Source organism: Rana temporaria, chromosome 9 (genome assembly GCF_905171775.1).
Source record: "Rana temporaria chromosome 9, aRanTem1.1, whole genome shotgun sequence".
NCBI classification, from domain to species: domain Eukaryota; kingdom Metazoa; phylum Chordata; class Amphibia; order Anura; family Ranidae; genus Rana; species Rana temporaria.
In genome coordinates, this window is record NC_053497.1 from 145,404,993 (window position 1) to 145,518,717 (window position 113,725).

The following is a 113,725-nucleotide window of genomic DNA, read 5'->3' on the forward strand; positions in this document are numbered from 1 at the left end:
AACGCCGCGATTTTGTACGCTAAGGTGTGAATGCAGCCTTAGGTAGGACAGAAAAAAAAGTGCAATATTGTTTTTGGGCTATACTACTGGTACAAACAACTAACATGCAGATATGTGGTATCGCTGCGATCGCCAAGAGCAGGAGAATTTAGGGTTGTTATTTGGTGGTAGGTTTTGATAGTAACAAGAAATATACATCGAAATATAAAAAAAAATAAAAAAAATTAAATACTTTTGGTTAGTTTTTCTTTGATAATAAATAAATACTTATAAATGGAAATTAATCGTGACCCCACGTAATTGACGCTTTTTTCGAACGGTGCATGCGCGGGCATGCTAAGTATCACGTCAAATTTTCAAATAAAATTGCGCCCCCTCAATGCCTAGTCGACGTGAACGTAACTTACGTCCAGCCCCATTCACGGACGACTTATGCAAACGTCGTAAAACGTGAAAAATTTGACGCTGTTCCGACGTCCATACCAAACATTGGTACGCCTCATCTACGCCTCATAGAGCAGGGGTAACTTTACGCCCAAAAAAGCCTAATGTAAACGACGTAAAAAAACGTGTCGGTCGCACATACGTTTTGAGAATCGGCGTATCTAGCTCATTACCATATTCGACGCGTAAATCGACGGAAGCACCACCTAACGGCCAGGGTAAATATGCAACTTAGATACGACGCCGTAAGAGACTTGCGCCGGTCAGATCTAAGACAAATCTATGCGTAACTGATTCTAAGAATCAGGCGCATAGATACGACGCCTCAAACTCAGAGTTACGACGGCGTATCTGGAGATACGCCGGCGTAACTCCTACGAGAATCTGGGCCTTAGAGTAGTATTTGGTAGGTATAAGTAGCACATTTTATAGAGATCTATACTGTACCTCAGACCAAAAAGAGGGACAACTGAAGAGAAGAGATGGACAAAGAGATATGGTTCTAAAAAAGGGACAGACCCTCCGAATGAGGAACAGTTGGAAACGATGTAAAACATGCTTTAGCTAGAGTGCCACTTTACTGCAAACTTTCAGCTTTATTAGTAGAAAACATTTTAGTTAACTGTCGAAAATAGCCCATTGTGGAGGCCACACAGAAGACAAACAGAACAGAACTTCAGAGTGACAAAAACATCAAGTTGATCCTCCTCAGTGGGGGTCCCTGTACACCCCGCCTTCTGGACGTGTGTGAGGAGGAGGGGGTCTGTTTTTCTGGTATTTGGGCTCCTTAGAGAATGTCTTTACTTGTGTAAAAGGCATTTCCTCCTCAATGCTGTCCAGCTGCATAAGACCTCCCTTAGTCCTGCTTATTTCCTGCACAAGGCTCATCACACACAGTGCTGTGTGAGCACAGCAATCTGCACAGCTGTCCATTGCGATCTTTGCTGTCACTTCTCCAACTTCCCCTCTCTTCTTTATCTCTCGCTCTCTTCTTACTTATAAACTGAGAACTCTGCTGTGGAGGAACAAAACCTGGAGTTCTCTGACTCCTTGCCCACACTCAGCTCTGTGTCTGTCTGTCCAGCTGTGCCTGTGCTACGCTGCCTGCTGAGGGCTTACTGGAAGCCAGCGCTTTTGGATACCGGCTGAAAAAGGGAAAAGCAAACCCAGCATGATGAAGGCTCTGATGCTGCTGATTCTCAGCTGTCTGAGAATGGGACAACCAAGTAAGTCCCTTTAATTTCTACATGTGTAAACTCAACTGGAGCTCAGGTGTCTTTTGTTTCAGCCTTGACCTCCGCCTTGATCTACAGGAACCAATTTGAGGTTTTGGTGGTTTGTACCTTGAAAGTGAATGGGTCCTTGGTTTTCAGTTTTTAACAACTGTACCATAATCTTCTCCATCTTCACCATTGTAGATTTGTTGTGTACATTTTTTCTGAAATGTTTGTACCTTTATGGTTCTGACTTCTAAAAACAAAGCCTGTCCCATATGGACATTTCAAAATTGGATTTTGGTGAGACGTGTGCCTGGGCTTCCTATCTCCAGAACATTAGTCAATTAGCCCAATGACACCCTAACCTCTGATCACTATCTATATATCCAAATCTTTTACAATAACTGTTACTACTCAAGAACAAAAAAAATAGCTGTATGGTTTTATAATTTTTTTCCCTTGTTCTTCTTTTGACTGTGGGTTTCAGAATCATTTTCACAATTGTATAATATATAAGGAACAAACCTAATGGGTCCTGAAAACTTGTGTATTTAATAACTTAAGCAAGCCAATTAGAATCATTTTCACAATTGTATAATATATAAGGAACAAACCTAATGGGTCCTGAAAACTTGTGTATTTAATAACTTAAGCAAGCCAATTAGAATCATTTTCACAATTGTATAATATATAAGGAACAAACCTAATGGGTCCTGAAAACTTGTGTATTTAATAACTTAAGCAAGCCAATTAGAATCATTTTCACAATTGTATAATAATATATAAGGAACAAACCTAATGGGTCCTGAAAACTTGTGTATTTAATAACTTAAGCAAGCCAATTAAAATCCGAGTATCATATAAACTCTAAACTTTCTGAAATATCTATTTATGATAGGTTAGCCTTTTTGGACATCCATTGTGTAAATAATTATATGAACTTGGTATCCCCTGTAATCATCTCGTTTTTTATGGTTGAACTGAATGGACTTGTGACTTTTTTTAACCTGACTAACTATGTACCTATGTAAGGTCAATGCTAAATGTGTTAGGCTTTGAAAATAAAAAATGTTTTATTGTTAAGTTCAAGTTTTCCAGAATACTCACCCGGACTTGCAATCTTGCGTTTCCATTGTAATAGTACATGGAATTTTATTTGCAAAGGCCCTTCTATTATATCTCTAAACACCTGGAAACTTTACACATTATAATTAAATTAATTCAAATAATATCACCTTGGATCTCAGGATTTTCGAAAAGGCTTGCACTATAATATATTGTTAGCCAATAAATGTTACCAGCTACTTTATTTGTATTGTTCTACTACTACTTAACATGATACCAAATATTACTGCTACACCAAAGCATGGCAGCTAATGGTACTTGGAGTTAATTTGAAATATTGTCATGTGTGCTTTAGTCCAGTCTACCCACCCAAGCCTGACATCCTTTGTTCTTAATACAACTGTTTCTTATTATTTAAAACTAGCCATACACTCTGTGATTTTTAGGGGATATAAGACTATTGATAATTAGGATTTATCCACATGCTGGAAATTTCTTCTCATTTTGAGGCAAGGGTTCTAAAATCTATTTATCACCCAAGACTGAGTCTGCCTCTGAACTCTCTTTGTTTTAAATGAATTACTTGTCACAAAGGTACTACATCAAATATACAGTGCCCTGATGGGGTTTGGGTAAATGACAAAATACTGGTCAACAAGATTAAGGCCTCGTACACACGATAGGTTAAACAGAGGACACCGGTCTGATGGACCGTTTTCATCGGTCAAAACCGATCGTGTGTGGGCCCCATAGGTTATTTAACCATCGGTTAAAAAAAAGCCAACTTGCATTAAATTTAACCAATGGATTCCTAACCTTTAGGTCAAAACCGATCGTTAGTAGGCACGACCATCGGTTAAAAATCCACGCATGCTCAGAATCAAGTCGACGCATGCTTGGAAGCATTGCACTTCATTCTTTTCAGCACATCGTTGTGTTTTACGTCACCGCGTTCTGACGCGATCGGTTATTTAACCGATGGTGTGTGGGCGCGACGGACCATCTCTCATCGGATGGACTGATCGTGTGTACAAGGCTTAACCCATCTATGATGCAAGATTTACACCACGTTTTAGTAAAATGAAGCTGATATGTTAAAAAGCAGCTTTTTAAAATTCCACTGCTGTGTGAATTTAGCTTGTACGGTTCTTCAAAAGTAGCCTATACTATATATCCACAATATTTTGTATAGAACTTCAGGTCCCAGCATGTCTTGTCTGTCGGAGGCTTTTTACGAACCCAAGGACATATTTTATTCTCGCTTCTTATTGTGATTCTTGCTTTTAGTATCCTTAGATGCTCTGTAGGTCTTAGGTTGTCCGTAAGCATCTGGAGACAAGAGTTCATCTTGTAGCGAACGCTTTCGGCACAGCAGCCAATCGGATTAGGATAGACTGTGGTCAGATTACCGCTGAAAATCTCATGATTAATGTGGGTGTTCCACTGCTGCACAAAGTGAATTTAGGCGACATTCCCACTTTTGCATTATGCATGGGGTAAAGTTTGAATTGCATTATAGATGCCTTTTTGGAAGTTTGTATACATGTTTAACATGCATTATCGTTCATTGCTTTAGAAGGTGCAATTTGCTGGAAACCATCCAAAAGGTGAAGTAGCTGATTTTTTTAATGTCACACTTAAAACGCAAACGTATCAATGCAACCTCATCCTAATGGCAAACTTTTTAATATACAAAATCTTTAACCATAAAAGCGTTAAAAAACATTTTTTATATCTAGTTGGGTTTTCAAAAAACTATGTCCAGTCAAAACTTTTTTTTTTCATATTTAAGTAGAGTATGGGGAGGCTGGAACCATTGTCAGCCTTTCATTGCTGTCTGTGCCCCTGTTGTAGATGTGTCCCCATTTCCTGCCTAGTGAAATTGTTGTCACCTTTACAGCAAGTAAGATGTGGCCTTACAAAAGAATGTCAGTGAAGACCTAATAGGGGTTCTAATCCTTCACCACCTTTTACAATTTTTATTTATTACCGGTATTTATATAGCTCTAAAAATGTACGCAGTGCTTTCCATAATGTACATTCACATAATTTTCTGCCCTCAGGGAGCTTACATTCTGAGGTCCCTACCTTATATTCATACATATACATACTAGTGCCAAAAATAGAGAAGAGCCAATTAACCTACCAGCATGTCTTTGGGGTGTGGGAGGAAAGCGGAGTACCCTGAGGAAATCCACACAACCACAGGGAGAACATGCAAACTCCATGCTGGTAGTGTCATGGTTGGAAGTCAAACCAAAGACCCTATAGTGCTACAAGGTAGAAGTGCTAACCACTAAAAAGTTTTGGCTGTACTCACACTTTAAGGCCGCGTACACACGATAGGATCGCCAGAGGAGAACGGTCTGAAGGACCGTTTTCATCAGTCCAAAACCGATCGTGTGTAGGCCCCATAGGTTCTTTAACCTTCGGTCAAAAAAATGAGAACTTGCTTTAAAATTGAACTGATGGACGCCTAACCGATAGGTCAAAACTGATCGTTAGTATGCAAAAGCATCAGTTAAAAACCCGCGCATGCTCAGAATCAAGTCGACACATACTTGGAAGCATTGAACTTCGTTTTTTTAGCACGTCGTTGTGTTTTCTGACACAATCGTTTTTTTTTGTAGGCGCGACGGACCATCAGTCAGGTTCATCTGTTAACCGATGACAACGGTCCTTCGGAACGTTCTCATCGGATGGACCGATCGTGTGTGCGCGGCCTAAAGGTGTTTTATCTATTTTTTTTTTATTTTAGTTCTGCTTGATTTGATTTGATTTTGCTTTAATGAAAGTATTGTAATCACGTCCCAGCAATGGTATTCATAGGCCATTGTTTCATAAGTGTGTGGAAAAAAAGATTTGCTTGAAAACTATGCAGAATAAGCTGTGGTTTTAATGCCAGTCCCACGCAGCGAGTGACATCCTGTAAGAGGGGAAAACCAGGCGCCAAGTTCACAGCTCGTACACAGACTACAAAATAGTCTAGGTGTGTGTTGGGTACAAAGGGGGACTTTTGTTGGGTGGATTGTTTTCTGATGCGAGTACTGGAGTCATTGCCTGTAACCACCAGGCATAAATTTGGTAAGGCTACGATGAATATGGATGAATATGTAACATCTTTAGTGAATGTCAAAACAAGAAATAAAAGGATTTGAGTGGCTTATTAAGGGGCAATATATTCCTACATGTGGCTTACTTCTTGCCTTGGAATTCCTTAGAATAGGACAACCAACCATCACGTTATTGCCTTCTTTCCGAACATGACAGCAGAGATGGAAAATTAACCTGCACAGAAAAGTTAGACAAAAGTCCCATAGTTCGGTGTGTCTGAAGATCTGTGTGTGTTTGAATGTGAGTGCTTTCAACATCCGGAAACCTTATCCATCAATCTCAAACTAACCCTGCTAATCAACCAAAGTCACCACAAAATTGTCTCAAGCTTTTTTTTTAAATCTGTAACGTCATTTGATTGTATCATGCACCCAAAAGCGGACCATACACATTGCAATTTGAATCTACCAACAGCTATCTAGTCCGAGGGTCCCCCTAACTGGATAACACAGAATGGATTGTTTAATTAGGCTCTTACATGACATTGTTTTGGTAAATCCAAAGAATACTAAGTTTGTGAAATCAAGTTGTATGGTGCATGTCAATCTTAAAAGATCAGGCTGTGAGTTAATGAACATGAGTTCTTTAGGGTGGCATATCTTAAATTTTTTGAATATTGGAACCCCTGAAATACATTTTAGACCTCAGGGAACCCTCAGTAAAAATTATTATTTCTACAGAACATAGGACATCATTATGATCAGTGAATTATAGATATAGTACAAAATAAGATAATTAACAATGGAGTACACCTAGTGTATGTGATACAAAAGATGACCATTTTGTATCACATCATTGATCTATATGACAAAATATTCCTTTATATCATTGAGTAACAGAGAAATACATGATTAGTGAGCAGGGTAGTGTCTCATTATACTAGTGGTCAGCAGAGCAGAACCCCCTTACATTGGTGATCAGTAGAGAAACACTCCCTTACTATGGAGATCAGTGGAGAAGGACCCCCTTACATTGGTGGTCAACAGAGAAAGATCCTCTTACATTGGGGGCCATTGGAGAAGGAACCTTTTACATTGGTAGTCTGTCGTGCCTCAATATAATGGTAGTCAGTGGCTCAATGCTCTTGTAAATGGGTGGTCTGCAAAGAAGGGACCCCTTACATTCATGATGATTGTAATGCCCTCTAATATTGGTGGTCAGTAGAAATGTGCCTACCTAAATTGGTGGTCAGTGGGGTAAGTGTTCCCCTATATCAGCGGTCAATGGAAAAATGCCTGAATACATCAGTGCAGTGCTTCTGTACATTGGTGCCCATTTTAGTTCCCACCTTATTGGTGGTGAGTGCAGAAGGCACTACTTACATTGGTGGTGAGTGGAGAAGGGCCCCATAAACTGATACTCTGTAAGGGAAGTGCTCTCTTACATGGGTGGTTAGGGCAGAAGGGTCCCCTTAGAATGTTTCTCAGAATGACCACCAATCTATTTGTGGAATAGGAAAGAATGATGCCTTATAACTGTTGGTCAATTTAGAGAATGCTCCTCACAGACAGCTAAATTGATCACTGGTGTCAGTGGTTATTTACCTGAGAGTTGAGAGGCGCCAGTGGTCCCATGCATCTGGTCTTATCAATTGACACTGCCAGAACTATGCAGGCACTATAAATCAGGTGATCAATTCACCACTTCTCATTGCTCAAAGAACCCCTAGTAACTTCTAGAAGAACCCTAAGGTTTCACAAAACCCTAATTGAGAAAGGCTGCAGGGGTCTCCGAACTTTTCAAACAAAGGGCCAGTTTATTGTCCTTCAGACTTTAGGAGGGCCAAATTGTGGCCAGCGGGGGAAAAAATGTCCCGGGCCCAGCATTGGTGAGAATAAATATGGCATCAAAGTTTGCAGTGAGTAGAATAAGGAGTAGTGCCCCTATTAGTAGGAATAATTGTATCCCATCATTGGTATCAGTGAAAGAAATTTTGCCCCCTTGTTGGCGTCAGTGGGAAGAATAGTGCCTCATATCAGTGGGAGGAATAAAGCCCCAAGGGCCCGGATAAAGGCTAGCAAAGTGCCACATCTGGCCCTCGGGCAGCAGTTTGGAGACCCCTGCCCTAGAGTATTCTACTAGTGTTCTACGACTCATTGGCTGCTTGCCCTATAGAATACATTCCATTACAGTTATATAGATATGCAACACATATGGATTCTAGTATGTCTAGAAAATTACAAAATATCCCACCACTTAGCTCTATTAGTCATTAAAGGGGACCTATCTAATGGAAAATAAAAGCAGTTGCACACATTTTCAAATACAAGTGGCACTGTACATTTCTGTATCATGTGGTCTACTCTTATTAGGGCACCAACACTAAGACATATAATATAGCACTGAATAAACTGGGTGGAAACTCATCTGGAGGCCGCACATGTGTAAGCTGTGTGCGGTAGAGGTGCCTTGACACAGCATGCGTCTTGCACATCTTCCAATGTATTTTAAATTAGAAACAGATTTTATGTGTCCTCTTTATTGTCTAGTGGGTCTGTGTGCTGGAAAATGTTACTGTATTATGCAATAGGCAAAGTACCCTTCCCATCGTGCACTGACCTCGTTGGTTATATATTGATTGAGCAGCTGCCATTTTTACTGTCAGTTCCCAAGCATTCTGAGTCTCCGAGATTTCAGAATCTTGTAGTTGCAAGCCATATTTTAAAAGAATGTTTGGAGAATGATTATGATCGCGAAGGCGAAATACCCAAGAGAACCAGGCAATGCATGCAAACAGATGGTTTATAGATTGAGAAGAGGTTTTCGCCTCTAAAGCCAAAACAGGAACAAAATACTTAAAATGAAGACAAGTTCTCCCACATTAAATCCTGACAGCTGCTTTATAAGGGCAGAGAGGACCTCGTTAAGGGTTTCATCCATATCACTTTAGTGGGAAATTGTCCATCAGTGATACAAGAAGACCTAAATTCAGTTAGGGTTAACGGAAGCCTGAAATTATGGAGCTTAACATTTGGGACTGAAAATTCTAGCTGCCTGGCTATCTCTGGCTTAGTAGTTTCTGAGTTGCTGATCTGCAACACGTATACAGATCCAAAGTGCGGACTGCCTTGATTTCACTGGTTGCATACTTGCAACAATGACTGAAAAAACACAGACACGCATATAGCATTTTGGTGTGCGGTGTGGTCTGGCCTGATCAGTGCAGTGCTCATGCGCCGATCTCCTTTTTTTTCTTAACAAACTTTATTGAGGGGTCACACAGACACCTCATGAAGTTTGACTGCCAGCCGCACTGAGCATGATGCAAAGTGATGGATTGCCTTGCACAGCACTGTGCTGGACAAATTTACTGCATGCAGTACTACTTTTTTTTTTCAGAGTAGACCTTCCGCCCACCACCTCAACACAGTGGTTTGAACCAGGCAATTAAGGAAACAAAGCATTTTGCCTTGTCATGTAGTGGGACTGCGCTGAAATAGCCACCCAGCGTAGTCATGGTCCAAAACCCACACTTGCTGCAAGTTCTCACTTGGGTTCCCACTGTTGCTCATTCCTTAGCTTCCTCCCCAGGTAGTGGTGGACAGATCTGAGAAATTTGAAAATGTATCACAAACAGATCTGTCACGAAAGACACGAGAGCTGTCCTTCATCCTGAACATTTTTAAGTAGTTGGTGATCAATCGAGTAATATCAGTACATATAGAGCAAATGGAGCAGCTTTTCTGTGCCCACTGCAATCCTTATAAACGTCAATTAAGGTGATGGGGAGCCAAAACAGCTACCTTGCCTAGAGCCTCACTGAAAAAAAAAACAGTTTCAATCACTATTGTCCCCTGACAGTGCCTTCCCTTCTCGTCCCGACTGATTAACAGTTGTAAGATCAGAAGAGCCAAGCATACAAATTTATGGTGCTCTTAGGACAATTAAGCATAATTCGACAGCATGCACTTCTAACCCCCCCATCTGCACGTTGGCCACCGTAATGGTAAATTGTATTCTACATGGGATCCTAGCAGGGGCAAGCCCTATTTGTCTGACTTAATGTAGTTCACTCTGAATAAATTGTTCTCATTTGGACTCTGGAATATGTCATTCATGACAACATCCAGATCCCATGGAGCTCAGGGACATTACTCATGTCTGCCTGCGATGTGCTCCTTATTTCAGAGGCTAAGCAGATCACAGGGGAGAGACGGCTCTTGTATTAAAAATGGGTTTATAAGAACTGCTGGTATATATTTACCCATGTTAAAATGTCACAATTTAAAGTAGCATCCTAAATAGAAAGCTGGCAGTGTAAAATATCAGATGAAACCATCCAGTGCAGCTCATTGGTCTCTTAGGGTGCCTATGCTGATTCTAGATTTAAAAAGTCTGTATATGTATATGTATAGGTGTGGCTCCCTGGTCTCCCACGTGACAATGCCAATGACTGTTTATAGATCTCTCAGATGTACAGAGGGTGTACCTCTGCGCCACTGTAGGAGTGCGCATAACCCCTAACACTGAACCTCAAGCTAACCCCAAATCAAATTAGTAACCTAAACTATATCCCTAAATGTAACCCTTAACAGCAATCTAACCCTTAATCTAATCCATAAAGCCAAACTTAAACCCAACCCTTCATTCCAACAAACCCTTAATCTAATCCATAAAGCCAAACTTAAACCTAACCGTTCATTCCAACCTAACCCTTGACCTAATCCATAAAGCTACCCCTGAATCCCACCCTTCATCCCAACCCAACCCTTAACCTAATCCATAAAGCGAACCCCAACAACCTAAACCCTTAAACATATCCATAAAACAATGTTTATGCTTTGAATCTGTTGAGCTGCCTTTTAAGCTAATGTGGATATTTAATATTTGTTTCTAGCATACGTACGTCATTGTAGCTAGCTTTACCCATACTTTAATTTGTATAATGCAACTGTTGGTTAACTGCTTGCCGACCGATACATGCATTTTTACGTTGGCAGAATGGCACGGCTGCGCAAAGGGACGTAGTCCTTTGAATTCACCGCTGTGCGGGCATTCGCGTGCCCCTGCTCTGTCACAGAGCTGCAGAACAGGAGGATGCATGTGTAAACAAGGCATCTCCCTGTTCTGCCTTGTGACAGGACACTGATCTTCTGCTCCCCGTCTTCGGGAGCAGTGATCAGTGTCGTGTCACTGGTAGCCCACCCCCCCACAGTTAGAATCACTCACTAGGACACACTTAACCCCTTCCTCGCCCCCTAGTACTTAACCCCTTTCCTGCCAGTGTCATTTACACAGTTATCAGTGCATTTTTATAGCACTGATCGCTGTATAAATCACAATGGTCCCAAAATAGCATCAAAAGTTTCCAATGTGTCCGCCATAATGTCTCAGTCATGATAAATATCACACAACTGGGTGACCTCATTAAATAAATAAATGTACTGAAGGATGGCAACCCTGTTCATACTTAAACTTTAGCTTTAAAGTGGTTCTAAAGGCTGAAGTATTTTTTTATCTTCATGTATTCTATGCATGAAAGTAAAAAAAAAAAAACCACTGTATTCAGCAGCCCCCCCCCCCTCCCGCTAATACTTAACTGAGCTCCCTCTTGATCCAGGGACGTGCACAAGAGCATCGGCCCTCTGAGGACACTTGCTCCTCATTGGCTCCCGCTGCTGTCAATCACAGCCAGTGAGCCAATGAGGAGAGAGAGGGGGCAAGCTCGAGCCATGGCTCTGTGCCTGAATGGACACACTGCAGCAGCTCAGGAGCTCGCTGACTTGGGTGCCCCCAGTGCAAGCTGCTTGCTCTAGGTGCACTCAACAGGAGGGAGAGACCAGGAGCACCGGAGGGACCCAAGAAGAGGAGGATCAGGGCTGCTCTGTGCAAAATCACTGCACAGCGCAGGTAGGTATAACATGTTTGTTATATTTTTATTGTAATATCACTTTAGTGCTGAACCTCAGACTTTGTTATGTTCCTAGTGTAGTTTATATTATGTTGATGACAATTATATGGTCAGCATATTTTCCATTTTTAACTGCAATTATGCTGCAGTTGCAAAATGTTTATGTGCCAAAACAAATATACGGTGAAATATGTTACGAAGAAAAAATACTGACTGACTTACAATAGGCCAGGTTATTGGAGCACAAATCAGAAGTGCCTGCTGTGTTTAGTGGGTTCCTATTTACATTTATATATGTATCAGAATAGGACATCCATATAGGCTGCTTTGTATGGGAGGATGATTGAGATTGGTTCATGGAATAAGTGTAAAGCACTGTACACACAGCCCAGAATCTCGTAAAAAAAAAAAAAAACGCTGTTTTTCATGACGAGATTCTTGGCAAGATTATTTTGCCGGCCGATTGTACACATGGGCCATTCAAAAGAACCACCGTTCTTTTGAATGGTACGAACGTGGTGACGTCATCGACTACGACGACGAGCATGCACTCGTCACATTCGATGCCGTCACTGCCATCTTGCTTCACCCTACCTATGCCTTGGAAGCTACCGCACATACTTTAAAGTCATTTCGAGCATGCAAGGGTTTCCATGGAGAGGTAAGTATACAGACGCTCCGGTTTCTCGGCAGGAAAACACTGCAGAGAATCTCACGACGAGAAAATAGAGAACAGGCTCTCTATTTTTCTAGTCTAGATTCTGGGCAGTTTTCTTGATTAGAAACCGGAGCATCTGTATACTTACCTCTCCATGGAAACCCACGCATGCTCGAAATTACAGTTTTCTTGACGAGAAACCGGAGCATCTGTATACTTACCTCTCCATGGAAACCCGAGCATGCACGAAATGACTTCTCGGCAAGAAAGCTCTGCCAGCAGTTTTCTTGCCGGTTCTTGCCGAGAAAACCGTGCGTGTGCACGAGGCTTTAGGGAGGATGCTGGATAAGTGCAGTGTTCCGATCCTTTAACCAGTGCCAGCAATTAAAATATTGGCCAGCCATATAATAACACCGACAAAGAGTCTTTCACACTCTGCATTCTGATGGCTGTAATTTTTACATCTCTGACGTCACTCTTCGCAGCAAAGCACAACAGAAACACAGGATGTCACCAAAAATAAACTTTTTTTTCCGAATAGGCTGCTGTTTTCCTGTTTACTGTATCAACACTAATACTATAGGGGATGGTGGATTTTTGTCATCGTATCACCCTGGCCGGATCGGTGCTTTTTTTATTTTATGGTGTGGTTTATGAGGTTTGTTCAAGCCCGAACACCAAAAAAAGAAAGCAAGCGACCTCAAGATTTTAACTAGGTAAGTTTGTCATTGTAATTAGAAACAACAAAATGACTTTATTTTGAGTGCTGGCTTTCTTTCTTACTGGTTATTACGGTCCAATAATACGCTGCTCCAGATCGGTCCGTCTATACCAGTGATGGTGAACCTTGGCACCCCAGATGTTTTGGAACTACATTTCCCATGATGCGCAACTAAACTGCAAAGTGCATGAGCATCATGGGAAATGTAGTTCCAAAACATTTGGGGTGCCAAGGTTCGCCATCACTGGTCTATACTCTGGCCCCCAAATCCACACAGAAAGGTGCCGGTCCGGATTTCAACCCTGAAAACTTCAAAAAGAGAGGTGGATGACCGCACACCTATGCATGGAAAATCCAGACGCTTTATCAATGTAATCCATAAGTAAAAAAACAAACATCACAGCCACTTGAGAAAAGGAACAAACTCTGACACATTTCATGCTTAATCAACACCCATTACCTGGTGTTGCCTTTTAAGGGTCTTTGGGATCCCCAAAAGTGAGTTATACTTGTGATATCTCTATTTTTTGCCCTACATCAGGGATCTCCATACTACGTGCCTCCAGCTGTTGCAGAACTACACGTCCCATGAGGCATTGTAAAACTCTGACATTCTAAGACATGACTAGGCATCATGGAAATTGCAGTTCCTGAACATCTGGAGGGCCATAGTTTGGAGACCCCTGCCCTACATAATAGCGACAGACCTTGCTTGGTTGCCGGTCTACCATCGTACTCTGTTTAAAGTAGGTTGTATCGTGTTCAAAATCATGAGAAGCCTTGCTCCGAGTTACCTCTGTTCACGCTTCCACAAACGAGTTCTGGGAATATCACTTAGATCGAGCAGAAGAGACCTCCTTCACATCTCTGGGCCTAAGAAGACCCGGCGTGGTGGTCAAGCTTTCTCCTACCAGGGTGCCGTGCTGTGGAATAGCCTCCCTGCTGAGCTCCAGGAGGCCCCTACCAGCTTAGTAAAGGGGGAACAATAACTACAAGTAGATATTGATGGTCAGACTTTGAAGCCAAGGAAGTATATTAAAAAATAAAGTTGAATATCATATTAAATTACAAACAAATATACATGATAATAAGTCCCCAGTGTGTAGGTTCCTATATTAGGCAACAGTGTTGCAATCATCAAGGGTAGTGTCATATGGCTGGAGGAGGGTGAGGTATGTGTCCCAGGGTGTACAAGCGTGTACCCTACCAGCTTAGTCTTTCACAGGAAACTGAAGATTTGGCTCTTCACAAGCCTTTCTTGTTCCATCTCTCATGCTGCAACCACTTGCTTCTGTCTCCTCCTAGTCCCTGTTTTTTTTCCAGGGACTCCACCAAGCGTGTCGGGATCCTATGGGGTAAATGACAGTGCTATATCAAGATGCCACTCAACTCAACTAAGCTTGGGAGGGCCCGTTGGGTTCCCAACAAACCAGTGGCAATATATATATATATATATATATATATATATATATATATATATACACACAGCAAATATATATATTTTATATATCTTATCCTACAAATAAAATTCTAAATACTAACAACTTACAAAACCATACACAACTTGGCCCCCGACTACATCACTAAGCCAGTCTAAAAACTACCAACCAAATTGTTCTCTTCGCTCCTCCCAAGACCTCCTTCTTTCTAGGTTCCTTGTCTCCTCCTCCCATGCTTGCCTTTGTGACTTCTCCTGAGTATGGTTGAAAAAAGACAAGTCCATCTAGTTCAACCAATAATAATAAAAAATAAATAAAAATCATACAATCCCATATACACAATCCTATACCCACAGTTGATCCAGAGGAAGGCAAAAACCCCAACAGAGCATGATCCAATTTGCTACAGCAGGGGAAAAAATTCCATCCTGTTCCCCCAAAAGGCAATTGTTTTTTTCCCTGTATCAACTTTACCTATAAATGTTAGTACCCAGTTATATTATGTACATTTAGGAAAGAATCCAGGCCTTTTTTTTAAAAGCAATCTGCTGAGCTGGCCAGAACCACCTCTGGAGGGAGTCTGTTCCACATTTTCACAGCTCTTACTGTGAAGAAAGCTTTCCGTATCGATCCTTTAAAGTAAATCTGCCAAGAAATAAATAAAGGGTAGGGTAGCCCAACTGGTAAGCTACCCTATGGCTTCATTGTCATTGTTTTCTGGGAAGTTGGAGAAAGGTTAGAAGACCTTATCTGCAAAATTGTTTCAGGTCAGCAACTTAAAATACTGAAGCCAGAATTTCATGTAAATTGGCTGGAGGATAGGTCAGCAATGGCAGTCTCCATATCATATTATGGCAAATCCCTTTAACTCAGGATGCAGCTTGCCAGTAGACCTTGTATGACCAGTTATGTCAGAATCAAATTGGTTGTTATGGCCAGTGGAGTCGTTTTCCATTAAAAACCCTCAATGTTGGCAGATAATCATATTATCAATAGGGAATAAGCTGATTGAACGTATTGTGGTACAAACCAAGTCCAGCTGCATTATGAAATGTAGATGTAAGATCACTTGACATGTCCTAGACTGTTTTGTGTGCCGTAGCTGAGCGACTGATAAATAACAACGAGGAGAGGATATGGAGGAGGTGGCGACATAGCGGAGCCTGAACCAGCTTTGTTTAATTCACTTGTAATTTGTCAAATAATGTCAATGTGTTTACTCAGAGCTTTGGAGCAGATGCTGGGGAGGAGAGGCCAACAATACTTAAGGATCCTCAGAGACAATGAAATAAGAAATACATTCCTGTAGAATGATCAGAATCTAATGAATAGAAACAGTCGTGTATGTGTGTCTGGGCCCCATGCAGAGATACAGGCAGATTCAATTGTATACTGGGTTCAACTTTTACTGCCTCGTACACACGATCCGGCTTTTGCCCGACCAAACTCACATCAGAATTCCGACAGAATTCCATCGGAGGAAATAAGAACATGTTCTCTATGTAAACTCAGATTGAATTCCTCGGAATTTCCGATGGAAAAACTCAGATGGGCATACACACGGTCAGAATTTTCGATGGAAAAAGTCCATCTGACTTTTTTCATCGGAAATTCCGATCGTGTGTACGAGGCATAAGGCTTCATGCACACTGGGCTTAAAAAACGTTGCTTCAACAGGAGTTTTGAGTTCTGCCTGTAGGAGCGGCTCAATGTTATCCTATGTGTCCATGTACATTAGGATGTTTACAGGCATATTTTGAGTTCGACGTTTAGATGCAGGAAACAAAAAAAACTTCTGATTTGCGTTTCTGATTGGAGCTCATCGGCAGAAAAAACATAAAACTCTCCTAAACTCATCTAGACTTTGTACAAAAAATCCTCTATATGAGCATTTTTTTCCTCCCAAGAGAACAGAGGGCCAGATTCATTTACCTGCGCTGCGGCGTAACGTAACTCATTTACGCTACACCGCCGAAACTTTTCAGCGCAAGTGCCTGATTCACCAAGCACTTGCGTGTAAACTTACGGCGGTGTAACATAAAGCCGCCCGGCGCAAGCCCGCCTAATTCAAATGGGGCGTGTACCATTTAAATTAGGCACGCTCCCGCGCTGAACGTTCTGCGCATGCTCCGTGTGAAAATCTCCCGCCGTGCTTTGCGCGAAATTACGGCGCCCCAACGTGTTTTTTGAACGACGACGTGCGTAACGTACTTTCGTATTCCCGGACGTCTTACGCAAAAAACTAAAATTTGAAATTCGACGCGGGAACAACGGCCATACTTTAACATGGCTGGTCTAAATCTAAGCCATGAAATAGCAGGCTTAAGATTGCGACGGGAAAAACCGACTAGCAACGACGTAAGAGAATGCGACGAACGCGCGTACCTTCGTGGATCGCCGTAAACAGCTAATTTGCATACCCGACGCTGGAAAACGACACAAACTCCACCCAGCGGGCACCGGAGAATTACACCTACGATCCGAAGGCGTACGAAGCCGTACTCCTGTCGGATCTATGCCAAAAGCCGTTGTATCTTGGTTTGAGGATTTCAAATCAAGATACGACACGGCAAATTTGAAAATACGCCGGCGTATCAGTAGATACGCCGGCGGATTTCTGCTGTGAATCTGACCCAGACTTTTTTTAAGCCCAGTGTGCATGGAGCCTAAAGGTGTGCTCTTCCCTCGGTGCCACCTTTCATGGCTCCCTATTGGTCCTTTAATGTGAAGAATGGCTTTACTAACAGCAAAGTTTGGGAGGCAAAAGGGAAAGCGTTTGATTTTTACAGGTTAAATCGGAAACAGTAAAAATGATATTTCTGTTAAGTCCATGGTAGGTTAAATCGCCCACTGGCTTGCTTGCTATAAACATAGGTCTATCCACCAACAGACTCAATGGGCCACTTGGCCTTTTTATGCTATGAGGCTACGATGGGGTTGATTTACTAAAGGCAAATAGGCTGCTCACTTTTCAAGAGGATTTTTACTTAGCCTAATGAATGTTCTTTATTCACTAAGGTAAAGGAAAATTCCCTAGCAAAGTGAAAAGCCCATTATTATTATTATTTTATTTTTTTAGTAAATTAACCCCTTAGTATCTATTTCACAGACTTTTTTAACTCCTGTAATTGCTACAGTCCTTTGCTAGAAACAAAATGCCAGGGGCAGAATCGCTAAGAGCCAGCATGTCCCTATGGAATTGCTCCCCAGAACATTGCATAAACCTTGATCGCTAGCTAAGATGGTGACATCTCGTTGCCTCAGCCAGCAAGAGACATTCCATAGGGACATTCAGGCAGCCTCTTTAAAATCCTTCCCCTTGGGATTGCAACCAATAGCAAGCAGTAGGATCACTAGCAGCAGAGTCCCTTGTTTGACCTTACAGCATCTAAATTGTTAAAATTTAAATTTCTACCATGTAAGAAGAAATTGTGTAAATGCTTAATTTTCCTTCTGTCAATGCCAAATGCCTCTCTGATGAAGAATTACCTTTGCAGAAACTGACACTTCTGGGAGTGTCGCTGCCCTCTGCTCATAGTGCTAAGTAGTTCCTCCGGTCAACCCCTTTGCCCTGTTGGGATCTGGGGTTCAGTGTCATAAAACCACTAGGCACTGAAGGGAACGCAGAGCTTCTTAAAGCGGTTGTAAACCATTTATTCATAGCACCCTCAGTTTATAGTCCATATAAAAAGATTATAGCAATGTGACCAGGTTGTGCAACCATAAAATGTCCATCCAGAAATGGAAACCTCCACAAGGGGATTAGAAGCAAAATCAAGCAGGAGCTACAGAGTATAAAAGAGAAGAGAGGCACCTCTAAGTGTAGCAATATGTTGCTAAATGTTGTACCTTCATTAACCACTTCCCGACCGCCGCATGTATATGTACGTCCACAGAATGGCACGTACAGGCAAATGGGCGTACAGGTACGTCCTTGCCTTTCCGCGGGTCGGGGGTCCGATTGGGACCCCCCCCGCTACATGCGGCGGTCGGATTCCCGCGGGGAGCGATCCGGGACGACGGCGCGGCTATAGGTTTATAGCCCGCTCCGTCGCGATCGCTCCCCGGAGCTGAAGAACGTGCTTCACTGTGGCGGCTGCATCGATCGACTCATCCCTTTTATAGGGAGACTCAATCGATGACGTCAGTCCTACAGCCACACCCCCCTACAGTTGTAAACACACACTAGGTGAACCCTAACTCCTACAGCGCCCCCTGTGGTGAACTCCCAAACTGCAACTGTCATTTTCACAATAAACAATGCACTTTAAATGCATTTTTTGCTGTGAAAATGACAATTGTCCCAAAAATGTGTCAAAATTGTCCAAAGTGTCCGCCATAATGTCACAGTCACGAAAAAAATCGCTGATCGCCGCCAATAGTAGTAAAAAAAATAAATAATAAAAATGCAATAAAACTCTCCCCTATTTTGTAAACGCTATAAATTTTGCGCAAACCAACCGATAAACGCTTATTGCGATTTTTTTTTGCCAAAAATAGGTAGAAGAATACGTATCGGCCTAAACGGAGGAAAAAAAATGTTTTATATATGTTTTTGGGGGATATTTATTACAGCAAAAAGTAAAAAATATTGCATTTTTTTCAAAATTGTCGCTCTATTTTTGTTTATAGCGCAAAAAATAAAATACCACCAAAAGAAATCTCTATTTGTGGGGAAAAAAGGACGGCAATTTTGTTTGGGAGCCACGTCGCACGAGCGCGCATTGTCTGTTAAAGCGACGCAGTGCCGAATTGTAAAAACGCCTTTGGGCATTTAGCAGCATATTGGTCCGGGGCTTAAGTGGTTAAATGTAACCATATTGCTACACTTAGAGGTGCCTCTCTTCTCTTTTATACTCAGTTGTGACGTGATGCTACTTGTATATCAAGACATTACTTGTATATCAAATCAAAACTTATTAAAAAATGTTGCTTGTCTTGCAAAACGCTCTCAAACCAAGGTTTTTCTGTACCTCTAATAACCATTGTAAAATATTAATAAAACTTTGCAACTTTACATTTTGTGATAAAATAGAGAAAAATGAATTGAGAGGGGGATTGAGGGGGCCAGTGAATATGTTCAGTAAAGCATAGAAGTGTTTTAGTTTTTACTGTTACAACTATAATGTCAGACAAAATGTTTTTTTTGTTTTATTGTTTTAGATAGAGTAGTGCCGCGTACACATGATCGGATTTTCCGATGAAACAAGTCAGATGGACTTGTTTCATCAGAAATTCCGATCGTGTGTGGGTCCTATCTGACTTTTTTCCATCTGAGTAAAAAAATGGAACATGTTTTAAATTCTTCCGATGGAAAAAAATCAGATGAGAAATTCCGATTGTGTGGAATTCTGTCGGAGAAAAATCAATGCATGCTCAGAATCAAGTTGACGCATGCTCGGAAGCATTGAACTTCATTTTTCTCAGCACGTCGTAGTGTTTTACGTCACCGCGTTTTGGACGGTCAGAATTTAGTCTGACAGTGTGTATGCAAGAAAGCTTGAACGGAATTCCGATGAAAAAATCCATCGGACTTTAGACCATCGGATACTCCGATCGTGTGTACGCAGCATAAGAAATATTTTGAACTCTTATTTTTTTTTTTTTGCCTTCTGTGTCCCTATAAGGATACTATCAAGAGATGAAGGAGATATGCCCTCACTTTCTACCAGGGTGATGTGTCTCTCACAGAACAGGAAGTGAAGAAAAAATATCCTTTATGGAGACACAGACAGCATTCATGTCTGACAAAAAAAAGGGACAGAGAAAGGATTTAAAATATGACAGTTGTATCCCTTTGCAAGTCTGTCTGGAAATAAAAAATAAAAAGTTTGCTGGAGTTGAGCTTTTATCCTGGTTGGTCAAACTTTGTACCCTGCTGTTCAGAAGAATTCAGTGGAGACAAGCAGCTTGTTCCAAGCCCCGCGTCCATCCGTCTGCCTGGCTCCATCCTGTTAACATTAACTCAGGGTTGAAGTGCTCTTCTATCCTGTTTCTTGCTCAGCTCTGGGGATTGGGAGTTAGATCTACAGGAACCGGCCTAAGTTCCTGAGTCTCGCATAACGGCTTGGTTAAACCTTCTACAGCCACCGAAGCTTTAACTACGTTTTTCAGGGAGGTTATTGTAGGACTAGTCCATAGAAAAGGACAAAGACTTGTCATGTGTGATCTGCAACTCCTATGAAGACATGGCAGACACAGGTGAAATGATCTTATGCCCGACGGTCTTTCCGCTCAAGCTGTCTTGCATATACACGGTCACACCAAATTCCGAACGTCAAGAACGCGGTGACGTACAACACTAAGACAAGCTGAGAAAAATGCGTTGACTTGATTCTGAGCATGCGTGGTTTTTAGTCCGTCGGAATTGCATCCAGACGAACGGAAATTCCGATAGAAATTTTTTTCATCTGAAAAATTGAGAACATGTTCTCTAATTCCGTCGGAATTTTTAACGGAAAAAGTCAGATGGGGCAAACACACGGACAGAATATCCGATGAAAAGCTTCCGTCTGACTTTTTCTGTCGGAAATTCTGCTTGTGTGTTGTATCAAGCATCAGTCTTGTTTCACATCTATGCGTTTTTTATTGCTTTTTTGCAGAAACGCACCACAGTCCATTCAACATGGTTTCCTATAGGACACGCTCACATCTATGCTTTTTTCAGCCATTGCGTTTTTGGAAACGGTCAGGGACTTTTTACGAAGCAAAACGGTGCATTTTTGGTTTAAAGTGGTACTAAAGGTTCACGTTTAAAAAAATAAAAATAACAAACATGTCATACTTACCTCCACTGTGCAGTTCGTTTTGCACAGAGTGGCCCAGATTGTCCTCTTCTAGGGTCCCACGGCGGCTCCTCCCCACAATAGATATCCCCCTCTGGGAAGCTCTCTCCCGAGGGGGTTACCTTGCGGGCACGCTCCCGTGTCATACACTCGGCGTACATACCTGCCGAGTGTATGACTCAGCCCCGCCCCCGGCGGCCGTGTCATTGGATTTGATTGACAACAGCGGGAGCCAATGGCTGCGCTGCTATCAATCTATCCAATGAAGAGCCGAGAAGCCGTGGGAGAACGACACGGGATCACGCCCACGGAAGTTCAGGGCTCAGATAAGTAAAACGGGGGGGTCGGGGGCGCCGGACAGTGCAAGGTGTTTTTATACCTTAATGCATAGGATGCAAAAACACAAGGCTTTACAACCCCTTTAATAGATGTAGAGAAGGTGCAGAAAAGCATGTAGTGCATTTTTGTTTTGTAATCCAACATATTGGTCAAAAAAAAAAAGCATAAAAATGCAAAACATATAAAAAAAAATTGCAGAAATGCGCCAAAAACGTGTATGCAAAAAATGCAAATTGCAAATTCACACTCCCTTGTTGTTGTAATGTGTGATAATAAAGGGTAAGAAAACCCTAGCAATGACCTTTTATTTGGCCCCTCCCTTGTGGCTTGTGAAAGCGTGACTAAAGTTACAAAAACAAAAATTACATATATGCTTCAAGGTTCAATTCTCAATTGTTTCATCATGTTTCTTAAAAGAATCTGTGTACATTTAGTCCCCATACATACCCAAGAATTGTTTCCAGAGATTTACAATTCCTTTAGTCCTCTGCCTACGATTATTCTGTTCTCAAAATAACTCACTTTGTAGCCAACCATTCAGATGCACTGAGAGCAGAGAGTGTAAATGATGACAATTGATGAGCCTGAGTGAAAGAACACAACCGTGGTATTCCTGTAGAGCAGCATGTTCCTTTCTGCTGACCAATGGTGTAGATTTTAGCTCTGCTGTACTTGATTAGGGTTCTAGAAGCAGGTCTGATAGAATGTAATCATAAGACTGCATAGCTAAAATCTATTGTACACCATCAAGTGGAGAGGTTCATACCTTAAACATGCATGTCTAACAGGTGCCTAGAGAAGTTTTTGTTCACATTTGCAATCGGCAGTATTTCTGATGTATTATAACCCCCTGTTGGTTGTTGCGAAGAGCTGAAATACTAAAAAAACAGCAGCCACAGCTACAGGGAAGGACACATTTTCAAAGTTAGACCCAGTGATCAATGTGCATTATTAATACAAAGAATGCAAGTTTAGTACTCTTAAATCTACCATTGAATTTTTTTTATTATATCTACAGTATTTAAGTTCAAAAAATACTTGTTGATCCAGCATGCCTATGGTTAATTGCTGCCTGAGGCAGCCAATTGTGCAACCCTAATGCCACCCCGATTTTGGATCTCTTTGGTTGCTAGGGTGCTGGCACAGCAACCAATAATGCTGTGACCCAGCCACCAGCATCCTAGTAACCAGCTTAGTAACACTGCGCTGTGTACACTAGACAGCGTTACTGAGATTTAATAAGGATGTAGTGTCTGGTATATACACTCCAGCATTGGTGCCAACCCCTACCAAGTGCTGACTCTCACTTCTCATTGGCAGCAGGCCCTTGGTTGATTCTCCCAAAAATCTTGTCAGCTGTTTGCTTTTTGTGCCTACAGTTTTATTAGTTACAGTGGGCCAGATTCACAAAGGAGATACGACGGAGTATCTCAGATACTCCGTCGTATCTCTCAGAGTATCTATGTGACTGATTCGTAGAATCAGTTACGCATAGATAGCCCTTAGATCCGACAGGTGTAATTGTTTTACACTGTCGAATCTTAGGATGCAGTACCGCGGCCTCCGCTGGGGGGAGGTTGCGTCGTAAACCAGTGTCGGGTATGCAAATTAGCAGTTACGGCGATCCACAAAGGTTTTTCCCGTCGTTACGTCGTTGCAAGTTTTAGATTCCCGTCGCAAAGATAGGGCTGCTATTAACATGGTGTAAAATGACTCCACCATGTTAAAGTATGCCCGTCTTTCCCGCGTCGCTTTTGATTTTTTTTGTTTTCCCGACGTAGGTACGTTACGCACGTCGCGATTCTCAACACGTCGGCGCGTCGTAATTTCGCGCAAAGCACGTCGGGAAACTTGCGACCGGAGCATGCGCAGTACGTCCGGCACTGGAGCGCGCCTAATTTAAATGGTGCCCGCCCCATTTGAATTGGGCCGCCTTGCGCCGGACTTGTTTACGATACACCGCCGCAAGTTTCCAGGTAAGTGCTTTGTGGATCGGGCACTTAGACTGAAAACTTGCGGCGGTGTAACGTAAACGGGTTACGTTACGCTGCGCCGCAGGTACGTGAATCTGGCCCATTGTCCCTAGTTATCTCTAAGGGCTACAAAACTCCTACATTCTATGTTGCTGAAAAGAGGAGAAGGCAACATTTCTGTAGACCTGTCCTAGGGTGACGGTGCTGCTTTTACATAGATACAATATAGTGAGTGAGTACTGTCAGTCCACCCAAAACTAATATTTAATTTTTTTTGTAGGTGCTGGAAAGTTACTTTAGTTTCTCTCAGAGACTATTGGTGAGATCTCTGCACAGCTGCTGTGGTTTATAAAGGGCTCCCACCATCCCTGTTTCATGCAATTAGGGGCTGGTTGCTGCAAGTTATTGCTTTGGGTACATGGTTCTTTGCTTCATTATGTTCATGGGAATATCTGGCACCCTATGCCATCCTAGCTTACTTTGCCCATGTACTGATATTGTCTCTGACTGAACCTAGCTGCTATTGCCATTCTTGGTGTTGTTTTGCCGCCTGGCTCTAGGGAGACACTGAGACGCGTCGTGACGCTGAATCCTGTACATAACAGGGGGAGGGGAGACTATATTTATTTTTGCTTCCAAAGAACTTCCCTTTTACATTTTCCTCCCTATCTGATCCACCGAGCGCCTCTCTCCCGGCACCCGCCAGCGAGACTTTATCTGATAATGACATAATGTGGTGCCAGCTGGCCTCTATGTGACGCAGGGAAAAGTTACAGGATCTCGAGGAAGCTGTATTTACCACCTGACTGCCCAGTACCAGCCACTTTACAGGCTGGGGAACCACATACACAAAGATCACAACCCTATAAAGGGTACCTTTAAAGTAATAATATATAGTCTTACAGTTAAAAAAAAAAAATCCACACATTGCAAATTTAAATAGCTTAGAAGCCCACTACTAATGAAAAAACAACAAAGTGACTAAAGCCGCGTACACACGATCGCATATGTGATGAAATCTAATCCGATGGATTTTTTCGTCGGATAACCGATGAAGCTGACTTTCATCAGTCTTGCCTACACACCATCAGTCAAAAATCTGACCGTGCCAAAACGCGGTGAAGTAAAACACTACGACAGGCTGAGAAAAATGAAGTTCAATGCTTCCGAGCATGCGTTGACTTGATTCTGAGCATGCATGGATTTTTCTCTGATGGACTTCCACACAGACGATCATTTTCTATAGTTTTTTTATCCATAGGAAAAATGTAAAACATGTTCTATTTTTTTACACCGATGGAAAAAAGACAGATGGGGCCCATACATGATCGGTTTGTCCGATAAAAACAGTCCATCGGTCTGTTTTTAACAGACAAACAGATCGTTTGTACAGGACTTAAGTGTTCTGTGCCACCTTTCCATGAATAAAATACATTGCAAACAATGAAAAATCAAAGTGCTCAGAATATCTTCTTGGTGTTGACAAAAAAGGGCCATGTGCTATTAGAGTATGGGTATCACACAAGATTCCCATTATTGTGACCACTATTGGATCAGGGGTATCCTGCAAGATTCCCATTATTGTGACCACTATTGGATCAGGGGTATCGTGCAAGATTCCCATTCCTGTGACCACTATTAGACTAAGGCCGCGTACACACGATCGGTTAAACCGATGAGAGCAGTCTGATAGACCATTTTCATCGGTCCAAACCGATCGTGTGTGGGCGCCATCGGTTATTTATCTATCGGTTAAAAAAAAGCCAACTTGTTTTAAATTTAACCGATGGATTCCTAACCGATAGAAAAAAAACGATCATTAGTAGGCACGTCCATCGGTTAGTAGGCACGTCCATCGGTTAAAAATCCACGCATGCTCAGAATCAGGTCGACGCATGCTTGGAAGCATTGAACTTCGTTTTTTTCAGCACGTCGTTGTGTTTTACGTCACCACGTTCTGACACGATCGGTTTTTTAACCGATGATTAATGCTTTAAAGCGTAAAGCCAAAATAAAAAAATGTCAGTATGTTTGGCATCACGTCTCACTGTATATACAGTAGGTTCCCTAAGAATTTTGTTGCAAATTTTTTATCTTCCAGTATCAACACTTCCTACTTTAGGCTGGCAACACTGAGGCCCCGTACACACGTCCGAGAAACTCGACGGGCAAAACACATCGTTTTGCTCGTCGAGTTCCTTGTGAAGCCGCCGAGGATCTCGGCGAGCCGAAATTTCCCATTGAACAACGAGGAAATAGAGAACATGTTCTCTATTTGGCCCGACGAGATCCTCGTCGGCTTCCTCGGCCAAAAGTGTACACACGACCGGGTTTCTCGGCAGAATACGGCTCCGATCGAGTTTCTGGCTGAATTCTGTGTACGGGGCCTAAGCCGCTGCCTTACTATAGTAGCAGGGTAGTCAGTCTACTATGTGTGCTCCTTCAGTTGGTCGTAGAGGTACCTATAACATCTATTGGATTGGCAGTAGACTTGTTCACAGTGGGAAATTTTGTTTTTCGTTTGGCTTTCATTCGTAAAAATACATAATTTTGTTCCGTTATATTCGTTATGTTACGTTAATTTGTTTTCGGATAATTTGTTATTTCTGTAGAGTATCGATATTCGTTATAACGAATTGATTTGTTATAGGATAATTCAATATTTATGTATGTATATATTTTCGTAATAACGGTTTGTGGTTAGTAAAGTTGTTTGTTTATTGAATCCATTAACACACACTATGACAATATGTCTTCTCCTCTGCTCAAATAAAATACAACTCTCTTCTCACTCAGTTCTCAGGAATGCACTTTGCCAGTAATCCAACCTCCAGCACAAAATGAATCAGCTGATTGGACTGTAAAGTTTACTCTCAGTTGACTCTTTGTTTCATTAGACCTTTAACAAATAACAAATCATGTCAAATTTAATTGTTATTTTCGCTATAATTTCTTTCGTATTAGTTGAAATTCGTTATTTTTTTATTCGGATGCATCCGAATGTCCAAAAGATGAAAAATTTGCCCGAAATTCAATTTGTTACTAAATGAATAGCACATTGGCCAAATTGAAGAGCTTAGTTTTGTCAATCTGCAGATAGGAAGTGCTTGTATTAGTGAGTTCAGGGAACACTTATTCCCCCGACAGCTATCTAAGAGAGGGTAACCCTCACCTTGCAGAGACATCCTCTCACTTCCTGTTGAGTCTACAGAAAGTAAAGGGAAATTTACTTAAGAGATTACAAAAAAAACTGACAGCAGTTTTAACCATTTGTTATTTTAGCAAAAATGCAGTCAACAAATAATTCTTAACATAGCAGCCACTCAGAATACAGGTCTCATGACACTGTAGGCTTCCACAAGTTACATCTAATTTGATCCCTTTGAAGAAGTCACGTGACATGTGACGCAACGCATTGGATGGAGCTGATGACATCATCTCAGGTGTCTCGTACATCGGGGATTGCGGTGAGGAGGCGAAGAGCTCACATCCAGGAATTTTGCTAGTTTAAAGAGATCTGGAAAGTGTGAGTGCAAAATTCATATGTTTTTAAACAATAAATTGTTTTAAATTATATTGCGCAGTGAACCCTCCCTATATATTTTGAGTACCTTTGGAGGAATCGTTCTGACTAAAGAGAGCATGTGTGCTATTGGAGCTGGCGTTCCTGATTACAAAGGATCTTCCTATGTTAAAAACAACGTTTGATTATACCCGGATGGGTCTTACTTTGAGGTGAGCGGCCAATTCGCTTAAAGGTCGTGACTACGTTTTCAATTCAAGCACGTTTTAGAACATTATTTTTTAGTGAGAGGAATTTTTTGCTCACTTTTTGAACCATCAATTTTTGGATTTTTTTTGGATTGTTTTGCATATTTATGGACTTTCATAATGCACTTTTTTTAATGTATTCACGTGTTATTCATTTAAATATTTGCACTTTAATATCGATTTGCATAATTTATTTAGTTTGAAGTTTTATTGAAATTTAACAGCGTTAATATTGAATAAGCGCACCATTATTTGTCTGTATATCTAATTTGTTATGATTTACACCAGAGGTCTCCAAACTTTTCAGATCCACATTGGAGATTTACAAAATATTCATGGGTCCATAAAAAAAATCAGTTTTATAAATGAATGATTACACTCTTATATCAGGACCACCTTCAGAGTCCCCCTTAAATCTGGGTCCCTTTCAGAGTACTCCTTACTATAGAAGCGCCCCCTACATCAGAGTTCCCCCGCCATCCCCACATCAGCTCCTCCCTCATCAGAGCTCCCCCGCCATCCCCACATCAGATTCGGTCTTTACATTAGGGTCCCTTTCGGCAAAGCAAATTTGGCAAGTTTCCATTCTCTCTGCAGCCCAGTCAGAAATGATAAACGGATATATCTGGAGAGAAAACAAGTGCCTGTAGCAACCAATCAGATTCTCAGTTTTATTTACCCATACCGTATCACACAAGCAAATGCGTCAATAGCAACAACTTGCAAGTCACAGAATCACTATGTATTGACCAGGGCTTTTTTTTCAGGTGGAACTCTGGTACCTGCTCACCACAATCACTTGTAAACACAGAAGTCCGGTTTCTGTGTTTACAAGTGACAGCTCTGTGTGCAACCCTCCTGAACTCTGCACTCTGTACATAATGCAATCCTGGTATTTAATGCCCCTTTAGGACCAACCTACTGTTTGTGAGGTGTGTGTGGGGAGGGGTTTTCGGGGGGTTGTGGTTGAGTTCCAGCACCTTTTGTTTGAGAAAAAAAGCCCTGGTATTAACTATCTATGGTGTCACTCCCTTCATAACAGTTCAGACTCCGTAGTGTTTCTGATATTGATGTTGTGACGTCCATGATGGTTGTATTTTGGTGATGTGTCAACAGGGTCAGAAGCGCTGCTGTGTCCCAGCCGGTAATGCAGTAGAAACATGAAAGGGTCGCTATGAGCCATAAAATCTCTTCTTGAGGCCTTGTCGTAATAAAAGAGCCTGTGTCCATACAGTGTGCTGACTCAGAGTGTGGTCTAGTTCCATTCTCAGTATAGGGATCCTGCTGCTACAGAGGCCATCCACAGAGTCAGTCTGTTCTCCATAGATAAGGGTTGTTTTCTGTGCCGGCAGGAAGCTGCGCACAATGGTGACTGCTCAGGTCTATGACCCACTGCAGAGCTTGGATGTAAGCCCCACTCATTAATTAAAGATTCTATTAATCCAGCGTGGAGCTTCCGTGTGTCCGTCCTCACCCCCTCAAGGCAGGAAGCTGCCCACACATCCAGAGGGCAGACTGCTATTTTTACTATGTGTCTGACTGGAGAGCACGTGGTGACACACAGGGGAACTCCGACTCCCTAAGACTGACCCTCCTGCTGCTGAGTGACATGGTGGGACAGTCTATGACTCAGTGGCACCGGTCCAACCATGGAGGTTTGTGTAAAGAATAATTGCTTTCTAATGGGGGGAAAAAATGGCCAAAAAATGTAAACCTATTAAAAAGGAAGATTGTTTTTTTTTTATATATATATATATATATATATATTGCATTTGTCCCTGACAAGAATGAGTCATTTGGGGAAATTTGACTTTGCTGCAACTTTGCATGTCAATAATCTCACAACAGAATATAGAAACACTACAGGAAGACCTTGATAAAATAAAGGGGAGGGCAACTGCATGGCAAATGAGGTTTAATATTTGTATAAATGTAAAGTATCGCATTTGGGGACTAAAAATATGAATGCATATGGGGGAGACCCTCTGGGTGAATCCAGGTTGGAAAAGTATCTGGGGATCCTAGTAGATTAGAGGCTCAGAAACAGCAAGCAAAGCAGTAATTATGTTGTGGTCGTTAAGGTGCCTGTCTAATAGTTTTTTGAAATGATCAATGTTCCCTGCTGAAGCCACTGCTTGTGGAAGAGAATTCCACATCCTTACCGCTCGCATGCCTTGTACACACGACCGGTTTTCACAACGAGAAAACTGCCATTTTTTTATTGGTCGTGAAAACCGGTCGTGTGTATGCTCCCTAGCAGTTTTCTTGCCGAAAAAACTGTCCGCAAAAAAATTGAAACCAGATTTTTTTTTTCTCGTCATGTTTCCCGAAAAACCGTTGTGTGTATGCTTTTCAGAGGGAAAAAAAAACGTGCATGCTCAGAATCAAGTATGCAGCCCAAAAGCTGCCCAAAGGGTGGTGCCATTTGAAAGGAACTTCCCCTTGATAGTCCCGCGCTTTGGTCGGACGTTTTTTTGCATGAACGTGTGTATGCAAGTCAGGCTGGAGAGGAATCACGTAGGGAAAAACATTGTTTTTTTTCCTGCCGAGAAAAGTCGTCGTGCATAACAGTTAAGAACCCTCTCCGCAGTTTAACGTTAAACCGCTTCTCTTCTAATTTTAGTAAATGGCCAACGTGTCTTATTAAATTCCCTTGCGCGGAAAAGTTTCATCACTAAAGGCAAAACTTCTTTTTTTTTTGCTCCTGTCCATTTTTTATTGCTGTCTGTGCCCCATTAGCCACTTGCTTACTAGGCACTTAAACCCCCTTCCCGCTCAGACCATGCAACACTGTACCCAAATGAAATTTTCTCACAAATATAGCGTTCTTTTGGTGGTATTTGATCACCACTGGGTTTTAGATTTTTTGTTAATTTTTTTTAAAAATACTGAAAATTTTGAGGAAAAAAAACTAAATTTTGCAAACAGGTAATATTTCTCCTTCATTGATGTACGCTGATGAGGCTGCACTGATAGGCACTGATAGGCACCGATAAGGCGGCACTGATGGGCACTGATCGGTGGCACTGATGAGGTGGCACTGGTGGGCACAGAGAGGTGACACTGATAGGTGGCACTGAAGGGCACTGATAGGTGGCAGTGATGGGCACTGATGGGTGGCAGTAATAGGCAGCACTGCTAGGTGGCACTGATAAGGCACTGATTGGCACCACTGGTGGGTATTGATTGGTGGCACTGGTGGGCATTGATAGGTGGCATTGACAGGTGGCACTGGTGGGCACAGTTGAGGTAGCTGTGCCCCTTCTCTTTGGGACCGATGTCCCTTTCACCGAAGCCAGTGATTGCCTATTTTTTCTCCTCACGCTGTTAGTGTGAAGAGAAAAAAAAAAAAAAAGATTACCGATCTTCTGTTTACATCACGTGTTTAGCTGTCATTGGCTGTCATTGATGGCCTCCTGGCAATGTAGGTCCGCGCTGTAGCCATCATTCGGCTATAGCATGGACGGGAACAGGTTAAGGAGATTCACCCTCTTTGTTTGTCCTGTTCACCATTACCAATGAAAGTGAAACTAAAAGAAAATCCCAAATTTTGGGTTGTCCCCAGAAAGTAATAGAGGGGAAATCTCCCAATGAGGAGTTCTGGTGACCTTTTCCAGGCATTCCCAGCCATGTAAGTGTATGGGGCCAGTGATGTCACTGGTTGTTAAGGAAGCGGCGGTGCCTGCTCCTGCTAGGATGCCACGTTAAGACCAGGCCTTTTTCTGACATTTGTTGTTTACAAGTAAGAATCTGTATTTTTTACTAGAAAATTACTTAGAACCCCCAAATATTTATATACAGTGAGGAAAATAAGTATTTGAACACCCTGCTATTTTGCAAGTTCTCCCACTTGGAAATGATGGAGGGGTCTGAAATTGTTATCGTAGGTGCATGTCCACTGTGAGAGACATAATCAAAAAAAAAATCCAGAAATCACAATGTATGATTTTTTTAACTATTTATTTGTATGATACAGCTGCAAATAAGTATTTGAACACCTGAGAAAATCAATGTTAATATTTGGTACAGTAGCCTTTGTTTGCAATTACAGAGGTCAAACCTTTCTTGTAGTTTTTCACCAGGTTTGCACACACTGGAGAAGGGATTTTGGCCCACTCCTCCACACAGATCTTCTCTAGATCAGTCAGGTTTCTGGGCTGTCGCTGAGAAACACGGAGTTTGAGCTCCCTCCAAAGATTCTCTATTGGGTTTAGGTCTGGAGACTGGCTAGGCCACGCCAGAACCTTGATATGCTTCTTACAGAGCCACTCCTTGGTTATCCTGGCTGTGTGCTTCGGGTCCTTGTCATGTTGGAAGACCCAGCCTCGACCCATCTTCAAAGCTCTAACTGAGGGAAGGAGGTTGTTGCCCAAAATCTCGCAATACATGGCCCCGGTCATCCTCTCTTTAATACAGTGCAGTCGCCCTGTCCCATGTGCAGAAAAACACCCCCAAAGCATGATGCTACCACCCCCATGCTTCACAGTAGGGATGGTGTTCTTGGGATGGTACTCATCATTCTTCTTCCTCCAAACACGGTTAGTGGAATTATGACCAAAAAGTTCTATTTTGGTCTCATCTGACCACATGACTTTCTCCCATGACTCCTCTGGATCATCCAAATGGTCATTGGCAAACTTAAGACGGGCCTTGACATGTGCTGGTTTAAGCAGGGGAACCTTCCGTGCCATGCATGATTTCAAACCATGACGTCTTAGTGTATTACCAACAGTAACCTTGGAAACGGTGGTCCCAGCTCTTTTCAGGTCATTGACCAGCTCCTCCCGTGTAGTCCTGGGCTGATTTCTCACCTTTCTTAGGATCATTGAGACCCCACGAGGTGAGATTTTGCATGGAGCCCCAGTCCGAGGGAGATTGACAGTCATGTTTAGCTTCTTCCATTTTCTAATGATTGCTCCAACAGTGGACCTTTTTTCACCAAGCTGCTTGGCAATTTCCCCGTAGCCCTTTCCAGCCTTGTGGAGGTGTACAATTTTGTCTCTAGTGTCTTTGGACAGCTCTTTGGTCTTGGCCATGTTAGTAGTTGGATTCTTACTGATTGTATGGGGTGGACAGGTGTCTTTATGCAGCTAATGACCTCAAACAGGTGCATCTAATTTAGGATAATAAATGGAGTGGAGGTGGACATTTTAAAGGCAGACTAACAGGTCTTTGAGGGACAGAATTCTAGCTGATAGACAGGTGTTCAAATACTTATTTGCAGCTGTATCATACAAATAAATAGTTAAAAAATCATAAATTGTGATTTCTGGAATTTTTTTTTTGGATTATGTCTCTCACAGTGGACATGCACCTACGATGACAATTTCAGACCCCTCCATGATTTCCAAGTGGGAGAACTTGCAAAATAGCAGGGTGTTCAAATACTTATTTTCCTCACTGTATATATATATATATATATATATATATATATTTTTTTTTTTTTTTATTATTATTTTTTTTACGGAGACCCTAGAGAATAAAATACACTTTAATGAATTAAAATAACAACAGTAAAGTTAGCCCAATTTGTTTGTATAATGGGAAAGATGATTTTACGCTGAGTAAATATATATCTAACATGTCATGCTTTAACAATGCGCACACTCGTGGAATGGTGACAGCCTATGGAATTTCAAAATCTCCATAAACGACCATTTTTTTACAGGTTACCTGTGTAAAGTTACAGAGGAGGTCTTGTGCTAGAATTATTGCTCTCGCTCTAACGATTCCGGCGATACCGCATGTGTGGTTTGAACACTGTTTAAATATGCGGGCACGACTTACGTATGCCTAAAAAGTGAAATTGGATGCAGCGCTCAAAACATGGAAATACATATGTATACAAACTAAGGTACACAATGACCACAAAAACTAATAATAATGAAAATGAGATGTAAAATTCGAACCCAAACTGAAGTCCATGTGCCATCATATGTTTAAAACATAAACATAGCAGTCTTTAAATAAATAGTGAAAACAAATTGTGTAACTAGAAGTGGGATTCCATGTGACATCAATGTTGAGGTGAGGACACAGACAATAGAATCATCGTCGGCTAGTGAGGAGGCTTACCGGAGTGAGAGGACTCAAATGGGCATATATGGGACCTCCACATCTGGGTTCCAGATCATGTTGTAAGTCAATCCAATTTGTCAAGAGATGTCACCAAGAAGCGGTCTTCAGAAGCAGCCAACTTGTCAGACCAGATGCTCTCAAGTGTTCAAAATAGCATGACCAAAAAAGAAAATACTCCACATAGTGTAATTCCATATAGAGGTAAAATTTATTAAAAGAAAATTGGAAACACTCACATTTAGAAAGTGGATAATGTGCTTGAAATTGAAATTTGTGGCTGATGCAATGACATCTGCAGAGCGCACGTTTTGTCTAAAGAGACATCATCTGGGGTATGAGCTTGCTGTAGTCACCGCGTTTATATATCTTATGAGGCCCAATAGTAAAATTACCAACCTGTGATCATAAGTGATGCTTCCTACATGTGGACATTGCACTTTCTGGTTTGAACAAAATGGCGCCATGGCTTGCATTCCAAGCCTCTCTCTAGATAAAGTTGTAAAATCCATTGACATGTCAGGAAGTAACCGGATCAGCTGACCAAAGCGCCTTACGTATGCGTTCACTTCTGCGCGCGAGCTCAGAGTAAAGGGACGCTTTAATTTTTTTCTTGTTTATTTTATTTTATTTTATATTTTAACACTGTCCCTTTAATTTTTTATTTCTCTTCCGTTCATGGACGGACACAGCAGCATCTTGACCATAGGGTATTATCTCCTTCTAGGAGATTGACCAGGCAGAAAAACAGCATGTTAAGTGTTAAAACACATCACACAGTACAGTACCTCCCAGGGGGCGGTTCCCCCGCATACATCCTCTTCTCTCTGCATCTGCAGCCTCAGTTTTTTCTGCCTAGCACAGGAGAATGACATGGCTTCTATGGGCCCATGTGGCCTGGGGATTTTTTTGCAATTTTCTTGCTTTTTCTTTTTTGTTTTTCTGCATTTTTGGATCCTGAGATCTACAATCAACTGCCGACTGGGTGACAGGCTGTATCCTCGATCCTTGTAGTCCCTTGTAGTTCGGCCATCGAGCGTGTGCCGGCCTTTTAGCTACGAGCTGGGCCGTCCACGACATTCCCCGTTGCTCCAGGGGTGGCCGTGAGCTATACGCTCCAGCTAGCACACATATGACCGGGCTCTATGTCCGTGTCATAGTGTGCCGGGCCGACAGCCATGCCGTAACCGCGCGGAGGGTCCGAATCCTGCTTGTTTTGCGAGTTTTTAAAAAAAAATACAGTGCTTGTATTGCAAAGCGCTCGTTAACCACGTTTCTCACAATTTGATTAATTATTTTGTAGACTAGAGCATACATATTTTCTTTTTTAAATTAGTTAAAAGAAAAAAAGTTTAATATTTTGCGACCATTTAACCAATAAACCATTACAAGGGATTTAGCAAACATCAATATTGCATTAAAATTACTTTCTGCTTAGAAAATGTATTGTTAGACACATATAAAAATAATAGTCTTGTAATGGTTTGTTGCAAAAATCTCTTTAAAAAAAAATTCAAATGTAGAACATGAAAAAATTATTTCAGAAAAAAATTCTCAGCACTAGTTAGAAGTTTCAATCAGAAACATATTGTAGCAACATCATTGATTGATTGATTGATTGATTTAATAGATTTATAATGCGCCAAATACTGACCCATCAGGGCAGTGTCTAAGCGCTGTATATTGTATTTGCTTGTATTGTCAGGGGGTGAACTGTGATTTACCTATATTAAAAAAATTGAAATAAAAAATAAATAAAAACTATGGGGCAGATCCACGTACAGCGGTGCATATTACCGCCAGGTGTAGCGTATCCAAGATACACTACGCCGCCGTAACTTACTTTTTTTTCTGAATCCTCAACGAATTTGCGCCGTAAGTTACGGCGGCGTAGTGTATCTTTGGCGGCATAAGGGCGCTGAATTCAAATGGATGTGATGGGGGTGTGTTTTATGTAAATACGTCGTGACCTGACGTAAACAACGTTTTTTTTTAACGGCGCATGCGGTGTCCGTGGGGGTATCCCAGTGCGCATGCTCGAAATTAAACCGGAACAATCCAATGCTTACGACAGTGACGTCATTCTAACTAAAAATCCCTATTCGCGAACGACGTACGCAAACAACGTAAAAAATTCAAAATGCGAGGCGGGAACGACGGCCATACTTAACATTGAGTATGCCACCATATAGCAGGGGTAACTATACACCGGAAAAAGCCGAACGCAAATGAGGTAAAAAAATGCGCCGGCTGGACGTACGTTCGTGGATCACTGTAACTAGCTAATTTGCATACTTGACGCGGAATTCGACAGAAACGCCACCTAGCGGCCGCCGGAAAAATGCACCTAAGATCCGATGGCGTACTAAGACGTACGTCTGTCGGATCGATCCCAGATGCCGTAGTATCTTGTTTTGTGGATACAAAACAAAGATACGACGCGGGAACTTTGAAATTACGCGGCGTATCAATAGATACGCTGGTGTAATTCTTTTGTGGATCTGGCCCTAAGACTTTTTCCCGCGTTCACACTTATGCGAAATGGATGCTGGTTAACCATTCGTTATTTATCTCCTTTCTTACCTTTCCCCTTTAGCTGTTATTTTTCCACTGTATTTATTTCTATTTTGTAACCATTTTCCGTTATTTTGCTTATTAACTTTTTGTGTAGTATTAAAAAAATAAATAAAGACTAAAAGTAAAACCTGTATATCATTTGTAAATACAATAACTTTGCCATGCTTTGTACCAGAATCATAATTTTAGTGTAATTTCAAGCTATAGAAAGAAGTGTCCACAGTCATGCCGCGCACACACGATCGGTTCGTCTGATGAAAACGGTCTGATGGTTTTCATCAGACGAACCGATCGTGTGTGGACCCCATCGGTTTTTTATCTATCGGTGAAAAAACGTAGGACTTGTTTTAAAATTATCTGATGGTTAAAAAAACGATAGAAGAAAACGATCGTCTGTGGGCACGTCCATCGGTTAAAAATCCACACATGCTCAGAATCAAGTCGACGCATGCTCGGAAGCATTGAACTTCATTTTTCTCTGCACGTCGTAGTGTTTTACGTCACCGCGTTCTGACACGATCGTTTTTTTAACTGATGGTGTGTAAGCAAGACTGATGAAAGTCAGCTTCATCGGATATCTGATGAAAAAATCCATCGGTTTAGATTCCATCAGATATCCGATTGTGTGTACAGGGCATTACACTAATTACTAACACTAAAACACTTAACACTAGTCAAAGTGAAATTGTTTTGGCTTTGTTACACATTTTGTCTATAGATTGCATAGCAAATAAAAAAGTTTACCAAGATAATATCACCAAAAAAGCCTTGTGCACCCCCCCCCCCCCCCCCAATTTTTTTTTATTTGTGTTACTTTGTCATCTTAAGCAATGACAACATTGTTGTCAAATCAATGGGCCCATATTGAAAATATAAAAATTATTCTAGTCCATAAGGGATAGGGTCCATAGAGGTGTGAGGCCCCGTACACACGTCCGAGGAACTCGACGTGCCGAACAACGAGGAAATAGAGAACATGTTCTCTTTTCGGCCCGACGAGTTCCTCGTCGGTTTCCTCGCTGAAAAGTGTACACACGACCGAGTTTCTAGGCAGAATCCAGCTCCGACCGAGTTTCTGGCTGAATTCTGCCGAGAAACTCGGTCGTGTGTATGGGGCCTGAGAGCTGAACTGGTTAATATTGCATGTTCCTGAAGTGTTAGGCAGGGAATATTGAATATCTAAGACTTTTCCAGGGACGAAAGAATACATCAACAAGCCATCAAAGCGTGTAACTCTCCTTGAGACTCAGGACCCATGGTAACTAATGGTTTGTTGCCCCCCGGTCAGTCGGTCACCAGCCCCGCATTTACCCCATCTTGGTCATGGGCAGCGCTTCCTCTGGGCGGTGGTTTCCTCTTCGTCTCCTTCCTCCCTCCTCCTCGGCAGCCAACAGGATCGCTTCTCCTCTCGACCAATAGGGTGATGGGTCTCAGGACCCACTTCCTGATTTGCCGGGAGGAGAATAAGGAAGTCAATAGCGAATATTATTTTGCTATTGTGCCACAACTGGGTGGGATCAAGGCACAGTGCTCTGCGCCCCAAGCCCACTCTTTTTTTAAGTCAATTAGAGTCTCAGGCTCTAACCATGTGCTAATAAAAAAAAAAACATTGGAATCCATGCGTCCGGCGCCCTGCATGTAGATTATGGGACTGGACACATGAATTAGGGGGGCTGCCACTGGTTTGTTCTAACACTGAGTCTTATTTCAATTCTTTCTGTTCCAGATCCAGTTCCTGAACGGTGTCAAATGAAACCCGTAGCTGACAAAAATGAGATCTCCGCACTTGCCCAGCGTCCTCTCGTCTTAAAGGGCTGCGAGGCAAAAGTTACAAATCAGGGAGTGTATATACTCAATGTTCTTCATTCCAGGGATCTACATGTAAGTCTTCCTCAAAACTATTTGTTTTGTTTTTTAATGTTAACCCTTTTGCTGCCAGAGCTGTTTTTGCAAAATGCTTTTTACACACATGTTAAATGCACATTTAGGCCTGAAGATAAAACCCAAAAATTGCATTGTTTTTGAACACAGCGACCCTAAGAGCCGGTTCCCACTGGGGTGACTCGTCAGGCGACTCAGCCGCCTGACAAGTCGCGTTCCATTCTATTCAATAGAACCGTTAGAAAAAGGTTCTTGTACGACTTTGGGGGCGACTCGGGGCGACTTGCATTGACTTCTATACAGAAGTCATTTTGCAAGTCGCCTCTGAAGTCGTCTTCAGGACGCCTTGCCAAGTCGCCCTCAAAGTCGTGCCGCCCCAGTGTTGGCAGTTGCAATTTTTTATGTCAAGTGATTAGTGCAACAGTTTATCAAACACATATTTTATTAAAAAAATAAACTTAAATTGTATATAGTAAATTTATTTTGAAAAGCATGTATGCTTCAGGTGTGCCTTTATTTGAAAACGATTCCATCACACATATTTACTATTTTTGCAAATGATGAGAATAAGAATGAGAATAAGAATTCCAGGGTCATTATGCAGTTAGTTCCAAACTGTTGCCTATTTGGGTACAAAAGTTTGTCACAATTTCACGCACATATTAGGTTTTACATGTTGGTATCTACTTAATGCAACTAAATTGTTTTTATTTTAGCAAAAGAAAAAAAAGGGTAATATACAGTATTATGTCTGTGTGCTCTCAAATACTTAACGTGGTTGTAAGCCCTTTACAACCACTTTAACCTACAGGTAAGCCTAGATTAAGGCTTACCTGTAAGTGCAAGAAATATCTCCTAGACCTACACCGTTTAGGAGATATTTACAAAAATCCCGGGCGCCGATGTCTGCGGCACATGCGCCGTAGACAACGGCGCAGACGCACTTTAGCATGGAGGTCGTGCCATGACTGGCGGCTCCCACGCGATGACGAGTGACGTCATCGCGGCTCCAGCCAATCACAACGCCGAAGCCGCAATAGCCAGAAGTAATAGCCGGGAGAGATGTAGGCTGCCCGAGCGGTGAACGAGGATGGCTGTGGGGGCTTCGATCTGAGGTGAGTATTACATAATGAGCTAGTATGCTATGCATACTAGCTCATTATGCCTTTGTCTTGCAGGTGGTGCTTTTTTTCTAGTGGGTTTAACTACTCTTTAAGACTTAATTGTTTAGTTTTTTTTCTCTCAAATTTATTGCCATCACTTAGGGGGCTTGCAAGTTAGTACAATGTTGATTGAACTGCATGTTGCTGGCCTCAGGTTTCAGTAAATTGGATAGTGTTAGCCATGGTCTTAGGGCCAGTCCTGGGGGCCAAATCCCTACCTCTTAGGGCAATAAATGTATAATATGAACCTCTGTCTTCTCAGCCCAGGATCCCTGTACACACATATAATGCTAGGTCCAAGTACTAGAAACTGCAATGTAAGGCCTTGTACACACGACCGTTTTCCTAGACAGAATCCATCAAGGAACTTGCTGGCCATAGGTGTGCGCACAGGGTGTGCCAAGTGTGCCCAGGCACACCCTAATCACCCTGTGCTGAACAGATTCCCCCTGCTGCTTGGCTGTAGAGAAAGGGACTCGGAAATCTGTCCTCAGCCCCTTTCTCTGTCTCAAAAGTCATCAGGGGTCTGTTTAGGTCCCTGATATCTCACAAAAGCCCCCCAACAGTGCTCCGAAAAAATTGTAAAAGATAATGATAAAAAATGATTGTAAAAAAATATTGTAACAATAATAAAATTGTAAAGTAATAAAAAAATAACAAAAATAAACTGACAACAGTCTCTGCCCACTGACACCATCCACTTTTCTACTGACACGTCCATTACCCTACTGCTATATATATGTTTGAGCTTTGGGGTGCACACCCTAATGTAGTAGGCTGCGCACACCTATGTTGCTGGCAGAGCTTTTGTTGTGAAAACTGTTGTGGAACTCGACGAGAAAAAAAAGAGAACAAGTTCTCTTTTTCCTCGTCGGGAGTCTCAATTTCCTCGTCGTGTTTCTCGTCGGGCTGGTTTACGACGAGAAACACGTTCGTGTGTATGCTTAGACACCCACGCATGCTCAGAATAAAGTATAAGACGGAAGCGCACCTTTGATAAAAGTAGCGTTCGTAATGGAGATAGCACATTTGTCACGCTGTAACAGACTGAAAAGCGCAAATCGTCTCTTACCAAACTTTTACTTAACACGCAGTAACATGAGATTAGCAAAAGCAGCCCCAAGGGTTGTGCCAGTAGAATCGAACTTCCCCTTTATAGTGCCGCCATACGCGTTGTACGTCACAGCGTTTGAGACGGCGAGATTTTGTCTTGACAGTGTGTACGCAAAGAAAGCTTGTCAAGATTCTCGACAAGCCTGACAAGTAACTCGTTGAGGAAAACTATGTTTCATTTACGACGAGTTCCCCGGTCGTGTGTACGAGGCCTCAGTCATTATATAACCCCAACTTCATATACATAGTACCAGCTCTGTGGTGGGTTAGCAGGTGGAACCAGTGTCAAGTAGAACAAGTATCCCATACACTCGGAAGTTTCAAACTCTGAAGGTCTTAACTCTTGAAGAAAGTGTGTTTGAGATAATTATTAGGAATTTTCTTTTGTAAGAATTTTTTTTTCACTTTCAAGATCTGTATAAGCATACCATAGCAATACAGACAGAGAATCTTTTATAAAGTTGATTACTTTGCAGTCCTAGCTCAGATTATTAACTTAGCCAAAAAGGGTGTAAAAGTGGAGTCAATCTTTAGGCCATCCTGTCTTGTGTCATTGTATTTTTATTGATGTGTGCTTTTTGTGTACATAGTGCACGGGGTACAGTATGCTGGGTGGGAGGGGAAGCACCATTCTTGGCCTGCAGAAGAATTACTGGAAATGGACTTTAAGTTACCGTCTTAATTCAGTTCACGTGAAACAATGTCTGAAAATTCACGGGGTAAAAATAGAAAGTGAGCCGAATCACCAGGCGGCATCATCCAGGGCGACATTGTGTCGATAGAGGATCTAGTTCGCTGGGTCAGCGTGGTGACAAAACGCCCTTCTTTGTAAGGGGTGGTAAACTCGCCGCTACCGTCATTCGATTTAAAGGACTGTTTTTTTTTTCCTCAAGAATTTCTCTTGTTTAACTTTCACCACTGTCAAACAATCCTGTACGCTACAGCTTTTTTTATCTTCACATTTTTGCATTTTAATCTTAACTAAAAACAAATGTTTTAGCTACACTGCAGGAGGCCTGAGTGAGGATAAACGATTGAAGCAGAGACGTACGCCTGGAATTAATTTAATGCCATTTTTTCCCAACATCATTTAATTTTACTTTAAAGTAAAACTCTAGCGCTACCCCTCCCCAGCCCCCCTAAGCAAAACTGCCCTAATGCTGACCTACAGTAACTTAAATGGAGCCATATACCAAGGATCTCTGGTCTCAACATTCAACCCTATGCTAGTCAATGGGGACTTCAAATTTTGTTATTCAGGCTGTGTAACAGAGATAGGTAAGCAGCTAGGGTGGAGGGATTACTTCAGTTTAGCTCAGTAGGGCCGGTAGGTGGGTGGTTAATAATAATAATAATAATAATAATAATAATAAATATATATATATATATATATATATATATATATATATATATATATATATATATATATATATATATATATATATGTACCGTGTTTCCCCGAAAGTAAGACCGGGTCTTATATTAATTTTGTCCACAAAAAACACACTAGGGCTTACTTTCGGGGTAGGGCTTATTTATTTATGGAATGTACAAATTTTACAAAGATTCTGTGTCCCCCTGTCACCCCCCCCCCCCCCCAACTGTCAGGTCAGGAGATATTAGGGTATTTTGAGAAAGACATCTTGGCACTGTATAAGGTACAGTACCATAGAAAATACCTTTTACCGTATGGTATACAGCTCTCTGGTGTACCGGTATTCACTTGCTCTTCTTTCGCCATCCGGGAGAAGAGGGTAAGAGAGAAGAGATTCCGCTGACGTCAGCGCGCTGAGGAGGAACGGGCTGAAGATGATTGGCGGGAGGAGAGAATGAGAGAGAATAGCCAAGGTCACCTGTCATCGACTCGCTCCATGCAGTAAGAAGGGATGGGCTGAAGGTGTCAGGGGGGAGGAGAGGAGGAATGAGAAGAGCCGGCCCGCTGCTTACAGTAAAGAGCGACGGGATGCAGACGACGCGAGAAGAGGACGGATCAGCAGTGGCTTTAAACATAACGATACCATATTTTTTAACACAGTAATAAACGGAAACACTGCAGCAATGTATAGGTTTGAAAAAATAGATTTTTAATGAACTTTGACTAGGGCTTACTTTCGGGGTAGGGCTTATATTGCAGCCCGCCCCGATAATCACGCTAGGGCTTACTTTCAGGGTAGGGCTTACTTTCGGGGAAACACGGTGTGTATATATATATATATATATATATATATATATATATATATATATTGGGTATAGAATAGAATCACCCCCTTTAAAATAACACCTGACCATATACATGCCTATAAAATATTTTCTGATTGGGCAGTGATGTATACCAATATGTATTTATTCACCTGGAGCTCAAAAAAACATTGGGCCAGATCCACAAAGAACTTACGGCGGCGTATCTATTGATACGCCGCGTAAGTTCTACGATGCGCCGTCGTATCTTTGTTTTGTATCCACAAAACAAGATACGCCTGAATGTGGGCTAGATCCGACTGACGTACGACTTAGTACGCCGTCGGATCTTAGGTATATATTTACGCTGGCCACTAGGTGGCGCTTCCGTTGATTTCCGCGTAGAGTATGCAAAATTAGCTAGATACGTCGATTCTCAAACGTACGTCCGCCTGGCGCATTTTTTTACGTCGTTCACATAAGGCTTTTTTTGGTGTAACGTTACCCCTGCCTCTATGAGGTGTACGCAATGTTAGGTATGGACGTCGGGAGCGTCAAATTTTCCGTCGTTTGCATAAATCGTTCGCGAATAGGGCTTTGCGTAAGTTGCGTTCACGCCGAAAGCATTGACTATTTGCGACGTGATTTCGCGCATGCGCACTGGGATATGTCCTCGGACAGCGCATGCGCCGTTTGTAAAAAGCATCAATTACGTGGGGTCATACCAGATTACCATACAACACGCCCACTCCAAGCCTACTTTAAATTACGCGGGCTTACACCGGCAGATTTACGTTACGCCGGCCCACATATGGGAGCAAGTTCTTTGTGGATACCCTAGGAGCCACTCTGATTTACGGCGGCATAGCGCATATGAGATGCGCTACGCCCGCCTAAATATACGCCCGTTTTTGTGGATCTGGCCCTTTCAGTCTATATTAAAGTGTATTTAAATCAAAAACAAAAATGTAATATAATATATTACAGCTTACCAGCCCTTAGATATGTTGATGCTGCCTGTAACACACTTTCTGTCCTAGGGTGACAACAACGCTTGTTTACTATATTGCATCGATAGAGGAGCAGTGGTGTTACCATAAGAAAGGCACACATTTGCTAATAATACCAATAACAACATTTTTCTATCTTTCATCCAAGGCTCTGAATTTGGAAATCTCAAGGGAAGAATCAGACATACAAGCCTCAGAGAAACCCCCTGTTCTCATTGTCAATGCCAATGCTACTTTGTTTCTTTCGGTCACTGCCAAAGGTTTTTCAGTTACAGTTCATGTAAGTAAGCATTATCAAAGGTGTTTATATTACAAATCATAAGAATAAAAATATATCATGCAATTGTAAAAACATATACAGGCGGTCCCAAACAAGATCGGGTCTGTAGGTTTGTTCTTAAAGTGGAGTTCCACCCATAAATATAACATTACATCAGTAGTTTTAAAAAAATGTCATTAGTCCTTTACGATTTTTTTTTTTTCTTTTAGATGCCTTCAAAGTGTTGTTGCTAGGCAGAATAGTTAATCTTCCCTCTTCCTGCACCTAGGTGCTTAATGCTTCCTAACCTACACCGCACAGACTCCTGGGAATGTAGTGGGTGTAACTTTCCAGGAGTCTGTGCATTCCCCAGTCTCAAAGAATCATGTGACTTGGACAGCACAGGTGCTGAAACCTGATCTGACACTGCTTGTGCAGCACTGAGCATGTGCGAGATCTGCAAGGCTGAAATCCAGGAAGTCCTACAGTCTGGCTTCATGATGCCCACACTTAAGATGGCCCCAGTCAATTTCTATTTTATAAAGTGTCTAAATGCTGTAACAACCTAACAAAACAGACCTTAGTTTACAGACTAACTTTACTAGAATACATTAAGCTTGTGTATTACAGGGGTTTTCATATTTAAAAAGTGAAATTGTGGCCGGAACTCCGCTTTAAGTTGAATTTGTAAGTCGGAACAGGTAAATTTATTAAGTGTAGCTCCAGCCAAAAAAAAAATGTTTTAAGCTTTTTGGATAGCATAGGGAAGGAGCATGTTACTCCTTCTCTATGCTATCCAAAAAGCTTAAAAAAAATGTTAATGTTTGTTTTGCTGTCTATGTCCTTGTTCAGAAAATTTCACCCCACGTTTTGTCCCAATGATTTTGAAAATTTTGGGTTGTTGTGGAAACAAGCCTTGGTGATAAAGCTTCGGGGGAGACACCGTTTTTGCCATAATAACTCTTATAGGAGTGAATTTCCATTCCTAGAGGTAGGTTTCCTCTCACTTCCTGTTGTCTCCCCCTGTTTGGTAGTAGGAGTCGTTTGTAAGTCGGATGTTTGTAACTAGGTGACTGCCTGTATCCCTTTCCATTCTAATATAATAACGCCATTTGTCACACAATCCCATTGGCGTTTACTCACCACAAAGGTAGTTGAGGTGATGCCAGAGCAATGGTTTCCTTGGGAAAGAATCTTTCTCAATGCTTAAAACTGAACTCCAAGCAAACAGATGAATTCAGTTGAAATACATGCAATAGAACTTTTTTAGCTGTCAAAAAATGTGTAATTCTGTTCACCCAATCCTGAGATTTACACAGCCAGGCTTGAGAGCTGAGCTTCTTAAATCACCAATCTACCTCAATCCCGTTAATCACCATTTAGCAGAGAGCCAGAACATAGTAAACCCGAAGTAGTGATCTACCTGGTGGCAGGGCTGTCTTAATGAATGGGCACACTTGGGCACTGCCCAGGGGCCCCAGCTGCATAGGGGGCCCATTATCAGAGCATGGAAAAGGTGGGGGGGGGCGGGTGCTGTGTTGGGTGAATGCACTGGCTTTTGGCTACCCGGACCATTTTACTTTGACAGGAGTAGCTGCAATGTCACTCCTGTCAGAAGGAGCAGCGGCTGGCTTCTGCTTGAGAGAGGATTCAGCTTTCTCCTCATCCTGTAGGGGGCGGAAGAAAGCAGGCACTGAGACTGAGAACTCACCTCATTCTCAGCACGTGACAGAGGAAGAAAGAGCTGCCTTCATTGTAGGTGGGAACAGCATTTGTGATCTGTGAGTACAAAGGAGGGCACAACTCTGATGTATGGGGACACTGTGATGGGGGAAACTGATGAATATGGGCACAGTGATAGGGAAACATGATGTAAGGGGGTACTGATGCAGACTGGTAGAGGCCCCAGCGAATTACTTTGCCCAGGGGACCATGATGCTATTAAGATGACACTGCCTGGTGGTACAGTGCGACAGATGTATGTAGAACTCAGGACTGGCATGCAACCCCTTTGAAAAACCTGCAGCAGATAAAACAATTTGCATAAACAGTATGGGCTAGATTCAGAAAGAATTTACGTTGGCGTATCTATTGATACGCTGCGTAAATTCAAAGCTGCGCCGGCGTATCTTCTTTCTGTATTCAGAAAGCAAGATACGCCGAAATTAGGCTAAGATCCGACTGGCGTAAGTCTCTTAAGCTGTCGTATCTTAGTTGCATATTTACGCTGGCCGCTAGGTGGCGCTTCCGTCGATTTCGGCGTAGAATATGCAAATGAGCTGGATACGCCGATTCAGAAACGTACGTGTGCCCGGCAGATTTTTTTTACGTCGTTTGCATAAGGCTTTTTCCGGCGTAACGTTGCTCCTGCTATATGAGGCATAGCCAATGTTAAGTATGGACGTCGTTCCCGCGTCGAATTTTGAAAATTTTACGTTGTTTGCGTAAGTCGTTCGCGAATAGGGCTGTACTTAAGTTACGTTCACGTCTAAAGCATTGACGATTTGCGGCGTAATTTCGAGCATGCGAACGCCGAACGCCGCATGCGCCTTTCGTAAAAAAACTTCAAATACGTGGGGTCACACTAAATTTGAATAAAACACGCCCACATCATCCACATTTGAATTAGGCGGGCTTACGCCGGACCTCATACGCAACGCCGCCGTAACTTATGGCACAAGTTCTTTATGAATACGGAACTTGCGCCCTAAGTTATGGCGGCGTAACGTATCTGAGATAGGTTATGCCAGCAGAAAAATACGCCGGGCTATCTGAATCTAGCCCTATGCATTTAATTGCATTTAGCAGTTAGCCTGGAGCTTTATTTTAACAAACAACCAATAGGAATAACAGGACTAGAATTAATATTTAATCAGTTTTTGGAGAAGTTTTGATCAGTTAGCTGTTGGTCGGTAGACAAGAGTTACCACACTTTAAGAAGCTGGTCAGACAGGCTGTCTCTTGGTCAGCTTGGACATAAACTCAAACAATCCCAACCCACTGCAAATATATAATTATCCGAGAGTGCCTCCTGTTTAATAGACTATAGCTGCTCATAAAAACAGATTGTTATCACACAGTAACTTTCCACATTGTACATTTCCATGTTAACTAATAGAAGTCAAATGTTACTTTTTTTTTCTATTATGTTAGCGCTCCGAATCGGTTCTTTTCTACTCCAAATCCCATGTTTTGCCTTTCAATGCGAGTGAGGAACTTTTACAATGGGCAGAGCAAAAATACGGGGAAGTCTCCCTCTTCGCTGAGCTGAAAGATGAATCAAACATTTTTCTGAAGATAGAGAAAAGTAAGTGATAGAGAAAATCATATCCTATATGGCGAGTGGGTAAGGCGTTATAACATGTAGAGGCGTTCCCATCTTATCTCTGCTTTACAAAGAGTAAACAATATTTTATCTGTGCTGTATTTAGGCTCCACTACACTTTATTATATGATGTGTTCAAAGAACGCTGTTACATTTACCCTACAGGGCAGCCATAGTCTGCCAATGACATGGGTATAGTGACCCTGTACCTAGCATACAATATTCAGACAGATCCAGACTGTAAAAGAAAATTTTGAAAATGTTATCTGGCAGGTGACAATTCCGAACTCTCGTGTGATGCTATAGATGCTGTTGGTGTCCAATACTTAGGCCCCGTACACACGAGGAGACATGTCCGGTGAAAACGGTCGGTGGACCGTTTTCTTCGGACATGTCTCCTGGGAGCTTTTGGTCTGATGTGTGTACATGTGTGTCGACCAAAATCCCCGCGGACAGAGAACGCGGTGACGTAGAAGACACTGACGTTCTCAAACACGGAAGTGCAATGCTTCCATGCATGCGTCGAATCAATTCGACGCATGCGCGGGATTTCGGGACGCTGGTTACACGTCATAACCAGCGGACATGTCCGATTAGGTGTACTAACCATCGGACATGTCCGACGGACATGTTTCCAGCGGACAAGTTTCTTAGCTTGCTAAGAAACTTTTGTCCGCTGGAAACCTGTCCGCTAGGCCGTACACACGGTCGGACATATCTGCGGAAACTGGCCCGCGGACCAGTTTCAACAGACATGTTCGACCGTGTGTACAAGGCCTTACAGTTGTAGGATACACAGCGACAGGTAGGACATGTCCTCTAAAAGTTTATAGCTAGAAAGTAAGACATGTGAATGGATTTGGGAGTGGTCAACACTGCTGTTTGCCTAGACCAGCCATCCGCAACCAGGGTTCCATAGAAACCCCAGAGTTTCTCCAGAAATTGCAAGGTGTTCTGTTAGCTGTGGATGACTGACCTCTTATCTGATGGTGCTTGTAAAGTTCCGGGTCTAATGCCATTTGGCAGAGCCAGCGACATGACATTAAAAGGTGTGTAAGGAGGGCATTCTGACCACCACTGTCAGGGGGCATTCTTCACACTGACAATCAATATAAGGTGCAGTTTCCCTATGATTTATTTTTCTTCTCTTATGCCGCGTACACACGATCGGAAGTTCTGACAAGAAAGACGTGGAAAAATCTCTAAAAGGCATCAAATTACAGATTAGACATTCTTATAACATGTCAAAAAAAGTTAGATTTTATTTCCATCATTTACACTTTCAAAATTAGAGAAAACAAAAAAAATGGCGTCTGCAAAATTTTGGGCACCCTGCAGAATTTATGGCATGTACTTCCCCCTTTTGCAATGCTGATACCTGCCAGTGTCATGGATTGACATTGTCATGTCAATCTCAAAGGTTTTAAATGCCCAGACTCATCTGACCTTGCCCCAACAATCAGCACCATGGGTTCTTCTAAGCAGTTGTCTAGAAAACTGAAACTGAAAATAGTTGACGCTCACAAAGCTGGAGAAGGCTATAAGAAGATAGCTAAGTGTTTTCAGATGTCAATATCCTCTGTTAGGAATGTAATTAAGAAATGGCAGTCATCAGGAACAGTGGAAGTTAAAGCAAGATCTGGAAGACCAAGAAAAATATTAGACAGAACAGCTCGCAGGATTGTGAGAAAAGCAAGGCATCAAATTAGCTGCCCGCTACATACACTTTCCTATACACAAAGTTTATACCAGAGGAAGGAAAAAAATAAAAATAAAGCATGATCCAATTTTCTCCAGCAGAGGAACAAATTCCTTCCTGACCTCTGCAATTCTCCCTGGACCAACTTTATCTATAAATATTAGTACCCATTTATATTTTGTGCTATTAGGAAAGAATCCAGGCCTTTTTAAAACAATCTACTGCACTGGACAGAACCAGCTCTTGAAGGAGTCTATTCCGCATTTTCACAGCTCTTACTGTGAAGAAGCCATATTTTACATGGAGAGTGAGTGAGGGAAAATATCACCAAGGGGAAAGAATTTTTTTTTAATCTTATGTTTTCTAGCACAGCCTTTCTTAGTCGTTTTACCCAGAGGAACCCTTAAAATAAATTCCGGGTTTGGGTATCATTGGGTAAAAGGATTTCATCAATGGTCAATGAGAAAATGCCCTGTACATTGGTGGTCCAAATACCAAAAGATCATCAGTATCATGCTGCTGACTCAGCCACATCATAAGATGTCTATTCCAAGCTCTGTGGAAACCCTAGGGTTGCACAGAACCCTGGTTGAGAATGGTGGTTGTAGTACAATGAAGAAAGGTTAGAACCTCTGTCAGAATTTTATTGCCGAGGACCTACTGGAGGTAGCACCAAGCTGTTTTTGAAGTTCTATAATGTTTATTGATCACAATGTTTTTTGAAGAGAAAAAAAATTAAATAAATCAAGAGTCAATGCATTGCAGCAGGTTTCAGGTGGCGCAAATTATCAGGGTGACAGCGTAACAAAGAATTTACAAAGCCATTCAAAGAGACTCTTTCACTAACTTAAAACACTGCAGGTAAGAGAAACCCATGTTTCTTTAATTTTTACATGTAGGGTTTTTCTATCAATCAATTTTTTTTTTCACTTCACTTGCAATATACTTTTGAACTTACTAGAAAATATGACCACTCCAGGAAGAGTCAATTTCATAGCTCAGTCCCTTCCCTCTTTGCATGTCATAGCCATTTCCTTTTGTGGGAGTGTCTAATCCAGTCTCTCTCAACCTTTTCAACACAGAAACAACTTTCCAGTCTCAGGGAACTCCTGCTAAAAATGGCTTTATCTACAACTCATGATACATTAGTGTGATGGTCAGTGGGAATAATGCTCCTGATGCCTCATACACACGACCGGTTTTCCCATCGGGGAAAACTGCCATGACAACTTTTGGCTGGGAAAACCGACCGTGTGTAAGCTTTATAGCAGTTTTCCCGGAGGGAAAAATGAGAACATGTTTTCTTGTTTCCCGCCGGGATTCCCAGCGTTTTTTAAGCCGCCAGTTTTTCTATGGGGAAAGCCTGCGGTGGAGCATACACACGGCCCCAAAGCTCTCATGGCAGTTTTCCTGCCAGGAAAACCGGCCATGTGTAGGGGGAAAAAGCTACCGAGCAGATTCTCAGTTTTCCCGATCGTGTGTACAAGGCATAACACTTGGTCATTGAGAAGAATTACCCCTTACAGATAGCTAAAAAGATCAATAGTGTTAGTTAGAACTTAGCTGAGAGGCAGAAATTGCTCAATGCTCATGGAACCCCTAGCCTAAGGTGACCAGATTTTTTAAATGAAATCCGGAGACGTATTTTTTTTTTTACTAGTAATGGTGGCATTTAGGGACTCTCTCTGCCCATCGCCGCCCGCCTCACAGTCTGTCAAGTCCTTCTCTTCAGGCCCCGGCTACTACTGCGTGGCGAGTGGAGGAAGATCACTCCACCAGGGAATGCAAGGAGATGAGCAGGCAGACGGCTGGCCGGGACTTGCACCAAGGCAGAAGAACATGATGCATGATGCATGCCCATCCAGCTCCGCTGGATGGGCATGCACCCAAAACTGAAGAAATATTCCCTCTTCTATCCTTCTGTCTTTACAAATTGCCCCAGCCCCTGTTCAAATCCAGTCCTTAATCCGGGGACTGTCCCCGGAAACCCTACCCTAGCCACCTTTGGAGGATCCCCAGGTTTCTATGGGATTCTGGTATATAAACCCTGGTCTAATCGCTCTCTGTTCTGACCCAGGTCCTCAGCCTCTTTGTTCACCTCTTTATATAACCTTTTGTGTAACAGCACCCAGTATCCAAGCTTTGGCGGTCTACACAAAGGTGGACTTTACAGTTACATAAGATGCATAAATAAACTAAATACAAATGTTTTGCATGATGTAGATTATTTTGTTGAAATTAATGGTCTGGCGAGAGTATTAATTTAAGAAGGGTTTTTATATAATATTTTTAAAGTTTTGGCTGGAATTGTGTTTTAATATAGAGATTTTTATTCCTCACAGGTAAAACTGAACCCGGGTCTTGTGTTCCTCAAGCAAATTACAACTTTGGGGATAGGCTTCGAGTAGAAAGTGAAAGTAAAGACATAGAGAGCTGTAGTTATAAAGCTTCAGCACCAGGCTCAAAGACTGAAAGAAATGTCTACATTGTAGAAGTGACCCACACTGAGCCTACATCAAGGTATGGGTAACCTTTAATCTTTTATTGTCGTCTGTGAACCGAAATTTTAATTTTTTTGTTTAACTTGAATTTCCAAAAACGTGAGTCATTGTCCTGGAACATGAATATACAGTAGACTAGGAGCTCACACCAGGAGTTACAACGTGCAGAGCAGTCTGATGGGATCACTGCAGTGCCGATACACCAAACTCTGCACATCACACTGTTCACTTTTATTTAAAGAAACTTTATTAAAATTTCACACAAACATTTTTATTATGTTCAACTGGCCATCGCGGTGGATTACCTAGCACTGTGCTGCACTGAAAAAGTACCGCTCACACACCACCCCAATGCAGTGTTGTGAACCGGGCACACATGGCATTTTGTCTTGTCTTGTGGTGGGACTGCACTGAAATACCCACCCAATGCAGTCTCACCGTAACGTAGCAATGTAAATATAGGATGACAAATGCAAAAACAATAGGAAAAAAACTGCCGTGAATGTTTAATGAATGTCAAATGAATTAAAAAATTGCATACAAATTTTATTGGTGCAACTATTAATAGATGGCAGCACTATTAATAGATGGCATCACAGATGTCCCAGTGGCTGGAAAGTGGCAGTGTTAATATGCAAGCTGAAGGCTGTTATTTATGTCAGAGGAGCTTCTAGTCTGTATGTGGTCCCTATGTCAGAGGTAACATTGGTGACATGATAAGGAACCAAACTGATCAGCAGTGGGGATTGAGAGCCAGAAGTCACGTAATGTGTAGGCCAGGGATCGACAAATCCCGGGCGCCAGGTCGCCATGGCGACTAGAAATAGTGTCCTGGCGACTTGGCTTGGAAGGTGGGCAAAAAAAAAAAAAAAATATATATATATATATTTTTTTTTGGTGAGCTGGTTCCATCTGGTGGTGAGCCGTTGGTATTACAAGTTATTACCACCAGATGTGAGCTGGCGCCATCTGGTGGTGGCCGTTGGTATTACAAGTTAAGCATTACAAGTTAAACAGCAATTCTAATGTCATTTTTCACAATTTTCACTGCCATCTTCTTCCCTCTAATTAGAACCCCCAAACATTATATATATTTTTTATCCTAACACCCTAGAGAATAAAATGGCGATTGTTGCAATACTTTCTGTCACGCCGTATTTGCGCAGCGGTCTTACAAGCGCACTTTTTTGGGAAAAAATTACACTTTTTTTTAATTAAAAAATAAGACAACAGTAAAGTTATCCCCATTTTTTTTAATATTATGAAAGATAATGTTACGCCGAGTAAATTCATACCCAACATGTCACGCTTCAAAATTGCGTTTGAACACCGTTTACATATGCGGGCGCTGCTCACGTATGTGTTTGCTTCTGCGCGCAAGCTCGTCGGGACGGGGTGCGTTTTCTGGCTCCTAACTTTTTTAGCTGGCTCCTAGATTCCGAACAAATTTGTCAACCCCTGGTGTAGGCTATGTGCTCTCAATGAGGAAGCAGGAAGAGGTCATCTGACTTTGGAGCAATAGGAAGGGGTTAAGGGACATCTGATCTGAAATAAATATGTACGCTGCCACTGCTGACCCTATTCGGAAAGCTCTGTTTTCTTGGCTGATAGGATGGCTTTAAACCATTTTTTCATTATTATTATTTTTATTGAATTTTTATTAAACCATTTAATTTAAACCCCAAACTTTTCTCAGACTCGGAAATTCTATGTAAAAAATGGTTAATCCCAAGATTTACTCAAGGTAATAATTTTTACATACAATACCAAGCCCAAGAAATGCTTGAGTTTACACCCAATGATGTTTCGGACAAAATCCAATCCTCTCTCTGTCTGATGATCCTGGAAGCACTCTGCTTTGCACACTTCCTGGTTCACAGTCACACTATAGAACAAACTTATCACACTTCCACTGTGCCACAATTACTGTATTAGTCCAGATTACAACAGTTGAAGGTATCCTAAAATACAGGCACATTAAAAACCACAGATCAAATGATTGCATTCATTTGCTGTAAATCCAATTAAAGGTCTACATGAAGACAAAAACAAAGGGAAAAACAAATATGTAAATATTGCTGTCTGGCGTGTTGCTGTGTTAGTACATACCGCCACTGATGTGTTTCAGGCCCAGGCCCCTTCATAAGAGTCTGATGATGATGACTTTACATAACAAAAAAATATAGAACAGTAGTCACAGGGTTACAGGCCACAGAAAAAAAATGGCAGGAAAACTCAACTATAATTGCATTATTAAAAAAGAAAGACAGAAACTCAGCCAACAATGATTATATTTTCAGACAGGGGTCATGTTTCCTGCACTGTCCACAGTAGGAGCTAACCAATAATACTCAATTCCTCTCACCCTGTTTTCCAGTCACAAAACAATAGACATTCACACCACAACTGTCAATGGACCATGTGTCAAGCCACCCATGTTATTCCTGCTGAGTGACCCTGACTACGAATGGAATATGCCAGCCACGGTCGATTTCGGTATACAGGTAAGCCAATAGTCATATGTCTTCATGTAAACACTAAGTTTAGACTTGTGTCAAAATTTGGATTGCTTTTCAGAGATGTTTGACAGGCAGAGGGGAGGCAACATGCAATATGCAGTTGCTGGGAGTTTGGCGTGTGGCCCCATTTGTTTAAATATATCACATTCAGCTAAACTACTGGCTGCCGAGTGTGACAGAGAGGAACATTTTTGTCCATGGCATGTGAACAACACAGTTTCTGTTGTACAGTATGTGTGCAGGGAATAAAAGCCTGAAAGGGTAAATTAACACAGTCATCACATCTAAGGACTTGGATTTAGATACTCAACCTTGATAAATTAGTGTAGCACCCTCTACCTAGGTAGGTGCTAGAGGTGAGATTTTTTTGAGAGAGCAGGTAAATTTAGGCAGGCCTGTTTGTTTTGATTTGTGTAGGCTGGGAGTGGCTCAGGGTAGGCTGGTGACTCACAGGGAGCATCATCTTTTGGCTACCTCCCTCTGGCTTCTAGAGGATTCTAGAAGAGAGTAGGGAAAGAAAGGTGGAGCAGTCTGAAGGGTGTTCTAAAGAGCCCTGACCAATCCACAACTGGGGATAGGCAGGGGACAGGCCTCCTTAAATACCCATGGTCAGACCAGCTGGAGAGTTTGGATGGAGAGTTTGGGTGGAAGAACTGGGAGATGGAGTGCAAGCTGTCAGGGCCTTTGAGGGAACTCCCCATCCTGGGGAAGGTGACCCTGGGCCTTGAGCTTGGGAGTGGAAGAGACCCTCATACAAACCACAGGGGTGTTCTGACCAGGAGCAGGAGAGGACAGTGGATGGTACTGCCAGGCAAAGTCTTCAGGAGGGATCCACCAGGTGTCGGTGTGTGGCGAGCACATTCGGGAGAGCTGTGGGGGGGGGGGGGCATGCCAGAGCGGACTGGGAGTGTGCAGTCTCAGATGAATGTAGAACCAGCGGTAGAGACTGTGATGTCATGGGCGGTAGAGTTGGGCAGCTGTAGCCAGGAGGGCTGGCAGCAGGGTTGACCAAGACATTGTGCTGCCTGGGTCCAAGAATGGAATGCTGCCCCCTCCCACAAAAAAAATCGCACCCAATAGACATTTATCAAGAAGTCAGATTTACATGCAACAGCACCTTGTCTATATGATGGGGCACTGTGATTGCACTAATGGGGCACTGATGGCACACAGGATCGTGCCAGCTTACACTACTGCTGTGTTCCTCTCTCCTCTCCTCACACAACCGGAGCGTGAGCTAAACCGACAAAGATGTTGGTTTGATGACAAATGATCTCTCCGTCATTGGCCCTTTACCCCGATCCTTGATGTGGGCCCAGCCATCACATACACTTCCGAGAGGTGCGAGACTGGGAGGTCTCCCACAACTAGCCGGCAGCGCTGTAGCCATCAATCGGCTATAGCGCGGTCGGCAAGTGGGAGGGACTTTCCCTAAGCTGAGTAAACATACATAGAGCAACCAATTAAGTCAGCCTGGCACTCACATAACCTAGATTTACTATTAACATAGAACTCACCAGCAGGCAAAGTGGTACCTGAGTCTCTTATTTCGTCGTGCAGCACTGGTGTTGTCGGTGATGAGCGGGTACTTGTGCTGTGAGTACCATAGTTAAGTGTACATAGAGGTTCTAATTGAACATATATTGATCCAATTATTCATCTTTGGGCATCCCATAAACCCCTTACTCATCCAAATTCAAATCCCCTCAATAAAACAACAAAAAACAAGTGTGTTCATTGTCCTAAGAGTGGCTGAGAGGTGAAAGATGAGCTGGGCAGGGTAACAGGGGAACCACTACTGAAGGACTTTTCAAGTGGTACACTTTGTATTTTTTTTTTTTTTCAAAAGACCTCTGAATAGGTTTTAGTCCTTACTTACTTTTTTTCCCCCCCAAGGCATCTGGAAAAATTAAAGTACCAGGTATGGTGTTACCTACTACCCTGCAGGAGACATATAATAAAAATGGGGAGACACATAATAAAATTGTGGAGAAAGCCGAAAATATGAGCCCGGATACCATAACGCTAATACGTGTTGCTGATGCCAGATCTATAAGCATATCTATGTCATGTGGTGAGTTCTGACAAGTCCATCTGTATAAACTATATGTATTTAAAGGCAATGTGCAATGGTTTTGTATACATTTTATTATAGTCAGGGCAAAGAAAAAAATATTATACAAATTTTTTTCAGGTAACTAAAATATTGCAAATTTCGCATTCTCATTGTTAAAAAAAAAAAAGAAGAAGAAGAAAATCCTGTTGTTCACATAGCTCAGTAGCTAAAACACACACACACACACGCACACACACACACACACACACGCAAAGTCAGAACGGCAACTCTGCCTCTTTACTTCCTTTAGCAGGCTTCATAGAGATTTCAGCTTCTGCTGTGCTGTTCCCTTACAGAATCCATACTACTCTGTGAATGCACTGTATTGGTTTTGGTGCTACTTATTTTTAAAACAGATTTTTTTTTAGAATTGCCATAAAAAACAGCTATAGAACATTGACCTAAAAATGCATATATACAGCTAAAATTTAATTGACCAGAAAACCAATATAGTCAGTGCTGTGACAAGGCCTCTTAGCATGCAAAGCAAAAAGGCAAAAGTGCACCCCCCCCCCCCCCCTGAGCTGTAAACACCTTCCGCAGCAAAGGTTGCAGGCCTTGCCTTTTTTGCACCCCTCTCTGCTGCAGTAACGCTTCCATCTACTCCATGGCCTGGGCCTGGCTCTGATTATTTAGAACATTTACATACAAGACTTGTGTCATAGTCGATTTTTGCCTTTTGGCACACTTCCCTATTTTGTGAGATGAGAAAGAAGGGCATTTACTGGCATAAAGTATGTAGCCTCAGTTCACTGGACCATGAAGTTTTAATTCACATACGCACACAAAAATTATAATTAAAACCAAAAGTGCCATATTTTATACTCTATATTTTGAAATAGTATTTTTTTGGGGTATTTTGAAGCCCATCTGTGGGCACCAGAAATGGACCAATATCATGGAACCTCATTAAAGCGGAGGTTCACCCTAAAAACATGTATATAACATTACATTCTGCATACTTCCAACATTTACAGTATGCTGTTTTTTTTTTTTTTTGCTGTACATACCGTATTATTGCTATTTTCCACCCGGCTTACGGGTGCTCACTCCCACGGGAGTAGGCGTTCCTATGCAGAGGCGCAGTGTCATGTGGGACTTCGCCCAGATGATTGACGTCTTGAGAAAAACTTCCCCCCGGCAGATAAGGTGCGTCACGAGTTTCCGAAAGTAGCCGAACTGCGATTCGGCTCTATACGGCGCTATACGGCGCCTGCGCACCAACTAGGAGCCGTGTAGAGCTGACGGCGCAGTTCGGCTACTTTCGGAAACTCGTGACGCGCCTTATCCGCCAGGGGGAAGTTTTTCTCAAGATGTCAATCATCTGGGCAAAGTCCCACATGACACCGCGCCTCTGCATAGGAACGCCTACTCCCGCGGGAGTGAGCACCCGGAAGCCGGTGGAAAATAGCAATAATACGGTATGTACAGCAAAAAAAAAAACAGCATACTGTAAATGTTGGAAGTATGCAGAATGTAATGTTATATACTGTATTTGCTGGCGTATAAGACTACCTTTTACACTTAAAAAAAATGTCCAAAAAGCAGGGGTCGTCTTATACGCCGGGTCAGCTGCTCGGATGCCTGCTGGATGTGCGGTAATACTGTATGTAGCTTCGGCTACATACAGTATATACCGCTCATAGCCCTAACTAACTTAGGGCTTTAAATTGCTTGGAATTGTGCAAAGGTCAGGCTCTCGTTATATACAAGGTGTCTATAATAAAAAGGCATACAAAGTTAAGAGCAGGTCATTCTGTACTTTAAAGGGGGGGTTTGAGTTTGAACTCCCACAGAAGCTGTGAGTAAAATGGTGCTTAAAGATTTGATTGTCCAGATCTACCCTAATAGATTCCAGAATTGCCCCAGATGCCACTCCCCCCCATGGCATATTATGCATATGATCTGGACCTGTCCCTCAGTGATGACATTTTGGGCAGCGGTCTTCGAACGTATCAATATCCGTCTCCCCAGGTGTCGCCTGACTTTGCCCTGTTGGGGATCCATGAGGATGACCAAAGTCCTAGATACACTAAGTTGCTCATCTCTTTTTTGTTGTATTATGCCAAGAAGGAAATTCTAAAGAAATGGGCTTCCTCCTCTCCCCCAAAGGTGGAATCATGGGACTCCTCCATAAATGCGGTATTACCGATGTATAAGTTGACCTTCACCAATAGGGGGTGCCCTAAGACATTTGACCGGATCTGGCTACCTTGGACCCAACAGTTCTAATCACTCTGTAGGAAATAGATCTAGGGCACTCTCCCCGGATACTGGGATGTAAACATCTGCCTTTCCCACCCCGATATGTAGACAGGGTGGGTGGGGATGCAACTTCCTGGGTTCCCTAGTTGATTGTGGGTATGGCTGGGAACATGGTATATTCTATCGTGCATGTATACTAATGTCGAGTATTGTTTTCCTGCTTTGTTTTCTTTTCCTCTGCCTCTTATTGGATTACTCCTGGAGGAGTTATAGTCTGTTATTTGTTATGTGATGTCTTCTCAATAAAGACCAACCTTGTTTGTTAAAAAGATTTGATTGTCTCCCTTCTTATATGACAGTAAACCAACCAACAACTCCAAGTGCGGACACACCTGCAAATCAGTGTTTCACGAGGCAGTTGGTGTGCACAGATGAATACTTGGTCATCAAACTGGAAAAGAACCCAGAGGTAAGGCCTGCTAAAGATCAGACTTGCTGTCCAGTGGAGAACTGAAAACCTTTGGCCTGTTAGTCAAACACATTCAAGTGAGCGTCTCGTGATAGGGACAATTTTTAATGGGCAGCTTGTTGGCTTAATGATTAGCACTGGGGTAGTTTGATCAAGTCCCACTCCTGGTGAATGTTTTCCCTGTGCTTGCGTGGGTTTCCTCCCGTGCTCCAAAGATATCCTGTGTATGTTCTACTACATTTGTCTAAGATGGCCTCCTCACACTCTGCCCCAACAGCAGATAAAGAGAGTCCTCAGGGGGAAAAGCTCTATAGTGTAAATCCAAGTGGCTTTGGCATTTATTAAAAAATATTTTTAAAGTTCAACAACTGAACAAATAAAAAATTCCGAACAAGCAATCAGAAAGCGCGGTATGGGCAGCTAGAGCTGGCGTGTAAACCCGACGCGTTTCGTCTGAAAAATACATCAACTGGGGTACACATCAGCCTGCTACCCCCCCACACTTATATAAGAAGAAAGATTGGAACAAAATTGGTGTACAGTCTGCACGTGTGTCTCACTGCAAATCGTACTTCGGGATTGTACCGTCATGTTTAGAAGTCTAATGACGTGCTGCGTTGGTCATATGTGCATGTCAACCAATTTTTTAGTTTAGCCGAAAAGAAAAAAATGTATCTATACCTGTGTCGTCCTTGTTTGGACTACGCAGCATTGTAAACCCCACCTCCATTACAATGACAAATCAAAACTTTGAATCCACAACACGTGACTTCCGAGGTATCCCGCGGTGTAAGCTGGGACGCGTAGTCCCAGTATATGCCATACAGGCTAAAAATCACGGAACTCTACCATCCAGCATGCTGACGTAGATCATACGTTCCGCGTTCACCGTCAGTCACAGGAGTGAAGGGAGCAAAGCATGATGGGGCTCGTGGTTCCCTGGTATGCCGAACGGCTAAAAAACCCGGAACCAAGTCCACAAGCCTCGTGACACAAGTCACAATGTAATGCTCTACATGATGAAGTGATTGTCATGATATGGAAGAATTACATATTACAGTTACATGTTAAAAATTTGATCATCCAAAACATAACCGGGACTGTGTGCCCCACACATGCAAACTGTACATCGGCATGAACATACACATCAGTGCAATATACAAAAATAGTCAGAGGATAATCAAGGATCCCAACAGATACATAATAATACTTATATTATAATACCATATATGAAATAAAGCATTATGAGTATAGATCTTTTACAGTGTTATGAATAATAAAAATAAATGATACACCTAATTATAAAATATTATCTAATAGGCACAACTACCACCCTATAGAAAAAAGGGGAGGATCTAAAGTTGAAATAATCCCCACAATATATATCCTAATGTAAAGGACAATGAACCCACTCTAAATCCTAATGGGATAATATTCTAGTCTAAATCTCAAATCAAGATGCTAAGGGGGAAAACAGATCACTCAAATGAAAAATATCAAGGAACAAATGAAGGACGGGTATTAAGCTTGGTTGATGAAAGCATTAATATCCCAATCTATATGGCCATGGAGCCTATAGCTTTTGAGCTGATAAATCCAGTCGTTTTCTAACCTGGAGACCCCCTTAAGGCATGATTCGCCCCTCCAATTTGGGACAAACTTGTCTATAATTTGAACAAATTATCCCATGTAGAGCATTACATCGTGACTTGTGTCACGAGGCTGGTGGACTTGGTTCTGTTTTTTTAGCCGTTCGGCATACCAAGGAACTACAAACCCCAGCATGCTTTGCTCCCTTCACTCCTGTGACTGACGGTGAACGTGGAACGTATGATCTACGTCAGCACACTGGATAGTAGAGTTCCGGGATTTTTAGCCTGTATGGCACATACCGGGACTACATGTCCACATTGGAGGGTAAAGCCATGTACACACGATCGGATATCTGATTTTTTTCGGCGGATATCCGATGAAGCTGACTTTCATCAGTTTTACCTACACACCATCGGTCAAAAATCCGACTGTGTCCAAACGCGGTGACGTAAAACACTATGACGTGCTGAGAAAAATTAAGCTTAATGCTTCTGAGCATGCATTGACTTGATTTTGAGCATGTGTGGATTTTTGACGGATGGACTTCCACACAGACGATCGTTTTTTTCTATCGTTTTTTTATCCATAGGAAAAATATTAAACATGTTCTATTTTTTTTAACCGATGGAAAACAAACTGATGGGGCCCACACACGATTGGTTTTACCAATGAAAACAGTCTGTTTTCATCGGACAACCCGATCGTGTGTACAGGGCTTTAGAGTATTCACTTCTCTCCCTACTGCCCAAAGGTGAAGGCACTCCCGGGTGATATTTCCAGCTACATACCACTTCTGCCTTAAAGACTGTTTGAATCATTCATTATCGTAGTGTGTTAATCTTAGTGTGTTGCGTCTGCTTCTATTTGGATGTCCATTGATGAACTTTTTGTTACAGAATTTTGGGATCTTTTAGTCCTAATATTTATTTAGAAAATTATTTTCAGTTCTTTTATATTACAGTGGGACATTTCATTGCACAATTTATGGTCACATATTTTTTATGTATACATTGCACATATCCAATATGGTCTCTGATCCTTCATGACATCTGGCTATAGGATATATTAAATTTATATTAAGGCTCACGTCACTTTGTGTTACTGCTTGGTGTTAACACCATTTATATTTTTTCACGTTGTATTATATATAGGGCTAACACCTTATTTTGCTCACTAATACATATATTTTTGATGTGGGTCAGTCCATTTCTCTCATATATAGTGCTACACTTTATAATTTCTATAGTGAATAATCTAGCCTAGTGAGAGAGACTGGGATCTTAGTGGGCTGAAGAACTACAAGAAGTGATTGTAGTGGAAGTGAAGGAACTGTTACACTTTGTGTTAGAAACTGATAAAGACTTTTCCATAGGAGACAGCATTCCTACACATGCAGATGTGGTGTCTTGTTGGATACCTTTCCCTGCATGGCTGTCTAACTATAGAAATCTCAGTCTGACAATTAAAGTTGCAACGGCTTAAGGGTGTCCTGGCCCTAATCCTCTCTCCCAAAGTTCTGTTTAAGAGATATAAAATCTCTTTGCATTCAAGAAGTGTCTGGCACCCATGAATCTAACTGTCTTACAACCCACTCTGTATGGAAGGGTGCCAGCAGTTCTTGGCTCTGAATGTTCTCAAACATGTTTTCTCGATCAATTGGCCACTGATTAGTGAATTTTGAAAACTTTTGCACAATATTCAAATTTTTCGAGTTTCACCTGTAGGTCATGGAACTCAACCACGACCCCCCAAAACCCCTCCCCCACACACACCCTCCAAATCACATCAAATAGTGGGTGTGGTCAGATTTCACAAACAGTAGGAGGGTCTTAAAGGGGCATTACATACCAGGATTGCATTACATACAGAGTGCAGAGTTCAGGGGGTTACACACAGAGTGCAGAGCTGTCACTTGTAAACACAGAAACCAGACTTCTGTGTTTACAAGTGATTGTGGTGAGCAGGCACCAAAGGGTCTGAGCCAGAGGTGGTTGAACTGAGTTCTACCAACTTCCACCTGGAAAAAAAAACCCTGTTTGTGTGTCGCCCTTTGTGCTGGGAGCGCGCCGGATGGAGAATGGGCCTCTGGCTCTAATCATGTGGCATGTAAAAACATCCCAAAAAACCTGCATGCATCCCAGCATGCAAAGTAGTGGGGGGGGGGGCCTTATGGACAGGTCGCTCCTTGTCCCGCAGTCTTCTGGGACCTGTGATGTGTCCCAGAAGGCTGCGGGGCGAAGGAGGGGGAGCCAAACTTATGCACAGATCACCGCTGTGATCTGACTGCAAGTGGGAACGGGTACCTGTCAAAACCAAAATGTAGCAAATGTGGCAGTGGAAGGGGGGGATGCAAACAAGTGGAAATTCCCTTTCTGGGTGGAGATTAGGCTTATACTAACATCATATGATATAAGTTTTGTTCAGGGGAAGTGAAGCTCAAAAAAAGTTCATGTTTTTGTTTTCTAGTCTAATTGTCCGCTTCCAGCACCTGAGAATGTGCACCTCCAGGACCCCAAATGTACTGCTAAGCTGGAAGAGAACTCACTTGTGCTGGTTGCTTCAAGAAACGAATGTATGTCTACTTACAGGGATGGTTATATAGCGAACTCGGTAAGTAAATTGGGGAGCTATAAAGGGAAAAGTATAGTGTATGTTTCGTGTGCACGTTATGATTAGAGGGTTTACCCAAAGTCTATATAAACGCTAACAATACATTTCTATTTGGTCTTTTAAATATGCCATTAAAAGGGTTTTTATTATATCTATTTCACAAGAGCAAAACAAAGCTGTTCAACCAACCAGAAATGGAACAAATAACTTCCTGTGCCCTCTGCCTTTGGACTGTTATCAGCTGGGATTGTTATCACCGTGGACTACAAAATAGCTGCCCTGTTATAAAGAAGAGAGGGGGTGATATGTAGTCCTAACACACTTCCTGTCCTGGGGTGACAGTGCTGCTCAGTATAGTTGTCACTAGGGTTGCACCAATACCGATACTGGTATCAGTGCCGATTACTAACCATTTTCACGAGTATCGGTACTCGTAAAAATGGTCCGATGCCGAAACCTGATACTGGAAGGGACGTCAGCTTGACCGCCTCCTCCTCCTCTCTGGCCGGTGCCATCCCCGCCCCCTCTTCCCAGTGGTGTCGCTAGGGGCAGGCCCGCCCGGTGGGCCAAGCTGCCTATCCTAGCAGCCCAACAGCCTTGACTCTCAGCCACACAGAGCGCTGGATCCGGGGTCTCCCTGGCTGGATACTGAGGCAGCGAACAGGAGGGGCTCTGTATGTACAGGTACTGCGGTATCCTGTTGCACTGAGCAGCGGGTTCTCTCCCTCCTCCATGTGCTGTACGGCCAGCTCCTCTCAGGAGACAGAAGATGCGCCCTGCTCTCCATGGCTGGAACTATGGGGTTTCTCCCCAGATTTCAGTTCTGGCCCCCCATCATGGACATTGTAGCCACTGAGCTTCTCCCTAATCCACACATAACATGTAATAACTGCTAGACAGTAAAAGCTGCGTGACAGCACAAGACACTTGGGGCTGGGACAAGAGGGGGAAGACAGGAGAAGTGTTTGCGGCAGAGAGAAGAGAGCCAGGAGGAGGTGCTGGCTCTCTCCCATCCTGTTAGTGGAGCACTCCTCCATAGAGTACCATGCCTGTAGTCTCTGACGGTCTCCTGAACCATGCTGCAGTCTCTGAAGGTCTCCTGTACCATGCTGCAGTCTCTGAAGGTCTCCTGTACCATGCTGCAGTCTCTGATGGTTTCCTGAACAATCCTGCAATCTCTGATGGTCTCCTGTACCATGCCTGCAGTCCGGCAGTCTCCTGTACCATGCCTGCAGTCTCTGATGGTCTCCTGTACCATGCTGCAGTCTCTGACATTCTCCTGTACCATGCCTGCAGTCTCTGCTGGTCTTCTGTACCATGCCTGCAGTCTGACAGTCTCCTGTACCATGCTGCAGTCTCTGACGGTCTCCGGTACCATGCCTGCAGTCTCTGACGGTCTCCGGTACCATGCCTGCAGTCTCTGACGGTCTCTTGTACTATGCCTGCAGTCACTTCTGCCTGTTGCCTCCTTCTTCCCTCCACCGGCTGTCACCTCTGCCCCGACTACTCCCAATAACCCTCCTATCCCCATCCTTTCCCCCCCCGTGCGATCACAGCCTTTTCCATCCCAACTCTCCCATCCCACAATCCACATTTCACCCCACCAACTACCTTGCCCTCACTTACCCCATCACACTCTGCCCTCACCCAACTCCCTAACAACACCCCACCTCCCAAACCACCCCTCTACCTACTCTTCCTAGGCGATAGGTATCAGTGATTGGTATCGACAACTACCTGAAAAAAAGTATCGGTCCTTGTACTCTGTGTTTAAAAAAACGGTATCGGTGCAAACTTGTCACCCTAATACAGGAAGTGTGTTAATAGCAGGATTACCAGATTTCCTTTATTACCAGGTAAAGGGGGGAAAAAAGTAAAAAAAAAAGTGTTCTTGGGTTTATATACACTAAGTAGTATTGAATGTGCCCTTTATATTTTATATAAATTGCAGATCACTGCTCCATAAGTGTGGTGGCTGCATTCGTTCTCTTTTTTCAAGCTTTTGCTCTATTTTTTCACCTGGTGATCTGGCCAGTAGCTCACCTCCTGTATTAGAGTTCCCCCACTCTAGATGAAGGAGGGACAGAGACACTTTTAGACAGTGTAGCGCTACCCCCTCAGGAGCCGCTGGTTAGATTTGGGATTGGCATAATCATTTTACCTCTGTGATGTGTCTAGGGGTAATGACGATGATGAGAGCAATGACGGAATGTCCAGACGATTGGTTGACGTTTTCTGTGCTTTTATTTCGGGTCAAACATGACCAACAGTCAACATGAGGTAGATAGGATAGGTTGGTGAAAAGGAGAGAACTTTGCAGATTCAGGCTATGGACAAGAGAAGCAGTCCCGCCTCCAATGATTATTCTTGCTTCGTCGCCACTCCAGCCAGAGTGGGCATAGTGCCCCCGGATTAGTAAAGAGCCTCTGCCACCGGCCCAGTTCTCAAGAACATGGATAGTAGAGCGAATCCTTTCAGTCAATAATTTGCCTGAATCTCCCTTATTTGGGGATACAGACTGACAGTTTGCAGCACACAACCTGCCAGTGTACGGTCACCCAGATCCCCGATGGTTGTGTCTGAGTCCTATTGGATCACCTGCCTCCGGGGTCACCTCAGACCGACTCCCCACAGAACAGCACAACTCACTTGGGATCCTCCTAATAAGAGGTGGGAGACCCAGTAAGTCACTGGGGCCCCAAGGCAGCATCAGCTGCTCCGAGCCAGGAGAGCCCAAAGTCAGGAACTCCACGCAGCACGCGCGCCCCGGCCTGGCAGGCCATATCGCCGGGGCGCGCGATGTGCGCACACCCTAAATGTGGAACCAGGAACCCGCGAAGAACCCCAAAATATGGCGTCTGCCACAGAAATACCCTCCCCCAGCATGCCCCACGAGGGAAACAACTCTCCGATTGGCTGCTGGGAAAAAGGCACCTCTGTCTGGACCCCTCTGGCACCACCTGCCATCCAGAGATGGAACTACGTCTCTGGAGCACAGAGTGATCCACAGGACAGTTCAGGGCTGGCAACAGCCGAATTTAAACAAATCAAACTGGATAAGAGCAAATAACTCTCTCATCACTAAATTTGACATAGCACCTGTACTTAAAAGTACACAGGCGCTACAACAGCAACCATATTAATCTGGGAGGAGGGGCGTTTTAGATGTACTATCAGATTTAAATACACAAACAAATTGAAGCTAAACTCCAGTTAACAATTTTTTTGTTTCAATCGTTTTTATTCATTATTTTTAGTAAATCAAAGAAAAAAAGATTGTTTGATAGAGCAGCCAACAATCCTTGCACGCTCCAACCAAGGAGACATACAAGAGGGGACCATGCAGATTCTGATGTAAAGGAGGAATCTAAAAAACTCTGATGTAAGGGGAACTCTGAGGACTCTTGTGTAAGAGGGGGGAAGGCTCTGGTGACCAGAGACCCCCTAACATCAGAGCTCCCCTTTACATCACAGTCTGCAGTGTTCTCCTTTACAGCAAAGTCCTCATCATTCCCCTTTACACATATAAATCAATTTGCACTACAAGTGCACTGAAAGTACAGTCGCTGTAGATCTGAGGGGGAAGATCTGAAATGAGGGGAAACACTACTGATTTTATCATCCAATCATGTGCAAGATAAAATGCTGTTTTGTATTTTCCTTGCATGTCCCTCTCAGATCTACAGCAACTGCACTTCACAGTGCATTTGTAGTGCAAAGTGATTTTGCCTTTATTAAATAACCCCCATTGTATCATAACAGTATTTACAATAACTACATATACTGTATAACTCTGTATTTGACTATTTCTGTTTTACCTTTCTCCTGTTTCAGCTGACTATAAAAGGCATGCAGGATCGTGAGGTATGTGACCATGCATTTTATAAAACTTGTCTACATTCGAATTAGTACCTTTGATTTGATCAGCTTTGAAACATATTTTTAGTTTTATTATGGAATGTATATATATATATATATATATATATATATATATATATATATATATATATATATATATATATATATATATATATATATATACACATACATACATACATACATACACACACATATACTGAAAATGAATACCAATATATATATATATATATATATATATATATATATAGACGTGTATATATATATATATATATATATATATATATATATATATATATATACATATACACAGTATATATATATATATATACTGTATATACATATTGGTAACAAGTGGTAATATTTACTTACAATTCACCACAATGTCATATACGGTACTCTGGGCCTCAGTTGTGAGTCAGATAAAAAACCTCTCCTGAGCTGCTCCACTTTTCCCACTTTATCCTGCTAGCAAGGACCCAGTTCTGATTCTAATGCCGCGTACACACGATCGGAATTTCCGATAAGAAAACCGTGGATTATTTTCTGACTGGATGTTGGCTCAAACTTGTGTTGCATACACACGGTCACACAAATTTTGTCTGAAATTCCGAACGTTAAGAATGCGGTGACGTACAACACTACGACGAGCCTAGAAAAATTAAGTTTAATGATTCTGAGCATGCGTAGGATTTTTGTGCGTCGACAAGAACTTTTCCCGTCGGAAAATTTGAGAACCAGCTCTCAAATTTTTGCTGCTGGAATTCCGACAGAAAACGTCAGATGGAGCCTACACACGTTCGGAATTTCCGACCAAAAGCTCACATCAAACTTTTCTTGTCAGAAATTCCGATCGTGTGTACGGGGCATAATTCTTGCTCCATTGATTGCCACTTCTGTCTCTTCTCTTTCACTGTAACATACAGAATGTTCAAAAACAAAACACTATTACAATGTAGATGGGTCTGCATTACAATATATATATATTGTGTCTAGGTCCAATCATCTGTCTCTAACAGCAGATAACTGCTGGATTTGTGGATACTTGCGGGCAGACGCTTACAGCGGGGCAGATGCAGAGCTCCTTTCAACACGACATTCAGTTATATGGGTTGAATGGCCACCATTGATCATAACACCTGAGATCTCGGCTGCTAGTATCCAATAGAACAAAAAAATGAAAGCTGCGTAAAAATCTATAATAATGCAATTACATTAAAATGTGTATATGTGTACATACACAAAAAATGTAGAAGAAACTGTCTCCTGTCTCTTTCTCTATGCTTAAGTGCAGTGGCGGCTGGTGCTCAAAATTTTTGGGGGGGGGCGCAAACTTAAAAAAAAATTGCAGCCTCACTGTGCCCATCAAATGCAGCCACTGTGCCATCAATTGTCACCACTGTGCCATTCCATCAAACGCAGCCACTGTGCCATCAATTGTCACCACTGTGCCATGCCATCAAACGCTGCCACTGTGCCATCAATTCGCACCACTGTGCCATGCCATTAAACGCAGCCACTGTGCCATGCCATCAAACGCAGCCACTGTGCCATCAATTGTCACCACTGTGCCATGCCATCAAATGCAGCCATTGTACCATGCCATCAAACACAGCCACTGTGCCATCAATTGTCACCACTGTGCCCTTTAATTGTCCCCACTGTGCCCATTGTCCCCACTGTGCCTATTGTCACCACTGTTGATGTCACTGTGCCCTTTAATTGTCACCACTGTGCCCTTTAATGCCCACTGTGCCCATTGATGTCACTGACTGTGCCCTTCGTTGTCGCTGTGCCCATTCATGCCGCTGTGCCAATTGTCCCCACTGTGCCTATTGTCGCCACTGTGCCCATTGATGTCGCCGCTGTGCCCTGTAAAGTGCCCCTTTCCCCCCCCCCGCCCGGCACTTACCTTTACTGGAGTCAGCCATCCACGTCCCTCTATGTCTTCTACCGCCCTCGATGACTGACAGGCGTCTCAGCCAATCAGGTTACCGGTAGCCAGAATCGGCCAACCTGATTGGCTGAGACGCCTGTCAGTCTTATCCAAGGAGCGCATCCCTAGTGCGTTCCTTGTATAAGCTTCCGGGACCCAAGGGCTGTAATCGGAAAGCCTATCAGAGCCGTTGGCTCTGATAGGCACTTCCGTACAGCCAACCAGCTGCCGTTATTCAGATGGCCGGACATGAGCGCCGACCATCTTAATAGAACAGCGGCAGCGGCGATAATAACATAGATTTGTGCAATGCATGAATCTATGTTATTAGACTCAGTGGCGGTGAGAGCCAGAAGGGGCGGCGCTCTAGCGCTCTCTATGGACGAACCGCCACTGCTTAAGTGAAAGATCACTATAACCATGTGTCATACAAATGAATGTGAAAATACAACCTTAAAAATTGCTAAACAAATTATCTCAGTTAATATTGTGTGAAGGTGATTATAAAAAAGCGGGCTAATTGCCCTTGAGCAATGTGAAACAACACTAAAATGTCTACAACAAAAACAAAGTTCCAAAGAGGGGGTACTATCCAATAGATACTAGCAGATGAGACAGGAATCAATGGGATGGCACATTTTGCCCAAATAAATGAGGCCTTATACCGCGTACACACGATCGGTTCGTCTGATGAAAACAGTCTGATGGACCGTTTTAATCAGACGAACCGATCGTGTGTGGGCCCCATCGGTGAAAAAACTAGGAACTTGTTTTAAAATGATCTGATGGTTAAAAGAACGATAGAAAAAAGAGATTTTTAATACAGCTTACCTGTAAAATCTTTTTCTTGGAGTACATCACGGGACACAGAGCGGCATTCATTACTATATGGGTTATATGGAGTACCTTCAGGTGTAGACACTGGCAATCTTCAAACAGGAAATGCCCCTCCCTATATAACCCCCTCCCATAGGAGGAGTACCTCAGTTTTGTAGCAAGCAGTATGCCTCCCAAAATGGTCCTCAAAAGAGGGGTGGGAGCTCTGTGTCCCGTGATGTACTCCAAGAAAAAGATTTTACAGGTAAGCTGTATTAAAAATCTCTTTTTCTTTATCGTTACATCACGGGACACAGAGCGGCATTCATTACTATATGGGATGTCCCAAAGCAATGCTTACAATGAGGGGAGGGAGAACATCTCCAAGACAAAAGGATTTAATTTAGAGATATACTCAAATCATAATAAATCCAACTTATTTGAGAAAAATAATCTTAAATTTTAAATTTAACTCAAAAAAAGAGGAGCCCCCGGAATCCGAGGGTCTCAAACTGCAGCCTGCAGCACTGCCTGCCCGAAGGCAGTATCAGTATTCCTTCTTACGTCCAACTTGTAGAATTTTGTAAACGTGTGGACAGAAGACCAGGTTGCCGCCTTGCAAACTTGAGCCATAGAGATCTGGTGGTGTGCTGCCCAGGAGGCGCCCATGGCTCTAGTAGAATGAGCCTTTAATGATACTGGAGGAGGCAACCCTTTCAAGCCGTAGGCCTGAGTGATTAATTGCTTAATCCACCTAGAAATGGTGGACTTTGCAGCTGCCTGCCCCTTCTTGGGCCCATCCGGTAGAATGAACAGCACATCTGTCTTCCGGATCTTCTTTGTAGCTTTAAGATAGGCCTTCATGGCCCTGACAATATCCAAGGTATGCAGCAACCCTTCCTTTCTGGAAGTAGGTTTAGGGAAGAAGGATGGTAATACCAAATCCTGGTTCAAATGAAAACTGGATATGACCTTCGGAAGGAAGGAAGGATGAGGGCGGAGAACGACCCTGTCCTTATGAAAAACAAGATATGGTTCCTTACAGGATAAGGCTGCCAGCTCCGAAACTCTTCTTGCGGAAACTATGGCAACCAAAAATACTAACTTCCTTGTCAGTAGAACCAAAGGAATATCAGCCAACGGCTCAAACGGTTGTTTCTGTAAACTTGACAGAACAAGATTTAAATCCCACGGACAAAGCGGGGATTTAACTGGAGGTCTAATACGTAAGACCCCTTGAAGGAAGGTTTTAACCAGCGAGTGGGTGGCCAGCGGCCGCTGAAACCATACTGACAGAGCAGAAATCTGTCCTTTGATTGTGCTTAATGCCAATCCTTTATCCACTCCTAGCTGGAGAAAACTTAATACTCTATCGATGGTAAATTTGCGAGAAAGCCATCGCTTGGACTCACACCAGCCTACATAGGCCTTCCAGACCCTGTAATAAATCACCCTAGAGACCGGTTTCCTGGCTCTGATTAGGGTAGAGATTACTTTCTGAGACAGACCTCTACCCCTGAGAATCAGGGATTCAGCTTCCAGGCCGTCAAATTTAGATGCCGTAAGGCAGGGTGGAGGATCGGACCTTGCGATAGCAGGTCTGGCCGTAGAGGAAGAGTCCAAGGGTCTCCCACTACCATCCTTAAGATTAGTGAGTACCATGCCCTTCTGGGCCATGCTGGAGCTACCAGGATGACTGGTATGTGCTCCACCCGGATCCTGCGCAGCAGGCGGGGTAGTAACTGGAGCGGGGGAAACGCATAAAGAAGTTTGAACTGATGCCAAGGGCAAACCAACGCATCGGTTCCGCAGGCCATCGGATCCCTTGAGCGGGACATGAACCTGTCTAGTTTCTTGTTGAGTCTCGATGCCATGATATCCACGTCCGGCACTCCCCATCTTTGGCAGAGTGCTTGAAAGACTTGTGGATGCAGAGACCATTCCCCCGGCCATAGAGTCTGGCGGCTTAAGAAGTCCGCCTGAAAGTTGTCCACTCCGGGAATGAATATTGCCGATATGCAGGGCACATGAGCCTCTGCCCATAGGAGAATCAAGCTCACTTCTCTCTGAGTGGCCTGACTCCTGGTCCCCCCTTGGTGATTTATGTATGCCACTGCCGTGGCATTGTCTGATTGAATTCTCACCGGGAGCCCCTGCAATTTCGACGTCCAAGCCCTGAGGGCTAGTCGAACAGCTCTGAGCTCCAAGATGTTGATGGGTAAAAGCTTCTCTGGCTTTGTCCAAATACCTTGGCGAGTGGAACCATCCACAATCGCTCCCCAGCCCGTCAGGCTGGCGTCTGTGGTCACTATCTTCCAAGCCACTGGGCTGAAAGACCTCCCCTTCAGTAGATTCTGAGGGTCTAACCACCAACACAGACTTTGTCGGACTCTTGATGAGAGAGGCAACGGGATATCCAAGGCCTGTGGCCTTCTGCTCCATGCTGACAGGATGGCTGCCTGCAGGATGCGAGTGTGGCTCTGGGCGTATGGCACCGCCTCGAAAGTAGCCACCATCTTGCCTAGTAATCTCATACATAGGCGAATAGTCGGTTCTTTCTTGCTTAGAACCAGTAGGATTAATTCCTTGATGGCTTTGACCTTCCTCAGAGGTAGGAACACCCCTTGTTGTTCTGTGTCTAATCTCATGCCGAGATATTCCAACTGCCTTGTGGGCTGGAATGCTGACTTCTCTCGATTTAGGACCCAGCCGAACCTCTCGAGGTATTGGACCGTGAGGGCCACTGCTCGTTCCAAGCCGGGAGACGAGTGGTCTATGACTAGGAGGTCGTCCAGGTATGCTAGGATCGTGACCCCTTGGATCCTTAGCTTGGCTAGGATTGGAGCTAGAACCTTCGTGAACACCCGGGGGGCCGTAGCCAACCCAAAGGGAAGTGTCACGAATTGGAAATGACGCGAAGCCACCATAAAGCGTAGATATCTTTGATGTGGCTGATAAATTGGAACATGAAGGTAGGCATCCTTTATGTCTATGGACGCCATGAAGTCGTCCTTTTGGAGTGTGGCAGCTGCTGACCGCACGGATTCCATCCGAAATGAGCGGATTTTTAAGTATGCATTTACCATCTTTAGGTCCAAAATTGGCCTGACATCTCCATTGGGCTTTGGGATGATGAATAGGTTGGAGTAGAAACCCAGCCCCTGTTCCAGGACTGGTACCTCCACTATCACTTCCTGGGAAAGTAGATGATCTAGAGCCGACTTTAATGCGGCTCCTTTCTCCAGATCGTTTGGAATCCTCGACTCCTGGAAATGAGGAGGAGGAAACCTTAGGAATTCTAGCTTGTAGCCTGTGGCCACGGAAGACCGTACCCACTCGTCGGGAATGCTGGCTTCCCAAATCTCCGAAAAGAGTCGCAGCCTTCCCCCCACCTTCGTGGGTGGGGGCGCCCCTTCATGAGGTAGACTTGGGGGCTGGTTTTGCCGGCTTGCGAAACCACTGCCTCTTGCCCCTAACAGCCTGTCCTCTTGATCTGCTGTTGAAGCCGAAGTTTGTTCTTGCAGGAGGCCGTCGATACTGCTTGGCATTAGAGGGCCCCTGCCCAGGGGAGGACTGTCGTTTAAACGCAGGCCCCTGAACCCTCTTCTTAGTTGGCAAGAGAGTACTCTTGCCGTTTGAAATGGTCTGAATGTATTTATCTAAGTCCTCTCCGAAGAGCCGTCCTCCATGGAAGGGAAACCCTGCCAGGAGCTTCTTGCATGGGGGCTCAGCCTCCCAGCTTTTTAACCATAAGAGTCTTCTCATATGGATAAGGGATAATGATAAACGTGACGCTTGTTGGATAGAATCCTTGATTGCGTCTACCGTAAAACATATGGCTTTAGGGACATCCGAAAATTCTTCTGCCTGCTCGGCAGGAATAAGTTCAAGCATTTGTTTAAATTGATCCGATAAAGCTTGAGCGACTCCAATCGCAGCCACGGCTGGCTGTACTACTGCCCCTGCAGAAGTGAAGGAGTTCTTAAGTAGGGCTTCCAAGCGTCTATCAACTGGATCTTTGAAAACCTGTACGTTTTCTACAGGACATGTTAACGATTTGTTAACACATGAGATGGCTGCGTCTACTGCAGGAGAAGCCCATTTCTTGGAAAACTTTTCTTCCATAGGATATAAGACAGAAAATTTCTTAGGTGGAAAGAAAACCTTGTCTGGTTTGTTCCACTCTTGGAACAAGACTCCCTCTAAGAGAGGATGGATCGGAAACACAGCCCTGCTTTGAGGCGCCCTCAGTGAGCCCAAAGCTGAAACCGTCGATACCTGGAGATCTGGTACAGGCAGGTTGAATGCCTTATGGACCAAGTCCGTCAAGCCCTGAATCCACCAGCTCTCCCTCAGGGAGACTGCCCCAGACTCCTCTGTATCCGGATCTTCGATCCCTGAACCTACTTGGTCTCTGTCCAAGAGGTCGTCCAATTCCCCAGAGGAAAGGACCTCCTCTTCCGAGGGTCCGCGCACGGGTGACGGAGATCTATTCCGCTTACTACCCCGCATGGCTGCGGCTATCATTTCTCCCATGCTTCTCCGCATCTCATTTAAAGAGGCGAGTAACACCTCTTCCGTGACCACCTTAGGGTTGGGTTGACTCGCGTCAGCTCTAGCCCCAGACCCCGATGGCCCAACGGCTCCCTGTGGGGAAAGCAGCGGCATAGCTCTATCCGAGACCTCAGACTCTGCGGGGGAATCCCCACCTTTTGTACCCTCTGATCTTGATGCCATAGTACAATACCGAGGTACACCTGCTACTTATTGGTACCTGGGACTTATAATAGTTAAATGCCCAAACACCTGTTTGGGGAATAAAAAATGTTTCCTCTACCCTAGATGACACCTTTTTTTTTTTTTTTTTTTTTTTTTTTTTCAAAGAAAAACTTTTCTTCTTTTTTTTTTTTTTTTTTTTTTTCAATCTAGGCAAGAAAAAACATTCTATCCCCCTGAGTAGTATTGCCAAAGAAAAGACTATGAGATGGAAAAGAAAACCAGCCTATTCCTAGGCTAAACCACAATCTTCTGAAGACTGTAGTATTCTTTCTGGCCACTGTGTGTCCTCAGCGCCCGTGCTTCCCTCCAGTCCTTCCTCCCTTAAGCCAGAGAAATGAATGAGCTGTGGCATCTAAGGAAGGGCCGCCCCTTCCTTTAAACCACTGACCCGCCCTTCCCCCCCAGCTAAAACGGCGCCAAATGCGTCTATAACACGTGCACGCGCACCGCGCGCGCGCCCGCGACGGGGGGTTGGGAGGAAGGGCCTCTCTGTTCCTGCAGCCGCAGGCCTGTGAACACACGAGGAGGTCAGCGTTTTGCCTGCCTTGCAGGCATGAGGGAGAGGACTGGATAGAGCATCGCCTGGAGGCTTGCAGGTAAGCATAGCTCTCTGACACACACATACACTTGTACATAAAAGGCCCCACTCACAGCTTTTACAACACTACCAGGGAGGTCACTTTTTATGGGGAACTATAACATATAGAGCCATCCTATCTTCATGATATGTGACTGGTTTGCCAGATGCAATGCATAACCTTTAGGCATGTCCCCTGTGACCTCCCAGAAAAAACTTGCTAAGAGCCAAGCCCCGCAGGTTTTTCCCCTTACTTACCTGCTCCATGCCGCAGGACTTTGCCAAGCAAGAGGTCCAATCTTCCCCCATCTCCGTGGGGATGTCTAGACCTTCAGGCCCTGGGAACCTTCTTCTTCCATGAAGGATCCACTGTCCTGGGCCCATACAGCACCCTGGCAAACAGAAAACATTAGGCGCCCCAAAGGTTTCTAAGTTCTGGGCCCAGGGTCCAGCTCTCTTAAAAAGAAAGCATTATGGGCTATACCCCAAGGGTTTGGGGTCCGGTTACTGACCACTTTAGCGCGCAGGCTTTTTTGGACAGAACCGGTAGCTCACCTAATCCCAAGGATGCGGAGGCAAGCTAAACCATGACTAACACCTAAGACACTGGCGTAAAAACTGAGGTACTCCTCCTATGGGAGGGGGTTATATAGGGAGGGGCATTTCCTGTTTGAAGATTGCCAGTGTCTACACCTGAAGGTACTCCATATAACCCATATAGTAATGAATGCCGCTCTGTGTCCCGTGATGTAACGATAAAGAAAAAACGATTGTCTGTGGGGAAATCCATCGGTTTTCTAGAGAACAATTACATCCAAGTGTGAAGTTAATTCTAATGCCTTGTACACACGACCGGTTTTCACGACGAGAAAACTGCCATTTTTTATATTGGTCGTGAAAACCGGTCGTGTGTATTTCTTCCCTAGCAGTTTTCTCGACAAAAAAACTGCCCACAAATAATTGAAACCAGCTCTCTTTTTTTCTCGTCGTGTTTCCCGGCAGTCTTTTTCTCGTCGTGTGTATGCTTTTCCGAGGGGAAAAAAAACGTGCATGCTTAGAATCAAGTATGCAGCCCAAAAGCAGCCCAAAGGGTGGCGCCATTTTAAAGGAACTTCCCCTTTATAGTCCCGTCTTATGTTTTGTACGTCACCGCGCTTTGGTCAGACGTTTTTTTGCATGAACGTGTGTATGCAAGTCAGGCTGGAGAGGAATCACGTCGGGAAAAACTACGGCTTTTTGTAAGTCAGGAAAATCGATGGTGTGTACAAGGCAATACACAGTCTTATCTAGGTTGAGCCGGCCTAAATACTATCTAATCCCAGAACCCAGTCTAACTTTATAGTGTGAAATATTTACACATCATCAACCTGTAGACAGGAACATCCCAACACGGGCAATGCATTCTATTCACGGGCTCAACTAAAAGATCTAGTTGCCCTTCTCTAACATTAGCTGGTGTCGCCGCTCCCGAAGAGAGCTATTACGTTACGTGTACCTCTACCTGCATCTATGCAGTTTCACGCCCCACACTCTAGCCTACTTGCTTATTGGTCGAACGGGTTGACCGTTCCTCAGATAGTAATAATGGATGCAAATCCAATGCATTTGCAAAGCTTTACTCTCCAACTTCAGGGTGGACAACTTCAGACTAACACAATGACAGCGTGTGTGAAACTTCGGAACACAGCATGTTCCGTACTTAGCTTCTCACTTTGGTGTTTGCCTGTGGTCAGCACTTTTCCCCAAATCTGGCACACTGCTAATTCTATCCCTAATTTTAGTCCTATTGGCTGTCAGGATCTCACCATGTATTCTCCAGCTGGGAAATACCAGACACTAGGTAATGGCCCACTGGTCCCATGGGGGCCAACTACCGGTTGAGCTCCTGTCACCTCCTACTCTTCACCAGATTTTCCAATATATATTTTGTAGGAAGGTGCCACCTACAGGCCAAAATAGGAATGATGCCAACACCCTGTTACAAACCCCTTTCCCCAGACTCTGATCACAATATATATGTTAGTATTATGTGTGCACTTGGTCCATTTGTGCTGCACAAATGTTGTATGTGTGTGCTGGTTTGAAAGACAATGACTGGATGAGATAGAGAGCTGTCAATTGCATTTGTTTGTTTTGTTCTTTATCAGGTGATAGCTTGTAGAAGTCCCACCATCCAAATAGAATTGCGCCATGGTCATGATCTCCAGCTGAACACAACAACTCTGGATCCAGATCAAACCATCCAAGTGAAGGTACGTTCTTTTTTTGAGAGCAGCTGATGGTAATGAAAGCAGTCCTGTGAATTTCTATATAAACACAAATACTAGATTCCACCACTATCAAAGCTGCAATGTGCCATAAGATGAATTATAGGAGGGGCACACAACCACCCACACTTCCTGACGGGCAGTGACACATTTCTGTGCATGATAAAAGGCTGGGGCTGCTGCCCTGCATGCTAGTGCAATATGACAAAACTGTCATTGTTGCTGCTCAGTTTGTACATTTTGTACTTTGTACTTATAGTGTCTTGAAAAAGTATTCATACCCCTTGAAATTTTCCTAATTTTGTCATGTTATAACCAAAAATGTAAATGTATTTTATTGGGATTTTATGTGATAGACCAACACAACGTGAAATTTAATTGACTGGGCCATTCTAACACATGCATAGGCTTTGATCTAAACCATTCCATTGTAGCTCTGTAGTTTAGGGTTTTTGCCCTGCTGGAAGTTGAACCTCCATCCCAGTCTTAAGTCTTTTGCAGACTCTAACAGGTTTTCTTCTAAGATTGTTCTGTATTTGGCTCCATGCATCTTCCCATCAATCCTGACCAGCTTCCCTATCCCTGCTTAATAAAAGCATTCCCACAACATGATGCTGCCACCACCATGTTTCACAGTGTGAATGGTGTGTTCAGGGAGATGTGCAGTGTTAGGTTTCTGCCACACATAGCGTTTTGCTTCATTTTGGTCTCATCTGACCAGAGCACCTTCTTCCACATGTTTGCTGTGTCCCCTACATGGCTTCTTGCAAACTGCAAACGGACTTCTTATGGCTTTCTTTCAACAATGCCACTCTTGTCACTCTTCCATAAAAGGACAGATTTGTGAAGAGCACGACTAATAGTTGTCCTGTGGACAGATTCTCCCACCTGAGCTGTGGATCTCTGCAGCTCCTCCAGAGTTACCATGGGCCTCTTGACTGCTTCTCTGATTAATGCTCTCCTTGCCCGGCCTGTCAGTTTAAGTGGATGTCTTTGTAGGTTTGCAGGTGTGCCATCCCCTTTCATTTTCTGGATGATGGATTGAACAGAGCTCCGTGAGATGTTCAAGTTTGGGATATTTTTTTATAACCTAACCCTGCTTTAAAAGTCTCCACAACTTTATCCCTGACCTGTCTGGTGTGTTCCTTGGCCTTCGCAATGCTGTTTGTCCACTAAGGTTCTCTAACAAACATCTGAGGGCTTCACAGAACAGCTGTATTTATACTGAGATGAAATTACACACAGGTGGACTCATTTTCTAATTAGGGGTCTTCTGAAGGCAATTGGTACCACAAATTTTTAGTTAGGGGTATCAAGAGTAAAGAGGTCTGATTACAAATGCATGCCACACTTTTCACATATTTATTTGTAAAACAATTTAAAAACCATTTAACATTTTCCTACCACTTCACAATCATGTGCCACTTGTGCGTTGGTCTATCACATAAAATCCCAATAAAATCAATTTACGTTTCTGGTAGTAACATGACAAAGTGTGGAAAATATCAAGCGGTATTAATACTTTTTTAAGGCACTGTACATTGCTCACGCTCTAGAATTGTACACCATGACCTGCACTGCTAGCAGAGTAAGCCAACAGTCCGCCTTTACACCTTTATTTCTCGTGGTCAGTTCAGAGTTTACTGAGACAAACTTTCTTGCAGCTTCTTTATTCTCATGCCTGGCATAGCTTGTGTACCATCTAGTCCTAAGTTGTCAATACACTATGCAAATTTTGGAAAATTGGCCCCCCCCTCCATAGACACTCAGAGCGCTGGATCGAGATCGGCCTCAGATAAGTATTTGGTGGTAGGGTAGGGGGTCCTAATCACAGAAGGTGAGAACGTAGAGAATGCATTAAGGTGAAATAAGTTCTACCTTTATTGTTTACAGAGCCTCCAGTGTGGTTTTAAAGTTATCCTGTCTGTCATACTTATTTAATTCATTATTTTTGCAGACATCGGTCAGCATTCAAGAACAAACTCCTGAGAATATCATGCAACTGAGCACGTGTTCCCTGCTGGTGCGGGACAATGAGCAAATCCTGGACAAAGAGAAGAGCCCAGTTATTGAGAGATCGGTCTTGGTCTGGACACTTAACACAAGACTCCCGATGGTAGAAGCCCCAGTCTGTGCAAAACTCACATGTACCTTCTGTACGGCCAGACATTTAGCCGTTGAGAGAAACTTGAGTGGATTTTCAGTAAGCATGGATTTTGAGTTATTGTAATGTTTGCCATTAAATAATCCTTGAATGTAACTATTACATGTTCACATGCTTTCTCAACCATATTTGTATTATTGTTTAACAGATGATCAGATGTTCTGGGGCCATCGGATATCACTGGGTCACATAATATATGATGGCTCAACCCCCTTACCCACCATGTTATTTTAACTATGGTCAATGGAGTACAAGTGAGATGATTACCACACTTGTGGTTCATTGAGAACTAGTCCATCTGCCATTGGGAAGGTACAGGTTGCCCTGAAAACATGTTGCAAAAGGTGGCGTTAGCCTTTAATGGGACAGTCTAGAGATATTTTAGTTTAGGGTGAAGCCTCCTGCCTATTCAGATCCCTGACAAAATTCTTGTCCACCTGGGAACTTTGGGTTGTTCTTGCCAACCTTGGTGTACTTCAGCCCTTCCTGTTGCGTTTTCCATAATACAGTAAAGCCTTGGTTTGTGAGTAACTTGGTTTGAGAGCGTTTTGCAAGACAAGCAAAATGTTTTAATACATTTTGACTTGTTATACAAGCGATGTCTTGATATAAGAGTAGCATCATGTCACAACTGAAGGGAAGAGAGGAGTCTCTAAGGCCGGGTACACACGAGAGGATTTATCCGCGGAAACGGTCCAGGGGACCGTTTCCGCGTATAAATCCTCTGGCGGATTTTGATCTCATGGTTGTACTAACCATGAGATCAAAATTCCCGCGGAATTCCGTCCGCGGTGACGTGTCGCGCCGTCGCCACGCATGCGTTGAATCATTACGACGCATGCGGGGGATGGATTCGGACGGATTGATCCGGTGAGTCTGTACAGACCAGCGGATCAATCCGTTGGAATGGATTCCAGCGGATCGATTTCTTAGCATGTCAAGAAATTTTGATCCGCTGGAAATCCATCCCCGGGGACAAAAATCCGCGGAAACAGATCCGCTGGATCATACACACCAGGGGATCTATCCGCTGGAGCCGGTCCGCGGATCAATTCCAGCGGATCGATCCTCTCGTGTGTATGGGGCCTCAGTGTAGCAATATGGTTACATTTAATGAAGGTACAACATTTAGCAACATATTGCTACACTTAGGCCTCGTACACACGACCAGACATGTCCGATGAAAACGGTCCGCGGACCGTTTTCATAGGACATGTCTGCTGGCGGACTTTGGTCTGATGTGTGTACACACCATCAGACCAAATTCCCCGCGGACAGAATACGCGGTGACGTCGGGGCGACGTGGCGGCGACGTGCGTGACCCAGGAAGTTCAATGCTTCCACGCATGCGTCGAATCACTTCGATGCATGCAAGGGTTTCGGGCCCAGCGGACATGTCCGATGAGTCGTACTAACCATCGGACATGTCCGACGGACATGGTTCCAGCGGACATGTTTCTTAGCATGCTAAGAAACATTTGTCTGCTGGAAACCTGTCCGCCAGCCCATGAATCCGGTCCGCTAGGCCATACACACGGTCGGACAAGTCCATGGAAACTGGTCCAGTTTCAGCAGACATGTTCGGTCGTGTGTACGAGGCCTTAGAGGTGCCTCTCTTCTCTTTTATACCCTGTAAAAAAAATGCTTTGATATACAAGTGCTTTGGATTACAAGCATGTTTCTGGAACGACTTATGCTTACAAACCAAGGTTTTACTGTAAAAATAAAAAACCCAGCAGGGATGGTGGGAAGCCCTCACGTTGGCCACAGCCGGACGGAGTGCAGACCCAGGAACTCAGCATAGAGATCTACCAATAGGGTCTCTGAGAATTATAGGAGGTGGTTTAACTCTCCAGCACATACCAAATACAAAATATCAGTTTTGGGGGGCCAACTAACCCTTGAAGTTTAAACTTTTTTTGTCAGAGTAGAGTGACTTTCTGATGACTTAAAAAGATACTTACATTTTCAGCCACTTTCTAAAATGTGCAAACTAACTATGGGTTAAGTCCAATGAGGCACATGCCACCTCTTGGACTTATCTCTTTAACCACTTAAGGACCGCCTCCTGCACATATATGTCGGCAGAATGGCACAAGCACGTACCTGTACGTCCTCTTTAAGTGCCCAGCCGTGGGGGGCGCGCATCTGCGACCCGGTCCGAAGCCCCGTGACCGCGGCCGCGGGACTCGTGGACCCGATCGCCGCCGGGTGCCCCGCGATTGGTCACAGGAGCTGAAGGACGGGGAGAGGTGTGTGTAAACACACCTTCTCCGTTCTTCACAGTGGCGCTGTCATTTATCGTCTGTTCCCTGATATAAAGGCGATCAATGACGTCACACGTCCAGCCCGCCCCCCTACAGTTAGAAACACATATGAGGTCACACTAAACCCCTTCAGCGCCCCCTAGTGGTTAACTCTTAAACTGAAATTGTCATTTTCACAGTAAACAATGCATTTTTATAGCATTTTTTGCTGTGAAAATGACAATGGTCCCAAAAATGTGTAAACATTTTCCGATTTGTCCGCCATAATGCCGCAGTCACTAAAAAAAATCGCTGATCGCCGCCATTAGTAGTAAAAAAAAAATTATTAATAAAAATGCAATAAAACTATCCCCTATTTTGTAAACGCTATAAATTTTGCGCAAACCAACCGATAAACGTTTATTGTGTTTTTTTTTACCAAAAATATGTACAAGAATACGTATCGGCCTAAACTGAGAAAAAAAAATGTATAGCTTTTTTGGGGGTATTTATTATAGCAAAAAGTAAAAAATATTGTTGGGAAAAAAAGGACGCCAAGTTTGTTTGGGAGCCACATAGCATGACCGCGCAATTGTCATTTAAAGCGCATTTACTGGCAGAAAAAAATAATTACTATACAAAGTTAAAACAACAAGGGCAGAAGATTAAAAATGTATAGTTTTACAGATCGCCAAGAGTACAGCTATTGCTATACTTCCAGCGCTCTGATGCTGGACCTTCGGGTCTCATCTCCTACATCTGAAGACTTGTCTGCAACAGCCCTGCACTCCCCTCCTCTGCTCTCCGTCAGAATGCTGGAAGTATAGTAATAGCTGTACTCCCAGTGCTAAAAAAACTGTGTTGTAAATAAAATAGAAAAGTCCATGGTGTAAGCCAGCACATTTTAAAAAGTGACTTAAACCCTTGAGTTCAGCCCATTTTTCTGTCACCACAGCCCTACCTGGCAGGGCAGGAGACCTATTTTTTTTTCTTTTGCAGTTAAGAAACAGTCACAGGTCTTGTCCCTCCCCCAGCCTGTGATTGGACAATGAAAGTAGCAAAATGGTGGATTCATCTCTCGGTCACTCTGCCATCAGTAGATCTCTTACAAGCACTGCAGCACAACGGATTAACCTGGAGTTCAGCTTTAGGTTATTGGATGCTGAAAAGGGGAGAGAATACAGAGAGTAGGAGTGATCGACACAGCAGGATGTTTGTAGTCTCTATGCATGAAATATTTTGCTTCTGTAACTAAAATGCGATTGACACGTACTCTGCACATGTCTGTGAACCAATGCCTCTGTTTTCTTTTTTGCTAGGGTTGCCCAGTCCATTTCCAAATGCAGAAGTCACTGGACTTGGTTATAAGACCTCCAAATCATAGTAAGTAATTATAAAATGTCTGGTTGTCAGGGCTTCATCTGAATTCGTGGCCAGGCTGTGGACAGTTCAGTATTAACATATTCTTAACAAGCAGTATATGAGTAAAACAAGCCCTCTCTGACTTTTGTAGCTGCAGGCACTGTGGGGCATGTTCACAGCAGACACACTGAAGTTCATCAAGTTGTCCTCTAAGCAGCTCTGATCCCCTTGCTGCCTCCTCCCTGCAGGCACCCAGCAGCTAAGACCCACCCTGCTCCCTCCACCAAGCAGTGACCTGACATCTCAGCTTTCCCCTGCTCCATCCTTCCCGTAGTGGTCCAGCAGCTCGGCTCCCCTTGCTCCCTCCTCCCTGCAGACACCCAGCAGCTAAGACCCACCCTGCTCCCTCCACAAAGCAGTGACCTGACATCTCAGCTTTCCCCTGCTCCATCCTTCCTGTAGTGGTCCAGCAGCTCGGCTCCCCTTGCTCCCTCCTCCCTGCAGACACCCAGCAGCTAAGACCCACCCTGCTCCCTCCACAAAGCAGTGACCTGACATCTCAGCTTTCCCCTGCTCCATCCTTCCTGTAGTGGCCCAGCAGCTCGGCTCCCCTTGCTCCCTCCTCCCTGCAGGCACCCAGCAGCTAAGACCCACCTTGCTCCCTCCACCCAGAAGTGACCTGACATCTCAGCTTTCCCCTGCTCCATCCTTCCCGTAGTGGCCCAGCAGCTCGGCTCCCCTTGCTCCCTCCTCCCTGCAGGCACCCAGCAGCTAAGACCCACCCTGCTCCCTCCACCAAGCAGTGACCTGACATCTCAGCTTTCCCCTGCTCCATCCTTCCCGTAGTGGTCCAGCAGCTCGGCTCCCCTTGCTCCCTCCTCCCTGCAGACACCCAGCAGCTAAGACCCACCCTGCTCCCTCCACAAAGCAGTGACCTGACATCTCAGCTTTCCCCTGCTCCATCCTTCCTGTAGTGGCCCAGCAGCTCGGCTCCCCTTGCTCCCTCCTCCCTGCAGGCACCCAGCAGCTAAGACCCACCTTGCTCCCTCCACCCAGAAGTGACCTGACATCTCAGCTTTCCCCTGCTCCATCCTTCCCGTAGTGGCCCAGCAGCTCGGCTCCCCTTGCTCCCTCCTCCCTGCAGGCACCCAGCAGCTAAGACCCACCCTGCTCCCTCCACAAAGCAGTGACCCAACATCTCAGCTTTCCCCTGCTCCATCCTTCGCATAGTAGCCCAGCTCCCCTTGCTCCCTCTGTGTCTCCCGCAGTGAGACAAGCAGCTAAGCCCCCCCCCACCCCGCTCTCTCCTTCGAGTAGTGATCCAGTATTTCAGCTTCCCCCTGCCTTCTCCACCCAGCATCTCAGCTCCCCTTGCCCCCTCCTCTCAGTAATGAGTGACCCAGCAGCTCAGCTCCTCCTGCTCCCTCCTCCCAGTATTGACCCAGCCAGGGCCGCCATCAGGGGGGTACAGGCAGTACACCTGTAAGAGGTCCGGAGGTCCCCAGGGGCCCGGAGGCCCACAGGGCCCCAGATGGAAATCCCCCTTTTTTTATTTTTTAGAAAAAAAAATGTTTTAATATATTTTTATTTTATTTTTTATTAAAGGGACAATTTTTTTTTTTTTTTTTAGGGGTCAGGAGGTCCCCAGGGCCCCGGATGCCAACTCCCCTTTTTTTAATTAAAAAAAATATAAAAAAAAAATATTTTTTTTTATTTCTTTTATTTATATATATATATATATATATATATATATATATATATATATATATATATATATATATATATATATATATATATATATATATATATATATATATATATATATATATATATATATATATATATATATATATATATATATATATATATATATATATATATATATATATTATTATTATTATTATTAAAGGGCCCAGGATGGAAACTCCCCCTTTTTTTTTATAAATGTCTATTTTTTTTAATATAAATATTTGTTTTTTTTTATTTTTTATTAAAGGTCCCAGAGGTCCCGGATGGCAACCCCCCTTTTTTTGTAATTTATTTTTATAAAAAAAAAAAATAATAATAATAATTATATAATAATATATATATATATATATATATATATATATATATATATCTCAGAGGTCCACAGGGCCCCAGATGGCAACCACCCCCCTTTTAAAAAAATATATATATATATTCTTTCTCTCTTTTCAATAAAGGGCCCAGAGGTCCCCCTTTTAGTTATATATATTTTTCTTTATTTCTTCTTTTTAAATTTGTGGCAGAAACCACCTCCACCCCCCGCTTCTCAATTTCAGGCGGCAGCACCCCCCCACCCTCCGATTCTCTGCTCCAGGGGGCCCATGCCTTAAGCTGTGTAAGGGGCCCCATAATTCCAGCTCAGCTCTCCTTCCCAGTATTGACCCAGCAGCCTCCCAGCCTTCTAATATACAATGTATAGCCATAGAAAATGACACATTTGTGCTTCTGCTGTCAACTTTGAAGACTGATTACTCAGCAATGCTTGCAGCTACAGAAGTCGTTAATGGTTTTATATAGTTACATAGTAAGTGAGGTTGAAAAAAGACACAAGTGCAACCTATGTGTGTGATTATATGTCCGTATTACATTGTATATCCCTGTATGTTGTGGTCGTTCAAGTGCCTGTGGAAGGGAATTCCACCTCCCTTCCGCTCTTACAGTAAAGAACCCTCTTAGCAGTTTAGGGTCAAACCGATTTCCTTCTAATTTTAGTGAATGGCCACATGTCTTATTACATTTTCTTACACTGAAAAGTTTTATCCCTATTGTGGGGTCACCAGTGCGGTATTTGTACATTGAAATCATATCCCCTCGCAAGCGTCTCTTCTCCAGAGAGAATGTTCCTCTCTGACGACAAAGGAGCACGCATGCTCTGAATGCTCGTGCCTCCCCAGAGCCATTCTGAGAGTCTGGAAGCGCTGAGAGCCAACGGCGTCAGCCAGACTACCAGCTGCCTCTCCACCTGCGAGCCGACCGCCTTCCCATAAGCAATGCACCCCTACAATCCATGCATATTACCCAGTGTTTGTTCATTTAAAAAAACATTCAATTCAGAAAGATACCAAATATTCTTGTTAGAAATCCACTCCTACCTTCCTGTAGTGAGCTGACAACGCTGGCTCTTTTGTATTGAAATTCCACACAGTGCTCTTAGTCCTGCCTGATTTCTTCTCTGCTAGACTACAGAGCACCCCTGCCTTATGCAAATGAGAAGGGGTGCTCTGTAGTCCAGCAAGGGTGAACTGGACAGGGCTGACCTCACTGCTTGGGATTTTAGTGCAGTGGAGGCAGCGGGCCAGATTCACAAATGAGATACGACGGCGTATCTACTGATACGCCGTCGTATCTCTGTTTCTAACTATGCGACTGATTCATAGAATCAGTTACGCATAGATATCCCTAATATCCGACAGGTTAATTGAATTACACTGTCGGATCTTAAGGATGCAATTCTAGGCCGGCCGCTAGGTGGCGAGGCCATTGCGGCCGGCGTAGAATATGCAAATGAATACTTACGGCGATCACCGAACGTCCGAACGGCCCGTCGATCTAAATCTACGTCGTTTCCGTCGAGTTACGCCGCGTAAAACTAGGGCTGAGCCCTAGTTGTCCTAAGCCATGTTAAGTATGGCCGTCGTTCCCGCGTTGAAATTTAAAAATCAACATCGTTTGCGTAAGACGTCCGTGAATGGCGCTGGACGGCATTTACGTTAACGTCTAAGCAAATGACGTCGGTGCGACGTCATTTAGCGCAATGCACGTCGGGTAATTTAGTTGGCCCATTTGAATTGGCCCGCCTTGCGCCGGACAGATTTAGGATACACCGCCGCAAATTTCCAGGTAAGTGCTTTGTGGATCGGGCACTAACTTGGAAAAATTACAGAGGTGAAACTTAGATCGGTTAAGTTAAGTTGCGCCCGGGCTACGTGAATCTGGCCCAGCATTTTTAGCTCAAACAGGAAGTTCTGAACTCACAATCTCTTGCAGGATCACTAGGTATTTTCATGTACTAGTAGAAAGAACAAGGGGATTTATGCATGTATTGCAGAGATTATTTTTTTTTCTCATTTTCCCAGGCAAACATTTGCTGCTTATAAAGTAAATATGTAAATTCTTGATCACAGCTCTTTATTTGGATAATAGCAGCCTTTTATAAAACAAAATCACTGAATTAAGAGTCCAAAGGTAGTGAATTAAGTGGAATTAAAACATATGCCGTGATTGCCAGATAGAAAATAATTATAACTTTGCAAAACATCAGGAGAGGAACCCATCACATATAAAATGTACTTAGAATGAAAAATAAAGAAAAGCATCCATTGTTCTTTCCATTAGTGAGAGAGACATGAAGGTTGTTATCACTGACCTTCTGAAAATGCTAGACAACTTTTTTTCAATTTTACATCTCTGACCTAAACTGGGGTCTGATCCTGTCTGCCCACTCCTATACTGGCCACATTTCATATACACTATATTGTCAAAAGTATTGGGACACCTTCCTTTACACGCACATGAACTTTAATGGCATCCCAGTCTTAGGGCCAGATCCACAGAAGAATTTTGCCGGCGCATCTGGGATCGATCCGACAGGCGTACGTCTTAGTACGCCGTCGGATCGTAGGTGCATTTTTCCGCCGGCCGCTAGGTGGCGTTTCCGTCGAATTCCGCGTTGAGTATGCAAATTAGCTAGATACGGCGATCCATGAACGTACGTCCGACCAGCGAATTTTTTTACGTCGTTTGCGTTCGGCTTTTTCCGGCGTATAGTTACCCCTGCTATATGAGGCGTACTCAATGTTAAGTATGTCCGTCGTTCCCGCGTCGAATTTTGAAAATTTTACGTCGTTTGCGCAAGTCGTTCGCGAATAGGGATTTGCGTAGAATGACGTCACCGTCGTAAGCATTGGCTTGTTCCGGTTTAATTTCGAGCATGCTCACTGGGATACCTCCACGGACGGCGCATGTGCCGTTAAAAAAAAACGTCAATTACGTCAGGTCACGACGTATTAACATAAAACACGCCCCCATCACATACATTTGAATTGCGCGCCCTTACGCCGCCTAAGTTACACTACGCCGCCGTAACTTATGGCGGGAAATCTTTGAGGATACAAAAAAAAAGTAAGTTACGGCGGCGTAGTGTATCTGAGATACACTACGCCGGGTGGAGAGAAGCGACGATGTACGTGGATCTGCCCCTTAGTCCATAGCGTTCAATATTGAGTTGGCCCACCCTTTGCAGCTATAAAAGCTTCAATTCTTCTGGGAAGGCTGTCCACAAGGTTTAGGAGTGTGTCTATGGGAATGAGAGACTGAGAGCCAGGCCTTCATATCCACATCAGTGCCTGACCACACAAATGCGCTTTTGGAAGAATGGTCAAACTATCCCATAGACACACTCCTAAACCTTGTGGACGGCCTTCCCAGAAGAGTTGAAGCTGTTATAGCTGCAAAGGGTGGGCCAACTCAATATTGAACCCTACAGACTAAGGGGCAGATCCACAGAGATCTGCACCCGCGCAGCGTATCTAAGATACGCTACGCCGCCGTAACTTTCACGGCTTCGGTTCGAATCCATAAAGATTTTGCGCCGTAAGTTACGGTGGCGTAGTCTATCTCTCGCGGCGTAACGGCGCGTAATTCAAATCGGCAATTAGGGGGCGTGTTTCATTTAAATGAAGCGCGTCCCCGCGCCAAACGAACTGCGCATGCTCCGTTCCTAAATTTCCCGCCGTGCATTGTGCTAAATGACGTCGCAAGGACGTCATTTTTTTTAACATGGACGTGAATTACGTCCATCCCGATTCACGGACGACTTACGCAAACAAACAAAACATTTTCAAATTATACGCGGGAACGACGGCCATACTTAACACTGAGTACGCCACCAAATAGCAAGTTTAACTATAAGCCGAAAAAAGCCGACGTAAAAAAAATGCGACGGCCGCTCGTACGTTCGTGGATCGTTTGAAAATAGCTAATTTGCATACTCGACGCGGAAAACGACGGGAACGCCACCCAGCGGACGCCGAAGAATTGCATCTTGGATCCGAAAGCGTACGAAGACGTACACCTGTCGGATCTAACCCAGATGCCGTCGTATCTTGTTTTGAGGATTCAAAACAAAGATACGACGCAGGAAATTTGAAAGTACGCCGGCGTATCAGTAGATACGCCGGCGTACTCTCTCTGTGGATCTGCCTATTACAAGTTAGGGAAATTACCCTTTTTATCCCCTTCCACTGAGCTGAGTTAAACTTCCCACCCCCAGATCTGCTATATAAATGGAATCTCAGATATATGAATCAGGTTTCATTACAATTTGTAAGATTTTTCTCAAACAAAATCCATATTTACAGTTACAATTTAGGTGGATTTCTTTTAACGCTACTCATTCAAATTTTCTTGGTACTACAGTTGAAAACAAATGTTGCTTTGACCTTGCTATCCTTTAGAAAATTGAAGCTAAATTCCAAAATTTGATGAAATTATTCTGTTGTATGGCAAACCTTAGCTCTCCAATGAAAAGGCACAGACCGCCACAGCATGGGTTCTAGCCCTTCCACCCCATATCCAAAACAAGAAAAATGGTTTAGATTGGGGCTATACATTACCCATTATGAATAGGGTAGAGCATTAGATACAATCTGTAGGTCTTCAGTTTAGCTAATCCTGCAATACTAGCCACCGTGCACAGTGATCATGTTTAGAGGCAATGTAGTGGTCTACGGGGCACACAGAAAGTTTGCACTCCAATGACACCACTGGCATCTCAGTTTATTTAGCCATAGCCAACAAGCAACAAAGCCCTGCCTGAAGGCCACTCTTCTGTAATATGTTTCATCCAGTAGGGCTTAATAGATGGGGTTATGCCAGTTGCCGCCTATGGCTAAATAAACTGAGAAGCCAGTGACGTCATTGGAGTGCAACCTTTAAGCTAGGTTTAGACCTGTGTCTAAGCGGACGTTCCTCTGCAATACTTGTTCATATAGCTTTCCTGGGGCCATTTTAAAGGTGGTAAAGAGGAATTGTGACGCCTCCTCACTGCCTGTTTTAACTTCAGAATTGTCATATAAATGCACTGCAATGTATTCAGTTCAGAGGCGTTTGCAGCACTGCCTCTTTTACTTGGATGGGTCACATTCATCGGGCTTGCTGCCCACCTAGAGGGGGTGGTTGGGGACACTAAAAACTTAGCTCAACTGCATGTTTTTATTGCCTCCCAAACCCCAACTTTAAACAAACCCTCAATTTTTTACATGTGGAGTGTGAATGGGCTCCTGAGATTGGCACCCGGCATTTGCAGTGAGGCTTTTAGTTTCTGAGTCACTGACAAGTACACAGCAAAAAGTGATGACAGAACTATTGATCTGAATTTTTTTTCAAGGACTTGGACTTAAAAAGTACTGAAGCCAAGCTCTCATCATTCCAGACAGGGAACAATTTCAGCAGGGCAGGTTATGCATCCTCCATATCGCCTCAGTTCTGGTTCACAAAAGAACTTAGCGTGGTAGAACCGTGATACCAGTATGTCGCCCATAAAGTCTAATTAGAAAAGTCTTGAAGGCGCCTTTGAAAACACTGAGTCGCAAAGTCATATTTGGCCAGCAGTTTTCACAAAGGATCAGTATTTTGTCACGTAGCGATATCAGTTTGAAAGATAACACAATTCTTTGGTTACAGTCCAGATGGGACTGTTATTGTCATTAACCTTGGGGACAAGTGGCCTCCCCCTCCTTTTTATCACCCGGGGCCTAGTAATGTTACAGACAGGGAGCAGATTGCAGGGAGTGCAATCACTGACCTCAGGAAGGAGTGTGAGGTGACCCCAGAGAACGTGGAATGAGGGAGATGAGAGGGCAGGAAGGAAGCCACCGGAAGCCAAAATAAACATGCCACCATTAGAGAGGAGAGGGGAAGAGACACCGAGAACCCATCAGCTAGAAAAGAGAGGGAGGGTGTCAGGGGCCTTGAATAGATAATCTGGCTGGCAGCACATTTTATAAGGAACGCGCCAAACGCATACAGTCCTCATGAACGGATACACATTAACACACAAAAATGTTTATTTTTGTAAACCATAGTGGACACTGGCCAGTCAGATTCAAATTTACTACAGATCAGTGGATACAGATTGGTTGGTTTGTTTTATTTTTGCTTAGCCCGTTATATTAATAACAACCAAAAAACTTTTAAAAGTGTAAAATTGTTTCATTTGAAAGAAAACTGTTTTAAACTGATGTTTCTTTTCAGAGCAGGGACTCGGGATGGGATCTGTGCTGGGGATCACATTCGGAGCATTTGTCATTGGAGCGCTTCTCACGGCCGCTTTGTGGTACATCTACACGCACACACGTAAGTAATGAATGCTGTGTGCACCTCACTGAAACTTTCAAACTTTCTCAATGCTTTAATGAAATGGTGGGGCACAGTGTACTGAGTCCAGCCCCTGGCTTCTTATACAACCCCAATTCCAAAATAGTTGTAAAATCTACATAAAAACAGAATCAATGATTTGCAAATTTTAAACCCATATTTTATTCACAATAGAAAACATATCAAATGTTTAAACTGAAAAAAATGTACCATTTAAGAAAGAAAAAAAAAAGGTAATTTTGAAACTGATGGCAGCAATAGGTTTAAAAAAAGTTGTGACAGGGCAGCAAAAAAGCTGGGAAAGTAAAAAGTACTGACAAGGAAGAGCTGGAAGAACATTTTGCAACTAATTAGCTTAAATTGGCACGTTAGTAACATGATTGAGTATAAAGAGAGCATCTAAAGCCCCCTACACACGGTCGGCCAAAATCACATGGGAATTTCGACGGAATTCCATCGGAGTAAAAGAGAACATGTTCTCTATCTAAACTCATCGGAATTTCCGATGAAAAAAAATCCGATGAGGCATACACACGGTCGGAAATTCCGATCGTGTGTAAGGGGCATTAGAGCGCCAGAGCATTAAAGTACTAAAGATGATCAGAGGTTCACCAATCTGTGAAAAGCTGCACCTAAAAATGGTCAAAAAATTTCAGAATATTGTTTAAGATTCTGAGAATGTGGAGAGATCTCTGTGTGCAAGGGACAAGGTCGAAATGCAATATTGGATGCCCATGATCGTTGGGCCCTCAAACAACACTGCATTAAAAACAGGCATGATTCTGTGATGGAAATCACTGCATGGGCTCAGGAATAATCATTGTCACATCTGACATCACATCTACATGATCCAGAAACACTGCCATCTTCTCTGGACCAAAGCCCATTTAAAATGGTCTGTTGCAAAGTGGAAAACTGTTCTGTAGTTAGATGAATCTACTGTGGGCACCGCGTCCTCCAAAGTAAAGGGCAGTGAGACCTTCCGGCTTGTTACCAGTGCTCATTTCAAAAGCTGGCATCTCTGATAATCTAGGGGGCATTAGTGCATATGGAATGACCAGCTTGCACATCTGGAAAGGCACCAATGCTAAAAGATATATCCAATTTTTTACAGCAGAACATGCTCCCATCCAGACAACGTCTTTTTCAGGGAAAGCCTTGCTTATTTTAGCAGGACAATGCTAAACTGCATACTGCATCTATGACAACAGCATGGCTTTGTAGTAGAAGAGTCCGGGTGCTTAACTGGCCTGCCTGCAGTCCAGAACTTTCACCAATTGAAAATATTTGGCACATCTTGAAACAAAAAAATACGACAAAGAAGACCCGGCCGGGACTGTTGAGCAGTTAGAATCCTATATCAGGCAAGAATGGCACAACGTTCCTCTCCCACAACTCAACAATTCTCAGTTCCCAGAGAATTACAAAGTGTTGTTTCCTAATTTTTTCTTAAAATGGTACGTTTTCACAGTTTGAACATTTGATATGTTTTTGTGAAAAAAATATGACTCAAGTCACATGAAATTGCACTAGTGTGAATAAAGCTTTGCGCTGTGGGATTTACTACGTTTATCAGAAAAGGTATGACAGAGAAAGATAAAAGCTTTAATTAAATTCAGGTCAAGCTAACCCACCAGGTTAAGGATCCTATTTAAAAAAAGTGACAGTGAAGTCTAATGAGGTTTAAAAATCTAGAGTCACCTGGCTAAAATAAAGATCTTAATCCGTGTGTTAACATATTGGGAATCAAGCCTAAAAATGTATTTATTTCTGTGGTGCCTCATCAGCCCCTAGGACACTTTCAGAGCTATCACTATCATTTCAGCAATGACCCATGTATGTGTGTGTTGTGGTGCTAGTCACTTTCAATGGAAATGCATGTTTTTTCAAATGCGACACACATCCAACATACATGCATTGCAGTGTACCACAACCTATGTTGGCACCGGAGCCAGGTCCCAGGACATACACATATCCCAAACAACCAAAAGCTCACCTGAAGGTTATTCCCACTGACTGGTAACTGTTATATTACCAGCCTCCTGCATTGGCCTTTTTTACCTGGCCATTACTGTGAGCATTCCCTGGTTTACAGGACCTCTATGTCCTGGGACCCACCATTACCCCTTTAACTTTTAAAGGCCCTATCGGGCATACAGGTCTGTTTAACTAGACTTGGTCATAGTTCATACGCACTTATCGTTCAATTGGGACCCGCTCTCTGGGAACAAGAGACTTTGTGCCTCTAGACCGTCTCCTGACGAAGCGAAAGCGAAACTAGTCGAGACTCGAGACTAATGGTCTCATGATTTCAATTGTTTCACCGACATTTACCCCGTCTGCTAAATGGGGATTGCACAACCGGTGACCTGATTGTGGTCAAGTTTGTATTTTTTGTAATGTTTTTATGTTTTGTATTTTTATCTTTGTCTTCAATGTTTATTTGTTAATAAATGCTTTCACAAATATGAATTATTCAGGTTTTTGAACCTAATTATCAAGTACCGGTATAGTCCTCCCTGCCCACATTACTTCATTGGAGTCTCGGGGTTAGTTGGGGAATCCTTGAGACCCCTCTATTTTTCCACAACCTATGTTGATGCACTACCATGCATTATGTTACTTTGGCAAAAATGGTGCATGTCTTTTTTTTTTAGTTTGCTTTCTAATAAGTGGGCTGCTTTAATGCAATGCAGGTTAATGCACCTCAACAGACAAGACAGATCTGAATGATGCATCATGCCGCGTACACACAATCTGAATTTCCGACAACAAATGTTCGATGTGAGCTTTTGGTCAGATATTCCGACCGTGTGTACAACAAATGTTTGAGAGCTTGTTCTTAATTTATCCGACAACAAACGTTCTTGATCATCTGTATGCAATTCGATGCACAAAAATCCTACGCATACTCTGAATCAATTTGACGCATGTCGGAATCATTGAACTTAATTTTTCTCGGCTCGTTGTAGTGTTGTACGTCACCGCATTCTTGGCTTTCGGAATTTCAGACAACATTTGTGTGACCGTGTGTATGCAACACAAGTTTGAGCCAACATTCCGCCAGAAAAAAATCCACGGTTTTGTTGTCGGAAATTCCGATCGTGTGTACATTAGGCTCAAAAGGGTTTATGGTAAATTTGGTTTTGGTATTGAACCCTATCCCTAATTATAAAATCTCTCTGCCCTGCCTAATAATTTTCTGGTCAGAAATTAAAATAAAGATGAAATTATGGTAACATGTATGTTTGTTTTATAACCTGACCATTATTTCGCTTCATATAGGCTCTTCGGTTAAAATGCAGCCGGTGCCAACGCTAACTGGAGGCTCAGAAAGTAGCAGCACAAACCACAGTATTGACAGCACACAGAGTACCCCGTGCAGTACCAGCAGCAGAGCGTAACGTGACTGTGTTGTCACAGGGACTACAGACATGGGGGATGGGACATAAGAAGGGCCCTCAAGGCCTCAGCAGTAAAATGACTTAATGTTGAAGCCCCCATCGGATGGAATCCATCTTGAAAGCCTGCTTTGCCTATTTCGGCATACTGCAGATATCGGTTAAAATACAAGACGAGGACTCTCAATGACAGATCACTGATGGCCATGGACGCCCAATGACATATCACTGATGGTCAGGGGCCAATCTGTAAAAACAAAATGGAATTGACCCAAGTGGCATAGTTTGTTGGCAAAACTCCTGAGAGTCCAAAGCAACATGGGAGGGGAAGTACATTTTTTTGCAGAAATATAAAGCTATAAACATCTTATATATGAAATTATCTATCCAACCTACAGTTACTTGCTTTTACACATAGTTTAACTTGACAACAGAATGTATTCTGAACACTGTTTTATTTGAACCCCATGGTTATGAAATTTTCCAGTTTTTATTCCTTTTGCCGTGATGGCTTGCTAGTCTAAAAGTGAGAACTGTAGCAGATACAATGAAAAATACCTCAGGAAAATTCCAGGGTTCATGCATTACGGCACTAGGCTGGGGCCTGGTCAGACCAAAGCTGTACAGTGTAACGCTCATCCTGGCTTAAATACAAAAAAAAAATTCTCATTGGATTATCATGCCATTTTATGCCATTATCATTTTCTAATTTGTTGTGTGTTAATAATTCTGGTTGCTGATCAGGAGCCCATGTAAATATTAACTCACATGACTAGATGTAGCCATAGACATGAAATGACTGTAGTCTGTTACAACCAAATGCTAATCTGGGCTATACTCTCAATGGGCACCCAAAGACTGCAATAGTTACAGAATCCTTGCATTCCATATCATAAAGTGCAGAGATAGATATAACACCATCACATGACCAGACCATACCTTTTGAGACCATATCTATACATGATAAGACTGTACCCCATCAGGCCATACCTATACATGATCAGACTATACCTATACCTGATCAGATCATACCTTATGAGACTATGCATAATCAGACCATACCTATATGTGATCAGACCATACCTATACATGATCAGACTGTGCCCTTTGAGGCCATACCAATACACGATCAGACCATACTATATGAGACTATACCTGAACACAAGGAATATCTTCCAATGACAACAATACTCCAAGGACGTATAAAAAAAGCTATAAATTGTATTAAACAACAATATAAAAATGTAGATAATGATATAGTAAGTAATTCAAAGAATTGCCTATGCATATGTACCCACAGCACAGAAAATTGCTGCTAAGAGCCTTGAACATGGGTTAAATATACTGCATATTTAACCCATGTTCAAGGGTCTTGGCAGCAATTTTCTGTACTATCGGCACATATATATAAGCCATTCTTTGAATTACTTACTATATCATAGCTACATTTTTATCTTGCTGCTTAATAAATTATTTTGCTTTTTATATGCCTTTAAAGTTCCCTTTCATTGGAGGGTATTCCTTGTGTTCTGTCTCTATTGGGATGTTGGCACTCTCACAGCTCTCCATCATGTACAGTACTATAAGACTATACCTATACATGTTCAGACCATACCATATGAGACTACGTATGATCAGACCATACCTATACATGTTCAGACCATACCATATGAGACTACGTATGATCAGACCATACCCTATGAGACTACGTATGATCAGACCATACCCTATGAGACTACGTATGATCAGACCATACCTATACATGTTCAGACCATACCATATGAGACTACGTATGATCAGACCATACCCTATGAGACTACGTATGATCAGACCATACCCTATGAGACTACGTATGATCAGACCATACCTATACATGTTCAGACTATACCCTATGAGACTACGCATTATCAGACTATACCTATACATGTTCAGACCATACCCTATGAGACTACGTATGATCAGACCATACCTATGCGTAATCAGTCCATACCAGGTTCCCAGTGGCTGGTGTGATGCCAAACATACTGAAATTTTGATTTTGGGTGTCCATACTTATGGCTTTGTTCATTTATTATTGCCATGACAACACAAACAAACATATTATGAGAAATAATAACTGTAATCAAAATTTTTGTCCTCAAAATACGGCTTCGTTAACACGGGTCATATAAATCCTTGCCCCATGTAAGGGACATGTTTACTTACACAGGAAAGCTCAGGAGTTCCATGCATTACTATGCAGGCAATCCCACTCATGTCAATTAGGGTGCAGTGGCTGCATGGACGCAGCCACTGCTCCCAATGTGATATCTATGTGGGTGCACGGCCCTGAATGCATCTACAAATTATACACCCTGTGTTAACGAGGTCCAAAAAGAACTATGCCGAAAATACGACAAGACTATATATAAAGCTCTGAAAAAAAAAAATATGTTACATTCTTATTTATTTTTTTTACTATGTAAAAGCTTCTTTTTTTTTTTCTTTACTTGAGGTTGGATTTGTGTATTAACCAGTAATGCTACTTCTTATGAATATAATAATTACTGGGGTAATGATGGCTGCTGACTACAGCTAGGAAGGCTTGCTTGCCTTTCTTCTGTAATGAGATCAGACGATGGTTGTATATATTTATTCATGCTTATGTATTACTTGTAAGGTTAGAGAAAACAAAATGTATTTTAGTGTGTTTAGAATATATGTCTATATATGTTGGATGTTGGTACATTATATATTGATTATAATCCCAAAGTTGCACTTGATACATACATCCCTTATAAAGCTATGTGTGACGCCATTTTCTGTAAAGGAAATGGATTGAAAATAGATATTGTTCTGCCCTATTTACCACATGTATATGGTATATTTGGCCTATCTGTAGAGTGATCAAAGTGAGGTAGGCCTCATTTATTGAAAGGCCTGAAGGGAAACACTCTTGCTATGGCAACTAATGCAATGCCAATTGTCATCTTCTCAGCATGGGTTAGATATTATTCACCTCCAAGAGGCAGCACACGGCTTCTTTAGGCCATATTGATAAAGGAGGCCAGAATTTAGTGATGTGGCTGCCATGCCTCAGACTACAAATTAGCTTATTCAATAAAACAATAATTATAGGTTAAATCCAGTAGACAAATCTATCGCTAATCCAAAAGAAACAAAAGTATTCAAATGTATAAATAATATTAGTGCCAACACAATGTCCATTAAATAATTACACAATTCTTCCTGTGCAATGCGAACTCCACTCCACCACTCTGCCAGACATAAAAGGTATCCCAGAGAGCCATGACCCCCATTTACTGAGTGGTCAAAATGCACGTAGGTGTAATAAACATCTTGGGATCAATATAGATAGCAGCTTCCTTCACATCTCCCTTTACATCTCCACCAGTGGCGGCTGGTGCTCAAAAATTTTGGGGGGGGGGCGCAAAAAAAATAAAATCGCAGCCTCACTGTGCCCATCAAATGCAGCCACTGTGCCATCAATTGTCACCACTGTGCCATGCCATCAAACGCAGCCACTGTGCCATTAATTGTCACCACTCTGCCATACCATCAAACGCGGCCACTGTGCCATCAATTGTCACCACTGTGCCATGCCATCAAACGCAGCCACTGTGCCATTAATTGTCACCACTGTGCCATGCCATCAAACGCAGCCACTGTGCCATTAATTGTCACCACTCTGCCATACCATCAAACGCGGCCACTGTGCCATCAATTGTCACCACTGTGCCATGCCATCAAACGCAGCCACTGTGCCATTAATTGTCACCACTGTGCCATGCCATCAAACGCAGCCACTGTGCCATCAATTGTCACCACTGTGCCATGCCAAACGCAGCCACTGTGCCATCAATTGTCACCACTGTGCCATGCCATCAAACGCAGCCACTGTGCCATCAATTCGCACCACTGTGCCATGCCATCAAACGCAGCCACTGTGCCATCAATTCGCACCACTGTGCCATGCCATCAAAAGCACCCACTGTGCCATCAATTGTCACCACTGTGCCGTGCCATCAAACGCAGCCACTGTGCCCTTTAATTGTCACCACTGTGCCCTTTAATTGTCACCGATGTGCCCTTTAATTGTCGCCGCTGTGCCCTTTAATTGTCCCCACTGTGACTATTGTCACCACTGTGCCCATTGATGTCACTGACTGTGCCCTGTAAAGTGCCCCTTTCCCCCCCAGACCCGGCAGTTAGCTTTACTTGAGTCAGCCATCCACGTCCCTCGATGTCTTCTACCGCCCTCGATGACTGACAGGCGTCTCAGCCAATCAGGTTACCGGTAGCCAGATATGGCCAACCTGATTGGCTGAGACGCCTGTCAGTCTTATACAAGGAGGGCATCCCTAGTGCGTTCCTTGTATAAGCTTCCGTGACCCGAGGGCTGTCCTCGGAAAAGCCTATCAGAGCCGTTGGCTCTGATAGGCACTTCCGTACAGCCAACCAGCTGCCGTTATTCAGATGGCCGGACATGAGCGCCGACCATTAGAATAGAACAGCGGCAGAGGCGATAATAACATAGATTCGTGCAATGCATGAATCTATGTTATTAGACTCAGTGGCAGTGAGAGCCAGAGGGGGAGGCGCTCCAGCGCCCTCTATGGACGAAAAGCCACTGATCTCCACGATACGCTTCTGTGGGCACCCTATGATGTCATTTGTGAAGAAACGCATAGGGTGAATGTTGTGACGTCATCACGTATATGTGGAAGTGTACAGATCAGGTAAGTCTTTATGTTTCGCACAGTGGTGGAGTGGAGTTCACATTGCTGGGCACATTTATTTGAAGATCACTTTGTTTTTTCTTATTACACTGTGTCACAGAAGGATTGTGCGATTATTTCACTGACTTTTTCACATTATATTGCCGTAAATAATAGTTTTTTCATGAACTGGATACTTGTGTTTCTTTTGGATTAGCGCTACACTTGTCTACTGGATTTAACATACCGATATGATGTATCGCATATTGTGTAAGCAGCTTTTCGGGAAAAAACTATTATCATTCTTACTTTGTTTTTGGTGACCATAAGCGCAATTTCATTTTAGTTTTCAATAATTATATAACAGGCAAAATGCACCTCAGATCAGAGGAAGATTCATATTGACTGTGACTCCTGATTTTTAGGGCATTGTTCTTTGACTATTTAGGATGCGTAAAAATGCTACACAGTTGTGTATATTGTTTTGTGATGTCCCTCTAAATTCTGCCTCTGAATTCCATACAGACACTAGCAAGGCCTAAATAAAAAGCTGACCTATAGTGAAATTAGATTCACCTCAACAGCCTGGCCACCAGTAATAAATACCAGTAAATGATGGATAAAAGCACTGTAGCACTTATCTGTCCTGTAGACAATGCTCTGAGCCTTCCATGGTAGCCGGCCACATGATCAAACGCCTAGGCATTTGCCACATGGCTGTACCTTATACTATTGCAAGAAAGCAGAATGGCCAGGATGATGGGGGGTTAGGGTGACCACATTTCCAAACTGCCATTCAGGGTCACACCCCCCAAAGTAAAGGACTACCAGTCCCAGCATGAACCCCTGAGATCTAAGGGTGTGACCCCATAGATTTCACAGGCTCATACTGGGACCTGTAGTTCTTCACTAGTTGGGGGGGTGGTGTCACATCTTAAGCTCTGAGGGGTTCATGCTGGGACCTGTGTCAGTTTCATTCCGGGACACTGTATTGTCCCAGAGTGAAGGTGCCCGGGACAGACCTGCAAAATGCGGGACTGCCCCGGGCAATCCGGGATACATGGTCACCCTATGGGGGGTACTTTTACTTTATGCTGGCTTTGAGACAGAGTAATGTACAGAGGATGTAGTGACCCCACATAACGTACCCGTTTCCATTCCTGGCCTCCCATGCTGCAAAAGCTATTTGCCTTATTGTCATGCCGATCCTCTTAACTCTTTATGTCACTGACTCGGAGAGAGCATGACTTGTACTCTGAACTTTCTGATCTGCACCAGTTCCAGGTCAGAGACTTGGAAAGTATGGCCTCCAGTCCAGCTGCGTGCCAGTGCAATGGAACCTCAGATTGTGAGTAACGCGGATTACGAGCGTTTCGCAATACAAGCTATTTAAAAAAAAAAAAAAAAAGCTGACTCGCTTTGCGAGTGTTGTCTCGCAAGATGAGCAGGATTCAAAGCTGGGGGTGCTATACCGACACTCGGAGACCACTCAGAGGCGCTCAGAGATGCTCGGAGACACTCAAAGACACTAGGAAACACTTGAGTGGTCTCCGAGCATCTCTGAGTGGTTTCCGAGCGTCTCCGGAGCCCCCACACCTCTGGCCAAATGCGACACGGACCTGTCATCTGCCTACTCATCGGGGATCAGCTGAGAGATCCCCTGCTGAGCAAGTGGATTCCGCATAGCGGAGGTGCCCGTGTAAAAGGAGACTTATGGATGCACACAAACTGACTGCAGTTAATGGCCCAGTCTGTATGTGGCCGTAGCACATATTTTTGCTAAACCCAGAGGCAACATTTAGATGCCTCTGAATGCAGCAAACTATCTGCTGATCTGTGCCCATGTATGTAGCCAGTACTAAACCCAAAGTATTAGCATAACAGCCAGGCACTAAGCACTTTTTGAGAAGGAAGTGAGCAACACCAGGTCCCATAATTTTCTTAGCAAGGTTTATTTGAGGTATTCTGTGAGAATAGGAGTCTAGAAGCTGCCATTGAACTTGATATTCAAAAGGTGCAGGTTCCAGAGCCGGCATCCTGGTCCTGTCTTCTAGTGAGTCACTGCCCAAGAACAAGCATGCAGAGACTGGAGTAAGACTTCACTGGTCACATCTTTGTTCCAAGCCAGTGATTCACTAGAGGCCACACTGGCAATTGCAGCTTCCAATTTCTGTTCTTACTTTTAAAGTATAACTACCGTATTGCCCTTAAAATAAAACCTTGCGTTATTTTCCAGGAGGGCAGCAATATAAGCCCTACCCTGAAAATAAGCCCTAGTTTAAAATGCTTGTAAAAAACTATAATCCACTCTATTACAGTAGTATAATTCTAATATAATTGCGGGGAAGAGAGCTTTGGCGGGTCAGGCCTCGTACACATGACCGAGTTTCTCGGCAAAAACCAGCAAGAAACTTGCTGGGAGATATTTTTTTGCAGAGGAAACAGGTCGTGTGTACATTTTCGTCAAAGGAAACTGTCGAGAAACTCGACGAGCCAAAAAGAGAGCATGGTCTCTATTACCTTGACGGGAATGGAGAAAATTGGCTTGTCGAGTTCCTCGACAGCCTAACAAGGAACTCGATGAGGAAAACGATGTGTTTCGCCCGTCGAGTTCCTCGGCCGTGTGTACAAAGCTTCACAAAAGCGCAGAGCGGCGCTATAACGAAGGTATTTGCCACAATTATATTACAGAAACACACACATTGTATCATTGTATTATGTAACCACTTAAGCCCCGGACCATATTGCTGCCTAAAGACCCAAGGTGTTTTTACAGTTTGGGACTACGTCGCTTTAACAGACAATTGCGCGGTCATGCGACGTGGCTCCCAAACAAAATTGGCGTCCTTTTTTCCCCACAAATAGAGCTTTCTTTTGGTGGTATTTGATCACCTCGGCGGTTTTTATTTTTTGCGCTATAAACAAAAATAGAGCGACAATTTTGAAAAAAATGCAATATTTTTTACTTTTTGCTATAATAAATATCCCCCAAAAACATATATAAAAAAATTTTTTTTCCTCAGTTTAGGGCGATACGTATTCTTCTACCTATTTTTGGTAAAAAAAAATCGCAATAAGCGTTTATCGATTGGTTTGCGCAAAATTTATAGCGTTTACAAAATAGGGGATAGTTTTATTGCATTTTTATTAATTTTTTTTTTTTTTACTACTAATGGCGGCGATCAGCTATTTTTTTCGTGACTGCGACATTATGGCAAACACTTCGGACAATTTTGACACATTTTTGGGATTTTTGTCATTTTCACAGCAAAAAATGCATTTAAATTGCATTCTTTATTGTGAAAATGACAGTTGCAGTTTGGGAGTTAACCACATGTGGCGCTGTAGGATTTGGTGTACACTGTGTGTGTGTGTTTACAACTGTAGGGGGGTGTGGCTGTAGGAATGACGTCATCGATCGAGTCTCCCTATATAAGGGATCACTCGATCGATGCAGCGCCATAGTGAAGCACGGGGAAGCCGTGTTTACACACGGCTCTCCCCGTTCTTCAGCTCCGGGGAGCGATCGCGACGGAGCGGCTATAAACAAATAGCCGCGCCGTCGTCCCGGATCGCTCCCCGAGGGGACCCGACCGCCGCAAGTCGCGGGGGGGGGTCCCGATCGGACCCCCGACCCACGTCTAGGCAGGTACGCCAATGTGCCTGTACGTGCCATTCTGCCGACGTATATGTTCATGCGGCGGTCGGGAAGGGGTTAATAGAGTTGGATTATGGGATTTTACAAGCATTTTAACTCAGTTCACACTGGGGATTCCTGTCAGGCAGGAAGAGAGAGGGGGAGAGAAGACCGCACATTACATGGTAAGACCTACCCCGAAAATAAGCCCTTCTGTGTCTTTTGTTGCCAAAATTAATATAAGACCCGGGCTTATTTTCAGGGAAACACGGTAGAGGCAGACCCCTTCTTTGGTTTTGGGCTAGAGTTTATGGATTCGAATACCTGTCAGGTTTTTATTTCTGGCTGTCCCCCTGTTAGGGAGATTCACCCTCTATTTGTCCAGTTTACCGTTATAACAGAGTGAAAGTGAATGAAATTCCAAATGTTGACTTATCACCAGAATAGGAACGGAGGGAAAAACTTCCGATGGGCATACTAGTTCTGGTGATCCCGGATGGACTTATGTATTTTCTTTTTTTTTTCATTCAAATTTAAGTTTATTTTCAATAAAAGTACATACATTTGTACTATAACAGCAGTATACAAGTCAGTAATACACAGAAAATAATAAATCAAATGCATTGCTTTACATAGTAGATGGTCTTGTCATAGAAACTGTCTATCATATACAGCCATATCATATGCTATCACCATACGGTGAGAGTATAACAGTTTGTAATAGCTAAGAAGAAAAGCTAGGTTAAACCAATAATTTATAATTAAATAAATAAAAGGATATTCCATATACTATATAATTCCTTAAGGTTATTGTTGTCGACTTATGTATTTTCAACCTATGTGACTGGGATTCCCTCACTTTCCTTTGGGCCAGGAAGTGAAATCTCCCCAGTGAGACACAGATAGTTAAAAAAAAAAAACCTGACAGGGATTATAACCCTCCCCTACTTTTTCAAAATTAAAAAAGTTTTGCCTTGTAGTTCTACATTAAAGGAAAGTAAATGTCAGGTTGCTGAAATATGATGTAAATAAGGTGTAAAGTTTCCCCTAAGCACAGTAATTGGATTGATTCATGAAAACTGACAGGGAATAATGAAGTACAATTTCTCAAAACCATGAGCCTTCGCTCTGGTCAGAAGCAGAGGCCTAGTCTGGTCATAGCACTTCTTTGTTCTCTGGCCTTCATGGATCACCAGACCTGTGACACCTTCACTCCACTGGCCAGTAACTATTACAGTCGTGTTAGATAACTATGTGAAATGCAGATATTACCGTTATTTCAATGGATGTGTTATTACAACCATTTCATGTGTAAAGTGTAACCTGATAAATAAAGTTTTTCAATCCAATGGATGAAGTGAAATGATGATCTCCTGTTCTTATTTATTTTTATTAAAAGCAAGCGTTCCAGAGATTCTTCCTAATATTTGTAATGCGGCGTACACACGGTCGTTTTTCGGCATGAAAAAAAAAACGCCATTTTTCAGCATGCCCACACACCATCGTTTTTAAAAAATTATGAACAAAGCGCGGTGACGTACAACGGCACTCTAAAGGGGAAGTTCTATTCGCCTTTGGGCTGCTTTTATCTGATTCCGTGTTAGTAAAAGACGATTTGCGCTTTTTTGTCTGTTACAGCGTGATGAATGTGCTTACTCCATTATGAATGGTAGTTTTACCTGAACGAGCGCTCCCGTCTCATAACTTGCTTCTGGGCATGCGCGGGTTTAAAACATCGTTTTAGCCCACACACAATCATTTTTTACAACCCAAAAAACGAAATTTTAAGAAGCCGAAAAACGATGTGAGGACCACACACGATGATTTTAAATGACGTTTTTAAAAACGTCGTTTTTTTTCATGCCGAAAAACGACCGTGTGTACGCGGCATAAGATAAGCTCACCTCACCGTTAGGGTTGCCACCTGTCCGGGATTCACCCGTATAGTCCGGTTTTTACATCCTCTGCCCGGGTTTCTGACTGCCTGTCACCCAGACACCAGCCACCAGGGCACCCTCAAAAATTCTTATAACACCCCCATAAAAGCGTAATCAAAAATTAGGATCCATAACATGTATCAGAATGTCACCTATATTTACATATATGCAACTGTCTGGGTGGAAACAGCCCTAATTACAAGGGACTTGTTTCTCTCTGTGGAGGGATACAGAACCTCCTGGCCGCATTTGCCGATGCTCTGCTTCTAGTCCCGGCTACTGGAACCCTGCCAGGACTGTTCACTTTGACAGAGATGCATTGGAGAGAACTGTGTGTGTGTGGGCGGGAAGAGGAAGGAGCCGCACTGAGTGTGAGGGGAGAGAGAGGGAGGAGAGAAGCTGGCTGCCCATTACCAAACTATTGATGTAAGTTCAGTATTCCTCTCACACTATGTTGTGTCAAGTGTATTTATGCATGTTTGTTGTGTATCTGAGTGCATGTATGTATCTCAGTGTGTGTGTGTGAGTGTGTATATATGTGTGTGTATGTATATAATTGAGCATATGTACTGTATATATGTGAGTGTGTATATATATATATATCTGAGTGTATACAGATGTGTGTTTGTGTGTGCGTATATCTGAGTGTATATACCTGAGTGTGTATATAGGATTGTATGCATGTTTCTTAGTGTATATATATATATATATATATATATATATATATATATATATATATATATATATATATATATATATATATATATATATATATATACATATACATATATATATGTCAGTGTTTCTTTACAGTATGTGTGTATGCATGTATCTCAGTATATATATTTAATATGTGCATGTCCTGTATGTAATTAAGCATATGTATAATATCTGAGTGTGTATGTATATATCTCAGTATCTGTATACATTTGAGTATGTATGCATGTTATTAAAGCTGCTTTCACACTGGGACAGGGGCGGCGGTAAAGTCGTTTTTGAAGAGGTAGCTGCCAAAAAAGGGTTAAAACCTTGGCAGTTTAGTTTGAGCTGCCCATTCATTTCAATGGGCAGGAGTGGTGTGCACACTGCTCCAAAGATGCCGCTTGCAGGAGTTTTTATAACGTCCCGCCAGCGCATTGCCTCAGTGTAAAAGCCGTTTTTCAGGTGCTATTTTTTTTAGACCAAAAGCGCCTGAAAAACACCACAGTGTGAAAAGGGGTCTAACTGAACATATTTCTATATCGGAGTATGTAATTTACTATATATACAATAAAGATAGAAAAGTGTGTTAATTGTTTTTAAGTTTATGTATATATGGGAAGAATTGTTAATTAAAGGTTAAGTTCAACTTTTGGAGAAAAAATGCCCATTTTATTGCAGGTAAAAAATGTGCAAATCTATATATTTATAACCTCGGAATAAATGACGCAGCCTTGTGGGCACACACTGTCATTGGGGGGGATGCTGAACATATTACGGGTATAACATGTAACTTGTTCAGAAGGGTGAACTTAGCCATTCATTTTAGTGGCCAAGGGGTAGTAAAACCCGTGCTAAGGGAAGAGAGGGCTGTGCTGGGAGATGGAATTTGGTGGGAGAAGGATTTGTGCTAGGAGGAGGAATTTGGGCTTAGAGTAAGGAGAGGATTTTTTTTAGAAGCCTTGTCCATCTCACTACCCCCCTGTCCACTCCCACTCCAAGGTCTTTAACCACTTCCATACAGGGCAGTTATACACACATCCATACCAGGCCTATTCTGGCACTTCTTTCCTACATGTACAAATCATATTTTTTTTGCTAGAAAATTACACAGAACCCCCAAACATTATATATGTTTTTTTAGCAGACACCCTAGGGAATAAAACGACGGTCATTGAAACGTTTTATCTTGCACGCCATTTGAGCAATAATTTTTCAAACGCCTTTTTTTTGGAAAAAAATTGTTTCATGAATTAAAAAAATAACAAAAAACAGTAAAGTTAGCCCAATTTTTTTGTAAAATATGAAAGATGATGTTACACCGAGTAAATAGATACCTAACATGTCACGCTTTAAAATTGCGCACACTCATGGAATGGCGCCAAACTTCAGTACTTAAAAATCTCCATAGGCAACGCTTTGAAATTTTTTACAGGTTACCAGTTTAGATTTACAGAGGAGATCTAGTGCTAGAATTGTTGCTGGCACTCTAACGCACGCGGCGATACCTCACATATGTGGTTTTAACAGCGTTTACATATGTCGGCGGGACTTGCGTGTGCGTTCGCTTCTGCGCGCGAGCTACTGGGGGACAGGGGCGTTAAAAAAAATATTTTTTATTTCTTTTTTTTTTTTTACATATTTATTTATTTTTTTACACTTTTTTTTTTTATTTTATTTTTTTTATTATCACTTTTATTCCTATTACAAGGAATGTAAACATCCCTTGTAATAGGAATGTGTGTGACAGGTACTCTTTATGGAGAGATGCGGGGTCAATAAGACCCCACATCTCTCCTCCAGGCCTGAAAGCATGAAATCGGTGAAAAAAAATTCACCGATCTCATACCAAGAAAAGGCCTTCTATATTATCTCCGACTCTATCTCAAACTTTAGTTTTATGGGATTCACTTAAAAACAATCCCTCTCTAATCTCTAAAGGTAGGCCTTTATCGAATATTTTCATAGACCCATTCTTTACTTCTAAAATTGATAAAGATTCCTTTAAATGGTGGCATGATAAGGGGTTGTATCGTATAGGACGCTTCTTTTCTCGTTCAGGTCCCCTCCCCGAGCAACATTTTATTGACAAGCTAGACCTTCCTGTTTCAGAAAAACTAAGATTTTCTCAACTACATGACTACGCTCAAAGCCTATGGGATAACGACTCGATATCTGGACTTTTGACACCCTATGAAAGTAAATGTGATCAGGGTTTGTCCAGGAAGGGGAATATTTCAATTATATATAATTCACTTGCTACTAATTATACCAGATCCATTAAAGGTTATGTGAATGTCTCTCTTATAGAAGCTAACATAAAAATGTATACTAGATGGTATTTAGTTCCCGTCAAACTGACCTCTATGTATCCGACAACTTCTCCCCTATGTTTCAGAGGCTGCCATGGATTGGGGTCTATGATACATATTTGGTGGGAATGTCCCAAAATTCGGGGTTACTGGAATAAGGTGTTCAATATAATCAGACGAGTCACAGGCTGTAACCTGCATCAATCTCCTACTGTTGCTTTACTTAACGGAATGTTACCTCTAACTTCTAAGGTTACCAGAAAACTCATCTTATATATTATGACGGGTGCCAGGATTACACTCGCAGCTGCATGGAAAAAGACTAATGTTTCCATCCTATATATGAAAAGAAAGGTCACATGGATTATGGAACAAGAGAAAAGGGTCTGCTCCATGTTGGATAAGTCTACTCTTTTCTATGAAATCTGGGAACCTTGGTTGGAATACATGGGGATAACTTATACTCCGTGAAGGTTTTGATGACATCAGTGTCTTTTGGACGATGCTGGTAGATGGCAGGCAGGCTAATTTTCTATCTCTCCTGATTTTCTTCTGGCTTTCTTTTTTCACTTCCTCTCTTGTCTTTTGTCACTCTTTCTTTTTTTCTTCTGATTCTTCTTAGGTTTTATCTCATTATTTTATCTCTGGGGATAGAATCCTTAAGATTTTTGGTCCTCAGTTTGTTTTATTTTGAAAAGATAAGTTTATGTTTAAGTAATTGAAGGATTCTACCAAACCTTTGAAATAATTAGATTTGATGGGGATTCCGAAAATTTGTTTTCGGTTATCGGAGAGTTCCAGTAATAGTTATGGGAGGGAGGGAGGGAGGATTGGAGGTTTTGCTCAACCTCTTGGACACAGAAAGTTCCCGTTAGGGGTGTCGGAGAGGTTGATGCACTCCGGATATCTTATCCTTTAATTATTCTAAGTAATTTAATCTGGTACACTCAATTAGTTTTATCCCTTATATAACTTATTGTGTGATAACGCTAGACCTAGGAATTCCTTGATATATGAAAATATTCTGTTTCTCTTTCAAGTTTAAAGTATTACTTTGAAATAGTCTTTTAATTTAGCTTATGTGAACTGCCTTACTTTCACCACATGGTGTAGAGCATATAGGATGGATAGATATAAGTGGCAGTTAATAAGACAGGAATGATTATTATGAATTGAAATGTATTTAAATTATTATATTTCTGCGTGCTATTGACTTATTTCTTGCTAATGTAGCGCTCACCCCCGAAGGAGCCGCTGAATTATCGGGTCTTCTGTCTCACCTCTGTGACACACCACAAACAATGAATCCACAGCACACCAGCACACCTTGTGAAGTTTTATAACAGATTTAATGACTGTGGGATAGAGCAAAAGCCCTTAATGTCTCCCCACTCTAATATAATACAACTAATAACAGAATGAGATAATACGTTTAGATTGAATGCGATGAACAGTAATATATCTATATACTTAGCAGTATCGACCCCACCCTAAACTACTGGCCAGTAGTACTGTCCTAGGCTAGCCAACGTTGGGGCCCTGGATGTATGACAGTTGTAGGAAATACACTTGTTGCAATGGCCAAAGGCCGCTCACCATTTCCAATGTCTCTTTGGAAAGGAGGATGGCTGTCTGCGGAAGCGAGTGTCCCTCTCTCCTCAGACCGACGACTGTGAAATGGATGCAGTCTTTTAAAGCCTCCGGCAGGACATCTCAGATAGTCTAGGGGCCGTCTGGGGAATCTGGCAATAACCTCCGTCAGCTGTACTCACTCAGTTGGGCAGGCTGGATTACTCCGGTGGCTGGATCGGCCCTGCGACCAGGCCTCAGTTCTATCGCTCAAAACACAGTCTCTCTCTGTTTCAGTAGACGAACATCAGTCTCTCCAAGAACTATTGCATAGAGCCTGTGTCTCAGTGGCAAACACACAGCTCTGACACAAGCTGTCTTAAATCACTCTATGATGCAGATCTGTGTTCCCTGGTCACTGTTCCAGACTCCCTCTCCTCACTACTTCCTCCTGACTCCCCTCTCTCCCGGAACCTCCTGTCGCAAAGCCTCCTGGGAAAATGCAGTTATCCAGCCCCTTGCTGTAGAAATGTATCTCTATGTCTGTTCTGTACTGCAGCCTCCAAATCTGTGCTCTCTGGCTCCACCTGCTGCAATATATATATATATATATATATATGTATATATATATATATCTACATCCTCTTAAATGGCTGAAAATCACAACAGGGCTACATTCTCCCCCTACTTAAAGTCTTTGGGGTCCCCCCAAAGGGTAAACTGTATTTGTAAGTTCTACAGACAATATATACAGTATGAAAGGCACATATAAAGTTTATACTAGACCATCTGAATACCTTTACTGCGCATAGATAGATGCAGTCTATGACAACGTCTAGCAAGTGGAGGGGGCAGAGGAACACTCCACCAAGGTGTGCTGATGGTCGGGATTGGACACAAGTCATTTGATACCTCTGTGGTTAGGGTGGACACTTTGGGTGATCTGCGTACAGTAGTGATAGCTTCCTCTGTGCTGTTCCCTGGTGAGTCATAAGTGAGTCTCTGAGGAGGTCGCACCAGTCGTTTGGACCTTGATTCTAAAAACCCGGATGGGCCTTCATCTGCTGAGTCCTCTTCTACTTGCCGTGTTAACTGAGGGAATTCAGTTTCCTTTTCAACTGGCTGAACAGAGGCATCTTCTAACACTGAGGTTTCCGGCAAGAGACTTTCCACTTGAGAGGGTACAGAATTATCCTCGTTTGCTTGAGGCACAAATTCAGGGGCATCTGGTCTCAAATTGCTCAAATCCGACTCAGGAGTCATAATAGTTGGATGAACATCCATAGGTTCAGATGGCCACATCCAACTCGGACACACATCTTCCTCATCGCTGTCGTCCTCACTTTCTCTTGTAGAAGGTGGCTGTTGGGACCGAGTAACAGGTGCTTGACGGGAAGTGGATGGAATGGGTGAAGGAGACTCATCTCTATCTGGTACTCGCACAGCTTCACTCAGAGGTAGGAGATGATTCCGATGCCAATTCTTCAGTGGCCCGGTCTTTCCCTCTGGTCGAATCTGGTACACTGGCAGGTCAGGCAATTGTTTACAGACGATGTAGATCTGAGAACTCCATCTATCAGCTAGTTTGTGCCTGGCCGAAGCACCCAAATTTCTTAATAGAACTCGATCACCTGGCTGTAAATCCTGTACCCGAACCCTCAAGTCATAGTTCCGTTTGTTTCTTTGTTCTCTACTCCCGGATGTCAAACGGGCCTTCTCAAATGCAGAAGCCAGGTTTCTCCTCAGTCTATCCACATAACCCTGGTGAGAGGCAATAGACGTCTGGTCAAGGGAGAGGCCAAAAGCTAAATCTACTGGTAATCGGGCTTCTCTTCCAAACATGAGGCGGTACGGTGAGTATCCTGTAACATCACTTTCTGTGCTATTGTAAGCATGCACAATGGTAGAGATATGCCGACTCCAGTGCTGTTTCTCCCTGATCGACAGTGTTCCCAACATATTGAGTAGAGTCCGATTGAATCTCTCCGGTTGTGCATCACCCTGGGGGTGATAGGGGGAGGTTCTTGACTTCTGAATCCCCAATAGATCCAAGAGCTGCCTGATGAGTCGACTTTCAAAGTCTCTGCCTTGATCAGAATGGATCCTCTGAGGTAGACCATAATGAACAAAGAACTTTTCTACTAGGACTTTGGCTACAGTAGGAGCACGTTGATCTTTGGTTGGAAAAGCTTGAGCATAACGGTAAAGTGGTCTGTCACCACTAGGATATTTCCCTGTCCACTAGTGTCAGGCTCTAAGCACAGGAAGTCAATACACACCAGGTCCATAGGCCCTTGACTCTGCAGATGGCTCATTGGAGCAGTCCTAGAAGGTAAAGTTTTCCTCTGGATACATCTTAGACAGGAATGGCAGTAGCTTTCAACTTCGGATCTCATGCAGGGCCAATAGAATCTGTCTCGGACCAGTTTAAAAGTTCTCTCTGCTCCTAAGTGACCATGGTCATCATGCAAAGCTTTCAGCACATTTTCTCTATGCTTCTCTGGGAGGAACAACTGCTGCTTTTCTTCTAAGTCATCCGAGGGGCCCCTTCGGTAGACCACCCCGTCTAGCAGTTTCAACCGTTCCCACTCTTTGTGGACCAGACGAGCCTCTTTTGGTGAATCGGTTAGTAGGAGCCCTCTTTGACCCGCTTTCATTGCTCTCAGAGTTAACCCGATCAAAGGATCTTCAGCCTGATCTACTCTCAGGTCCTTCTTCGTGAAAGTAGGCAGGCCCTCACTCCTCAGCTGTGTAGGGTTACAATACATTTTAGGGACACCGGCAGCCATGACTCCTATGGCCTCTGCTCCAATCATTCCTTTGGTTCGGCACTCCACCCCTTGGCATAGGGCTTGAACTCCATCTGGGGTCAAATTAGTCCACTCTGTTTCTGGGACCCCTGTGCTATAGGGTCTCCTGGATAAGGCATCCGCGTCTTGGTTATTGACCCCAGGGCGATATTTGAGGCTGAAGCGGAATCCTGACAGGGCGGCCAACCACCGGTGCCCAGTGGCATCCAGTTTGGCCGTAGTGAGAATGTAAGTGAGTGGGTTGTTGTCAGTTCTGACCACGAAATTGGCCCCGTACAGGTAGTCTTTTAGTTTGTCCACCACTGTCCACTTCAAGGCCAGGAACTCCAACTTGTGAGTGGGGTAATTCTTCTCAGAAGGGGTGAGACCCCGACTCACATATGCCACCGGTCTCAGGAGGCCATCATATTCCTGGTATAGTACTCCTCCTAGCCCTTCTCTGCTAGCATCCACATGTAGTTCATAAGGCTTGGCAGGATCAGCGTAGGCAAGGACAGGAGCCTGTGTTAGACTTCCTTTCAATTGGAGGAAAGCTTTTTCACATTGGTCGGTCCATTCCTCCTGGATTGATTCACGAGGCTTCCTAGTTCCGTGGGCTGATGAACCCGGCTCAAAGGACATTGATTCATCTTCTGCTCCTTCCATTCTTAGAAGCGTGTTCAGGGGCTGAGCTATCTTGGCAAACCCCTCTACGAACCTCCTATAGTATGAGCAGAATCCTAGGAAGGACCGGAGTTCAGTAATATTACGAGGTCTCGGCCATGAAGCCACAGCTTCCAACTTCTTAGGATCAGTTGATATGCCTTCTGCTGAAACAACATGTCCCAGGTACGTGACTGAAGGCAGACAGAACTGACACTTCTCTAAGGAAAGTTTCAATCCTTCTTCATGCAGCCGCTTCAAGACCTTTTCCAACCGCTGCTCATGTTCTTCCAGTGTTCTTCCGAAGACTATTAGGTCATCTAGATACACTAGTACCTCGATCAGGTGCATGTCTCCCACCGTCTTTTCCATTAGTCGTTGGAAAGTTGCTGGGGCTCCTGTGAGGCCTTGGGGCATTCTATTAAACTCAAAGAATCCCAGTGGACAGATGAAAGCAGTCTCTTCAGGATGCATGGGTATCTGGTGATATCCACTTCGCAGGTCAAGTACACTAAACCACTTTGCTCCTGACAGACACTGTAAGGCATCTTCTATTCGAGGAGTAGTGTATTGGTCGGGAATGGTTCTTTGGTTGAGTGTGCGGTAGTCTATGCACAAATGGATGGAACCGTTTTTCTTGCGAACTACCACGATGGGTGAGGCATAAGGACTCCTGGATTCTTGGATTATCCTGGTCTTTTTCAATTCAGCCAGCTGTTCCCTTAGGTCATCTAGATCTCCCAATGGGACTCGCCGTGACCTTTCTCGAAAGGGCTTGTCATCTTGGAGGCGAACGCGGTGCTGAGTGCTCCTAGCACACCCCACATCAAACTCATCCTTGGAGAATAAATCTTGCCACTTGAGGAGCTGAGACTGAATTCGCTTCTTCCACTCAGGCGAGATA

At 43.1% G+C, this 113,725-nt stretch overlaps 1 protein-coding gene across 1 annotated transcript; it reads left to right on the forward strand.

Annotated features, from left to right (window-relative positions):
- The first annotated feature begins 1,264 nt into the window (after positions 1 to 1,264).
- Positions 1,265 to 95,166, forward strand: ENG (endoglin). The gene is made up of 15 exons (XM_040324756.1): positions 1,265 to 1,670; positions 37,756 to 37,910; positions 43,523 to 43,654; positions 46,787 to 46,940; positions 51,000 to 51,177; positions 53,536 to 53,662; positions 55,574 to 55,751; positions 58,358 to 58,467; positions 62,527 to 62,670; positions 66,505 to 66,534; positions 76,802 to 76,906; positions 78,879 to 79,124; positions 82,651 to 82,714; positions 90,974 to 91,075; positions 94,382 to 95,166. Exons 1-15 carry the CDS (start codon positions 1,616 to 1,618, stop codon positions 94,498 to 94,500), a joined length of 1,899 nt encoding a protein of 632 aa, XP_040180690.1. The 5' UTR covers positions 1,265 to 1,615; the 3' UTR covers positions 94,501 to 95,166.
- Positions 95,167 to 113,725: the final 18,559 nt, after the last annotated feature.

Excerpts from the sequence above, each read along its gene's own strand:
- ENG (XM_040324756.1), top strand. The coding sequence starts at position 1,616 with ATGATGAAGGCTCTGATGCTGCTGATTCTCAGCTGTCTGAGAATGGGA. Across the intron at positions 37,911-43,522 it reads TTCATTCCAGGGATCTACAT|GCTCTGAATTTGGAAATCTC; the intron begins GTAAGTCTTCCT and ends CTTTCATCCAAG. Across the intron at positions 53,663-55,573 it reads CGGTCGATTTCGGTATACAG|GCATCTGGAAAAATTAAAGT; the intron begins GTAAGCCAATAG and ends TTCCCCCCCAAG.